The 144,179-nt window shown below is 45.5% G+C and overlaps 2 long non-coding RNA genes across 6 annotated transcripts; one reads left to right on the top strand and one right to left on the bottom strand.

The window, feature by feature from the left end:
* The first annotated feature begins 36,546 nt into the window (after positions 1 to 36,546).
* LOC139045892 (uncharacterized) lies at positions 36,547 to 42,544 on the top strand. Of its 3 annotated transcripts, none has more exons than XR_011505230.1 (4): positions 36,547 to 37,042; positions 38,243 to 38,410; positions 40,869 to 41,010; positions 42,410 to 42,544. It is a non-coding gene; the product is annotated as an uncharacterized lncRNA (long non-coding RNA). The 3 variants fall into 3 exon arrangements; XR_011505229.1 differs by having other exon boundaries at positions 38,187 to 38,410; XR_011505231.1 differs by lacking the exons at positions 36,547 to 37,042; positions 38,243 to 38,410 and adding an exon at positions 38,435 to 39,998.
* Positions 42,545 to 80,165: 37,621 nt separating this feature from the next.
* On the bottom strand, positions 80,166 to 143,741 carry LOC106832094 (uncharacterized). 3 transcript variants are annotated; one of them, XR_011505228.1, is made up of 5 exons: positions 142,920 to 143,741; positions 142,702 to 142,846; positions 116,369 to 116,496; positions 90,527 to 90,604; positions 80,166 to 80,475 (listed from the first exon to the last, which is right to left on the bottom strand). It is a non-coding gene; the product is annotated as an uncharacterized lncRNA (long non-coding RNA). The 3 variants fall into 3 exon arrangements; XR_006529876.2 differs by lacking the exon at positions 90,527 to 90,604 and having other exon boundaries at positions 142,920 to 143,551; XR_006529878.2 differs by lacking the exon at positions 90,527 to 90,604 and having other exon boundaries at positions 142,930 to 143,543.
* Between the last annotated feature and the right edge of the window lie 438 nt (positions 143,742 to 144,179).

Raw genomic sequence — 144,179 nt, 5'->3', positions numbered from 1 at the left:
AAGTCCTGAGCAATGAATGATTCACTCACTCGCATAAGAGGGGGAAAAGAAACATCTGAGGAAATTTGGAATATTGAAAAATATTTTATGTATTTGGAAAGAATTGTGAAGAAAAAAGTTCTACACATCTCCTGGGTTCCATGACAAGAAAAGAACAAAGGTGACGCTTTGTCACCTGTTAGCTCAGAAGAAGTTTCCTTCCTCCCTCCCACCTCTGTTCCCTCCTTCCCTTCTTCCTCCCTCCCTATCTCCCTCCCTCCCTTCCTTCTCTTCTTTCCTTGCTTCCTCCCTTCCTTTCTTCCTCCCTTCTTCCCTCCTTCCTTCCTCCTTCTTTCCTCTGATGGTCATTAATCAGTCACTTACGCATTCACCAAGTACTGAGCACCTCCACTGACCACTGAGGATTCACGGATCATCGTTCTTACATCCTAGTCATATTTTTGTTGAGTGCTCACTACACAGTGATCACTGAAAAAAATAAAGTCATTTCATAATACCTACAATTTTCCACTCCAGGAGTATTCCCAAGTTCACAGGCATTTCTTCATACTCACAAATTCCCATTCTCCTCTGGGGAAACTGAGGCACAACAGAGTCAAATAGAAATAAAGTAATATAATTCCTGTCAGAGAGCAAGTCAGTGGCAGGAATAATAATTATTCAGTTTCTGAATTGAACTCAGATCCTTTTTAAGAAAGCAAACACTGAAGAGTCCCCTCTGCCCCAACCTACCTCAAGGCTGTGTCTTATCTCCAGCAAAACGTTGTTCCATGAGTTAGTCATAAAGTCGTGTTGAGTCTCCATAGGTAAAACTGCCATTCCAACTGCGGGAAAGTGTTTTAAAACCCTACACTCGAGTGTATTTGTGGGTTTTCCTAGGAGAGACCATACCTCAACTGTGAGACCAGTCATGAAAACGGGACTCCTCCAGTCTTCCCTGTCTTCTTGGCTCATGAGAAATCTTGGTTCTTAACATGCTAACAGGTCAAAGGGCAATAATGTCCTCTGCTGGGCCCAGCACAACACCGTGAACGGCAAGCTATACAAGGAGTAAAAGAAATTCAAAGATTCAGTTGGAAATTGGTCTGAAAGGGCTATCACTTTTCAAGGTTGGATGACCCCAGAAGAGCATTCTCTTTGCTCCACTAGCCCCAGGTGGCCACCTGCACGTTTGTATTGTTTCAGAGTACTTGGAAGAGGTGACAGTAGCCTACAGCCCCTGCAAACAGACAGCGTGGTAGACATTTTCCTATTGCTTTGTGGAGCCATTCAGCTGTCACCTTCCACATCATTCCTCCTACAGCCTCCATGGGATACAGAAACCATCTGGGGCTTGGAGGTCCAGGGGCAAGCGCTCCCTGGTCAATGTTAACCCCCACTTTTGGAAGTTTGCCACGCACTTTACTTTATCAAGGACTCAGAAAAGTGCTGTAGCGAAGAAACCTGTTTAACTCATTATTTTCTAGACTTATTTGATCATGGAAATCTTTTTTGGAAAGATTGGAAGATGGAAAATCCACTAACGTCTCTTGGATTCTGTGAAACATTGTCTGAGAAAATCCTGAGTCCAAGCTTCCCCAGCTCTCTTTGCACGAGGATCTCAATAAAACATACCTAAATCACGAAAGGCGCACAAGAAGCGTTAACTGAGTGAAGGAATAGATTGACTAATGAATGGGTGAATGACTCAGTGGATTTATCATAAGGTCTTACACACCTCACTGGAAGCCTTGGGAGCAATGAGCCAAGCACTGGCCGCCCACTCTCCCTCTCCCACATGGAGAAACCACATGAGGGGTAGGAAAAGGAATCCAGGAAGTGCAGGCCCACGGTGCTGTGGTCACCTCTGGGCCCAGCCAGCCGAAAAGGCTGAGCTGCCAGCGCTTGGATGCCAGGCAGGGCCGAGGAAGCGTTGGAGTCTGGGGTTTAACATGGGATCATGTGGCCTTAGACTTTGTCAGTGACAGGGGACTAAAGGCCTAACAAGCTGGGCCATCTGGTTGGGTCCCATCGTCTATCAAGAAAGGCATCTGACATTTGTGTAGTACGGGAAAAAAAAAAAAGCGCTGTGCTCCAGGTCCACAATCCCGTATTCAAAACCCTTGGGGCAGCTGTGTTACGGAATTCAGAATTTTTCAGACTTTTAGAAAGATAATGTGGCTCATATACCACATAGAGTTAACATCACTCACAGGGACCTGGGACACTGCCCCATGTTCAAACATAATGTTTTCTGCAGTGAAACATGAAGATTCATAGTAGGTGAGATAAATTAAACATATAAATAATTTCAAGTCAGTTCAGATCAGATTTTGCTGGTAAATGGCACCAGGTATACAAAACACTTTTGGTTTTCGTAGCTTTCTGGATTTTAGGATTGTAGCTAGGAGAGCGGGGGTCTTTAATGTGCCTCTCACAGAAGGATACTTGCTACAAAGAGAAAAGGGTGGACAGTAAGTCTGTGCAATAAATCTGAGGACTTCCCTTTATGGAAAAATCACATCTCCAGCGCATCACGGGCTCTCATTTGTAAACAGAATATTCCCAGTGCTTCATTTAGGGTCAGAGGGTTTCAGATCTCGTTTTCGAGTTGTTTGCTTTGATCTGGAATCCACATAAAGGGAATCTATCCATTTCTTCCCTTGAAGGACTCATAAGAACTTTAGGCTATATTAACAAGGAGGGGCCAAGAAAGAGGGGGTTTCCAAGGCAAAGGGTTGAAGAGCAAAGGTTGAATGAGTCACCAGTAAATTTCTAAAGTCACTAAACTGCCCATATTTGGGGTGAATGAAATGACATAGTTTTTACGTGCCCAGTGACAATGACACAATGACTTGTTTCTCTCCTTATATGAGCTCCCATGAACTCAAACATCAGTCTTTCTGACTTCTGGTTTTATGATCTCAGGTTCTAACCTAGAAAGAATCCAAGGGCCACATTATCTTTCTAAAAGATAATCCTAGAAAGAATAGTTAAATGTAGACAGTCTCCTGTTGTGATTTTCAAGAGGCCTCCCACTTTCTTAAGTGGTCTAACAAAATCCTCCCAACACAATCAATAAATGAAGTAGACATGTTATGCAACATGAGGTACTTGGCCACAATGCTGATCAAACAATGACAGGTATCCCAATTTCAAAACGGTTGTAAGCATCCGATCTAGTATACCGTTGGAATATCATACTGGAGGATTCTGCCTATAGATTAGCTATAGTGTATTCACTGGTGTTTCGGCAAAGCTGAAACACCAAGATTGTGTCTTCTCTGCATGAGGCCATAGGTCCATTGACAAATAGAGGTGGCGATTTCTCAAAATCAAAGTGCAACGAGAGCTCTAAGGCAATATTTAGCTTCTGCCTTGACTTCAGGCAAGACGCGCCTAACTGCTCAGACCCATCAGGTTCACTTCTGTTTTCAAAGATCTCCCAACATAAGAACTCACCAGGCCCTATAATCCATTCCTGGGTCTAAAGTCCCTCAATGTCTGTTTGTGCCAATTCAGCCCAAAGTTCCCAGATAATAGGCCAATTATGTTGTGTCACCGGAGACCTAGCCCCACCAGGCCACTGAGACTTAATAACCTCAAGAAGGGAATTTCCTAAATCTCATACCCAGCAGGGGATTTAGAACAATGAGTTCCTCTCCATTAATCTTTAATTCCTGAGAATGCTGAGGGTGCCAATAATGGTTGTGTGTGTTTCTCTCCAGGTCTTCAGAGGTGAGAACCTGAGGCAGCCATAGTGGCTATAGAAGGTGATGCCAGAGGTGAAGGCTCCCTGCATTCAGCTCCCAGACAGCATTTGGTCCCAGTGGCTGGGAGGTGGCAGCAAGGGCAATCCAAGGGCCACAAGCAGAGGAATGACATGCAACCACCTGGGCAGCCAGAGCATGCTCAGCACCCAAGGGAAGGGAAAATCAAAGGGGAACAGCGGGGTGGCCAGAGGCCCCATAGTTCATGTCTAGCTCCCTGAGTAGCAAGAGCTACTCCTGCTCTGGAAGAGATGGTGACCCAATGGGAAATGCTTCTGCAAAGGACAGAAAGAGCCTGTGTCGGGTGAGGGTGGGAGAGAGCCCTGAATAGGAGGCAGCCTCTCGAGCACCTTTCTGGATGCAGCGTGCAGTCTTCGAACCGTGCCTGGCACACAGTCGGTGCCCACTAAATAGACATGCTCCCTGGTTTCCCCACTTGCCGGCCCCTCCAGGCCCCAGATTCTTGACTTTGCTCTCTGTTGGGTTCCCCTAGTTCAAGTACTTCTCCTTTACACATGCTTGTGTAGAAATCCTTAAGGCAGAACTTTGCAGTGAAAGAATTAGTTTAAAAATGATTGACAGAAAAAAAAAGATTGAACTCCCATTTAGGTGCCATTCTCAAGCTAACATAATTATGGAGCCAGAGAACAGATGAGTGGTTCCCAGGGCTTAGGGATGGAGGTGGGTGTCGTGGGGTGGGAGACATCCTTAGGACGGAACGGTTCTGTATCTGAACTGTGGAGGTGGTTACAAGCATCTACCGCCAGTTTAAGGGGATAGGACTGCACAGAAGTATACAGACAAACACCTGCCTGGAAAACTGGTGAGATCTGAATATGCTCTGTGGGTTGCACCAATGTCAACCTTCTGGTTTAGATATTAAATCTAGCTCTGCAAGGTGTTACTATTGGGCAAAACTGGATGAAGTGTACGTGGGACCTCCTCGTTCATTGTTTTGCAACTTCCTGTAAATCTATAATTATTTCATGATATATTAAAAAAATTTTTAAATGACTGAATCCACAGGAATGAATTATGTTTGCAATTTGCTAAACAGTTAAGGTAGGCACAAATGGATGCATAGACAAAGTCTAAATAACATGCACTGTTTTGTTCTGATAGTAACTTTCCACATATCCCTCACTAAGGGGTTGGGAAAACCCTTATCCAGTGCCATGACTTTACAAAACACTCTGCATATTGCAGTCGCTGTAAAGAATATCGGCTGGAGTTGTGCAGTATACAGCCTGTGCAGCAATACACAGCAACCCTGCCTTTAGCTAGCTACTGCAAAGGGATGTATCTCAGTTGCTGATTCTTTTTGTTCACCACCCTGGTTTCAAGATGTATTTCTGTATCTCAAACTGCTCCATCTTTCCAGGCAGGCTGGATTGCATTTTTGTATCAGTATTGATATTCCAATACAGAGAATTCTCAGTTTCTCAGTCTTCATCTTCAGACATTGTAATAGAATTTTTACTCATTTATTCAATAGCATTCTATTGTGTATTTACTATGAGCTGTAAAGACTGATTTCTGTGTTGTGTTACTCCAACCACCATGGACCATAATTCACACGGACATCCATGCAACGCTGTAATTGAAGGCGCTTCACGCTCCTCTACTGGCTGCTCTGCAAAATGCTTTCTAACGAGAAATGGCTTCTCTCTGTAGCTCTGGTAGAGATCTAATTCCCTAACTTGTTAGCAGAAAGAGAACTTCCGGTGTGAAAGCTACCTGAAACAGACTCCCGACTATACAGAAGTTGATTCTGTATCTCTGTATGAGTTGGACCATCAACTGTGGCTGGTATTGCACTTTTATTGTTCAACAATTACAACCTATTGGTGTGTGGGCCATACGCAATTATGCTGTTCACAGCAGGGCTGGTCGCAGAACAAGCCCCCTGCAGACTCAGCGAGGGTAACAGACAGAGACAGGTGAGTAATGTGCCCAGGTGAGGAGGTGGTGGCAGGGGTGGTGCTGGGAAGAGGGTGGGTCAGGTGAGGTGGTGCGGGAGCTGGTGATTCACAGCTGCCTTTTGTCGGGAGGGGTGGGGCAGGGGTGGAGCTCGCCTGGGCAGCGGAACCCACACCCAGCGCAGGTTCTTTCCTGATCGGCTCCTCCCGCCTCCAATTTCCCATCAGACACAGGTGCAAGGGATGCACAAAGCCAGCTTCCTGAGCAACGAGCTGGGACAAAGCCAGCAGGTGATCTCAGGGTCTGGCTCTTTCCCCAAGCTCCTGAAAGCACATTCGCCATGAAGGTTTAGAGATGAGCTGAGAGGGGGCGGGCCCAGGTAATCTTCAAGCTCCAGGGTGCACACATTTTCCTGGAGCAACTTTGATCTCAACACACAAACACACACACACACACTCCCACACACGCACCTGAGATTACCAATCACCAACCCCCCGGCCCCCAACACACGTGCACCGGTCCTACTCCTGATCAGGCCTGAGCCAAGAAAGAGGTAGAGGGGCTAGAGGGTCTTTTCCCAGCCTTTAGGGAGGAACGTAAAAGAGGAAGGGGAGAAGCAGACTGAAAGAGAAGACTACCTCAACGCCACCAAGCCAAGCTTGCGAGTAAAGGCTGCATAACTGTTTTAGAAAAGGACAAGGAAAAACTCCTCTGATCCTTAACCATCAGACAAGTTTGAATCCTAGCGACATCACTACTAGCTGTGTGACCTTGGGCAAGTTTCTTTACCCCTCTGGGCCCCACTCTCCTCATCTGTAAAACGCAGATGCTGCTGCAGCTGCTGATACTCACCTCATGGGATTTGGGAGACTTGAATGGGTTAATACACAGGAAAACACAGAGAAGGCCTGGCCCACAGGAGCGCACTCGGCGCACCGAGACCACTCTCACGAACTGGGCCGGAAACCTCTTCACACTCCCAGCTCCCGTAGAGATTCCGTTTTCTCTGCTTCTTCCTGCCTTCCACCTCCTTGCATTCTTTCCAGGTCCCTTTCGAGCACCTTCTTCCCCATCCCTTTTCCCCTAAGAGGCAGCCCTGTCTCATAATTAAGAGCAAGGCTTCGAAGACCGATGGAGTGGATTCAAGTCCTCGCTCCCCACATCCTCGCTGGGGCAAGCACTGGCCTTCTTAAGCCTGGGTCTCCTCACCTGGACCCATGCCCTGCAGACTGTCTCCCAGACCTAGTTGCAGCCTCAAGGACTCCGGTGATGGATGGAAGTGCCTGGCCCTGCGTAGGGACTCAGCAGACGGAGGTGTCCCCTCAGGGGCTCCCTTCCACTGCACCAGATCCCCCAATTCTGCTGTCACTCCCCATCTCCCTGTCCATTCTTCTTGTCCTCTGGCTAAGAACAAGAGTGGCCATTTGTGGGCATCCATTGCCTTCCCAGCGCTGTGCTGAGAACTTTTCTCCCTGGAATCCTCAAATAACCCCGTGACTTAGGACCTGCCCTCCTCCAGAACCCCCTCTGTCTTTCCCAGGGAAAAGGCTGAAGTTAACGGTGGGTTGCTCTGAAGATCTGAAGCACTGTGGGAAAGGCAGAGGAAGAGACGGAGGAACATTTAATGGGCGACCGACACACCCAGTTTGCCCCAGATTAAGGGGTTTCCCAGGATGTGGAAATTTCATTGCTAAGACTGGGCAAGTCCTGGGCAACAGGGATGGCTGGTCAGGCCAACAGTCCAGTCATCCATGATGCCCAGGATCCCCAGAAAATATCTGTTGCTGCTGTCACAAAGGCTCAGAAACCAAAGTGACAATTTTAGGAAGGTACTTAACTCTCTGAGCCTCAGTTTCCGCATCCGTAAAATGGGGAGAGCAATGGCTACCTTCTCACAAGGCTGTCACTGAGATGAAAAGGGGTCAAGCGCATCGAGCATCTGGAGCAGTGCCTGTCCTGCCGTGAGCCCCAGAGGGGTCAGCATCCAGCCCTGGACAGCACTCTGGGTCCCACGTGATCGGCCTGGGATGTGCCTGGTCCTGCCGGCTGCCACCCTGGGCTCCTTACTTACTCTCTCCAAATCTCAACTGCTCACCTATCAAATCGGTGCAATGGGGAGGTTAAATCAATTACATAAAGCTTGTCTTCCAGTTCCAGGCCCTCAGGTCCCCTCCCCTCTGCAATATTCATCTCTCCATAGTCTTTAGGGAAGAAGAAAAAGAGGAAGGGAGAGAGCTGGCTATAAAAGACTTGCCAGGACTCCGCTGACCAGGCCTGTGGGTAAAGAAAAGCCTGCATAATACTTTTTAAAAGGAAGAGGATGAAACCCAAGACTCAGACTGGCTGGAAAACCCCAGTCCCACTCATCCTTCACCCCCAGATAAGGAAGTCTCAGCCGAATGATGGTGGAAGGGACTTTGTGAGGGAGGGGCAGGTGATGAAGAGAGGGTGTTGGAAGTGCCCCACCTCAGCCCAGTGCTTGGGTCTGAAACTCTGGATCATCAGCACAGACACATCTGGAGGGATGCAGGGAGGGGACGCAAAGCCACTGCCCTTGGTTGGCAGAGGGCACACGGCCCAGGCATCTCTGTGAAAGCATCTGGCCCCATTCCATTATTGCGACCTGGACCCACGGTGTCCCTGGCCCCCGTGCTGAGGGTGTGTTTCACTTTTCTCCTTCTGGGCCTTGGGGTTGTCTGGCCCCACAAAGGAGGAAATGCTCTGGCAGTGGTCTCAAAGGACTTTATGGGAAGGTCAGTGGTTCAGACGTTGCTATTTTTTAACATTTATTAAATGCCAGTGGCATGCTGAGCCCATGGAGAGGCAGAGGTAGGCAGAGGGGGCGGGCACGCCGCTCTCCGAGCAGATAAACAAGTGCATGGCGTTCCAGAACTCTGAGGGAAGATGCCCTGAAAGCCCGGAGCTGGAGCAGCTCGGGCCCTGCGGTCACCTTTAGGGCGTTCTCCAAGATTACCACTCCTGCTCTTAGCGACGGGAGGAATCAGAGTCCAGGGGCTTTTTGGCTGCGGCTGTGACGCTCAGCCATCAACACCGGTATCACCAGCCACTCCCCAAATGACATGCTTTGCTTCTGAGGGCCCTTTTGGCTCCCTTCTCCCAGGCGCTTGGTAATAAAAGAACAGCTGGAGGCAGCGACAGCGCAGTGTTCTTCCCAGTCACCCTAACCTGGAACTCAGCCTGTCCCTCCCCCCGGGGCTAGGAGGGCGGAGCATTTAGTTTGACCCAGAAGGAAAAGCCATCACTTTGGGAAGGGGTCAGGGGAGTGCAGCAGGAGGGGTCAGCAGAGCCGGGTAGAGGGGCCGGGCTAGAGGAATGAACTCCATGGGTTTCGTTGCCTTTCATCCACCAGCTCCCCCTTACTACTGTCCCAGGGTGCACTCACCTCCCTGGGGGCAGGATGGAAACGCACAGGGTGGGGGGCTGGGCGGGCAGAGCGGGCAGCCCCTGAGCTCTCTGGTGAGCAGGGCTCTGAGGGGAAGCTGGGTTTAAGCCCCAGCCATACCTGACTTGGGACAAGTTATTTCTCCTCTGGGCTTTACTTTCTTCATCTGTAAAATAGGCTGGAGTGTGATGGGTTTACAAAGGTCTTTTGTGCTCTCTAATTCAGCAACATGAGCAGAGTCTAGCTACGCGTGGCCCCTGAATTTCTGGTGGGGGGACGGAGGCTGAAGATGAGGATGTGATGAGAGGACTGTCTGTGGGATTCTCCCATGAGAAAAGCTCTTCCTCATCTCCCCGTCTCTCCTTACTCACTTGCACAGCCTTGCCAGATCTGGGTTTGGCACCGGAGGTCCCTATGCCCCAGCACACATCCTTGCTCACCTTCCAGTGATTCACAGCAGCCTGGGACAGGGTGCCCTAAAGCATGCCTGCAAGTCCGTGCCCATCGCCCCTTCCCCAGATGCCATGGCTGGGAGCTGGCCAGGTTGTCAGCTGTTCCTGAGCCCGAGGAGCTCCTTGAGTTACAAAACGGAGAGGACATGGAAATTGAAACAGGAGAAGCAGCGAGCGGGGGCCAGAGGGCTCCTGGGGCAGCTATGGAAAGACAGCCCTGCCAGAGGGACCACATTATTTATTGGTTCTCTGGGGGAGACATATATGGTTAGGAAAAGAACCTCTTCATATCACAAGACACAGGCCTGCTTTTTCGTGGCTCACCAAAGTACCACCAAATGTACTCAAAGACAATTGCCAGGCGTGGGAGGCACCTAACAATCACATGTCAGCATCACTGTTATTTTTTCCCAAGCATCTCACAGGATGCAGGGTTCAGAGAAACAGCATTTCCATTTCACACCAGAGAGGGAGGCGCCCCACTGAAGGGAAGGGTCTTCCTCAGGGCCACCCATCTCGGCCCCCCAGGCTCAGCGAGAGCCCTGTCTCAGCGAGCAGTCGTGCATTCCTGGAGCCCCAGCCACGCTCTCTCTACCCAGGGAAGGGATGAGAGCAGCCAGGGCTGGGATATTTTGAGAAACAAAGAGAATTAGCCCCTCAAAAAAAGCCCAACGCATTCCCACCCCTCCACAAACTACCACCCTGGACTGTGCGGAGGAGAAAGGCTGGGGGCGGAGGGCTGCTGTGTGGGGGAGCAGGAGGAAGGCTGGCCAGTTGGAAATGATGTCATGTGGCCGCAGCTAAAAAAACACTCTGCTGTGGAGCACTGGGGCGTAAATGCCATGTGAGTTGCTGAGCTGGGGAGTGGGTTCCACCAGGTTGGATCAAGTGGCTGCTTTCCTGGAAACTGGGCTTCTGGTTGCTAGGGCTGATAGGGCGGGGAAATGCTAGCCCTGGCGTTCACGGGAAAACATTTTGACATTGAAGAAGAGCTGGGACATGCTAACTGTTGAGAAAAAACAGAGCAACCCTGGCTTCGTGGCTGCAGCTACCAGCCCTGCAGGACTCGGATTACCCACCCAAGGATGCCGCGAGCCAAGGAATCGAACGATGCGTGCTCCTGAGACCGTGGGACAGAAATCCCAAAAGGATCCACCACCCACTGTGGGTCTGCTGCACCCTGTCTTCTCCCAGTGTCCCCAAGCATCCAGCCTCCACTCTGGATGGCTGTGGGTCCTTCTACCACACATGTGCAGCCAGCCCCCCTGGGACATGACTCCAGGCCCCATCAGCCAGGCACTGGACATTCGCTGAAGCAGCAGCACCTCAGACTGCTGTGGTCCAGGGAAAGATAGCCCAGTGCAATTAGGGGTGATCTGCAACAAGGCTCAGGAAGCCCCTAAGTGGAACAAAGTTAGCACCACAAGTACGGCCCAAGGGTCAGTGGCCTTGGAGCCTCGCTGCAGTTCTGTGCTGGAGGTCGGGGCCATGGCACAGTCTCAAGGGGAAATGGTTTTCGTGATTCAGGAAATAAAATCCTTTGGCAGAGAGCCAGGGCCAGCCTGATTTGCACTGATTTCTGCCCTATAACAAACAGTGTTGTAACCAGGTGCCTTTACATTTCCTCCTAATCTGATCAGAGTACAACTCCCCTGGACGTGCAAAGTGCAGGCCCTCTATTGGAAGCTCCAAATGCCACCATTTTCTGCCTGCCCCAATCCTCCAACACGAGGACTAATGATATCACCTGTGGGCATCTGCGAGCTCTCACAGAGGCTCAGAGAGCACTAACTGAGCTCAGCAGGCAAGATCCAGATGCTCGGTGAGCGGAGCCCCCTCCACCCCCTTAAAGGCACTGCCCTTTAAGTTGTCCTGGGAGCCTGATGCCCACTTCCTTTCCCCTCAGCATCTATTTCTGCTCTAACAATGGAAGTGAAAGCCTGTGGGTCCCGCTACTTCTCTGTGATTCTCTGATCACCACCAATACTCCCTAGAGAACTGATTGTGCTCCAGAGGGGCCTGGAATAATGGAGGCAGGAGAGAGAAGAAGAGACAGGGAGATGAGAAAAGGAGAGCCAGTGATACAAGATAGGAAAATGAGGATGTGGACGTAAGGCAGAGGGGCACACCACTACACAGGAACCCATTGGGATGTATTTAGGACACAAAGTCAGATAAATTTAAATTTAAAAAAAAAAGATTTAAAAGAAAGTAGGAAAAGGGGCTGGCCTGGTCGTGCAGCGGTTAAGTTTGCATGTCCTGCTTCAGCAGCCCAGGGTTTGCTGGTTCGGATCCCGGGGGCAGACCCAGCCACCACTTGCCAAGCCATGCTGTGGAGGCCTCCCACATATAAAGTAGAGGAAGATGGGCACGGATGTTAGCTCAGGGCTGAGTCTTCCTCAGCAGAAAGAAGAGGATTGTCAGCACATGTTAGCTCAGGGCTAATCTTCTGCAAAAATAAATAAATAAATAAAGACAGTGGGGAAATACTAAAAAGTTGAAGGGAAAAAAATTTGGCCAGTTAGAAACAAGGTTTTATATATGTATACACACACACACATAGGTATATATAGATAAATACATACACACATTAAATATACACACACAAAGATGCATATAAATATATGAAAGTGAGCAAAAGAAATAAAAAACAAGAAGTAAACATTTAATTAGAGCAATAATTTTTATTCCAGAAAGCTAGGAATAAGTACCTTGCAAATTTAAAGAATTTTAAATGGCAGATAATCATAAATATAATAGTATTAATAGTATTGAACACTTTACAGAATTAGAACAAAGAATCCTAAAATTCATATGGGGCAAGAAAGACCCCGAATTGCTAAAGCAATCCTGAGAAAAAAGAACAAAACGGGAGGCATCACAATCCCTGACTTGAAAACATACTACAAAGCTATAGTAATCAAAACAGCATGGTACTGGTACAAAAACAGGTGCACAGATCAATGGAACAGAATTGAAAGCCCAGAAATAAAACCACACATCTATGGACAGCTTGTCTTTGACAAAGGAGCTGAGAGCATACAATGGAGAAAAGAAAGTCTTTTCAACAAATGGTGCTGGGAAAACTGGAAAGCCACATGCAAAAGAATGAAAATTGACCATTCTTTTTCACTATTCACCAAAATAAACTCAAAATGGATCAAAGACCTAAAGGTGAGACCTGAAACCATAAGGCTTCTAGAAGAAAACGTAGGCAGTACACTCTTTGACATCGGTATTGAAAAGGATCTTTTTGGACACCATGTCTTCTCAGAGAAGGGAAACAATAGAAAGAATAAACAAGTAGGACTTCATCAGACTAAAGAGCTTCTTCAAGGCAAATGAAAACAGGATTGAAACAAAAAAACAACCCACTAATGGGGAAAAAATATTTGCAAGTCATATATCTGGCAAAGGCTTAATATCCATAATATATAAAGAACTCTCACAACTCAACAACAAAAAATCAAACAACCTGATCAAAAAATGGGCTGGAGACATGAACAGACATTTCTCCAAAGAAGATATACGGATGGCCAATAGGCACATGAAAAGATGCTCATCATCGCTGATCATCAGGGAAATGCAAATCAAAACTACACTAAGATATCACCTTACACCCATTAGAATAACAAAAATATCTAAAACTAATAGTAACAAATGTTGGAGAGGTTGTGGAGAAAAAGGAACCCTCATACACTGCTGGTAGGAATGCAAACTGGTGCAGCCACTATGGAAAACAGTATGGAGATTGCTCAAAAAATGAAAAATAGAACTACCGTATGATCCAGCCATCCCACTACTGGGTATCTATCCTAAGAGCTTGAAGTCAGCAATTCCAAAAGTCCTATGCACCCCAATGTTCATTGCAGCATTATTTACAATAGCCAAGACATGGAAGCAACCTAAGTGCCCAGCAACAGATGAATGGATAAAGAAGATGTGGTACATATATACAATGGAATACTACTCAGCTGCAAAACAGAACAAAATCATTCCATTTGCAATAACATGGATGGACCTTGAGGGAATTGTGTTAAGTGAAATAAGCCAGTCAGAGAAGGATAATCTCTGTATGACTCCACTCATATGAGGAATTTAAAAATGTGGACAAAGAGAACAGATTAGTGGCTACCAGGGGAAAGGTGGGGTGGGGGGTGGGCACAAAGGGCGAAGTGGTGCACCTACAACACGACTGACAAACAATAATGTACAACTGAAATTTCACAAGACTGTAACCTATCATTAACTCAATAATAAAAAAAATTTTTTTTAAAGTATTGAACAGTAATTTCCATGCTTTTTTGTCAAGAAAAAAAATTAAACAGTATAATATATTGATTGTATTGACAAATTTTATCTACTTGCTTCCCTTTTAATTTATTAGAAACGTTATGAAGCATAAAAACAAAATTTTAAGAAAATACTTTAATAATTTAAAATATTTTATCAACCACATGAAAAGTTTTATAAGTAATATATTCTTTGTGAGAACACTGTGATTGAATAATCTTAATTATTTTTGATACCTTGCTTTAGCATTTAATGATACAGTAATTTGAAGGTCATATTTTGATACTTGATTTTAATGACTGTCCTAGATGAAAAATAGGGCTTACTAAGGTGTGTAGGTCCAAATGGGGACCTTGGTACTCGTTTTTTAATCCCACCTACCACTGCGGCAAAGGTTTATTAGAATTTGGTTGGTAAGTATCAGTCTTACCTAATGTTGATTGGCTGTTAGTAGAGATTAATCAGAAATTGTTGTACTTTATACTTTAACAAATGGCTTCAAAACCCATTGAAATTTCTCATTCAAAAGATTGGGGGCAGAACAGAAAATTATTTTTCCATATTTTTAAAGAATCCAGGCATGAGATTTTATATTTAACAACTGTCATTTTCAGCTAAAAGAACAAAGTAATGTAGGAGGGAGGGAGGGGGAGGGTGCAGGGAAGAAGAAAGGAAGGAAAGAAGGAAAGAAAGAAAGAAAAGAAAAGAAAAAATTGCAAGCATTGGAATAGTCTCAAAGATCTGTTTTTAACAAGCTCTCTCCACAATATGATTTTCTTTTGAAAATCAATTGTCCTTTCACTCATTGTTAAAATGTCCCTTTGACTTTGAAGGTACTTATTAGGATGTTCTTAATTTCTCAAGATGAGTTTCTACATAGCTTATAACTGACAGCCGCTTACCAGACGGCAAAGGTCAGAGATTTTGGAACACACATCTTCAGGTTTGACAACTCTTTGCCTCAAGTAAATCTCTATTTGGAATAAACATTTCATATCTACTTCTCATTTCATTAAAAGTATCATCAGATTCTACTTTTTAAAAGTCAATTTTTAGCCACATTGATGATCCCCTTATAGCACATGAACTCCACGTAACAAGTCGTTGACAGCAAAGTGCATGAGAACGTCACGGTCAACCTCTCAACTCGTCAAATCCCCTCTCTCCTCTCAGGGCCTTAGTACCGTGTGCAGCCCAGTGAGACTGCCAGTGTCAATCCATATACTTTATATTAATCAACCTTAACGTATTTCATAATTTTAGTTTAAAATAAATATAAATAGGAGTTCTAAAAAATTTTCCACCCATGACACCCTCAGGAGACCGAGCGCTCTTTGGCAACCCCCTGCCTAGGGGAGAGCATCCACTGAAGGACATGGGCCTTGGCTGCTCAACGTCCAGATCCCACCTGGGCCATTACTGCTGCGTGACCCTGGACAAGCCCCCTGAGGACTCTGTGCCTTGATTTCCCCAGCTAAAAGAGGGAGATAATAAAGTAACCGTTCAGGAGCGGGAGGCAGGGTCGGTGACAACTAAATGAGCTAATTAATCCATGTAATGCTCTTAGAACACTTCCCAGCTAATAGCAGAGACTCAACAATGTTGGCTGTTATTATTATCATATGGGAGAATTCTATGTCTTTCTTTATCCTGGAAGCACCTGGAGGCTAAGAAACTAGTTAGAGCACTGTTTCAATCATCCAAGTAAGGGACAATGGCAGCCAAAACCAAGAAAGTAGCAGTGGGCTTGGAGAGAAGGAGAAGGACTTAAGAGGCTCTTGAGAAGTTGAATCAACAGACTTTGGAAGTGATATAACACGGGCATTGAAGAGAAGGGAAAGAGCAGTCAAGTGTGACCTGGAAGTCTCTGGCCTGTATGATGGAGTATTAACTGAGGAAAGGAAATAAGGGAGGTCCAAGAGTAGTGGGAAATAATAATTAACTGAGTACTTAGTATGTGCCAAGCAATATCCTAAGTGTTGTTCATGTATCAAGTCATTTAATCGTCATAAAAACCCCATGAGAGAGCTGTTATCCCCATTTTACAGACGATAAGACTGAGTCATGGAGAAGTCCGTAATTTCTCCAAGGTTACACAGCTAATATGTGGCCAGGCTGGGATTTGAACCCAGGCTGTCCATCTCCAGAGTCCACAACCTTCCTAAAAGATAATGAGTTCAGTTGAGCTTAAGGGACATCTGAGAGGCTATGAGGAGTAGTCAGTTGACTACGGCAGTCTGAAACTCCGAAGAGAGGTAAGAGAGAGCAACTGAGCTAGAGATTTCAGACTTAGGGGCATAGATCGGGGACTGTAGTCACGGAAGTTGACAGAGAGACTGCCACATGAAAAGAGGAGAGAGCCTTTGAGAATTCTCTGGGGACATGAACGCTGCCAATCACCCACAGGGGCCTAAATGTTGGGTCCTTTTCATTGTGGACATGTACATATCACAATGACTTTATGTGGGAGATTTTCGGCCAGATTTGAGGAAGCTACCATCATCTTGGTGGGAGTCACACCTTTCACTACAGTAACCAGAAAGCCAGACACTCACTGTCTCTTAGTCCTTGAGGCCGGGCCTGAGCAGACAACTTGCCTGGCCCACCCGAGGCTCCCCCTGGGACACTGAGCCTGTAGCAAGTGATGCAAAGGCAAAGGACAGTGTTGGATGGATTCTACCTGTGGCAAGGCCATTGGTGTCCTGCAGTGGCAGGGGGTGGCCATGGCCAGTGTCCGGAAGCAGCATCCCTCAAACCTGGGGCTGTGTTCTGGCTGTCCATCTGCCCTTGGTTTCCACTCATTTTCTCAGCCTTGTTCTCTAGTCTTTCTGTCTGCCCAGTGACTTCCTGACGGACTCCCCTAAATTCCCTTTTCTACAGTCACTTTCTCCTGTTTAACCTCGCTCTTTTGACAGGTACAACACCAATCCGCCACTCCTTAGATCATTCTATTTTCCTTGCACTCCTTTATAACCTTTATAATCGACTAGGGAAGTAGCTACATATTTTCACCTAAAAGCGCCCCCAAGAAACAATCACCTCTGAAATTTGGTTGTGGGACAAAATACATCTGTAAAGAATGATTGTCCTTTATCATAACGGTCATCCAAATGTACAAATGTAACAGGTGTGAATTCTTCCACCACACCTGAACTATTATAAAAAATGCCATTCAAATTTCTTAATTAAATTAAATCCTAGTTCCAGCCCCCAAGCTCTGGACTGAAAGTTTGTGCCACCTCCCCCTCAAATTCATATGTTGAAACCCTACCCCACAGTGTGATGGTGGGGTCTTTGAGAGGTAACTAGGTCATGAGAGTAGAGCCCTCATGAATGGGATTAGTGCCCTTCTAAGAAAGACAGGAGAGGGCTCTCTCTTGTGCTCTCTCTCTCTCTCTCTGCCTCTCCACCTCTCCCCAGCCTGCGTGAGGATACAGCAAGAAGGTGGTTATCTACAAGCCAGGAAGGGGATCATCACCAGACAGTGGATCTGTGGGTGCCTTGATCTTGGACTTCAGCCTCCAAAACTGTGAGGAATAAATGTCTGTTGTTTAAGCCACCCAGTCTATGGTATTTTTGTTATAGCAGCTTGAACTGACTAAGACACTCCACTTGCCAAGGTTGGTTAAAATGGTTGGTTAAAATATTAGACAATATTCATGCCCCACCATCCTGTAGCACATGGTAATCCCAGGGCTCACTTGCTTCAGAGAAAAGGGGAAGAACCCTTCTTCCATCCTGAGTGGCCACTATTTCTTCTTTGCTGCCCAGTGCCACTGCTCGGGCTGGATCTCCCCATCTGTCATGCCCTGCCACCCTGGGCAGGCTGCAAGGATGCTCCCTCACCACTGTCGTCTCCTTACCAACATTCCTAAGGCCGCAGTGCATGCTGGCCAACCTCACTGTCGCATCCACCCCAGATGCCCAGAAGGGCTGGCTGTCAAGGAGTGCCCTCGTCTAGTGACCCATGAATCCCAGCCGTCTTCTTCCCCAGCCGTTCCACAGCCTCTCGACTCTCAGTGCCCACAGGGCCTCCCGTGCACATGGCCTACACCTCTTTAGGGAATCCAGCTTCTTGCCCCTGCAAGATCTCAGGATGTGCGAGGGGATTGTCTCCAGGTGTCAAGAGAACAGAGAACACAAGAACTCCACAAAAGAAAGCCCCATGTTTTTACCTGTGGAGGAGAGGAAATTACCTCTTTCTTTTGCTAACGTGTCTCCTAGGGAAGGGGATGAATAAATGGAAAATAAAATACCTCAATTCCAGAGCTGAGATGGCAAGAGCCCTAAAAACACAATTTATGTTTAATAAGAATTACTTATGATATAAAATGTGCATTAGTTGATGTCCTGGCTTCAAGCAAAAGAAGTCAACTCATTCTAGCTTAAACAAAAAGCGGGCAATTTTCTTAAGAAAATGGGTATCTTGTCAAAACAGAAATGGAGCCAGACCTCTGAAAAGACGGAACCAGAAACTGGAAGGTTGCCAAAACCACAGCAGTATTTTTATGTCCCTCACCTGTGCTTTCCACTGCACACCTGCTTCATTTTTCTCTCTGCAGACTAGTTGAGCTGTCTCAGCTCCCAGAATATATACGCAGAATGTGTTCATAGCTCCCAAGTGTATGTACTTCAGCACCCACCTGGGGAAAGAGTCACCCCATCAATCTTTGTTTCTCTCTCCCCCTTTCTCTCTCTCCCCACTCCCATCTCCCCACCAACTCCCACCCATCCCTACCAATCTCCAAACTCCTAGGGAAGGAACTCTGATGGGCCCAGCTGTTCTCTCTCCCTGATCCAATCAACTGTGGTCAGGAGGACAGGCTGCTCATATTGCACAGACTCTCAAAAGCCCAACCTCAAAGCTTGAAAGAGTCGTGAGTGGAAGGGGATGTAGAAACGACAGTAAAGCTAAGGATGGCATCTCATTTGGATCCCCCTAGGAGGTGCCCTGAGGCAAGGATGCCATTGCAAATAGGTTATTTGGGAGGTGGAAGCAACACCAATCAAGGAATGGGGAAGTGATGCAGCAGAGGAAGGACACCAGTAGAAGGCCTTATTAAAGCAGCTACCACAGTGGATGACTCTGGAAGGGAAGTCTGGGAAACCCAGCAAACTACACGCCTCACGATTATTCCACCTGAGGGTCAAGGAAGCTGGGTTTGCATCAACTCCTGAGAGTCCCTGGTGGAGGACTGTTCCTAACTGGTGTTAATTCTATGGCACTTCCAACGCGCCTTGAGTATGAGAGCAGAGTGGCCTTCTCCAGTTCCAGAAAAAGCCTCAGGCAGGAGATGTAGACACTGGCAGCTGGAAGTCACTGGAGCGTCATGAGATGGTTGAGGTCCACAGACTGGGCCCTCACAGCTCCTGCGGAGGCTGTTACTGAGCGAGGCAGAGACGTCCAGGTGGACCCACTCCACCTGCTCTACACCCACCGCTTTGCTTTTTCCCCACACGCTTGTCTTTATAATCCAGCATGATGGAAACGGAGCCTCTGAGAAGCCACCAAAGGATGTCCCAGGGCTACATGACATGGGGAAGCAGAGGTGCTATTGAAACAGGAGAGGGATTGAAAAGGCTTTCGGACCACGGCTTGAAGTTTTTAAACAAAGGGAAAACTTCTCAGCCTGCTCTACTGCACTACGGCAATTCAACAGGATGAGACGTTAGCGCTGCACCATAGTGCCGTATGAGGTTCACGTGGCTGTGTAGACATGCGTGTGTGCGCACGTGTGTGTGTGTCTCTTATTAATGAATGCAGATTTAGTTTATTTTTTTAATTGACTGCCTTATGCTGTAGATGTTTTCAAATTGGGTTCCAAAATTCTGGGTCTCCATGGAAGTATATCAATGATTCCACAAAACAAATATTTTCTGACAATCTACTTAACCTGCCTTGACATCTTCCATTGTGCTGTTTTTGTCCACTTTACAGTTTTGCACTTGGTGTAAAGTTTCCACTGGAACAGGTGATGGAGTGGGCTAGTTACAGCTGCCATTTTTAAGGGAGAAAAAAAAATAGTCTCAGGAAAGTTCAAGACTCGAAGTTTTTTATTCTGGAATAGGCACACCAGGAATGTAACTTTTCTCGAGTGGTAAGAAAACCAATAGTATTGACGTCTTTAAGATAATGACAGTAGAAAAAATACCTTCGTGTTTCTTTTTATTTTTAGTTGCATAACTGATGTATCAAATATTAACAATATAGTGATGATTAAATACTCTACATGTGTGTAATAACTAAGTACTCTAAACGTGTGATCTCATATAAAATTTACTGAGCACGGAGAGGCTGAGTAACTTGCCCTGGATAACACAGATAATACATGCTGATGAGACCTTGACTTGAACACCCAGAATGCCTGGCCCCAAAGCCTGTGCCCTTAACCACTGTGCCATACTGCTTGCAATTGTCATACTTCCTGAGGGTTTCCTTTGCCTTCATCTTTGGTAGGTATCGTGCTTAGAACACTTAATATTTCAAAATTGGAAACTTTAAAAGTGAGATCTTCTCGAATCATTGTGCCAGGCCAATAAGACCCTCTCTCCTATGAATATATTGAACGGAGAAGCATAAGCTTGGAAAAGGGCTGAAGCTGGAAAAGAGGCCTCAGGAATATGGCTGCTGCCTTTCTCCCTGGAGCTCGGCCATGGAGATGCCACAGGGAGCTTGAAAGATCTGAGAAAGTGATGTGAAATCGGTGAGTAACCCTGGTCGGTTCCTAAAGGAGAGAGAGATGGAGAGGCAGCACCACAGGCAGAAGACAGTGCGCAGATGCAGAAATAAGTGTTTATTTCTGCTTCCTTCCATCCTTCATCTGCCCCAGGGTGTATCACTGCCCACATGGCTACCACTCCAGAGGAGAAAAAACCCAGCTAACCACGGGCTGGCTGCAGACAACAGAGAGACATCAGGGTGCCGCTGGAACCCTACGAGGCTTCTAGAAATTATATCAAAAATGACAATAGGGACAGACAGGTCCTCCAATGTCTGGGTGTCCTTCTTTCCACCCCTGCCATCACATCTCAAGCATTAAGTGGCCACAGTCAAGGGAGACGGTACTTAGAAAACAGACCTCCCAGGCAAGGGCGTAAGAAAGATAAATCTGAATTACCATCCGAGGCTCCCACGCTCCCTCTTTGAGGCTTTTTCCCCTGACTCCTCTCCACCCCACCGCCACTCCCGCAGGTCACATGCACACACATTTCTCTCACTTTCTCTTTCTAAACTCCAGGAGTGGCAGAATCTAGGGCCTGAGGTTCATGTTACCAGCCAAGGCACCCAATATTCTGAGAGAGCTTGAACTTGAGGGGGAAAATGACAACAGAGGACAAGACTGTGATAAAAGAAAACAGAGGGAACAATCGATGCTAGACGAATTCTCGGTAATGAACCAGGGAAAAAAAGAACTTAAAAATAAGCTTCATGCTTTCCCTCAAGTAGATAAAGGAGAACTTGGTAACGTAAAGCAAGTAGTCACAAATGAGAACCAACTAGAGATACTGGCTATTAAAAACAAGGAGCCAGTAGATGAGGTGAAGAGCCAAATGGACCTGTCTTTCAAGAGAACAGTGAAATTAAGAATGCGTATACCCTTGGCCCAGGAATCCCATTCCAGGGTGCATATTGTAGATCAGTTTCCCACAAATATACCTGATAATAAGAATCACCTGGCACACTTGTTAAACCTAATGATCCCAGGGCCCCTGTCAGGCCTACTGAGTCAGAATATCTGCAGGGAGGGCCCGGGCATCTGCAGGCCTCATAAGTTACCCCCACTCCCCATCTCCCCACAAAGTGATTCTTATAGCCAGCCAAGACTTCTGTCCTAGAAAAACTCTCACCCAGGTCCGCAGGGGACGTGCATGAGACCGCTTATCACAAGGAGCTTGTGTAGTAGGAAACAGAAGACAAACGGGGGGACCATTTGCAGGGAAATGGATTAAAAAATACAGCCGAGAATTCCACGAAACACAATGTGCAGCTTCGAAGCATTGAACTAAGTGTACACACAGCAACACGGAGAGGCCTTTAGAAACATCTGTATTCATCAAAAAGTAAACATCAGAACAATCTCGACCGTAAAAAAACAATTATGTAAGTTTTAAATACGCACACAGATACCAAAGACACTGTATCTTTTATATTCATGAACAGACATGCAAATCCAGGACAGAAATTGAGCACATTTAAAGTGGTTGTCTATGGGGAGGACAATGGGGCTCAGGGATCAAATAAGGAAATACATAAAATAGAATATGACAGGGCCTCGCCCAGACCCATCAGGGCATAAGGCCACGAACTGAGAGTGGGCTTAATTCTAATCACTGCATCTCTCTGAGTTTACAAAAAAAGGTTGCTTGTTTCTTTAAAGCTGAAGTTGGTTCATCCTCACAGCAACATTCAGAGTGGACTATTACTTCCTTCTACCCAGACTGCCTAGTCCGCCAGGGTTTCTGGCCCTCATAAGGGCTGCTTATCGCCCATTTCCTTCCATTCTGTGAGCCCCCCATATCTTTTCAATAAATACCTTTTTTTCTTCATTAAGGTAGCAGAATCCACTTCTGTTGCTTGCCACCAAAGTACCCAAGTCATCCTCAATGAATGGGCCCCGGGGGGGAAGGTGGAAAGCCTTCTCTAGGAGCACAATTCTAGGTCAAGAGATTCAGTGGCCATTCATTCCCACGTCGTGTCTCAGCCGCTCTGCCTTCAGGGCCACAGCTGCTATTTGGGAGAGGCAAGTAGACAGAGGCCAAGCTTCAGAGGGGGACGTTCACGTCCCCACCACCTAGCGCAGGGCCTGGCATATGGTAAGGGGTCAATAAATGCCTTTTTAATTAATTACTTTGTGAATGAAAAAGCAAATAAGTGAGTTTATGATAGCTACTGTTGTCAACTTTTTAAGAAAATCTCATTTCCACCCCACCAGATGATTTGTGTTGGTAACCTTGGCATAGCACACAAAGGGCAGGAGGTTTGGGGTGAATATCTTTGTTGGACCACATTCCCAAGGGTTAGCTTCAGGGTCAGCTTCGTGGGTGAATGGCCTGTGCCATCGCCCGGGGCCCCACACACTCAGAGGTCTCCACACCTGTTGAAATGCTCTGCCTTCACCATCTTGAAATCCTTAATAATATTTTTAACAAGGAGACCTGCATTTTCATTTTTCACTGGGTCCTGCAAATCACACGGCCGGTCCTGGTTAGCCCTGGCCTAAATCATGCAGCTCACACCTACAGGAAACTCAGAAGAAGCTAGAACACCACCACTGAGCGACAGGACTGCCTGGCATCCGCCCTGATAACCTTCGTGGCCAAGGAATTTCTACTCCCAGGACAGTGCCGTTTGGCTCACGGCCTTTTCCTCTCACTTCTCTTGCAGGGCCGCAACTCCACTGAGTCCTCTCCTGGGAACACAGAACCAGCCACGCAGAGAGCAAATTTGATGGAAATTTTGGGCACAGACTGCACACACGAAGATAACTTAAGCACAGTCTCACTCTGAAATACAGCTTGGAATAGTCAGTGGGTTTCCACAAACATTTTCCATTCCATTTTCTGGAAGAGAGGTGTGTAATGTTTTGGAAAGAACATGGGTTTGGGAGTTAGGGGAGCTCACTTTGAATCTTCCTTTTTCATTTAGTCGTATAAACTTGGGCAGGCTACTCAATTTCTTGGAACCTTAAAATTTCATCTTTAAAGGAGGAAGGATCCTAAGTTTGTTGGGAGAAGTAAACTGAGATTTTTTCCCTTAAGCAAGGAAGGAAGGATGGAAGGAAGGATGGGCTAAGCTCCTACATAGTCTCTGAAATGTCGTCAGCAAATGGGAACTTTGTTCCTCTGACTCTCATTTCAGAAGACAGCTCCTTGGGGCACTCTGATCTAACATCTTTTTCTCTAGTCCCCAAACGCCTTAAATCCACTCTTGGACAACCCCTAAAAGTACTACTCAGGGCACAGGATATTCTGATCAAACTTATGTTGGTCAGAATCTCCCTTTCCTAGCCCATATTGTTTTGTTTTGTTTTTTTTTAAAGATTGGCACCTGAGCTAACAACTGTTGCCAATCTTTTTTTTTTCTGCTTTTTTCTCCCCACATACCCCAAGTACATGGTTGTATATTTTAGTTGTGGGTCCTTCTAGTTGAGGCATGTGGGACGCTGCCTCAGCATGGCCTGACGAGCAGTGCCATGTCTGCGCACAGAATCCGAACCAGCAAAACCCTGGGCCTCCGAAGCAGCGCACACGAACTTAACCACTCAGGCACGGGGCCGGCCCCCTTAGCCCGTAGTCTAATCCCACACAAATATTCAGGAGTTTTCTGACTTCTTTTATTAAATACTCTTCACTCCTCCTGAACTAATTTTTCTCAGTGCTGCCAATTATTTTTACACAGCTCATACCCTCCCCAAATAACCCCCATCCTGCCGCCCACAATTCCCCCATCCACGCCTCCCTTAATAATTCTCCAGCTCTCCTGGGTGGCAGGAAGAGTAAGTTCTCATTTCCTGGCCTCCCTACCACCTGGGGACAAACACCAGCACAGAAACCACAGGGACATTTTGATAAGCACAGCCCTGGTCTGAGGGCAGCTCTCTGTTCACCTGAGTCGGTGGGAGGCAGAAAAGGCTGTTCCCTATAGAGAAAACACGGCTTGGTTTTGAATTCCTACTTGGCAGGGACCTGGATCCTATCACCTTGTCTTCCATCCTCTGCTATAAAGAGAAGAGCCGCAACGTTCGCCTGCCTCCCAGGGGGCTCAGAGAACAACCAGTAAATTGTTTGGAGTGAATGGTGTTCTTTTTATTACGTATTCGCGATTCCAGGAAAAACCAGTTCTTCTATCATGGACTGCCTCTTACAAGCAATTTAAAAAGGAGGGAGTACAGGGAAGGAGAGATAAGGAGGATTTTCTAAACCAAAAAAAAATTAAATGATTGCGTTTGTACCTAGTTTGAAATTTCATTTACCCTTGAGCAAAATGAAATTCAACCCATTCCCCAAGATATGAAAATCCTCGAAATAATGTGGTCTACAAGGAAAGAGCCGACAATGGTTTTTCAGTGCATAAAATTTCAAAGCCCGCTTTCGCTGAAGTATGAACTCGACTCTGGAGAATTATTTCAGTTTCCAGATATTGGTAATGAAGGTACCAAAGGAATCTGCTGTCTGAGTGGGGAGGTCCTTCAATCTGGAAAGAGACTCCGTTCTTATGAGTAAGGTGTTCAGTGCATCTTTTAAAAGCTGTTTCACGTCTCATTCAGCTTCTTTCTCCCCAGCCAAGTACCAGCAGCCATTTTTGCTGACTAAGCATGCCAGGAAAGCTAGGCTGGGCCTTACAGAAATCAAACACCAAGACCAGTTTTTCTTTCTTTTTTTTCCTTTAACATACTAATCTGTATTTTCTGTCCCCTTTGGTTAACTTTGTGTGTATCCACGAGTGTGGGGGAATTCTGAATGTACTTGCCAGGGCAGACACGTCGTGTCTTAAAACTACAGAGATGGAACAATGAGGTGGCGTAAAAATAGAAAACGGGCCCCAGGAGAGGCAAACGTGTTATTAATTCATAATTTTGCTTTGCACTTTACAATTTACAAAGTGCACAAATGGTTTCATTTAATTGACTCTTTATTCTGTGGATTTCAAACGTTTTTGACCCTTATACATCTTGACCCAGTGTATGTATCACACACAAGCACGCTCAAATATTACTCTATGCAACACACTGTGTTATTTTCTGTTTTACCCATTTGACTTTTTTTAATGCTGGTTGTAACCTTCTAAAATGATTTCACAACCACTAATGGGTTGCAACCCACAGCTTTCAATTACCCTTTCAGTCAGTGGGCTGAATGTTGTCTGTTGGCGTGTGTTCTCTTCTCTACCTCCCTTCTACACTCTTTCCTCAATTCTCAGGGCGAGAAGCCTGGGAACGGCACTTTCTCAACTACCTTGCCAACTGGATTCCAGTGTAGTTTCTGCCAATATGATGCCCTTGTGCAAGATTTGGAAGGCAGAAGGGAGATGGAAGGCATTCTTCCTCTAGCAGTAGCAGCAGCCAATATACAGCCTTGGTAAATGTGAGCTTTTGCTGGGGCCAGAGGTCCCTGCATGGCCCTGCCAGCACTAGCCGGGTTCTCGAGCTCTTGGTGGAAGCAGCAACTTCCTGACGCTCACAGCCACGCCAGCAAACCAAAAGCTGGTGGGATGCCTCCCAACTCTTATTCTCCCCGTCTTTGCTATGGTTTTTAATCACCTAATTCCCAGTCTAAATGCTCTTTCGCTTCAGACAGTATTAGTTTCTGGTTTCCTGACAGAAGCTTTGTTGATACAGACAGATCCTGGAAATCCCCATTTTATTTCTGCAGGAACCGAGACTTAAAGAGGTTTAAATGACTGCTACAAGGTCACACAGTAGTAAGCGGCAAATCTCAAACTCAGTCCAAGTTTTCCGATGGCAAACTCAGTTCTCGTTTTCACCACGCCACAGCTGGATATGTGTCAAATAAAACGCCTGGGTTTTTTGTTTATAGGAAGTTATACTTTTATGGCTGAATTATGGTAAAACCCTTTAAAATTTTCTCAATTTTTTTCCTCCTCTTTATCTATCAAATTAAATTTCATTCTTTTGTGCCTTCATCAACCTACTCTGACTTTTCTTTTTTGTGACTTGCTACATTTAGAATCACTGAACTCTGCTAAAGGATGTAATTATTCTCTTGTACATCATTTTCTGCAAACTAAGTTGTTTGGAAGACAGGAATCCCATTCTAGCTTTCCTGTGCGTGTCCTACTACATTTCTTCTCTGTGACAAGCAAGTGATAGCTACTAATATATCCTGTATAATTGTCATTTTTCCAAATTTTACAGGTTACATAAAAAGATAAAGATCAATCAGCTCATACCTTCTAAATTGTCTAAGTAGGAAGAAGACATTCTCTGCAAGGCAGTCTGGGAAGAAGAGAATTTTATTCAAGGGATAAAATTCAAGGGTCCTCTTCCCAAAATGAACACAGGATGTGGTTAACCAGGAAAAGAAAGAGAAGTCCATATAACTCGGCCAACCAAGAGGGAAAATTATCCTCATTGGATTCCAACTATTTTTGCTAAACTCCTATCTTCATTTTCCCTTCATTTGACTTCAACTGTTCATCATTTTTATCTTGTGAACAAGGCAATCACAAGTCCTTTGTGAAACGAGACAGGGCTAAACTATGTAAGTACTTCCATTTACACCCAGCCTGCACTCATGTCAGGCTCTAGAAAATGTCACCTGCCACCTGGGTTGAGCCCTGACCAGCCACCTAATCCTAAAGTTGATGCCTTTCAGACCAGTGGTTCTCAAAATGTGGTCACCAGGCCAGCAGCAGCGGCATCCCGCGGGAAGCTGTTAGAAATGCATATTCTCAGGCCCTGCCCCAGATCTGAACTGGAAGAAACTCTGGGGTGGGGCCCAGCAGGTGACTCTGGCACATGCTAAAGTTGGAATCGAACCACACACTCTTCCTCCACCCAACATTCGTGGCCACTTTAATCCACCATCCTAAAGGCCCTATAAAGCAAGGGAAACCAGAATGGAACGGAGTTGGATTCAACTCCACACTCTAACATTTAGGGTGACCTTGTGCAAGACTGGGGCCTAAGCCTGGGCCTCCCAATCTGCAAGACAGAAACCATCATGCTGCTCAGCTGGGCTGACCAAACATTAATAGTAAAACTCTCTCGGTGGGAGCAGCTGCTGCTTCAGTATTCTAGCAGCACTGGCTCTTCGAAGCCATATGAAGGCATGCAGTGGTTTTCAGTGACACAGCTTACCTTTTGTCTCCGTGAGAATTTCAGCTGACAGATGAGTCAAGAAAAAAAGCTGCAATAAACATGGAGAAGCATGAAGAGTACGGTGAAGAAAGTAAAAGAAAGGACGGAGGAAAAGAAGGGATGAGAGGAAAGCGAACAGGAGAAGAAACAAAAGAGGAAAAGGAACCAGGAAAAGAAGTTGAGGACAAGTCAGGAAGGAAACAAGTGAACAGGAAGTAGATGGAAGAAAACAGAAGAGGGAAAAGAGAAAAAAAGGATGAGAAGGCAGCGGAGGCAGGGCGGAGATGAAAGCATCAGGTTCAGCTGAGCTCTCTGTCCCTCCCAGCGTGAGACTCTATCTAATTACCCTGTTTCCTCCAAGCTGCTCCTCAGGCTGGAAAGTGGCCTTCTGTCTGGAAAAAGCCATAAGCATCTTACGTGCATATGTTCCACCTAATCCCTCACAGTGCGGGCCTGTGTTCCTGCGGCGGGGGCGCAGGCTCCTGCCAGCTGCCATGTGGCAGGACAGCTCACGGACGGCTAGCCTCCTATCCGGGCCACCCAAGAGCCAGCAGGGCAAATGGCACTCCCTTCCACCCAGACCCCCGCCAGAAACAGGAAAACGGCATCTTCCTCTCCCAGTTTAAGAGCTGGGGATCAAAGTGTGTCCAGATTCTTGCTCTTTCCAGTCTCCTCACATTGCTTCCTCCCTGAGCTTTTTCTCCCTAAGCCAGCTTTGTCTGGGTGTGCAAACTTCCAATTGTTTCAAATGAAAAGAGGAGAGAGAAGAGAGAGAAAGAGGGGGAGAAGGAAGGAGGAGAGAGAGAGAGGAAGAGAAAGCGGAAGAGGAGAGGAGAGGAAGAGGGGAGAGGGGGAGAGAAGGAGAGAGAAGAGGGGAAAGAAGGGGGAAAACTCTGTCCTTGCTCTCTAACTCTTCGACTGAAAACATAACTCCATGTGGAAACAAAGCATTTCCACACACAAGCATCACCCCGCATGCAGATTTTTTCACTTTTTTTCCCCTTTCTTTTTCTTTCTCTTTCTTTCTTTCCTTCAATTCTTTTTTGAAAGCAGGAATTCATCCAGTCCAAGAGTCTCTTGAGGGAAGGGAACTCAGCCCGCCAGGCAAAGGACCATGATGTCTGGAAATCACACGAGGAATTAGGAGAAACCACAGCTTTGCCTAACTCACAGTGTAACATAAACATGTTCACACTTGGGAAAAGAGAAGTGAGAGAAAGAAAAGCCTCTGTAGCCAGCTCATTCGTTCCTGGTTGTCCGCCCAGGTCTGCCTTGCCACCCACCCTGCCAGCCCGAGCCCCCTAAGAAAGCGGGTCCTGCACGTGCGCCCTCCCTCGCAGACCTCAGCCCGCACCCTGACCGCCCCCGTCCTCACCAGAACACTCCACAGAATGAGAGGTCTGACCTACCAACCACCTCCTTGAACTGAGAGAGAAAATTCGTTAAGAATCAGAAAAAGAGAGAAAACCATCAAATGTACAGTATATACAAAGCCGATTCACAAGGCAAGCCTTCAACGAAAGATGAGAAAGCAGAACAGGCAGCGTAACCCCACGCAGGGCGTTCACGCTCCTGTCTTTGCTCGCTCACATTTCATTTTGGCAGCAAAAAAAGGCTCCAGAAGCATTTAAAAATGGCCCGAGCACTATGGGATGAGATGAGGGGGGATGTCAAGATCGAGGAGTGGGCTGCACAAAGGCGGCGGTCGCCTCTGCCAGAGGACTCCGTGCTGTGATGGACCACAGTTACACGGCCCCTCTCTGAATTTCTCTCTGGCGCCTCCTTCACCGGCAGGGCGATGGTTTTCGCGTACCACCTCGAAGGAGACTGGAAATCAGTAATCTATCTTTTGCTTTTCCCCAAAAGCAGAATTCAACCGCTAGTTCAATGTGTCGGGGAAAGAGACTTTCCAGGTTCCTGTTTAAATGTCTCCAAGGAAAGATGTTTACAAATACACCAAGCTGGTGTGAGTCACTCAAAAATGCTCCGAGCATTTCAGTTCCTTTTTAAAGGCGAACAAGCACTAGCCCTTCGAGAACTGCCTTTGGGAGGGTGAGGGGTCTGCCGCCCGCCCCATAGCTGTCTCTCCTTGCTTTACCTGGCCATCTATGCAAGCAATAACTCCCTTGGAGAAAGGAGAACTCCAGCACCTCTGTGCTCCAGGCCAGCTCTCCCACACACCTCTGCCTCCACCTAACTTCTACCTAACCCTCAGGAAGGTGCCCTCCTGTGCGCCAGGGCCAGCTTCTGAGACCCACCCCCCGGGCCCCCAGACACACAACCGAGAGGAACAGTGACTTTTTTTTCCTTTAAATACAAAAAGCCACTTTCCTGCTCCCCTTCCTTAGAGCAGAAAATCCAGAGTTATTAGATAACCCAAAGCTGTACAATGTAAATGATTGACAGTTTTCCCTGGAAGATAGAAAATAGAATTACCCGAAGCCAGCGGAATTTTTAGTGTTCAAAGACTAGCTCTCAAATAACAGACTTAGGCTGGAACTTCACACATTCCGGGGTAACCGTCTATACCCCACTACGGCAGCCTGCACCTTACTAGTAAATACCCACTTCCAGAAGGCGTGGCTGAGCCTTCCTCATCCATCATTCTGGAAGGTAAGGGTCTAAGGGGAGGTTCCCAGGGGCTATCTTGAGGTCATTGTGTTCCGGGAGCCCCTTCTTATTCGACAGCCTCCAGAAGCTACAGAATGACCCAGGCCCGGAGGCCTTGGAAGAGCCGCAGGCACCAGCTTCCAAATGCTAGAAATGCCTTTCTGGTGTGTGTGTGCATGAAAGCTCATAGCTATATTCCCTTGAACAAAACTAGGGTTTAAAAGCTATGATTGTCATTTTAGAGGTTATATATATATATATATATAATAGACTTTAATTATTAGAAGAGTTTTAGATTTACAGAGAGTTGAAGAAGATAGTACAGAGAATTCCCGTATACCCGACACCCAGTTTCTCCCATGAGTAACATCTCACTTTAGCATGGTACATTTGTTACAATTAATGAACTACCGTCATGTGCCACAGAACGACGCTTCGGTCAATGAGGAGCCGCATATACGACGGTGGTTCCATAAGATCAGCATCCTTTAGCCTAGGTGTGAAGTAGGCTGTACTATCTAGGTTTGTGTAAGTTCGCACAACGAAATTGCCTAACAACACACTTCTCAGAATGTGTCCCCATCGTTAAGCAACACTGTTGTATGTGTATATACACTGTATAATGACTGTTATATTGATACATTATTATTAATGAAAGTTCAAACTTTATTCAGATTTCCTACGCTTTTCCCGGAATTTCCCATAGGTTTTTGGGTTTTATTTCTAGATCTCACATTACATTTAGTAATCATGTCCCCTTAGGCTCCTCTTGGCTGTGACAGTTTCACTCCCCTTGTTTTTGATGACGTTGACAGTTTTGAGGAGGACTGGTCAGGTATTTTGTAGAATATCCCTCAATTATGTTTGTCTGATGTTTTTCTCATGGTTAGACAGGGAATATAGATTTTGGGAGGAAGACCACAGAGGTAAAATGCCATTCTCATCACATTGTATCGAGAGTACATACTATCAACGTGATTCATCGCTGTTGATGCTGACCTTGATCACGTGGCTGAAGTCATCTTGGTCAGGTTTCTCCATTAAAAAGTGTCTTTTTCCCCTTTTCCCATACCCTGCTCTTTGGAAGGAGGTTGGTCCCGGGCATGACCAGGAAGGGAGAACCAGCCTGAGAATGCTGGCTGCCCCAGGATCCTGCCACCCCTCTGTACCCAGCCAGCCACCAGTCTCTGCTCTTGCCTCAGGCTGGAGTATGGCTCCCTCCAAACCCCACCTGCCCCTCTGTGCACAAAAACCACGGTCCCTGTCACCCTCACCCACCCACTACCTTGTATCTCCCCAGTAGGCAGGGCGTGCCGGTCCTGCCACATCCCAGGCACACATGTATCAAGGGCCGACAGACACGAGGTTGGTGGGACTCGACCCCTACACTGGAGAGAAAGGCTCCCTAAATTATTGGCCTCTCCTTGCATCCCACCCCCGGGGAGGCCCTGGCAATTCACAGTAATGTCTCTTTTTGCCCCTTTTCCATGCTCTACGCTTTGGAAGGAGGTTGGACCTTATGTGGACAGTTCTGCTCCAACTCCCTGAGGGTGAAGTATTCTTCTTCATGGAGATGTGTCTATCCTCCCCCACTTATTTATTTATTCAATCATTTATTTATATCATTATGGACTCATGGATATTTATTTTATACTTTGGGTTATAATCCAATAGTACTTTATTTTGTAGCCCAAATTGTTCCAGCGTTAGCCGCTGGGGTTCTTTTAGCTGTCTCCTGTGCCCCTTTGACACATCCCCATCAGTTTCTTTTTGAAGGGGGAGCACTTCCTTACTTTCTGGCATTATAAGATGCCTCTGGCTCATCTTGTATATTTCCTGCCCCAATCCTATTTCTCTAAGGAGCCCTGGTTCCATTTATTGGAGAATGGTATTAGAAATCAAGATCTGTCACGAGTTGTGCTCACTGATACTAGGGTATCTTTTCCTTTTTCCTTTTGTTTTAGGCCCTGTCAGCTGACAGAACAAAGAAATATCTGTGGGTATACCAACCCATGCATATCACATACCCATAAATATTCCTTTATGTAACTATCTGCATCTATGTTAAATTAAACATGATTTTTTACTGATGTCTCCGACTCTAATTTATTACCACATAGATCATTCTAGCCTCCTCCCCTTGCTTCTCTGTAAATTCTCACTCCAAAAGTGAGAGAGCTGGTTCCTACCATCCACCATCCGTGTATTTCACATTCAGTTCCAGTAGACGTGTCTAGTAGCATCAGCATTGTTAACCTGCAACACTGTGGGAAATAAGTTTATCAACTAGAGCACAGTGCTTACATACAGTTCCTCTTGCCTTTAGTCTTACAGATTCTACTCATTTCCAGTATTATTTAGAGTAGCACCTTTTCCCCTACTCCCTTCAGTAAGGGTGTTTCACACATGTTTAATATAGTTAGAATCTCTTGTCACAGTCTGCATTCCTTCCTGGGATCCTCTGACCTTCTCAAGGATTTTTTTCATTACTTTCCGTACATTAAGGTTCAATCTTTGTGCTCAAGTGGCCGCCATTACAGTATCCTGCAGAATATTTCACTACTCAGAAAGTCCCCTGGCTCCACCTGTTCATCCGTCCTCCCTCTCCCCTCCAACCACTGATCTTTTTACTGTCTCTATAGTTTTTCCTGTTACAGAATGTCATATAACTGGGATTGTACAATATGTAGTCTTTTTGGACTGGCTGCCTTCACCTACCAATATGCAGATAAGTTTCCTCCATGTTTTTTCATGTCTGGCTTGTTGTTGAATCAATTCCAGGGGAAAAAGAGTGAGCTGCACAAATCTGTCACTTCAGTTGGTTTTCTTCCCCGACCCAAGATTGGTCCCCTCATTTCCTACAAATCTGGATTCATAGTTCATCACAGTAAGAACTTGCTGGCCATGCCATGTCAAACTGCCTCCCTGCTCTCCCCTTACTTTCTCCTGGCTTTATTTTTAGAGCTTTTTAACACAATCTTTTGTATTTATCTTGTTTAATGTCTATCCCCATGAGGGTAGGGATCTTTGTTATTTTATTCATTGCTGTTTTCGCAGCACCAGAAACAGTGCCTGACACATAGGAGCCCTCAGTAAATATTTGATGGATGGAGAAACCTAATGGACACCTTCCCCTCAAAATGTGCATGTAGGTATGTGTGCTTGACTCCCTGCCTTGGACGCCCCTTGGCTTTACAGGAAATCAACACATTAGGATGGCAAGACGGAGTCAGGAGGTGGGAGGAAATAGTGGTTGCTCTCAGCTCTTTCTCCTACCTACACGCTCACATGGCGCCTGATGTTTCTCCGTTAGAGATTAATGTATCTGGGTGTCTTTTTCTCTGTTAGATTTTCGGTTTTCAGCCTAAAATGTTTAAGGGGACACTTTTTAAATTTTTTTTTTCAATTCCTGAATGTTTATGGTAATAGGTGAACAATTTAGATATACATAAAGAAGAATATTTAATTATCTTCCCTACTGCCCTGTTCCTCTCCTCCTTAGACATGGGCCACTGGGGCCTCTGCCCTGAGCACTCTGCTTTAGAAGGCTGAGCCTTACCAGGGGAACAAGGAGTCTCCAGGACCAAGGATATGTACCCACCCAGAGTGTGTGAGTCTCCTTCTAAACCGCACTCCAGGGCGCAGGGATACTAGAATTTCCTGCTTGAATGGCCTCAAGCCCACTTTCAACGCCAGAGTGGGCCTCCTCTGGGCCTTGTCCTCCCAAAGGCAGACTGGCTCGGGCTGAGTGCACCCCTACACTCCAGGAGCATTTGTGGGGAGCAGGCAGACTGCAGTGCCAACACATATGTGCATGAGGTCTCTTCAGGTGCACAAGGGAGCTAGCGTGAAGAACAGGGGAGCAGACAAGGCCAAGCATCCATTTGTCCTCTCTCCTCGGGCCCACCAGCTCTCAATGCTAAGGGCAGGCCTGCCTCCCCAGTTCTAATCCTATCCCCCTAAGTTAACAATGTACTCAGTTTGGTATGCAACCTTCACACCTTTCTCTACAGATTCATAAACATCAGAAATATAAACACATATGGAAGGGGTTTTCTTTCTCTATCACTTTTTCATAAAAGTGATATTCCAATCTGTAATATAATATATATCATGCTCATCACCCCCTCCACATACTACGAGATCTAACTCATTCTTCTTATTAGCTTCGTGATATTATGATGAGATCATATTCAGCATTTCTTTTTCTTGTCGCCACTTCAAACAAACCTGAAATAATCTTTATACCTGTAGTCTTACATCCTGGTATTTTCATTTTGTAAGCTATATCTTGGATCTCTAGAAATAGGATTAGTGGTTCAATCATAGTCTATAAACATCACTTATTTTATAGGTGTTTCCAAACGACTTTGGTAAACATTTATAGCAACTCATACCTGCATCGGCAATGCATAAGAAGCCAATTTCACCAACCCTCCCAGCTCTGGATGTTACGGATTGTTTCAAATTTTGCAAATTGAATGGCTAAAAACTGACATCTGGTTAATTTCACTTTTGTTTCCCTACCTACAGTGAGACTCAGCATCTTTTCTGACCCTCTGCCCATTTGTATTTCTTCTTCTATAAATCACCTGTTTGTATCCTTTGCCTGTTTTTCTGTTGGGATATTAGCTTTCTCAAATAAATTGTAAAAATTTATCAAGTAGTAAACTTTTGTGGTTATAAATATTATCAATCTTTTCTTCTATCATTTATTAACTTCGTTTAAGGTATATTTTCACCCTGCAGATATTTCTAATTTTTTGGGTAGTCAAATCCATACAAATTTTTTGCTTTTAAAATGATTTCTGGGTTTCCTATCTTATTTAAAAAGGAATCTCTATCTGTCCTCCTAAGTTTTAGTCTAGTATTTTCATTGTCATGTGCATCTGCCCTCACTTTGTAATAGAGCTAATTCGGGAAACGAAGGAGCTCTCACAAAGGAGAGAGTCCCTGAATTCTGTACCCCGGTCTCTCCTTCTGCTTCTGTTTACCATTACAACTTTAACATTTTTTGTCTTCCAGCAACCTCCTCTTAAAACATAAGCAACCCTGCAGAAGTAACATCTCAAGGCCTTGTCAACAAATCAGGCTGGACTTCGTTCGAGCTTTCCAAGGACAGACATCTTGGTAAAGATTAAATGCCAAAGCAGAAAGAAGGAGGAAGGAAGGGGAGATCTGAGGGTTCCATTCACTCTACTTTGATCCAAACAACAGAAATGAATTGAATGCCTCCTACAAATAAAACACTATAGTAGGACCTTTGAAGATCCAGGACTCAAGGGACAGCACGGTCCCTGTCCCCCAGGGGCTTATTGTTTTGAAAGGGGAAGTGAAGCCCACACAGAAACACTGCAGTGCAAGACAGAACCTACGAGATGTGGACCTAGGGTAGGAGATTGCTCCCGGCTGGGTGATCAGCAAAGACTTCAAAGAGGATGAATTTGAGATGAGTTTTCAATGATGGTTAGGATTTCAACAGGTAGAAAATGAGGACTTTCATAAGAAAATGACATAAGCAAGGACAGGAGAGTGGAAAAGGAACAGAGCATTTTTGGGTAAGCGACTTTTCCAGTCTGACAAATGAAAAGTACGTGTCGAGGAACAGCAAGAGATGAACCAGAAAGGCTGCATGAGTCCAGACCTCAAGAGGCTGAGAGCGCTGGGCTGGACTCTGCAGGCAGTGGGGACAGAGGTCAGACAGACAGGCTGGCCTACTTCACCCCTTTGCTGGAGCTGGCCCTGCCAAAAACAGGGGTGCACCAGAGGATGCCCAACTCCATTTGGTCTTCCAAATCACCTGGGATCATCTTAAAAATAATCAGAGTTATGACACTCAGAGAGTCCCATCCCAAACCTATTGAATCAAAATCCCCCAGTAATTTTGATGATATGCCAGTTGGGAAACTTATTCTTCTGGCTAAATCTACCTCAAAAGAAAGTGTGAACATATTTATAGGATTCCTTAGAAATAATATCCATTCCACCATTTCCTCTAGTCTGTCTTGTCTATGAAAGTGTGGCTAGTCAGCAACAGAGATCTGCTGCTTTGGCTGTACAGCCTCTGTTTTCTCCGGGTGACTGTCCCCAGATCCCCCCACAGATCATCCAGTCCCGCAGGCTCAGTCCATTGGCTTCGGGGGGAGTTGACTGGCTTGGAGTGGATCACAGGACCTGGGTCTAAACCAATCAGCATATCATATAGCCCTGGCCATATGATTGGTTCAGGGACAGGCTCTTGGTCCAATCAAAGACCATGAGATGCAATGAGACTTTGCCTGGGAATGCCAAGCCAAAGATCTTACCTTTTTTCTGCTGTATTGGAAACCAGGAGACCCTCACCTTGAGAGCTGTTGACAATCATCTTGCAAAGGGAGAGCCCACCGTGTATGTAGGAGGAGACCCATGAAAAGAAGAGACAACATGGCCTGAGGTAGTGTCATCTGAGGCTTGAATAAAGTCATACCTGAAGCCATACCTGCTCTGCTCTGGACTGCTTGGTTATACCAGACAGCATATTCCCTTTTTTGCTTACACCTGTTTAGATCAGATTTCTTGTCACTCGCAGCTGAAAGAATTATCACTGATAGGAGGTACAAAGTCCTTCTGAAAAGTAAGTACCTTCGAGTAGAAGGAAATCAAGAACCCTTAGTCTTCTTCCAAGGAAGATGTCGTCAGGAGACAGAAGCAGACCACTGGCAATTTGAGTTAATTTGGAAAATTCTTTCAGAAGCTTCTAGAAATGTCAAAGAAAATGGTTTCTTTGTTAGACTAAAGAAACACTCTCCTGACGAGGTAATAATTCCATCTCCTCACTTCCTTTGTTTTTTTTTTGGTAGGGGGGCGGTGAGGAAGATTGGTCCTGAGCTAACATCTGTTGTCAATCTTCCTCTTTTTGCTTGAGGAAGAGTTTCACTGAGCTAACATCTGTGCCAATCTCCCTCTATTTTGTACGTAGGATGCCACCACAGCATGGCTTGATAAGTGGTGTGTAGGTCCACGCCTGGGATCCACATCCGGGAATCCCAGGCCGCCAAAGTGGAGCCCACGCACGAACTTAACCACTATGCCACTGGGCCAGCCCCTCCTTGCTTCCTTTTGACAATGTGTTATAATGGTAAATTGTAAAAATCTCTTTATATTACCTAAGCGTGAAGAGTTCTGCAAAAATCAGGAAGAATTGTGCTGGGCTGGGAAGTGGGAAGTCAGCTCCTTGGTGGCCTGTGTGTGTGTGTGTCTGATTGTTTAAGTGAACATCTGTCAGACACAGAGTGTGCTAATAGGATAGAGCTTTGTTTATTTTTCCCTTTGAGACTTCAAAGCAACGAGCCAAGAAGGAACTTTTTACATTTCCGTGTCACAAGTGAGGAAAAGAGGAAGGAAGAACGAGGAAAATGACAGAGAGAGGAGGACTCGGACGTGAGAGTCTCAGGGATCACATCTTTTGTTCTAACTTCAGACAGAGACCTTCCTCTCTCAAAAAGCCTTCTCAAAAAGACTTTCAAGTTTGTGTTTTAGTTTTAGGATTAAGAAGGTTGATGCTTTATTTTTCTGGAAAACTCACCTGCCCAGACTTGGCACTTTCTGACAAATAACCTGACACAAACTCATGTTGTGTTGCTGTCTGGACTCTTAAAGAATGTTTTGAGTGGAGCTGGCCGTGTGGCTGAGTGGTTAAGTGCTCTGCTTCGGTGGCCCAGGGTTTCACCGGTTTGGATCCTGGACGTGGACATGACACCACTCATCAGGCCACGCTGAGGCAGCATCCCACATAGCACAACCAGAGGCACACAGAGCTAGAATCTACAGCGATGTCCTGGGGGGCTTTGGGGAGAAGAAGAAGGAAAAAAAATGAAGATTGGCAACAGATGTTAGCTCAGGTGCCAATCTTTAAGGAAAAAAAACAATACTTTGTTGCTTTTTTTTTTTTTTGACGAAGATTTTGTGCTGAGGAAGCCTGGCCCTGAGCTCACATCCGTGCCCATCTTCCTCTAGTTTGTGTGTGGGACACCTACCACAGCATGGCGTGCCAAGTTGTGCCATGTCTGCACCCGGGATCTGAACCAGCGAACCCCAGGCCGCCGAGAAGCAGAACATGCGAACGTAACTGCTGTGCCACCGGGCTGGCCCCCAAAAAAGAATACTTTGAAAAAATCCCTTAAGGTAGTATCTGTACTGTAAGAAAATTACCAGTGACTGTTTATTCTTATTATTCCCAGGCTAATATTCAATAGCGAATTTCCCTTAATGCTCTTTGTAGCACGTGTTGTGCCTTCCTGACATCCTGGAGGACTTCCATGAGGGCCAGCCAGTGTCGCCAGGGCTCAGTCCTTGACACCCTAACCGACCTTCAGGACTGAGAATCATGTTTTCAGCCTGCTGAACATTTCAAAAGCCTCTAGCTCTTCCGAGGGAGCAGAGGAAAAAGGAATTGACACCAGGACCAGAATCCAAGAGATTCTGTCAACTGCAAATCCAGTCATCTGTTCCCTGGTTCGCTCACTCAGCGAATGTTTACTGAGTGCCTCCTGGTTGCCAGCCACAGTCTAGGCACTGGAAACAGCACAGTGAACAGGCTAGTGAAGTTTCTGCCTCCAGGGAACTTCTAAATTCTAGAGGAGACTGATAGAAACAAGTGAAAAATGCATCGTTAATATAATAGGAATACGATAGAATTTTAGGCAATGATAAATACTACTGAGAAAATGAAAGCAGAGTGGGAGAGCAGGATGATGTGGTGGGCGAGCGGAATAATCAGACGAGAAGGAAGGAGCAGGCCACGGTGGGTCCAGGGAGCAGCATCCCAGAGGAGGAAGGGCCCGAGCCGCACAGGACCAGGGTTGGAGGCTGGAGGAACTGCGAGGAAGGAGGTGAGAGCAGACAGTTGGCAGAGACAATCTGAATGAGTATACAGAGCATCATAGGCATGGAAAGGAGTGTGGATTCCATTCTAAATGTGACCGAAAGCCGTTAGGGATTTTAAGCAGGAAGTAAAGTGATTCGACTTTGTCAGTGCTCTCTGGGGTATGCGTGAGGAATGGGCAGTAGGAAGTGAGAGCCGAAACAAGGAAACCAGTGAGGAGCCTGTTGGGTTAGCACGGCTGGCAGGTGATGTAGCCTGGACTAGGGTGCTGGCCGTGTGGTCCTTGTTCCCGGCCATAGCTCCAGCCCTCAGGAAAAGCCTGGCCAGCCATAGCAGGCATTTAGTAAGAAGTGGTTGAGCGAATGAATAAAATCCTGGCCTCAGGGAGCTTACAACTTCCCAGGTGAGGCGAATATGTAAATATGTCAGCTATGACACAAAATGATTGTGCTAAGAACAGACATTTGCTGGAGAAGTCAGGGGCAGGAGTGTCTTGGGGCAGCACACCCTCCCCGAGGTGAACAGTAGAGGTGGGGTGTGAGAGGGGAGAGAGGGAGCATCTGGTAGGAGGGAGCATCAGGGGCACCCTGGCTGGCACGTTTGCATCCAAGAGCTGACTTGCTTCCCCTTGACTAAAGGATTGGGCCCTCTGCACCGAGGGGCCTAGTTCATGTTCCCTGGCTCCCTGCAGGCAGACTCATAAATTCCTTTCCCTTCCCCTCGCTGCTGGCTGTGCTTGAGGAGGGGCTGGGCCGGTCCCCTCCACACCCTCGGCCTATCCGTCCGGAAGTACTGAGTCAACAGCCTTTCCCAGAACCCACCTTACTTTCTTCCCACACCTGCAGTGCGGACTGTTCCAGGAATGAGGCGGGGCAGGGAGAGAGCAAGGTGAGTGTCGGGGGGCGAGTCACACGTTAGGATCTCCAGATGGGCGCTCTCAGACTGGCCAAGATGCAAGTCTCCCAAGAAATCACTCACACAGAGTGCCCAGTCCCCAGGCCAGAGGTTCTGATTGCGAATGTCTGAGGTGGAGCCGAGAATTTGCATTTCTCACAGGCTCAGCCTCCCGGGCCCTCTGCTGTATATGAAGCCAGGCTGAGGTTGGCAGGGAGAGATAATAAATATAGCCACGACTTACTGACTGCCAGACTCTGGGCTGAGGGCATTATGTACATAATCTCTTTTAATCCTCACCCAGCCCTGTGAGCTGGCACCATTATTACGCCTATCTAACAGATGAGTTTAGAAAGAGTGGAGAACTTGCCCAAGGTCTCAGAGCTTACAAATGAGATTTGCACTCAACTGTCTGCCTCCAATACCCCAACTATTAAGAGGAATCTCCAGGGAATAAATGTTGATAGGCTGACTAGGACACGTTAGGAGCTGACATCTAGAGAAAAGGTCAAGAAATGAAAAATACACCCACATGTCCAAATGTTTCCCAGCAAAGGGAAGGCTGTAGGGGCAGGCGTAAGTGGACCCAGCAGAATCTCAGGAACGCCTCGACATCCAGACCAATCAAGATGAAAAATAGTTGTGATGAAAGAAAAAAGAAAGTGTGACACACATTGCCCTCTCTACTTTGTATTTATCTAAAATGTCTACATTTAAAATTAAAATTCCCCCAGATTAAAATTTTCCTCTTTTGTCTCTGATGTTCTCTCACCCCACAGAACCCAGGGGCTCCCAGTGGTGTTCTCAAAATATATAGTAAATAATTTGTCTAAACCCTTTGTCCTTTTTTTTTAATTCATGAAGCATAATAGACAAGGATGTGTTATGAGTTAACTCAAATTACTACACAACTGCACAAGCTAAGCAGGACAGAGTTGAAGCTCGACTGGAGAGTCATGGAATGATCTGGTATGAACGGTCTCTCCGTGTTGGACAGGAGAAAATGGTGAGCTGAACTCTCCGTGCTGGATACCCCGCACACTGAAAATGAAATTCTCTATGGAATGAAATGAAATGAAAATAAAAATACTTTAAGTATTTATAACCAGTGCCACTTAAGTAAAAGCAACGATTTGGCTTAAATCTTTCACAAAAGGAAACTCAAGGTGGGAGAAGATACTGACCCAAACTCCTCTCTTTTCCAGGGAGAAAGCCCCTTGAATTTTACACAGTGTTCGGCGTTAGCTTGCTTTCTCATCCCTAGTGTTGATGTCCTCATTTTTGTGGATTGGAAATCAGACCCAAAAGACCATCGAATGTAGTGAAATAATACAGTGTCTGGATTAATGACTCCAAAATGAGACCCAAGAGGGACCTTCTATTTTCCCCCAGGCTGCACTAACTCTTAGCTCAGGAATCCTCCAGACACCTGTCAACATAATCCTGTGTGCTTCTGCTGACACACCTCGCACAGGAGCTCCGAGGGTCATTCCACCCGCAGCTCCCAGGGGGAGGGACAGCCCGGAAACTGATCGGCTGGAATTCGTGTTCCAGCTCAGTCCTTGTGCGAGAAAAGGGGTCCTTGGCTACAATAGCAAGTCTTTCTGTGTGTTTGTCTTAGTTTTACTTTTTAACGTGTTTCCTAAATCTGGTGCGCTCCCTGCTCAGGGGTTCAGGGACATTATATTCAGGGATTTCTACTTTTCTTATAAAATCTGAATAACAATGTTCTAATCTGCCCTCACTCTCCCAGAGCCTGCAGACTCGTTCAGTCCCCAGGACTCCCAGCTGCACAGACACTGCATTTTCACAAGTGGTGTTTTTTCTCAGCTCTTCCTCTAAGTGGCAGAAAAAACACTAAAACTCAGATTTCCTGCTTCTAGAGCAGGGCCTCTCTCCACACATTCAGTATCCGTCTACGTTCACTCTGGAATTATTTGACTGGACTCCACACTGTGGACAACCGGCTTCCACAATCCCAACTCCTGACATTTGCGCCCATTGTTACCTAAAGTTTTACCTTTGGGGGGAAAACATCCCAACTTCCCAACAAAGAGCCCTAGGTTGATAAACTCTTTAAGGCTCCTTTGTATATAGTATTTTGTGTCTATCCTAAACATTAAAAGAGTTTATATCTTCAAGTTTCCACGGAAAGTTGGAGGTGGAAAAGAGTTCTGAGGGGCGAACACAGCCCTGTGAACACATAATCAAGTCGTGTATGTGATTTTCGTCTCTAGTAGCCACATTAAAAGTAAAAAGAAACAGGTGAAATTCATTTTAGTAATATATTTTGTTTAGCCCAATGTAACCAAAATATTATCATTTGAACATCTAGTCAATATTTAAAATAACTAATGAGATATTTTCCATTCTTCTTTCATGCTCAATCCTCAAAATCCAACAAGTTTGTGACCATGACAGTCCATCTCAATTTGGATTCGGCTCATTTCAGTGCTCAAGAACCACATGTGCCAGTGGCTGCAGTGTCTAACCCATCACAGAACAGCTGGAAGAATCTTTGAGGACCCCTGCTCCTCGGCAGGCAATAACATCTTCTTCCTCGACGGCAGACCACTGGCTCTCCAACTCTCCCGCTACCTTATCAAATAGGCACTGGATGCCATGAAAGAATGAATAAATGAATGAATTTATTTCTAATTTACTATCATGCCCCTTAAATCATCCCATCTAAGACTGTCATTTAAACATTAAGTCCTGCCAACAGCAACATGCAATTTTATTGAAATCTGAAAATAAACTTTTTTTTAAGGCATCTTTAGAAGGTATAGAGGTTTAATTTGGCAGAAATTTCCATATAACCTTGGTACTGCAGGAGCTCACCAAAAGCCGGTACGGTGCTGTAAACCTGTCACACGTTGACTTCAGAAAGTAAATGTGTCACTAAGCGCCCACAGCCAAAGCCAAGCTGCCCTGTAACGTTCCAGACAGAGGCCCGAACTCCAGAAGGTGCTCAAGCGGCCCATCCCTTTCAGCGGGCTGGGAGGGAGCCGTGAAGGCGCTGTCACTCCCACCCTCAGATCCAGGCACTTGGGCTCCCTCTTCACCGTGCAGCCACGGATGTCTCCTCCAGCCGGGCCTCCCACCCACCTCTGAGGCCCCAAGTGCACGCTGTGCTCCTGGAGAAGCTGGTGGCTCCCCGAGGATGCACGGCCTCCCTTCCCTCCAGCTTTGCCGCGGCTCCGCTCCCAGCCTCCAGGACCATTTTCTCAGCACGAGGCCTTGCTGTTGAAACCATCAACTCCAAGCCCCCTTGTCGTTTCTCTGTGAGCAGTGCTGTCCTGGGGACGGCTGCCAGGATTCCTTTCTTGCTTGCTTGCTTGCTTTTTCTTTCTTTCTTCTTCTTCTTTTTTTTTTTTTTTTTTAGCATAATGACGTCCTGACCCTCTCCTAACGGCCGAGCTGGATAATTGCCCTGCTGCACCCGTTTTCTGCCTCGGTTCTGACTCACGCTCATTACGCTGTACTTTGAACTCAGCCTTGGTTATCTGCTGCCTTAATCACTGAAAACAATCCAGCCCCCCGCCCATCGGGACAGCTACCATCACCTCTCTAAAATTAGCCATCAGGGCTGCCAGGCTTTCATCCTCCCACCCAGCCCAACTGTCCAAGCACAACCTAGGGGGAGCGCAGAGGTCCAGTTCACTCGCTCACTCACTCTTTCATTCTAAACCGCCCCCATGGGCTTCTAATGCAGAAAAGCTTCCAGAGAAGTTCACAGCACTTGAGGATGCGGCAAGATAAATGCCAAGCTGGGAGACACTCCCTCTGACCTCTGCTGTCCAGCTTTGGGAGCAGGGAGGCTGGGAGATTTTGAGGTCATCCACTCATTCACGCAGTGCTTATGTGTCAGACAATAAACAAGAGAAATCAGTAAGGAGGTTAGATAGCAATGAGTGCCGAGGAGAGAATAAATCAGAGAAGGAAGATATGAATGTATTATCTAAGAGTAAATTCTCACAGTAAGAGTTAGAAAGATATCTTTCTCACAATAGTAACTATGAAATACAGTTCAAACAAACAGAACTTGCCTGCAAAAGGGCTGCCTATCTTGGCAGGTGCTTACAGGCAGAGAGATGTGGCTCAGATAGAATTCTCTAAACTGGGCTTCAATTTCCTCATCTGTGAAATGGGGGGAGCTCAAAATTAATAGTTCAGATCTTCTAAGAAGCAGGCACTGAGAGAGGATGGGCATGCAAGTGCAGTTTGTAGGGAAAACATTTGGGAGAGAAAAAAGAAGCACGAACCAGAGTAGTAGGCCTGACCTTCCGCAGGAGAGAAAGGAGGGAGGAAGCCTGACACTGCCGCGTACTTCTCGCCAAGCCAGGGGAGCCCTGAAGCCACAGTTGCTGGCCGGTATCTGGGGAACAGGCCTCCCAGAGCTCCGTGGTGGATCTCAGGCTCTGCACAGCCAGGGCAGGCCAGTGACACCTCCTGCTGTGGGAGCTGTGACAGGAACATTTTCTTGGGCCCCATAGTCCACCCCTTCTGCCCTGTGTTGGTTTGCTACACCTGCTGCAACAAATACCACAGACTGGGGGGCTGAAACAACAGAAATGTATTGTCTCCCAGTTCTGGAGTCTGGAAGTCAGAGATGCAGGTGTCGCCAGGGCTGGGTTCCTGAGGCCTCTCTCCTCTCTCCTGGGTTTGTAGATGGCCGTCTTCTCCCTGTGTCCTCACTGCTCATCCCTCTGTGTGTGTCTGAGTCCTAATCGCCTCTTCTTATAAGGACACCGGTCACATCGGATTAGGGCCCATCCTCATGACCTCATCTTAACTACCTCTGTAAAGACCCTATCTCCAAATATAGTCACAGTCTGAGGCACTCAGGGTTTGGACTTCAACATATGACTTTTAGGGGAACATAATTCAATCCAAAACCTGCCACGTATCTGCCTCTCCCCACAGTTTCAGGTAGCAGTCCCTTCATGGCCCCATATGTCTCTCTTCCTCAAGAGAAACTCAGAAGAAACTTAGCAGGGCCAAGTGCAGCCCCCAAAGCAGCAGCTGATCTCAGGGCCAAATTCAGTTTCATCCTCTCTCTCCTCCAACATCCAGTCTGATTTCCCCTCGCTTTTCTCTCTGGTCTTGGCAGATCCTGGTGGCTTACCTGGTGATGGGACCCAGACCTCATTCCTGAAGGGTCCTGACTCCCTTCTCAGTTCGGATTCTCAGTTCACAGTAGCTACGGGGCAGGAAGTACCAAGAGGCACCCAAGGGGATCTCTGAGTTTTACAAAAAATCCTCCTGCCTATTGTGTAAAAGGAGCCCTTCATCCTCCTGCCAGGATGGTGGCTCTTATTTTCACCTGCTGGTCCCTGGATATAAGTTCAAGGGGCCCTGGTGGCAGCCATAACTTACACAGTCATGCGTCACTTAACAAGAAGGGCAACGTTCTGAGAAATGCATCATTAGGTGATTTTGTTGTCGTATGAACATCATAGAGGGCACTTACACAAACCCAGATGGTACAGCCGACTACACACCTGGGCTACATGGTGGTAATCATGCAGGACCACCGTGGTATATGCGGCCCGTCCTTGACTGAACCATCGTTATGCGGCGCAGAACTGTAGTTCAATGGTTCCCTTGCCATCACCAGGACCTCCAGCCCTGGAGACAGCCGACAATTCCAGGGACAGGAAGCACAAAGTCTCCAGTGTGTCACTGGAGGGATGTCAAGGCAGCTCCTGCTTCCATCCCGTGGTTCCTGGATCCACGGCTCAGGGTCCCAGGTTTTGCCCACCGGGGCCCTGAGCCTCACATGTGCTGAGCATTCCAACAACTCCGGAGCTTGGTGACTTGAATGACGAAACCTGCCCTCGGCCACTCAGCTGGGTCTGCTCTCTGCTGTGGGGAATCCTTGACTGGGAGCAGCCTGGGAAGCATGGCCTCAACAAGGTCACCGTGGTGGATTTCAGAGTGCCACAGTGGGGACGTCCGGCAGGCACGCTTCTTGCCATCAGAGATCTGCAATCACGGCTGCCCCGCAAAGCCTCTGCAGCTGCGCCCTCATTCCCATTCCTGCAGGGGTAAGGGCTTTGGACAGCATGCTCTGGGGTCAAATGCCTCACTGACTGCGCCTGGCGTTTCTGTTCCCTCCTGTACGGTAAGGTATTGTGCTACATCATACTTTTCTGTCATCAGCTTCCTCCTCTGTGGCACCTACTTCATCAGGCTGGTCCAAGGATTATAGGATCTGATGCGTGACTTTCAAAAAGTCTGTTTAAATGCTGGTGGAACTCTCATGACGATTCTAAAATTCATATGGAAGAATAAATTTTCAACAGTTGCTAAGATGTTGTTGAAAAAGATTAGTATGTGATGGGATCTTGGCCTGCTGTGTATGAAAACTTACTATAGTGTGGTACCATCAAAAGAATATGGCTCGCCGCACCGTCCTGCATCCACAGCAGGTCTCCCAGGTGAACAGCCTCTGGCGTGTCAGAGAGGGAAGTGCACAAGCCGGATGTGTCACCTCTGGTTAAAGACTGGCTCTGAGGGCTGGGTCAGCCGGGCTGGGGCAAGAAGCAGTGCTGCAGTAAAATATGTATATATATGACTCTAGCAGAGTGAGAAGAAATGGATTAATGGAACAAAAAGACAACCCAGAAATAAACCTATATATATATATATGTAAGAATTTAATATAGAATAAGGTTCCATTTCAATTGACTGAAGAAAGGTTAAATGACTCAATAAATAGAGATAACCGAGGGGGAGATCAGAACCCTACTGCATTCCGCGTATCGCTAAGAGAAATCGAAGTGTGCTAGGTAATAGGGCCGGGACTAGGGTGAGACAAGAGAGGTGCCTTGAGCGCAGACTTCAAGGAGGCATTCCTCTTCCAGGTCAAGCAGGTGCCTGGGCATGCCTGAGACGCCTCACCTGCCTCATCCCAGCCGGGAAGGAAAGAGACCTGTCAAAGGCTTTCACCACAACACTGCTGGTAATAGGGGGTGCTTGGGGACCACCTAACGTCCATCACTAGGAAAATGGGTGAGAGCATTGTGGTAAATTCGTACCATGGAGGCCATTAAAAGGGATGAAGCAAACATGGAAATACGGCCATAATATCTTAAGTGAAAAGGTGAATTGTAGAGCCATGTCTAGCATGATTTATGCTGTGCACATGTGTGCATGCTTATAGAAGTTCTTGGAAATACCCACCAGACAGTTACTCGTGCCTACTTTTAGGGAGCGGGCTGGGATGAGGTGAGAGACTGATTTTTTCTTCATCCCATAACTTTGTCAGTGGTGGGATTTTGAGTCATTTGTTCTTTTTTGCTTTTCATTATGTGGAATTTTTCAGGGGGGAAGAAAGGCTGGTGGCAAATCCCCCTCAGAGAAACTGCAGTTCAGCAGCCTGGGGGATGTCTTGGGTCGTAAGACAGCTCCAGGGCAAGGCTGGTGGGTGAGGGTGCGATGGTTCTGCGTGATAGAATGGGAAGAGTTTGGAGTCCTAGAGCGTGGGCGGGGTGCCCAGAAGTGAAGAGCAGCAGAGGGAGAGAGGGGACCAGCATAACGAAGGAGGCCCCAGCTCCTGAAGAGGAGACAGTCCTCCCGTCCCCGACGGCTGAGGAACTTGAGAGAAACTGACACTTCCTTTTAGGTTCTCTCGTGTGCTGTACAGTGATGCCTCTCCCACCCCACAGTCAGCCCCAGATCATCTGTTCAACTCTACCACGTACAAGACGAAAAGGACTCTGGGGTCGATGCTACGCAGAAAGAAGAGAACAGACGCCGGGTGAAATGTGAGATTAAGAACTGAGCAGATTTTTTTTCAACAGAGCAAAAGTAACCAGAACCATTATCAAAAAAACACAGTAACAAGTGTTGGCGAGGATGTGGAGAGATCGCAACCCTCATTCGTTGCTGGTGGGAAGGTAAAAGGGCGCAGATGCTTTAGAAATCAATCTGGCTGCTCCTCAAAAGATTAAACCGTCTGATTCAACAATTCCATTCCTAGGTGGAGTGGAAATAAATAAAACCCAAAATAAATGAAAACATATGTCCACACAAAAACTTGTACACAAATGCTCATAGCAGCTTTATTCACAATAGCCAAAGTGTGGAAACAACCCAAATGTCCATCTACTGAAGAATGGATAAATAAAATGTGCTACATCCACGTGATGGACTATTTGGGGGAAAAAAAAAGAAGTAAAAAAGAAAAAGAAAAGAAATTGATACATACGACAACATGGATGAACCTTGAAAACCTTGTTAAATGAAAGAAATTAGTGACAAAAGACCACATGTTACATGACTCTGTTTATATGAAATGTCCAGAGCAGATGAATCTAAGGAGACAGAAAGTAATTGGTGGCTGCCAGAGGCGGGGGAGACGGAACAGGCGTGCCTGCTGAGGGGTGTGGGGTTTCTTTTTAGGGTGATGAAAATGTTCTAAAGTTGACTGTGGTGATAGTTGCACAACTGTGTGAAGACACTAAAAACCATTGAATTGTACACTTGAAATGACTGAATTCTGTGGTATATGAATTACAAAAGTAACCAGAAGAGATATCAGCCCCTCCCTGTCCCCAATATCCTAAGCGAGGGGTGGAGCAGTGCACCCAGGGGCACACAGCACTGCCCACAGAGAGAGGAGCCAAACTAAAGTAACTGCGAGGTAAACATCAAAGTGCAACCTGTGGAGATGGAGAGCTTGAGCCACCAGGCAGCTGACACCAGGGACACACGGAAATGGGAAACGTTCAGCCCAGGGACTGACGTGCAAGAAGGACTCAATAACTGATAACTCTTGTTAAATGTCTTATTATTATCTTATTCTGTCATCCTTACTCATACTCTTTCCATCTTTCTAGCTCACTTTGACTGTAACACATTCATCTAGAGGCCCACTATGGAAATTGCCCCCCCACTTTTTTTTTGGTGAGGAAAATTGGCCCTGAGTTAACATCTGTGCCCATCTTCCTCTATTTTGTACATAGGATGCTGCCACAGCATGGCTTGATGAGTGGTGTGTAGGTCTTCACCCAGGATCCAAACCTGCTAACCCTGGGCCACTGAAGTGGAATATAAGAACTTAACAACTATGCCACTAGGCCAGTCCCAGAAAATTTTTGAATAGGCTTTTAGCTGTACTTATGATAGGAAAAAATTTGTATTTTGTTAAAGGAGTTTTGAAAGCATCAGGAAACGCCTCATTGGATGTGGTGGGGGATGGGCAAGGCATGTTCTCTTTCCCCAGCAGAATCACAATGGCCCTAAAGCAGGGCTTGCCATTTGGGCTGGATGACTCTCTGTTATGAGGGCTGTCCTGTGCATTGTAGGATGCACACCTGGTCTCTACCTGCTGGATGCTAGCAGCACCCCCACCAAGTCATGGCAGCAAAAATGTCTCCAGACATTGCCAAATGTCCCCTGAGGGGAAAAATCACACAAACACACACACACACACTTATCGATAACCAAGCCCTAAAGGAAGATATGTGTGATAGTGAACTTTGAACTGTCTTTAACCCCAGAAAGAAGTGGAAGGTCCTCCGGTAGGTCCCGGGCTTACAGAGACCCCGTCTATGTTTGTCTGTCCTGTTACACAACTCTCTACTCCCTGGTCTAGACCCATTCCTAATCTCCCCCTCTGTACCACCCCTTATATCTGCCCCTCTCCCAAACACCCCTAAACAAGCCTACGACCTCCAGCTTTGATGCTCAGACCTTTTGTCATCCATCCCCATCGTTAGACCCCTGAGACCCCCACAAAGTTTCCGGTTTGTGTGCGCTTGGGGAGCGGAGGAGAGATTAATGGACAGGAGCCTGCCAGGGGGCGTATTCGGACAGAGCCAAGGAAGGGGAGAGAGGAGGGAACCGCCATTTATCGAGCAGCTAGCTCATGTGTCAGGCTCCTGCATCAGTGTCTTATGCATTATTTCATTGATTTTTCACAATAACCTTGGGTATAGATTTTGCCTTTTTAACAAATGAGAAATTGAGATACAGGGAGGTTGTGGTAGAGCGCTTGAAAATGCGGCTGCCAAAAATTCCTCTCCTCCCCGATGTCCTCCCTCCAGAGATGGGGTCGATTTCTCCCGCTTTGAATCTGGGCTGGCCTGGGACATGCTCTGAGCAAACACTGCAGCAGAAGCCGCTCTCGGGGGCTTCCGAGCCCAGGTATCAAGTGACCTGCAGTTTCTGCTCCTCCTTCATGGAACCCTGAGGCCACCAGGCTGTGAGGAAGCCCAACTAGCTACATAGCTAGGCCACACGTAGGAAAACCAAGCCCACAGTCAACAGCTCCCTCCCAGGCACTAGCTGAATGCAGTAACACAAGTGGGCGCAGGCAAGACCATCAGGAAAGTCAGTCCACACACAGAAGCATGAGAAATGGTACATTTTTGTTTGTTTTAAACCACTAAGTTTGGGGGTAGTTTGTTATGCAGCAATGGATAACTGATACAGGAATTAACTGATACAAGGAATTACCTTGCTCAAGATTATGCAGCCATAAGCACAGAGGAACCAGAATTTAAACAAAAGCTTGTTTATATGAAAGCCTCTGCACTCCCATGAAGCTACATGAATTTGTCCTCCAAAATGTGGGACCACCTACTGGGCTGAGGTGAAATGGTGTGTGAGGGTCAACTGAACAGAAAAGATATCAAAAAAACCCACAGTTGACAATGGCTATACCTTCTAGTAAAAAAAAGCAAGAAAAGGATAAGTAGAGACAAGGCGTGACTATGGAAAAGTTATACTCATTAGCTCCATTTACGAAACTGTTTACATTTATGCTTAATCAATATACAGCATATATTGTTTAAATATAATTATGGTGTGGCAGTAAATTCTAACTATGTGCATGTCTATTGCCTAGTTAGCAACTCTCACCCTTTAAAAGGAAGAGGAAAAGTTGGGTAATAGATTAATCATATGTATGTGCGCCTCATGTTTTTAGCACCTGACGGCACAATCAGAATGCTAATTTCCTGTCTTCCCTAATCACTGTCCCCACAGCAAGGGGCAGCCAGGCTCTCTAATTATCAACCTGTTGGGACCTCTCCACAGCAGACCTCCAAGGAACGTTCAAGCATCCTCCATTCAAGACAATATGGAAGCCTCGGCCTGATTCAGTCCCTGAGGTAGAGTTTGAATAGAGAGCAAATGAAGAGAGAGATCAGGCCATTCCCCCACCCTCAGGTCTCCTCACTTACTACGTGATCAAACTTTTGTGGATAAAATCATTTAATCCCATTAGTGGTGTGACAATAAATGGTAAATGCTCAATAACTGGCTCTCTTGGAGGAAAAAAACCCTGATGTTTAGCATTTGCCAGTTTCTGTGATGCAAATACTCCCACCATGGCCAATTTCAAGCTACTGAAATGACATTCACCAGCATGCAAAGTTCATTAAAACTTAACAATCAGGGGGCCAGCCTTCTGGCTTACTGGTTAAGTTTGTGTGCTCTGCTTAAGCAGCCCAGGGTTTGCAGGTTCAGATCCCAGGCGCAGACCTACACACCACTCCTCAAGCCATGCTGTGGCAGTGTCCCACATACAAACAATAGAGGAAGATTGGCACAGGTGCTAGCTCAAGGCCAATCTTCCTCACCAAAAAAAAAAAAGAGAGAGAAAACTTTAACAATAGGCTCTTACCTATACGACCAGCCCCAGCTCACTCACTGACACCCTATCTATCATGTGCACAATAATATATCCATTAGGATTATGTTCAGCTGCAAGTACAGAAAACCCTAAGAGACAGTGGCTTAAACAAGAAGTTTATTTCTTCTCCCTTGTGTAAATGAAGTCCAGAGATAAACAGTCCAGGGCTACCATGGCAAGCCCATACAAGGATCAAGAGCTGAGCCCCTCTGGCTGTGGGTTCTGCCGTTCCTGGGAGACGGCCCTCATCTTTATGGTTGGAGACGGCTGCCTTCCTATCCAAGTCTGAGTAAGCAAAATGGAAGAAGTTGCAGAACTATATGCCTTCTCTTTCTTAAGGCGGTTTCCCAGAAATTTCACCAAAGATTTTGTGATGTCTCAGAGTCCAAAACATAGTCCCAAGGTTATATGTAGCTGCAGGGAATTCTGGGAAATGTAGTTTTTTAGCTCTGTGCCCAGGTGAAAGCCAGCGTTCTGCTCTGTGAAGGCAGGAGAATGTTGCAGTAGGAAACGGGCTCTCTTGGCCACCGCAGCGACCATAAGCACAGCTGCCGGTACTGCTGTGGCCAGGCCTGCAGCAAGCTCTTGATGCGTCTTATTCCACTTTTTGGCCGCAGTTCTCAAAGTGCAGTGGTACCTGAGAAAAATCTCAAGTGAATACAGATGAGCATCTTTTACAATTTTTGAGAGTTATATATTTATTTTAATGTACAAAAAAAGAAAGAAAGAGTACATCAAATCTGTCATTTCACAGATGTCTTTGCTTAGGCCTAAGGTAAGGTAGATGATGCCAATTTAAGTTTTAAAAGTTATTAAATTCCAGAAAAACATGAAGTAAATAACAGTATAAGTGATAGAAGGATGTGGGAAAACTTATTAAGGTGATGCCTGGATCCTGAGGTGTGGGAAACACAGAGGCCGCTGTCACAGCCTCACTTTCCGGAGGAGGAAGCAGCAACAGGGAGCAGACGCAGCTCGCCCGGGCTCTCACTCAGTGACATCGGTCGGCTTGGTGACTGGTTCTTGAACAGTGATTAACGTCCCCAACGTTACGTTTGGGAACAGTCGTGATGCAGGTTCCAGTACTTTGGTAAAATCCTCTTCTATACACATATAAGTTTTAATTATAATCCTTCTCATATAAATATAAACATAACGTTTAATTTATATAAATACAATTAAAGGCCCAATTTACTAGCTAATCCTTTTTGGAGGGCTCTGCGGGGTGTCTCTGGAGAACCCAGTGTCTCTACAGACAATACCTAACAGAAGCCGCCAGTTCACAGAGGCCTCCTGGTGTCCTTCAGGGCTGGGTTCCACAACAAACAATGGTTATAGTTAGTAAGCATTTCTTAAAAACTAGAACAAATTCTCGGAAGTGGAGGATAAACCAGGGGAACTTGGTACATTAGTAACACAGCCAATATAACGTAACATGGGTCCAAGGGGGAAAACGTAAGTTATTGTAGAGTAAATAAGGTGTTCTCATGTAACTTCATCTGGAAGTAGAGACTGACAAACAGACTAGGAAAATTTGTGCCAAATATATGCAAATTTATGGCAAATATATGCAAACTCGTCTTTAAAGCCAAGACCTCTGGAAACAAATACACATATATGTATGTGCATATTTTCTTTTTTAACTAGACTGTAATTCTGTCATATGTCCCAGTCTTTCCATACGTGGCCTTGCCAGCACATTCTTCATAGAGAGCTAAAGGCAATTCAAACATCTACAAGAGCAGCATCTGAAGTCAGTGACAGGATTTGAGTGACCAAAAGACCACGCACTGCTGGAGGTCGCAGAAACTGTGCCCAGCCCCTGGCAGTGAGGCGTCTGCATTCAGAGACAGTAACAGAGCAAGGCCACGGAATCAGCGCTGTCTGAGGAGCTTCTCTGCAAGGAGATAGATGCCTTCTCTCGGTCCAGGCTTGTTTGTGTACCATTCTGCTTGGAGGAGAGAGAGGGATGAGATAAGGAGTCAAGGTCCCGTGGCCTCTAAGAGTTGGCTGAAGCCTCAGATCAATCTGTTTTTCACTGGTGGGTGAATGAACCTAGGACTGACGTACTAACAGGGTATGGGGGGGTAGAGGGTTGGTGACGTAGGAGGGGGCCAGTTTAAGGGTGGGACGGAGGTAGAAGGGAATATTTCTGTTTCTAGTTAACACTTTGTGTCTACTATATCATTATAGAAAAAAAAAAGCAAACTTAAAACAGCCTAAACTAATTATGAGTGGGGAATATGTAAAATGATATGATGCTGCTTGGTCTCTGGTTAGTGCCCTGCTGTATTCCTACATGTGATACGTTATAAATAAAGCCCAAACCAAACCATAGAACTTGAAGAAAAAATGGGGAGGAGAAAAGCTGTTGTTCATCTCTAAACCCACCCTTGTGCACATGCAAAACAGATGAGCTAAGAAAGACCCAACTCAAAATCCTCTCTTCATAATGTAAATCTAAGAATGGTTTCCAGATGGAATCTAAGATACACAGCTTATCATTATATTAAGGAGCAGGCCCACTTTTGACCACATCCAAATGAACCACTGATCCACAAGTCTATGCATGGACAAGTTTGGCTTTTTCAGTTTGCCTGGAACGTTCCTGGACGTGCCACTGTGGTTCCTGGGCTCTCCCTGGGCTGGTCGCTGAAATTACGTTGACCAACGTGGAACCAAGCAATGTTTCAGGCTCAGGACAATCCCTAACCTTTTCCTGACTCATGGTAGCATCACTCTTGTCCACCTTCTGCATTTTGTTTTCCTCAGGCTTGCTAAGTGGGACAGGAAATTACATCAAAACGTCATGATGGCAACTCCAAAATGTTAGGTTTCCTCTTTTTCTCTTCAACCCTGAAACTGCAGAAAACTCTAAGTTGTGGTCACCTAGGCTAGTAAGTAGAGCTGGAAATTTAAGAGAGGTTGAGCACTGGAGAGTATGTAAAGATTTTGCTGCAAGTGACAGAAAGTCCAAAATGACAGTGGCTCAAACAACGTAGGAGATTATTGATCTCTCCTGTGAAACCACACTGGAGATACAATCTATGGCACACAGAGAGGCTCATAAAGCTGCTGGGGATTCAGGATCCTTCCATCTTGCTGCTCCAACATTCTCATCACATGGCTTCCAAAGCCTGTCCAGGATAGCTGCTTGAGTTCTAGACATCACATCCACACTCCAGCCAACGAGTGTGGTAGATAGATTGTTTTTGATAACAGTCCCCAATGAATCACACCTCCCATATCCACACACCATTGCAATATCAAGGACCCTGACTCTCCTTCCATCAAGACATGCGGTCTGTTTCTCCAAACTTGAATTCAGGGTGACCAATACAATTTGGCAGAAGTGACATTGTATGAATTCCAGAGCCTGGGCCTTAAGGCGTTTTGAAGCTTCTTTTCTCATTCTCTTGAAACCCTGAGGCCACCATGTTGTGAAAAAGCCCACCTAGCCAGTGGGAGAAGGAGACACCTTATGGAGAAGAACTGAGGAGCCCCAGCTGCCAGATATGACAATGAGGCCATCTTAGATTATATGGCCCTCACTGGGACATCAGGGAAGAACAACAAAAAAAACTTCCCAGATTGCCAGCCCATAGAATCACAAAAAGTAATAAATCAGAGTGGTTTTAGCCACTTGTTTTCTGAGTGGATTGGTACACAGCAGTAGATAACTGAATGAACAGTACACAGGAGACGCGAAGGAGAGACAAAAAGTGCGTGCAGTGCCACCTTTGATGGAACCTTCATGAGCTTCAGGCAACACTGCTGTTTACGTCTCTGTGGTCACAATCAGCTGCAAGGGAGGCTGGGAAGTATGGTCTTTATTTGGGCAGCCTGGTGCCCAGCTCTCAACAGGGGCATGGATCCCTGAGGAAGAACTGATATCCTGGTCAACAACTAGCACTGAGAGGGAGGGAAGGCTAGGAAACAACCAACGCGCAGCGCTTTCCCAGGAATATCTCAGATGTTTAAAGTTAGAAAGATAGCTTTAGCATTCTTCTTCCTTCTAAACTTAAATTCTCCCCAGCTCAGAATAAGAGAAGGTAGACGAGAACAGCTTCCATAAATATGCTACACCTCTGAGACAAAGAGGAACTCCAGCCCAAGGGAGGGAGGAAAACATAACTGACTGTGAAGGTTAAGGTCACAGACACTGGGACCAGCTATCCTCAGTCTGTGGTGGAAAGCGAACAGGCACTTACATTACTCATAAGGAAACATTTCTTGTACTCTAGGCTGTTAGACTCCGGAATGGGTCAACAAGTGATATTATTAGAATTTTTCTCCTGCTTTTTAAAATACAGATGAATTCTCAGCTGTCTTTGAAACTCTGAATTTCATTCCACCAGATGCATGAGAGAATGAACTGAAGAATTCTAGAATTCTCTTCAAGTCCTTTACTTCCATGAAATAGAAAAATCTGTTTGCTGTGTGTTTGAGCAGCTCTACCACCTGCCCAGCACAATGATGGGCCCTCCAGAGGAAGAGAAAAAAAAGGATATGCCTCTGCACTCAGTGAGCTTACCATGCACGTAGAGAAGCAGTTTCTATGGCCTCTCAGTACACAATTGCGAAGGAGCTTCCCAGGCGTGATCATAGGTGAAGTTTTCTCCTTTTACAAGAAATGTCTCCCCTCTGAACAGTCCCTCCAATAGCCTGGAAGATCCCCTAACTTACAGGGCACCCCCTAACTTTGGGGGACATGAAGACTTTCCACGGGGTACAACTTGGATGGTCTCAGGAGCATCAACTTCCAGATCCTCATTCTCCACATATGCTCCTTCCTAAGGTGGCTGGACTGAGAAGCTGCTGGAGTTCACAGTAACCTTTCTCCTACTTGATAAAAGAAAGGCAAGTGCTTCTGCTCTCTCACATCTTACCATGGCTCATTATGCTGAGACCGGAGAACTCCAGGGCAGCCAACGAACGAGAAGCCTCCTCTGAAGAATAATAAAGGCCCCACTAACTTGCAGGGCTTTCAGGATTTCCCTGGCTTATACACTTGCTTGTTTGTTTGATAACAGAAACCTATTATTCAAACTAGTTATCTGGCCAGTGTTGGCATAGTCTGAATTCAGTTATATGGTTCAGTGGGGAAATGGGAATAAAATTAGCTTTTCTTCAACAAACTCACCTCTTCTACTTCCTCACCTCTGTCAAAGCAAGAAAGAGAGAAATACAGAGAAGGAGAGACTGGAGAAAGAGAAAACCATCATCCTTGAGGGTTAGTCCTGTGAGAGCAAATCAAGGAGAACACCTGTAAGAACTATTTGATGCTAAAAAAGATTTTTTTCCTCATATTTATAAATATAAGAAATTCTTGGGGGCCGGCCCCCGTGGCCAAGTGGTTAAAGTTCCACTTGGTCTGCTTTGGTGGCCTAGGGTTCCCGGGTTCGGAACCTGGGCATGGACCTCCTCCACTCATCAGCCATGCTGCGGAGGCATCCCACAGGCAAAGTAGAAGAGGATTGGCACAGACATTAGCACGGGGCTAGTCCTCCTCAAGTCAAAAAAAGAGGAGGATTGGCCATGGATGTTAGCTCAGGGTGAAACTTCCTCACACACACAAAAAAGCAACAAAGAAATTCTTTGCAGCTATTCTTAAAACTTATCCCTATGTTGTTAGCGAGAAGAAAAGCACATTCAAAAAGCTAAAGGCCATATAGCTATTCAAGTTTTTATAGTTTTGATCATTTGGTTCATACACTGGATGCTAGTCATTTCCACTATAACTAGAATGTTTTAAAAAATTTCTAAAACTTTCAAGATATGTCAGCTGAAGTCCTGGGATTAGTTTCAATTGATTTCTTTCAGATCCTGATGTCTTATTTAATAAGATAGTTTAAAATCTATTTTTATCAATTTTGTCATTAAAATCTTATTTAAGCAGAGGAGCCTCATTCTATGAGGCCAGCAATACCTTAACGCCAAAGCCAGAAGAAGACGTTACAAGAAAACTACAGATCAATATCTCTTATGAACACAGACAAAAGATCCTTAACAAAATATCAGCAAATCAAATGCAACAATGCATAGAAAGAATTAGACACCCGACCAAGAGAGATTCATCCCAAGCATGCAAGGCTGCCTTAACGTTCTAAAATCAATTAATGCAACCATCAACAGACTGAAAAAGAAAAATCACATGATCAGATCAATAGATACAGAAAAATCCTTTGACAAAATCCAACATCCATTCATAACAAAAACTCTTGCTAAATTGGGAATAAAGGGGAAGTTCCTCAACTTGATAAAGAATAACTACAAAAAACCTACAGCTAACATCACGCTTAATGGTGAGAAACTCCACTTTCACACTAAGATCAGGAATAAGGCAAGAAAGTCCCCTTACCACCCATTTTCAACATCATATTGGAAGTCCCAGCTAATGCAATAAGACAAGAAAAGGAAATAAAAGGCACTCAGATTGGAAAGGAAGAAATAAAACTGTCTTTGTTCACAGATGACACAATCATCTATATAGAAAGTTTGAAAGAATTGACAAAAAAAAATGCAACACTATTTTACATTAGCACCCAAAAAATGAAATACTTAGTATAACAAAATATTGCCCCTGCAATGTGGCTTTGAAGCTCCTCACACTAGACGTGAGACTGTCTCCCCACTCCACCCCTGAATCTGGACTGGCCTTGTGACTTGCTTTGGCCAATGGAATGTGGCAGAAGTGACAATGAGTCAGTCTTAAAGCTGTGCACAAGAGGCTTTGTTTGGTTCTGCCCACTCTCTTAGGATGATGCCCAGTCACCCCATGAAGGCTAGCCCACTGGAGAGTGAGAAACCATGTGCAGCAGACACAAGGCATCCCAGCTGACCAGATGGCGGCTATAGACACATGAGCCAGCCCAGGCAAGTCAGCCAAGCCCTTCTAGGCCTAAAGAACCACTCAGCCTCCCTCAGCTGCCTGAGCTAAAAGAATGCTTATTGTTTAGGGCTGGGGTTGTTTGTTATGCACCATTCTTTTTCATTTTTTTTTTTTTTTTAAAGATTGGCTCTTGAGCTAAAATCTGTTGCCAATCCTTTTTTTCGTTCTTTCTTCTCCCCAAAGCCCCCCAGTACATAGCTGTATATTCTAGCTGTAGGTCCTTCTAGTTGTGGCATATGAGACGCCACCTCAGCATGGCCTGACAAGCGGTGCCATGTCTGCGCCCAGGATCCGAACCAGTGAAACCCTGGGCCACCGAAGCAGAGCGCGAGAACTTAACCACTCAACCATGGGGCCCATCCCCTATGCAGCATTCTTGAGGCAAGAGAAAGCTGGTATATCTTATTTTGACAAATTCTCTACTATTTATTGTCAAGAAAAAAAGCCCACTTTTTTTTAGCATCTAGCAGCTTGTCATAGGAAATAAAACAAATGTAACGTTACAATATACACATGTAGATTCGACAGAGATAACTATGAAACCAATAAAAGGTTTTCAAGTTTAAAAATATATTAAATTAGGATAAAAAATGTGTGGATAAATGGAATAGAAATAGGAATTCAAGAAGAAAAAAAGGGAGATGAAAAATGTCTGACTGTTAACAAGAACTGTTCACGTAATTTAAAAAGTGATGAGTCTCAAATCATTACAGCATTTAAATTCCATTAGGCCCACATTTGGAAGTCATGTGATAGTTTGACTTTAAGATGTCAACATTTTACAATACGCCAAAATTACATCCTTGGCAACTATTTAAACTTACCATAAAAATTTGAGATGTTGACTTATACATGTTGGGGAGGGTTGTTTTCCAAATTCCTTTAGAAGGTATGCAAGCTAAAATTCTTGAAAAGTGCTTTTCTAGAGAACCTACTCACGTAGTCCCTATTTAACAGGTGAAATGTCTTGCACGTATTGTGTACTTCATGTAGTGCTCTGAGTGTGTGTATGAGTATAAGCTCATATACATTCTTATGTATGCACGCATATAGACTTACCTTGATGTCTTTAAATGTATTTCTCTGAGGTCAGTCAGCCAGCCATCACTTTTTGATTTCTGGAAGAGAGATGGAATGACTCCTGGTCTAGGATTCTGAAGAAAAGGCAGAGAATAGGACCCCAGCTGAGAACAAGACTATGGAAAGGGAAGAGGGTTTTCCTCCAGAAGATGCTGGGGTGCATATGGAGAGAGATCTCAGACACTTAGTCCATAATGTCGGGCAACCAGTGTTAGTTTGTATATGTATATTGTGTTGAGCAAGACTGACAAAGTCCCATACTTTTAAGGAATTTATATTCTAGTAGGTGTCCAGAAATCAAAAACTGAGACGTTGAAACAGTTCTGGAAGCCTGCCTAGAGGGACGCTGGATAAAAGTTAGGGAGGCGTTTGTTCTCTGGTTGTTGCTGTTTCGTGGCTCTGAACCTCTGCACGTGCTGTTCTCTCTCCTGAGAATGTTCTTCCTTTTTCTTATTACATTTCATTTTGTTTATTGGAGTAAATAATACATTTACAGGGTTTGAAAATCAAAATGTAAAGAAGGATTGGAAAGGCTTGCTCCCACCCTGACCTGGTCCTCTCCTTTCCCACTCCCCAGCCCCTACTCCTGACTGAGGGGTGCCCATTTTTATCAGTTCTTTGTTTATCTTTCTAGTCTTTCTGCAAATACAAGGAAATATGGATATATATGGTATCTCTCCACCACACACACGCTTTTCATGCACAAATTGTAGCCAGCTATGTATACTCTGCTCCTTGCTTTTTCTTGCGTAACAGTATATTCTAGAAAGCTTGTCCTCTCGGTGCATAGACAGCAACCTTGTTCTTTTTCCAGCTGTGTAGTATTCCATTGCAGCGCTATCCCTGGATTATCCAGTCCTCCGTACACGGACACGTGGGTTCCAGGCTTCCACTCCTACAGGTGATGCTGCCATGAATAACCATGTGTGTACGTCCTTCCACACAGGTGCAGCCGCCTCAGGGCGATAAATTCCCAGAAGTGCCACCCCACCTTTTCTTCTTGGCAAGCTCTTACTCACCTTCTGACACCCACGGCCCAGAGAGCCAGACATGAGAAGAGGCATGTCAGGGGAGATACAAGAAGTCTGCTGCCTGCTCTATCCAGCTGGGAACATCTTAAGGGTATGGATCCCTCCATATTCGCCTCTCCATTCCCATGAATAAGTAAGTGAATGAACAGATGGTGTTCTAGCTTAGGTACCTTAAGAAACTCAGGCAGACAATGCCTGGCAGAAGAGCGTCCTCTTTCCTGAGGTGCCAATTGCTGCTTACTGCTGTGAACTCTACGTTAGTATACAATCTAAACATTGATAACCAAACAGTGAAGGGATCCAGAGCACACAGCCAGTCCCAGCGACCCACGCTTCTAGATACAATTCATTCCTCAATCTCATGCCTTAAAGCAGATTGTCTTAAGAAAAAATCTTGAATATGTATGCATAAACTGCACTTTGACTGTCCTTATATTGTTTCTTTTCGTCCTTCTGGGACATTAATGGAAGTCATCAAACGAGCAATAAGGGAAAACACACTTAGTACAACTCCATAGTTGTCTCAGTGTATGGAAAGGTCAAGTACGAGTAAACACAAGTGTGGACCAGTCTGTATGCTGATAATAACCAAGAAGCATCGAATATTCACTATGTGTCAATCACTGTTCGATGTTTTCAAATGTATTCTCTCATTTGATCCTCTCTAAAAACAAACAACAACTGTACAGTTGTTACTATTATTATTCCTAGTTTATGTTTGGCAACTGAGGCAAAGAGAGGTTAAGAATCTTGTCCAAGGGCACACAGCTAGCAATTAGGGGAGCTGGAATTTGAAGTGAAGCAATCCAACTGGAAAGTCCATGTCCATCATTCTTTCATTTCAATACTGTTCCTTCTCATGTGTGTGTGTGTGTGTGTGTGTACTTTCCATGATACATTAGCTATGAATTGGTTCATCTCTTAGTTTCAGAAAACCCAAAATAACTGTGGTTTGTCACAAATGCAAGTTTATCTCTCTCACACACAAATAAAGAATATAGGTAAGCAGGCCAGGGTTGTCATCATGGCCACAATCATCAGGAACTCAAGCTCCTTATCAAAACTGATCTTCTACCTCATGGCCCAAAAAAGCTACTGAGCGCCAGCCACCACATCCACATTTCAGCCTACAGCAACGAGGAAGGGAAAATAAGGGTCTACCTCTTTCTTTGCTACTACTTCCCAGAAGTTGAACATGAAACTTCTGCTTTTAGTCCATTGGCCACAATTTTAGCCTCTGGCCACACCTGGTCCCAAGGAAGGCTGGGAAAATAGCCCTTGTTGTGGAAAGGCATGCTAAAAATGTTGAGTTTTATTATTAAGGAAGAAGTAAAAAAATAGATATTAAGGAATAACTAGCAGATTTTGAGAAGCATAAATGCATGGAATCCCAGTATGAAAGGGGGTTTTTAAATTATCTAGTAAAAGTGCTTATGTGATGCTTTAGTATTCCTGCTCACCGGTTGTCTCCCTCCCTCTCCCCTCATAAAAAGAAGCCCCAGGCAACCCGTCTGATGTTTGCACAATGTTTCCATCCGTTGAGCTGACATCCAATTGGCCCTATTTCAACACCTTAGAGCCATTCAGAATAGCTCTCAAACCTAAGCCCTCTCGCCCTCATAACTCAGACATTTGAAGAGAGCTCCCCAGGCTCCTCTTCTCCAAGCACTCAGGTGCTCGCAAACGCACCTCTGCAGTCACCCTCCCAGCGTGCTCCGGTGCTCTTTAGGGGTCTTGCCAAGGACTGGACGGGAGGTCCTGGGAGTGGCCATACACAATCAGCGGATGACAACTCTCGCATAATAGGCAGCTATTAATACACTTCTAGAATGGCTTCTCAGATTGCTTTAAGGTTTTTGACAAGTGCTTTGCGCTTTTCACCCCGACAGTGTTTACCATCTACTAAAGCTACACAGCCCCAACTCAGTTTTGGCAGCTGACTTTTTTGGCTTTGACATACAGCCTTACATGGCTCCCTATTTTACCTTCTCCTACGGATAGGGCCTCTTGGCTTGAACCTACAAAGATAGTTTTGGATTCTGAGTCTTATCAATCAACAAATCATCTATCCCCCTCTCCACCTCCACCTGCAATTTCGGTAAGAACTCTCTCTGGCTTCACCTGCATCACTGAGCAGAACATCGCACAGGGCAGGGCCAAGGCCTAGGCTGCGTGATACACCCCGAAATCCTCCCTCCGGGTGACACCGATCCATTAAGCAGTCCTTTCTGTGGCAACAAGGAAAACTGGTTTGGATGTGTGTTGCTGCCATAGCAACATCCAAGCAGGCAGCTAAGAGCCCTAGGGATTTGGCTGTTGGCAGCATCTGCTACCAGAGCTTTCCTTCAACAGTGAGAAGACCTCCCCAGCACTTAGAAGCCAGGACTGGCTGCTGGGAGATAGCATTCATTCATGCATTCATTCGTTCATCATTCATTTGTAAAACATATTGAGGCTTCCTACAAGCCCGAATGCTTTGTCCTGAGAATGAGGGTCAACGAGACCCAATGCCTGCCCTCTAGGAGCTTGTCTGTCTAGTGGAGAGTCATATCACCAACAGGATGACTCTATTAAAACTCAAGTCAGGTCACACCGCGCCTCTGCTCAATAGTCCACAGTGGCTCCCACGCCCCTCGGATCCTGCCCACAGCCCCCCCGGCCCCACACTTCCCCTCTCCATCCTCCCTCTCCCTTCCTCATTCTCCCTCCAGCCACATCGGCCACACCGGCCTCATCTTCAAACACACCAGACAGGTGTGCTCCTGCCTTCCCATCTTCGTATTGATCTTTTCTTTGTCTAGAAGGCTCTTTGCCAAATATCTACATGGCTCCCTCCCTCCCTCCCTTCCTTCAAACCTTTACTCAAAAACCACCTTCTCAGTGAGGCCTTCTCTGGTCACCCTGTCTGAAATGTCAACACTCCCAGTGCGCTTCATATCCTCCTTTCGGCTTATTTTTCTCCCTAGCACCTCCTCCTCTCTAATACTCTCCATCCTGCTTTCTCGTCTCGTTTCACATCTCTTGCCCCCACTCGCATGTCAGCCTCTGGCAGCAGCAGGGAGCTCAGGATTTTTCTCTTTTTATCCAGAGCTCTCAGATCAGTGACTCATATGTAGGATGAAGGAATGAGTGAATGAATGAATGAAATGCAATTTCAATATAGCATGATCTATGGTGTACAGGAAGAGATCTGGGGGGCTGTGCAGCACAGGGAAGGCTCCCGACCCGGTCCTGGGCAGTCAGAGGCTTCCCTGAGAACTGTGGAGTGATTCAGGACAGGCCGGGCAAGAGCAGGGGAATGTCCCTCCAGGAAGAGGAAACTGGGCAGCGAGCCCCCCCACTCCCCGCCAGCCATGGAGACGCAGCGGGGCCTCCGGGAGGCGTGCACTTGGAAGCCACGTGCAGTTGAACGTGGCCCGGTGGCAAAGGGCAGGCTGGAGCTGGGCGGAGAATCCTGCCAACCATGAGAAGGTGGTTAGAATCCCCCCCCACCCCCCCCCCCCCCCCCCCCCCGCCAAGCAGAGGAGCCGGGGAGCCCATGGCAAAGCCCCAGAGTCGGAGCTGACTTCAGAAAGGCTGGAGCCGGAGAGCGGCCCGGAGGGGAGCCAGACTGAAGACGGGACTGCGTGGAAAGATGGCCCAATGATGCCCCTGAAAGAGGACAAGGGGAGAATTAGAGCAGGCCTGGCAGGCATTTTTCCTTAACCATTGTATGGAGGAGCAGCCAGAGGGAGTATGCAAATGAAGGAGCCTAGCCACTTTCCCGCAGAGTTCTACTCACCAGCCAGCCCGGCCAGATTCGGCCCAGCCCGTGGTTGACTGACCCCTGGACTGGGGGTAACAGAGAGGAAAGCATGTGCTGAAAGAAGGGATCAGAGGTAGGGCCCACAGAACCAGAGGTTGATGGTGCTGGTGGGGGAGAGGCAGGCAGAGGGGACCTCGAGCCGGCGCTGGGGCGCCCACAGCCTGAGCCCAGGCTTACCCAGGAGGTCTCTGGGACCACCCACTGCAATTTGGAATACCCCAAGAAAGCAGAGAAAAGCTGTGCAGGGGTCCAGGGAAGAAGAGCCAAACTAGAATGAGGCAGAGACAGGGTCTCCCGAGGACCCTTCTCCGGAGTGGTCCAGGGCCTGCCCTGACGTAGGGATGCCTCCCCTCCGTGCCTCAGAGTGACTGCAAGGCACCGTCTGGCCTTGTCCTGCTCAGGATGGCCTCCCTTCACCTGCCACCCTGGGCCTCCTCCTCCCCACTAGGCCACCTTCCCCTCAGCGAGGCCCTGTGCTCTCCCTTCCTCCTGAATCCGCTCCAAGGCGGATGAGCTGGGAGAAGGTGGCCCAGCAAGCCCCACCGAGAATCAGAAAATAGGGTACCTGCGGGGAGGGGAGCTGCCAAAGAACAGGGTGTCCCAGGAGGTGAGAGCAGTGTAAGAGGAAGAAACAGGGTATGGATCTTGGCTCTTCACAGAGATGGAGAGATGCCAAACTCTCTAACAGCTGTGTGTAAGACAACTGAGGTAAAAATAATAATATTAAAAAACAAAATGTCAAGCGGCCAAGCCAATGGGCTCCCTCTCTGACTTCTTCCACCAGCGGTGGGCTCCCTCAGCCCACGAGGCAGCTGACGCTCCCTTGGGCAGGCGGCGGGGCAGCAGGAAGAGGGGCTGCTCCTCATGAGCACATTCTCCAGAAGTGGCTCCTTTTCAACAATTTTAAAGGTCACATGCTGACATGACAGTTGCTAAGACTCTGATGAAAACGCTTGCAGGCAGCATTGTGCAAGCGAGCTCTGGAGACCCCCCCCCCACGGGCTCCACAGACACAGGACGGCCTTTCATACGGGCTGCTCCCCACCATGCCAGGCACAGCTGTCACTCCCACAGCCCTCAGGTCAGAGCCTGGACAGGAGACAGACAGCTTCAGGTGTGGGGAGGCACACGGGAACGGACAGCGAAGCATGGGACCTGGGTCCGGCGCCAGCCACCAGCAGCTGGAGGACTTCTCGGAGCAGGTACCACGACAGCTATGCAGCGGGCTCCTGACTTCTGACCCACATCAGCCTCAGGGATTGCATGAACAGGGCCAGCCTCAGATGACCTTTCCCTGCTGGCGAGGCGCTGGCCGAGCACAACGAGCTCCCCGCACAAACAGTAAGTCTGCGTGTGGTTAAAATGCAAATGTGCACCACAGACTGTAAAACATATCAACTAAGGGAGTTAAAACAGACTCCCTGTTTGTCTTAAATCCATTTTGTGCTGTACAGGATTCAAAAGGAGTCAGAATACAGATTCCGACTGAAGAGGCCATTTTCGCCTGATCTCTGCCCTCAGGGTGACAGGTTGAAACCTATTGCAAACCCCATGGCACCTGACTGCTCACTCTCCCACCAGGCCCCCACAGCGGCGCCCTCCTCCCCCTCCCCTCCCCCTCTTTCCCCCCCTTCTTGGGGCGGCTCCTTTATGTGCACACAAGCTCCAGGCCTGCCACCCAGAGGCCTCCTCTATCGTCCAGCCTCACGTGTGGAACTCCTGGGAAGGCCGGGAGCAGATGTGGGCAGGAGGGCTTCTTCCGAACATTTAGGAAACGTTAGAACTCACCCCCCTCACAGACTAGGACCCTTCTAGTCCTAATCTCGGCCCATCTCTGACTGCTGTGGGAGCGATTGGTCAAGGCCCTGATACAGTTCCACCAAGAACTCTTTCTGCAGACCTGTCGTGTCACACAACTCCAGGGGCGCCATGCACGTTTTAGAATGTGGCGTCTTGGAGGTGGCAGGGCCCAGCCTGGGGTTTTTTTGTTTTGCTTGTTCAAACTCTTCATGCTTCCCACTCGTTTTCAGTAACTCACAGGAGCTCAAGTAACGAGAAGAGAATTGCACCAGGATGATGAACTCAGATGGCTGCCACCACCTTCCCCTCCTCCACCCCCATGACATACTTCCCATTCATGCAAGGGAAGCTTCCAGAAGGGGCCATGTTCCCGGTGTGGACCATAGCTGTGGGCCTCTGAGAAGCTGCAGCAGCATCAGCTGGATGTTGGGATCTGTGCTGGCACCATGTAGGGGCTGGGACAGCTTCAGAGTCACCAGGACCAGCTAGAACTCCAGGTTGACCTGGGAGCAAACAAGCTCCTCAGCCACTCTCCCCCAAGTCCCCCTGCGGCCACGCAAGGCTGAGATGCTGCAGACGAGGAGGGCAGGCCCCCCTTGCAGGCTCCTTCTGCAGGCGCCCTCCTGATAAGTTTGCTGAACCGGGTAGGAGAGAAAAGGAGACTGTCTGGAGATGGGAGGGGCCTGATGCCAGGCCTGGACTTCTGCAGGAGCGGATGCTTCACAGTCACTCACGTGCAGGTGCAGTTTGAGCCAAACACACCTTGATAGCCCTGAGGCTTAAAAGCCCAACCTCAGCCCCACACCGGATCCTAAACAATCCTCATCCCCAAAGCCAGACCACCTCTATTTGAGTCAGCTGTGTGACCACACGCACGTCATTTAACCTCTCTGCCTCCATTTCCGGAATGGTAAGACAGGATGATCAACGCCCTAACCTTGACGTTTGCTGTAAGGATGTAGGACAGTGACTGCCCCCAGGAGGACTGGGTCAGCACCAGTCGTGGATGTGACGACTCTCCTGGCCCTAAACAAGCAAAGACCTCAGAGACCCAAATCCAGCACCTTCCTTCAACACATTTTCACATAAACAGTGGGAGAAAAACTCAAGACTTTTTCCTCTTTCTATTTAGAACCATAAAAGCCCAGTTAGGGTCTCAAACCTAGAATTTAGCTTTCCATAATTTCTCTAACCCGAGGCTTCTATTAAGGCCGGGTAAATGGAGGACGTGACCCATGGTCCCCATTCCAGCCTGTCACTGCAAAGAGATCCCCTACATTCTCACACATCTCCACACTCACACTCAGTTTCTCATGCCCTCGCACAGTTTCTCACGCTCACACCTCACTCAAACACACACCCTATTGAAGGGGGACGCTGCTGCTGAACTTCTGAGACACGGTGTGTAACGTCTGCTTCCTGAGTGAAGGTCATAGGTCATCTGTTAACCTATGCCGAAAACTACAGTACGGTGTGGTTGAAAGCACTGATGCCACAACAGACCAGGCCACGCACCGCCCGGCAACCCTCTCAGCTTGCCAGCCTCTTGCTTCACTCCAAGGGCTCCTATAAACCCTAAAAAATTTCTAATCTGCATCATCCACCCGTTAATATTGACTGAGCAGTCAAATACAAGGTCGCATTGTGTGAGACCCAAAAGACCACGAGGCTGCCCTCGCCTTCAGTGGTAACATAAAACTCAATTAGAGGGCACAGCGTAACGAGGAAGGGCCTTCTGACACCTGCCACGCCATGGGGGACCTTGGGCACATTGTGCTGAGTCTAATAAGCGGTCACAAAAGGACAAATAGTGTTTGACTCCACTTACATGAGGTACCCAGAGGAGTCAAGTGCAGAGACAGAAAGAATGGGGCATGCCAGGGGCTGGGGGAGGCAGAGGGGGAGTGAGTGTTCGAAGGGCACAGAGTTTCAGTTTGGGAAGATGAAAAAGTTCTGGAGATGGATGGTGGTGATGGTTGCATAAAGATGTGAGTGTCTTAGTGCCACTGAACTGTACACTTAAAAATGGATAAAATGGTAAATTTTTTTGTTAAGCATATTTTACAATTTTAAAAAATAAAATAAATTATGGAGAACAAATTATCCCACAAAATTAAGAGGTGAGCAGTGCAGCATGGACCATGAAATCCTCCGAGGTTGCAGAACTCAGGGAAGGCTTCGTGTGGCCGTCCACCGCCTCTTAACAAGCTGTGAAGTGCTGGCTAAAATGGAGAATCGAGGCCTGCAAGGTGTAAAGACTGTCTTAAACTCAACGATGTCTATAGGAATCGAGGGCCAGGTCTCATCTGCCAAGAAAGCTCAACCACCAAGGCATAGCACGGGATGGTTGGCATGACCATAGACTATATATCCTGAGACCCAGTTCTTTTGAGAGTGGAGGGCACTAGTGATAATTATGGCAGACAACGGTGTGTGGTCACCTGGGATGTAGGGGAAAGAGGCCAGGTTTGGGAACCAGGCAGACCTGGGTTCAAGTCCTAGCTTAGGCTGTTACTTGGGCAAATTGCTTTCTGTCTCTGAGCCTCAGTTTCCCCACCTGTAAAATTTCTATCTGATGAGATTATTGTGAGTATCAAAAGTAAGATATGAAAAGCTCGCAGCCCAGGATCTGACAGTCCCTAAGTACTACAAGCCTGTTATCTCTTAGCTGCAATTCTGAACCCTGAAAAGCTCTGAAAACTGCAAGCTTCCTAAACTTGTTTCGTGGCGAAACCTGCCGGGGACCAGTGCAACGCTATTTAGAATCCTTATTCCACGTAGTGTAATTTATTCTTATGTTTCTTTGCAGAAATATTAATGTATTGATGACAGGGCACTGTTCAAGTAACGGCCAGGAGGATATCATCTTCCTCAAGGCCAAATTTTCTGTGTTAGGTTGGAAAGATGGGGACTCTCATTATAGTTTCAGCATCCTATACAGATCTAAATCTCTTATCACCTATAGATACAGTTATGGAAATGTTATATAAAGTGAAAAATGGCACGTTTAGTTAATAAAAAGCCACATGTTAAATACTGTGTATGCTGTGCTCTTATTTGTTTTAAACAGATGTATGCACACGTAGGCTCATCTATGCATGGACCGTCTTGAGGAGCATTCCTGAGGGTGGGAACCGTGGTTGCCTCTGGAAACAGGGAAACTAGGGTCAGGAGAGACAAAAATTGATGTTTCATTATGCACCTTTTATGCATGTTGAAATTTTTATTCCACACACGGAATACATTTTTTAAACATTAAATTAAAAAGTTAAAAGACACTTCACACCCATTAGGATGGCTATTATCAAAAAAAAAAAAAAAAAGAAAGCAACAAGTATTGACAAGGATGTGGAGAAAAGGGAACCCTGTGCACTGCTGATGGGAATGTAAAGTGATACAGCTATGGGAAACCATACGGCGGTTCCTCAAAAAATTGAAAATGAACTACCCTATGATGATCCAGTAATGATCCAGCAATTCTGCTTCTGGGTGTATACCCAAAAGAAGTGAAAGCAGGGCCTCAAAAAGATATTTGTACCTCCATGTCCGTAGCAGTGTTATTCGCAATAGCTAAAAGGTGGAAGCAACCCATTGATGGATGAATGGATAACCAAAATGTGGGATCCACATGCAATGGGCCAGTGTTCAGTCTTAAAAAGGCAGGAAATTCTGACAGGTGGATGAACCTTGGAGACACTATACTAAGTGAAATAAGCCAGTCACAAAGGACAAATACTGCTTGGTTGCACTTATATGAGGTAACTCGAGTAGTCAAATTCATAAAGACAGAAAGTAGAATGGTGGGTCCCAGGGGCGGGAGGAGCGAGGACTGAGGAGTCAGTGTTTAATGGGGACAGTTTCAGTTTGGGAAGATGACAAAGTTCTGTGGATGGACGGTGGTGACAGGTGACAGGCACAGCAATGTGAATGTACTTAATGCCAGTGAACCGTAAACTTAAAAATTGTAAAGACTAAAGTTTATGTGTATTTTTCTACAATTAAAAAGAAAAGTTTCTCAAGTCACATATCCCTTTGGCTCTGCCTGTGCGGCTGGAGCTGAACCTCTCCGTGAGCCCTGCAGGCAGCAGGCAGCGCCAGTCCAGCGGCCTCTGAATAATGCATGAGTCAAAGGGTGGTTGTCAGGGAGGGCCCCCTCCAGGGCTCTGCTGGCCCTGCTGACCACGGAGTGCCCTTTGGGAGGGCTGGTTTGGGTGCTGGTGGAGCAGGTGCTGGGCTGGAGTCTGACCTGGCCCAGGCTGGTGGCATCCTGGTGTAAACACAGGTTGCCAGAGCTGAGGCCTAATTGTGACAAGGTTCAGGCTTCTCCACATGCCCCAAGGAGTTGTTGCAAGATGCTCTGGATGAAGCCATGGGTGTCACCCCGAAGCATCCAGTCCTCCCCCAGAAGGAATGAGGGGTCCCTGTTTTCCTTCAAAAGAAGCCAGTACCCGGACCCCGGGATCCTCTTCAAAGTCTAAAGAGGCAAATAGGAGAAATAAGAAGATCCATCTCTTTCCCTCACACTTTGACACCCAAGTTTCTCTCTTTATCTTTTCTTTTCAGCCTTTCATTTATTTTTTTAAAGGAAGGGGCCTTTCTGGGTAATTAGAGTATTTGGACCATTTCTGTGCACGAACTGGCAATTCCAGCTTTATTTCCCGCTTTCTCCTTACCAGTAAAAGTGGCCCCTTTGAGTCCGGACCCCATGGGCCCCCTGCCCTAGGAGGCTCACTAAGCAATGCTGGGGGAGACGGATTCCAGTCCCACCTGGACCCAGTTCCTATAGGAGGGGCCTGTGGCTTCCCTGGGTCTCAGGTTCCTCATCTGTAAAGCGGACCAGGCGCCCTCAGAGGTTCCGTGCATTTATCAGTTAGGAAGACAGTGGCAGCCAGGGAGTCGAATAGAGGAAATGTAATGTGGGGAGCTGGTCACAGAGACGGTGGAAGAGCTGAAAAGCCAATCCCCCACAGAAGTGAGAGCAGCAAGTTTCCACATTTGGGAAGGAAATGTTATCAGCACCTGAACTCAGCAGTCTGGTGGAGCTGGAACCGTGGAGAGTGGCTGCCCAGCAGGAGCACACTGGCAGGGGGCCGCTGTTAGAGACCCCGGCCAGCTCAGAGGGAGAACAAGGGGAACAGCCTGGCTTCTCCCTTCCTCCAGCCCTCGGATTCACCCTCACTGACTCACTCGGGCTGAACCCAGCTGGAAGCCAGGCAGCAAGACAGCCTGGGAGAAGTCGTTTGCAGAAGACAGAGGGCTGCAGTCCCAAGCAGGGCAGGGGAATCCGGGCGAATGACGAGCAAGTCCGGCCGCGGCCGCTGCCATGGTCCCAACCTCAGAGGGGATTTTTCCGTTTTTGTTCTGTCCTGGCATTTCTGTTTTAGATGATCCCTATGCAAAGGAATTGAAGTTGGACAGAGTGGAAACATTTCAGTTCGGCTGAAACTTCAGTTAGGCTCCCACTTGTGTTTACGCTCACATATCACTTCTGAACCCCCAAAGTGGATTTGTGTCCTCTGGCTCTCCCCTTGCCCAACTGAGCATCCCCCGACTCACACTCCTGCCCCACATTCTCTCTCAGCAAGCGGCAGGCTGTGCCGGGCAGGTGTGAGATGTGGGCCAGACACAAACAGAGCTAGATTCACCCGGGCTGCTGGGGAGGGGGAGGCAGTGTAACAGGTTCCGCACCATCTGGAGAAGCAGGAGCATTATTTCCTCCACCAGGGCTGGGCTTCCAGGTACAGAGAGCAGAGGTCACTGTGGTCCAACGGGCTGAGCATAGATTAGGAACTCAATTGTTCTTTGTTTAGACTCAGCTGAGGCACCCAACCTTGTGTGACCTTGAGCCAAACTCAATTCTTTGGATCCAACCTGCTTTACGAGACGAGGAAGACGTGACCAGGAACATCAGCGAAGTACTCTGAAACGTAAATGGACAACGACGGCAATACCCAGCATTCATACCGTGCCCGTCCTCTGAGGCGCGTTCTTACACACAATCTCATCAGTCCTTGAAATCATCCTCGTGAAGTAGGGGAGAGACTTTTATCCCCATCTTACAGAAAGAAACCCATGCACTGAGAATATACCGGGCCCAGCACCGTGGGTCAAGCTGGCACTGGAGTGAAGGTCTCATGAGTGTCAGCCCGACCTGCTTCTACTGAGCCGAGGAGGACACGTGAGCTCCTCAGCCCGAGTCCACACAGCAGCTGAAGAATGTCTGTGGGGCTACGCTCTTCACCATTAGGCCTAGAAAGGGGAGAAGGAACGAGTGAAAAGAAGAGAGGCAGTAAAGGAAAAGGAAGGGGAGCGAAAGTAGAGATAAAGGAAGACTTATGATGGGCAAGTTGGATAGGAACACGTCGCTCAGGGAATTGTTCCGCCACGGCTCTTAATTACAGCATGAGAGAAAACCTGGCTTTGCACAGGATGTCTTCCATCTTCGCCCTCGGTCCTGGAAATCCACCAGGGTTACTATTCAGAAGAGTAAAGAGCCACTCCGCTTCGTTTCTAATCTGGGGTCCTCCCATTATCAGCTGGCCTTTTCCGCCCCCCCCAACCACCACCCCTTAGGGCCCAGTTTACGACACTTAAAGTCTTGTTCCCTTTTCTGTAAGGTCCTATTGTGTAAGGCGGGAGAACAGATACTCATGTGGGTGTGCTGAAGCTCAGACATGTTTATCTGCACCTGAACAGTGGAATGCTTTCACGTGGCGGGAGAGTGGTATCCGCCACCATTCTTTGGGATTGCGAGGGTCCTCTTCCCACCCACAGCAGCATATCTGGGCTCTTGCCGAAGACAAGCCCTTACAGAAGTTGGGCAGATGTAATTTACCAAGCATGTCAAGGGTTGGGAAAGATGTGGCTAAAGGGTCTAGCTTGTGCAAGGCCTTACGTGCCCGCCCCCCTCTGACAGGCACACTCCCGGCCACTCTACAGCACCGTATTCTAGCTGAGCCTTTTGCTGAAATGAGAAATAGCATCTCCTCTAGTTTAGACAGCCCAACACACACCAGAAACACAAAGTCCACTTTTGCTAATTTTCAACCCAAGGGGCTTTCCAGAAAGTGGAGCTTCCTGGACCGCAGGCAAGGCTGTAGCAATGAATCCAGGCTATAATTCTGATTGCACCCTGTAAACCAGTAAAACTTACTGTGTACTTAATATGCCCACCTCACTGTTTGCCATCATGGAAATCTACTCAAGCTGCTCAGTGCTGCGATTGCAGCCCTCTGTTCATGGTGTGTAGGGAAAATGACGTTTATTCTTTGGTTAATGTTGTCTCTCTCGGCCCCCAGAGTCGGTAAACAAACAAGTTGTCCTTGGAGTGAATGCCTCCATGTCGGCGTCTCCCCATTTCTGCGCCGCAGCCCGACAACGAGGCCCGTAGCCCTCTATCAGACTGTGTGCAGAATAAGCATTCTCGGCCCCCGAGTCCTGCTGTAGCATTTGGAGGACGCCAAGTTATTGATGGGAACAGGTGCTCATAATTCGGCATAACCCACCCGAGCCTTATTTCACTTTCTCTGGAAACCTCTTGATTTAGGAGTGAAAAGTCCTGGCTCCTCTCAGGCTGGCCTGTAAACATCTCGGTCTGGATTTGCCGAGGTGGGTTGCTAAATTTAATTGCCAGTTTCCATGCCATGTGATGGTGTGTGACAGGCCAGCTCACACTGTGAGCTAGCCAAAGGGTTTTAAATAAACGCTTTCTGACGGAAAGGATGATAAAGATTCCTGTTATTCACCAGTGAGCCTGCAGAGTGAGCTGGTCCGGGTTTTACTACTGAGCTGCGAGCTGCGGCAGCGTTAATCTCATGAGCTCCCTCACCACTTCCCACTGGCCACTGAGAGGCTTAAGGGGCCTGTGGCAAGCGCTCCAGCCAGATCAGCAGGCCTTCGCCAGCCCAGGCTGTCCCAGGTCTCTGTGACCTTGGAACACAAATAGCTCTGTGGGCCAGCCTCAGCTTCTCTATCTGGAAAGAGGAACTGTTAACAGAAAATCAGGAGTAGCAGCGAGTGCATGGAGCTCTCAGGAAGCCTGCTATAGGTATACAAATAGAGTACTGTTATTGAGAGCATCCGCAGAACCCTGTAGGAGATGCCCTTCAAAGAAGGCAGCGTTATTCTTACTCATTAGCCCTTAATGCACTAGTAGAAATGAATCGATGCTGGAAATATTTGTATTCTTCCTGATTATTTCTTTATGACGCCCTCCCATCATTGAATACTCACTCAGTCTTCCTTCTAAAGTTACATAGTGTGGTCTGAGAAACAGCAGCATGGGCCACACCTGGCAGCTTGTGAGAAACGCAGACCCTCAGGCCCCACTCCATTCCTGCTGAATCGGAATGCGCTGCTTAACAAGCTCCTGGGTGATGCATATGAATTTTAAATTCTGAGAAGCCCTGGTCTAGAGCAGCGGTTGTCAAACTTTAGCACACATCTGTATTCCCTGGAAAGCTTGTTAAGACATTGCGCGGACACACCCTCACTAGAGCTTCTGATTCAATAGGTCTGGGATGGGCTTGGGTAATGTGCATTTCTAACAAGTTCCCTAGTGATGATCATATTGCTGGTCTAGGGGCCACACTTTGAGAACCACTGGTAAGTATTCCTCATGGCAGCTGTTTTGTGACACCTCACCTCCCAGGTCACTGAGGATCCATAATAGCTCTTCATTATGTACTCTGGCCTCCTCGATCCCTGGAATTACTGCATTCTTCTCTTAATATCTTAATTCCTAACTCGTCAATCATCTTTGATCACTTGAAGCCAGTCCATGTTTCTTTATCACTAGCAATTTTTTCACTAGGAAGTTCTGCACTAGACATGGAAAACCAGAGAGTGCGTGCTGTACAAAAATGGGAGGATTTCATGAAAATCCGACTTTTCTCTCCCATGTAGTTGTTCTAAAATTCCACTTGTTTTTTCAACTGGAGTTATGCTGTTGGTCCTTAAGAAGCTGCCGCAGGATAACCAAATTGATTTACTGCAGTATAATTTATGCTATTTTTTTTAACCACGCAAGCAATACAGCGATACATTTAATTCAAGCAATCAATACTGAAGAATAATGAATTAAAAGCGAAAGTCAATCTTGATGTCCCCACCCTCCCCATTCCTCTTCCATTCTCCTCCCAGAGCTAATGAACGTTGGCAGTTAGGTGTGTACCCTGCTGTGCCTTTATATATGTGTGTATATATGCATAAATATGTATACATTTATTTACATGATAATATCATAAGTATTCTGCAACTTCCTTTTGTTAATTAACAATATTTCCTACAGATCCTTTAAAATTAATAAATACACTCTACTTCATTCTTTTTAAAACTGTATGGCTATATTCCATAACATGGATAAATCATATTTAACCATTCTCCCACTATGGCCATTTATATTATTTCCAATATTTTGCTATTACTGACAATATGAAGTTACGTTCTGTTCTCATGAGATTCAACTGAGAAGTGGCCTCCAAAAAGGTGGTGTCACTTTACGTCACCCCTCGCCGCTTTGAAAGTGTTTATTTCTTACCTCCTCCCCAGCACTGGCTATTATCCGTCTTTTACATTTTACAAATATATTGGGGATGTCTCATTATCTAATTTGCTTTTGCCTGATTAGCATTTAAGGTTAAATATCTTTTCGTAAGATTATCGACCACTTTATTTCCTGTCCTGTGAATTACTTATTCAGACTCTCTGTCCTTTCTCCGTTGGGTTGTTGGTCTTTTTTGGGAGTGGGTGAAGTGAAATAGGAAGAATAGTATGGATAGTAATCTTTGGTCTATTAAAGATGTTGCAATGTTTCTTCCTACTCTCTCACCTGACTTTTCATGACTTTATTTTATCTTTTGTCATGTAGAACTTCTAGTTTTTGTGTAATTTATGATACAACTTCCACTGAATCCATGCACGGTTGGAACTCAGGTTCTTCTAATCTGCACTATTCAGAGGAGAAACAGTCTCTTGGACACGAACCAATGAACTTGGGAGTGGAAGCTGTAAGTAAAACTTAGTAGGGAAGTAAAGGAATCATGCATCTCCCACCTTCCTTTTCTTCTTTCTAGCCCTTAGCCTTTTCTTCTTTCTAGCCCCTAGTATCTTTTGGCATGAAGTTTTGGTTTGACGAGAGGTTTAGAAAAATAAGTGCACTGGTTGAGGTGATTTGGAGATTTGTGTGGAAGAGTTGAAAGGAAGTTAAAGGTAGAGGCTGTTAGCAGACAATTCTCCACGGGCCTCTCATGTTTCTGCACATCTTGCAGGCAGAGATACTGACTACCTGCACTCAGATTATCTCTTCAAGGATGTTTGCATAGTGTCTCCCTCTGGAGAAAACCACTGGTTTGTTTGCTGTCCAGCATAATAAAGATAAGGTCTTCCTCAGGCAAAGATTGGCATGTTTGCTTACAGCCCATTATGAAAGATCAGGATTTCCTAAACTTGGGGCTCCTCTCCTGTAACACACCCCACAGTGTGTGGAGGTATCATCAGGCCCCGTCCGCCTGCCCTGTGGGAACGAGGGCTTGGGGACCCAGCATAAGAAAATGCTGATACTCTGCGTTCCTGCTGTGAGTATTAACTGTCCTTTGTCTCAGACTCAGGAGTCTCATATCTTCTGCCAGCATCCATGACATTGTCACAGGCTAACTTGTTAACTTTGCAAGTAGGAAAAAAAATCTCTGAACCTTCACAGTTCGTGACAATTGCCATGTAATGAAAGATTAAAAGACTTGACAAACTCAACCTTTGTTCCAGGCAGACTTACCTGCCTACGATACAAAAGTCACCCAACCAAGTTCTTCTCTTAAACTGAATGGTCCTTAAACGGTTAAGGAGAAGAGAAATCTGTTGTAAAGAATTTTTACATTTTGCATATAATTGCTGCAAGTCTAATATTCAAATAGTTCTCATGTAGATGAAGTAGATTCATTCTGTGCAACTCTAAAGAAACAAACTGAAAGGCAGAAAAATTTCAGCTCAATATATAAGAAAAAACAAATTCTAACAATTAGTGCTATCCAAAAGTGAATACATTTTAAGGAAATAAGCTCCTGACTGACTTAGATGACTACTTATGCAACCTCTATGTGGGAAGGAGATTGGACTAGATGATTACAAAGGCCCCTCCAAATCTAAGATGCTCCTGGTGAAGAATGTTGTTTCAGTGGACCATCTAATCAAATTTATTTTTGTACTACGTTGTGGAGAAGGGGAGCTGGTAGATCCAGCCAGGACCTCAGACAGCTGCACTTGGTATGACTCTCATGGGTTTAAGATCTAGTGCTTAGTCTTGTCGAAACTCAGTCAGGTCTAGCTCACCCAGAGGTGAGTTAGTGCTGGAGAATTGGTTTACAGTAACCAAATTCACCAAGAGCCTGATTTACAAACTAGGGAGCCAATGCCTTAATTTTAAAGCAAAAGACAAATTTTCCAATGACTGTAATTTTCTAGTCCCATATACAGGGCACCCTACCCCTCTCCGGCTAATAGGTACTAATGAAACAGAACTAATAACCAGATGTTTGTCTGTTACACCAAACCAAGTGGAAAAGATTGAACGACCCTGGAGCTTGCTTCATCTGATAGGATGCATTAGATAGCTTCATTCGAGGCTGATGAAATATCTCGTCCCCAGTGAAGAATATAGTTTTTCAGTGACTAGAAAGTTCTTGTTCCCTAAATATAATGTCTGTCTCCTTTGACAGTGCTGGAAACACTCAACAATTCTTAGCAACATCCTCCCTTTCTAGTGCCTAAGAGGCTCATCACTCCACTTTATGACAGGTTTGTACACTGTTAACAAGTTACACAATGTTTGTTGTTAATCCCCTTTTAGACTGGCTGCTTCCTAAAGATATCTAAGGAAATATCTTAATTTCATCAGTAATAAAAGTGTGTGATGTATCCATAGGCTTCATTTCTTGGTCCCAGCCCTACCATCTTCTAGCTGAGTGTCCTTGTACGGATCACTTAACTTCTATAAGCCTCGGTTTCCTCTCTTGTAGAAGATTACAATACCTACTTATGATTAAAGACCAAGAATTGTGTACATAAAAAATACTTTATAAGATCTAAATACCTAAAATATTGTAAAGCAATAATCGCAATAACCATAGATGATAACGGCATAGGGCAGACCTTGGAGATAGTGAAGGTTTGGTTCCAGACCACCACAATAAAGTGAATATTGCAATAAAGTGAGTCTCATGAAATTTTTGGTTTCCCAGTGCATGTGAATGTTATGCTTACACTATACTGTAATCTATTAAGTGTGCAATAGCATTATGTCTAGAAAAACATTATACAAGTGCCACCCCGTGGCATAGTGGTTAAGTTCAGTGTGCTCCACTTCAGTGACCTGAGTTCGCAGGTTCGGATCCCAAGCACAGACCTACACTGCTTGTCAGCCATGTTGTGGTGGCAACCCACATATAAAGTGAAGGAAGATGGGCACAGATGTTAGGCCTAAACTTCCTCGCCAAAAGAAGGAAAAGTGTACATAACTGAATAAAAAATACTTTATTGCTAAAAAATGCTAACCATCATTTGAGCCTCAGGCAGTCATAATCGTTTTTCTGGCAGAGGGTCTTGTAAAAAATGCAATATCTGTGGTGCACAATAAAGTGGAGCACAATAAAACAAGGAATGACCATATAGGCATGTCACCATTGACAGCTTTCCTGCATACAGCTCACCCTATCTGTGGTGTGAGGATCTTGTTAGCTTCAATTTCAGGAGGTGTGAGGGTCTTCATAGCTGTTAGTTTTCCATTTAAATTAGCATTTTTTTAAAATTTTGCCCTACATTCTGGTTCTCCTCTTATTTTTGAGACCCATAGCTGCCTCTGTAACGATATGTGTTGACAGATTCCTTTTTCCTGCACTGCAAAAGGTGGATTGTATGAAAAGTTGTGTGCACAGGGTTTGTTATCAACAGAAGTGTGTTACAGCGGGAGGAACCTGGTGCAGAGAGCAGAGTTTCATGAGTTGATCCTGGACCTTTCCCTGTGAGGAGGATGTTTTCTCAAAGATAGGCAATGAGACAGGGCAAGGAGACAGACAGAGGGACAGGCCATAGCAAATGCATGTGGCAGCAGAGCTGGTGGCTAGGAAGCAATGACTGTTACATTTAGCACCACAGACATAAAGCTTAGTGAGATTAGCCTTTCAGACCCCAGACAAGGCCATTTCCAGCTGCTCCAGGGAAGACGGTCACCTCACCATCACAGCATTTTGATCCAGGTGTCCTGGCTGGAACAAGGAAACTCAGAGTAGCATCGAAAAAGAGAAGTGATCCAAATTCTTTTAAAATTAAAAGATTTTAACTCAAAGGAAGATAAAGGGCATGATTTTTAATTTTCCCAAGTTAGTTTATTCATTTTTAATGCCAAAAACCAACAACAGTTTTACACAGTAATCCACTCACTGAAGTTGAAACCTGAAGTGTGAAGAGTTCTGCTTTGACAAAGGTTTGCACCAGCTGCTGCCGCTAAACAGCATGTAAAAACGTGTAATTTAATTTTAGCTTTACAATAAATAAGTTCTTTCCCAAACCCACTCAGGAGCGCAGGCTGTCGCTAGGCCTACAGGTGTGCTCTGAAATCAGACACTATCAAAGGATTCCATCATGCTCAAATGTGCAAGGGGCCAGACTAAGCAATCGATCATTTTTTTATGGTTTTGTGAACTGTCTTAACAAGTGTGAGAGTGTCCCCACTAAATTTTTTAGTCAGGTTCTGCTGTGCATATATAAGGTCAGTGTGCATGCGTGTATGTTGGGGGCAGGGGGGGTACATGTGCACATGTGTGTATATTCTATATTAAAAGGTATCAAGAAAAGAGTATAAATAAGGCAAGGAAGTGAGGCATCAAGGACCATAATTAAAGACGCTTGGGAGCAATTAGACAGTATTAACTCATTCATTCAACCAACTCCATTTATTGCGCTCATCCCAAGTACCAGGCCCTGTGCTGGGCCCCCAGGGGGACTCTGAGCTGACTTAGACACAGAGCTACTCTCAAGCACCTCCAGTCTAACTAACACACAAACAGTGGTGTCACCAAGCAGGAGAGCCACAGGTACGCAGGGGAAGCACTGTGGAGTTTTTGGATGACAGTCATTGCCACGTATCATCGTCCAGGTCCCGGGGCCATCTAAGAAGGGGCTTGTGGAACAAGTCTTTCTTCGATGGGTGTAGGTTATTGAGTCTCCTGTGGCAGAAATATGAATTCAGTAGAAAAAAAGAATAGGTTATATGGATGAATGTATGAAATGTGAGAAAAGGAAAATATTACATCTACATAAGGAACACACAAAGACTTTCCAAATTATTAGCTGTGAAATTTATAATGCAAAATTAAACACTGTCCTTGTGAAGAAGAATAACACCTAAGGCAGGAATGGGCCCCGACGTTTCTTTTTTCCCCTGACATTGGAGACACACCCCGCCACCCTAAGAAGGACTCTCTAGGAAACATGGTTTCACCAAGGCTTCTCCTTGGTTTCCTCAATCACAACCTCATCATGATCTTTGGAGGTTAATTGGGCAACTGAGGTGTCCACAAGCCCAGGCCCTGAACTTTCACTTAGGAAGTCATCTCCTCCAAAAGACTACCTGGAATCAGATTCATTCCTCTGGCTATTGAGTGCCGACTAAACGCCAGCACCATTGTGAGGATGGCTACTCCTCACAGGTAAACAAGACACCATCAAGGCTCACGCTGAGATGATGCCCTCTTTGCTCCCGACCCCCGTGCAGCTAGATGTTCAGAGCTCTCACCACCCTCTTCTCTGATGGGTGAGTTGCTTGTCTGAATCCCCTGCTGATCTGGGAAGTCCTTGAGCAGGGGTGATGGCTTTTATTGTTGTATTCCTGAAGCCTGGCACATTCTAACTCAGAAAAGAAGCAGCTCACCTTACAGGTATTTCTCCTTATTTGTTCACGCATTTTATTTTATTTACTTGTACACACACGCGCACACACACACACCACATTTGGCTCATTGCACAATATTTTTTAATGTATTACTTTATTTTTCATTTCTTCTTGAATTAACATTTCTTTTTATGTATGAATGTATTTAAATCTTCCCATTCATCTTTATATTGTGCAATGACTATTCTACATGCAGGTGTAAGAATGCTCAACTTGTACACAGAATCATTGAAATTATACAATTCAGATTTTGTAGCTCATTTATGCATATGTATTTTATTTTTATCTAAACGGTGGAAACACTAAATAAAATTAACCAAACTGCATTTATTTCACCTCTTGATATGTGCACATTTTACCAACGCTGTCTTCGGCTTACTGATAAGAAAGGAAGACGCAAAAGGAAAAGGAACGACGAGTTACCCTATCTTTCCCTTTTCTTCTCTGTCGTCATTTTCAGTGTAAGTGGTGAGCTAGCACAGGGAAACGCACGAGTGAGAGGGTTCCTGGTCGTTGGTGTTTGCGAGAACACCATTGCCTTCTGCACCTGGAGCACGCTCTGGCCTGGTTCTCAAGAAAAGCATGGCTCCCTGCCTTCCTCCCTACTCCCCTCCCACCCCTACTTACCCTCCCTTCCCCGGTTTACTAGTCGTGGACACAACACACTTGCCTTGTACCCACTTTGAGTCTTGCTGGGCTCCCACGTGTCGGGTCCACCATGGTTCTGTGCTCATGGGGCGCCATGAAGGCCACATGTGAATGGGCAACAGGGAAGGGTAGACATGCGTACAACGTGCGTCTCCTCTGCTCACATGCATGAAACACAACTTCAAAGATAAAGTATTTCAGGACGGCAACAGCCAAGCATTAAGCCAAGCACAGGGACCTTCTGAACACGGGGCCCTGTGCAACCTCACAGGACGCATGCCCATGAGGCAGGCCCTGGCTGCACTGAACGATCACAACCAATCGCACCTCACTGCAAGGAACAATTGGACTAAAAACAGCTAAAAGAGAGAGCCTCACAGCTTCAGGACCACAACAACAAAGAACACTACTGTTCCCACTCAGATGCGCTGAGAACATTACAATGTGACTTTAAAAGCCCTCAGACATGACTCTGACATCCTATTAAATTCAACAGACATTTATTGTGCTCAGCACTATCCAAAAACACTCCAGGACAGGGGTGGGTCAGGGAGAGTTCCTTGAATGACTAGACACTGTCCCTGACCTCCAGAGCACCAGTCTAGCTGGGGAGACAGATAGCTACAGAACCATATTGCCAGACAGATTGTGGCCGCTGCTATGATGGTAGAAATGAGCACCAGGGAAGCACAAGTGAGGGAGTATTTGATTCGAACTGGGAGGAGAGAGGTACTTCAAGATGAGTAAAATATTGATGAAAGATGGGGAAAGGACATTTGTCTTAGAATGGATTCCTCCAAAAAGGAGAGCCTCAGACAGGGTTTGCATGCAGTTCGTTTATTTTGGAAAGTGATCCCAGGAGACAAAAATGAAGGGATTAGGAAGAGAGAATGCCCATCCACACGTGTATTACTGAGCTGATAAGTGCTTTGGGCAAATGGGGCTCAGTCCCACTGGAACCACTGCGGAGGCAGAATGTACCTTTACCCCAAGACCCTGGAAGAGAGATTTACCCACTGGCTCCCAACCTCCATTGGTCCAGGACTTCCCCAGGACTACTAATGAACTCCTTAGCATTTCCAGGGGTGCACACGCCCAAGTACAGCCAAGCAGGTTCCCCCAGTTATCCCACACTGTGGTGGAAGAGAAGCCCAGAGGCAGAGAAGATTTACATGGTGCAGCTGAAGGGAGGTGTGGTCAGGCTACACCTATGCACTGCTGGTTGCCACAGTAACACCTGGACGTGGTGTGAGAGAAGCACCAGAGATGTCCACACAACATCTAGCCCAGTGCTTCTCAGACTTGAGTGTGCAGCAGACTCCCAGGAGGGCTTGTTAACACAGATGGATGGATGGGCCCCACCCCAGAGTTTCTCGTTCAGTAGATATAGAGTAGGGGCTGAGAATTAATGTTTCTAACAGGTTCTCTGTATGGGCATTCAGGCTTTTAAAGACAGCTGTCCACTGTGTACAGGGACACGAGGCTGATCAAGCAGGAGAAAGAGAAGTTTCCTAAAATGAAAAAAGTATATACATATGTCTCCAGGAAGAGCATAAATTGATTTCATCATAACAAGAGTAGAATTGGCATGCATTCATAGGTACTCGTCACAATTGATAACCTGCTGAGAGTTGCTCATCTATTGATAATCTAATGAGAATTTCAACAGCGAAAAGTAAAGAAGGGGTTGATGTTGGTTATTCTGTCGGTGCCTTATCCCCACCTCAACCCAGACCTATTCCCTGCCCTTCTCTGCTCAGGCAGCTAATCTCTCTGGACTGGATCACCCAGATTGGCCAATGGGAGGCACCATTAGGAAACCAAAAGGTTGGAGAAAAGAGAGGTAGGGCATTTCTTCTCCCTGCTCCCTCCCTGCTTCTCTGGGCTGCTGGTGGCTGTGTGCCCTTACAGCTACCCCGCCACCCCCCCCCCCCCCCCGCCGCCACCCCCCCCCGCCCCCCCCCCCCGTTGGGACCACCTCTTGTACATTTCTCAGCAGGCTCTAACAAGCCTGTCCCCATTCCTCATTGCCCCTCGGGCCCCAGGGTGGTCACGTCTCCTCACTGTTCCTGTTCCTGGATGCCTCACCATCCCAGGTTGGTTCCCTTATCTCTGCCCAAAGTGTTTTATTAATATTCTTTTCAATTTTCTACCAGGATCCTGACTAATAACAGTGTCTCAGAAAAAGAAAATAATTTAGAGCCAGGTAAAGCTCCGTTTCTGAGCCTTTTGGCATGAAGAATAACCCTGACAACACTCAAGGCAATATTGAAATTTTAAGACTTAAATTCAGGATGAAATGAAATGTAAAATGAAAAAGTAGATGAGTAACACATGAAAATACACCAAGGCCTTGAAATAATTGCAGCGATTAAAGATATAACAAAAAAAAGCAAGGAGAGACAGATTTTTCCTTCAAAACCTAAGGAATTTGCTATAGGCAAGGGCAAGGCCCCAAAAGTACTATCTTGTGCTATATAAAACTTTTCCCCATCTACACACGCTCTGGGAACATGCAACACTGGCAGGAGAAAAGAAAGCATAATTTAGGCTGTGGACGAGAAAGCCTTCAGAAGCATCTTGGGAAATAGGAGATAAGATCAGACCAAAAATTAAATAATCAGAGGAGACAGTGATAACGCAACGTGTTGCAATCAATTTAAAGCTCACATCTTGCTTGATCTGTGCATCCATAACAAAATCAATCAAAAGCTGGTGGATTTTACCTCTATTTCATGGCACTCCCTGTCCCACCCCCGCCCCAGGCTCTGCCCAGAGTTCTTAGTTCAGCATCTCAGAGAACGCGGGGTGTTTCTGCTTTGGGGACCATCTGCAGATTAGAGCGGCGAGGAGTCATCGCCATGTTCTTCAGAAAGGCGGCCCGTGACTTCGGATCCCACAGGGACTTCCTACGTGAGGCGGGTCCGTGGGACAGTGGGTGTTGCCCAGCGAGGGAGGATTTCGTTTTAGCCTCACAGCTCTTCTAAAAGGCCCTCTGTTCTTTTTCACTCTGTTTACACTGTGCCCTCTTGTTTTCCAGATTTCCAAGGTTAAATCCAGCCCCCCTGTTAGGGCTGTTTGAGTCCTTCAGAGTCGCTAGGGCTGCTCTCCTAATCCGACGGGCGGAGAGCCTTTCTGTGAGCTGGGGGTGAATGTGGGGTGAATCCATGCTTTTGTTGGCTCCAGCAGAACTTTTCCCCATGTGACAATGTAAGATGTGGTCTGTGTCCTTAATCTTCTTGTTAACGAGTGGATCCAGTTTATGGGTTACAGCATTTTACCTCAGGTGAGAGGATGTCATCACAAAAATTGTGAATATTTATTGAACACTTACTAGGTGCCAGCTGATGTGTATTTGAGTACTTAATCCTATAGTAGTCCCATGAAATATCCCCAATTTTACAGATGAAGAAATTGAGCTCAAGAGAGACTAAAAGACGTTTACAACATCAAGGGGCTATGGGTGGCAGAGCTGGGATGTGAATCCAGCCTACCCATTCTTTAGTCTAAACCAGTTGTTTGAGGCCAGGGGTGACATTACTCCCCAGGGGACATGTGGTAATGTGTGGAGACACTTTGGGTTTTCACAACCAAGGGAGTACTACAGGCATCTAGTAAGTGGAGCCCAGGGATGCTGCTAAACACCTCCAATGCACAGGACAGCCCCCCACAAAGGATTATCCAGCCCAAGGCGTCAGTAGGCCAAGGCTAAGAGGCCCTGGTCTAAACACTGTGCTCTATTACAGTCTAATCTCTTTGTCTGTTTTCATGTCTTTGTGTTTGGTAGGACGTGTTTGTTGGAATAGGTCCTAACAATGTCTCTTTTGGATTTACCCTTATATGTTAGGGTAAGAAAGCTCTGCTCTTCCCCACACTTCCTTAGTCTGTCTCCTCTGCCCTCACTTGGAAGGAAGGGCTGATTAACTGCTTAGCAGAGCATTCATTCTGTGAGAATAGTGTGTCGATCTCTGATGTGCTGTGACGGACTATCTGGTTCCAGGATTGACTTGGTAAGATACACCCAGGCAGCTTTGCAGATAATTATTCTTTCAATTATCATAGGAAGTTGAAAGGAGGAAAGAATTCTCTTATGATTTTCCTGCCTTTTCCTATATTTTGAAACATCATACCAGTTCTATAGTAGCTTGAAAAAAGTGTAATGGCTATGCTTTCAGCTTTTATTAAAAAAGTCTTTGATGCCTAGAGGCTCATTTATTTGGGGCAATACAATATTTAGCTCATGTGCATTTGCCTTTGGGTACAAGCAGGGAATGGCAGCACCCAGATATCAAGATGGCGTTTCCTTCCCTTCAGATCCACAGTCATTTCTTTGAGGTTGATACATCCTGGAAAAGGAGAAAAGCTTCCTTCTCGTGCTATTTGTGAACTGAAAGAGTGCTGGTAGATTAATAATTATTTGAAAAGTCACCTCACCTCTTCCCCCGAAAAAAAAACATGCACCCAGAGACAAGTTTGGAAACTTCTAGAAGGGTAGAGTGAAGAAAAGTTTGGAAAATAAAGGTCACAATGGTTCTGTTAATGAAGGAGAAAGCCTGACAGAACAGAGAACTATGGGAACAGATTATAACTTCCATTGTAGCCTTAGGCTGGACATGAAAATCTGAGAGCAATGATTTTTAAGCACCTGATGGGCAGAAACATCTTGAAACATGTCTGTGTGCCAGCTGCTAAGAACAAATATCCCAACTGAGAGAGGCCATGGATAGACACAGAGCAGCAGTCCCGACATTGCAGGGACGACAGCCCTTCAGCAAGCGTTTCACCAGAGCCACCCTCAGCCCCAAAGCCCTGTGCTCTTCTTGCTCAGTGAGCGCAGCTTTCCAGCAACAGAATGAAGGAGAGGACAACCTTTGTAAGGCAAATGCTCTGAACCTAAAGATGCAATGTGGTCCAGAATTAATGTTCTCCGGTTTTACTGTGCAAACAAATTACCCAGGGATCTCGTTCAAAGGCTGACTTCGGTGGGTCTGGGTGGGGCCTGAGATTCTGCATTTCTGACAGGCTCCCAAGCGATGCCCACCCTTCTGGTCCTCAGCTCTCACTTTGAGTACCAAAGAGCTAGCAAGGAAGTGAAACGGACTACAGATGGCTGTGAAGCCAGACAAGGCTTCTGAGACACAGAATCTGATCACATCCCGCCCCTGCTCTTTGCTGTCGGAGTGAAGTTCAGGCTCCCGACTTGGCAATTCAAGACGCCGGGCAGACTGGCGCCAGCTCACCTATGCAGCCATCACCCTTCGCCTCTCCCTGCTCCTGCCACCTTCAACTGCTCCAGAACCGAGCCACCGGGCCCGTCCACACCTCGCCTCTTCCCCTGCTCCACCCTCCGCCTGCAACTTGCTCCCTCCCCACCTGCTGAGTTCCTCCTCACCTTTTCACATCTCCCTCTCCAGAGCTTCCCTGGGCAGGCGGTTTCTTCCCATGGTGTCTGTAAAATGCCTCTAATATAGGCACAGGGCAGCACACTGTGATATTTTACTTAAGTTTGTAGGTGCTGCACCAAACTGTGAATCCTCAGGAGCAGAAACTCTATCTTCTTTATTTAGGTAAACTGCTTCTTCACACAGTACCTGGCATCTGATGTATGTTACAAAAAGTTAGTTAAATAAGTGAAGGAATTATGTGTCACATCCATTGCCATCATTCTCCTCTTTTCTTCTTCTTCTTCAAAGCTTTTTAGAGTCTTAAATGTTTGGGGTTATGTGTTTTTAAGTGATTTTAAAATAATCATAGTAACAGCTAACTTTTACAAAACACTATATGTTAGACGTCGTTCTAATCACTTTGGTCTGATTAAGGTATTTAATCTTCACAACGATTTCTGCAATCCTATGAAGTTATTGTTCCCATTTTAAATTTGAGGAAATGGAAGCACAGAGAAGTTAAGTAACTTGACCAAAGTCACATAGCTAGGGAGTGCTTGCAGCAGATTTTAAACCCAGGCAGTGTGGTATTAAAAACAAGACTGAGGGCTGGCCCAGTGGTGTAGCAGTTAAGTTCAAGTGCTCCACTTTGACGGCCCAGGGTTCACAGGTTCAGATCCCTGACGCAGATCTCCCATCAGGCCATGCTGTGGCAGGCATCCCACATAAAAAATAGAGGAAGATGGGCACAGACGTTAGCTCAGTGCCAATCTTCCTCACCAAAAACTAAATAAGTAAATAAAAATAATCAAGCCAAAAAGACACAAAAAACAAAATTATAAAACAAGAATGAGTCTTCGGAGGACCCAATACTAAGACAAATGAACCACCGCTCTGTTCTGCTCTCCTTGCCGTTCTTTAACCTTATCCAACTTACAGAACACACAGCCCTCGGTCAAGTCCTTATAGTGGACTCACACTGGAGCTGGAATACACCTGGTGTCTTCATTCTGTGGTGTTCACAGCCCTCCTGAAGGGTCATAGGCAATGTCAAGCAAGACATCCTGTCCAGTCATTCAACAGAGGGATGGGAGCCTGGAGTTCAAGGATGTGTTCACAACCGAGTTGAGAGGTGCTTCCTAGACAGCAGTGTTAATAGTCACCCACAACTTCTAGTCAACAGTTACAGTGCCACTCAGCCATAAGTTGGCTTGTAGATTTCACAAGGTGGCTCTCTCAACCACAACTGGGTCTTGGTCTAGGTGTAGCTCCCATATTCACTGTCACTGAGGGGTTACTAACAGCCAACCCTTCATTGGATGACACTGTCCCGACTAGGGCCCTCTAAGAACTTTGATGAGGTTAGAGGGCTGGTGGGGAGGGTGGGTGCTGACTTCCCAAGCATGCTATTAGATGGTCTACTCTTCCAGCTATGCTCAAAGAGAGGAGGTAGACAAGGCTCCCCACCAGGGTGGCTGAAATTCCGTGGGATCTGTGTTGGAATTCAGCTTCTCCCTCCAGCCAATCCTGCTCCTTCCCCTTCATTGGCCTTGATCACTAAAATAAACATCTTCTCAAACTCCATCTCAGCATCTGGGGAACCCAACCTGCAAGACTGGCCTTGGAGTAGAATGTAGTCTTCCTTTTTCTTCTCACTCTTCTTTCTCCTTAGTGAACCCTACGTTCTAGAATCCCTCAACCTCACAAAACTACTGCTTGTGCCTGCAAAAGATCATGCATGTCTGCAGGTCCCTGCTTTAGCTCATTGCTATTCTCTCCGCATAGAATGCCCTTGGCCGCCCCTCCCCCGTATCGTCCACCTGGCAACCTTCTAACCATCCTTTATGGTGCAACTCAAACAACCTGCCTCTCTCTAGCTTTCCTACACCACCCCTCCCCCAGGCAAGAAATTATTGCTCCGCCATCTTGCATCCCACAGCACCTCTGCATTCTTTATTATGATGCTAATTATGTTTTTATATGCTCTCACTGAGCTGTGGCACACTTGAGAGTAGATTTTGTTTCTTCCTCTTCTTTCTAGCACTTGGCACACAGTAGGAGCACAGTAAATGTTACTCAATTAGATACATTTGAATTCATGATGATCATCCAGTGGGATTTATAGTCTTATGTGAATGACTAATCCCGAAGTCACTGGTTCCTTTAAAGCCCTCCTGACACCCACTCCCACAACAAGGGGTCCACAATGACGTAGGTGACCCATGCGCAGACAGTAAGCTTAACCATTAAAGAGAGCTCATGGTTTCACTCACACACGCACACACACTGACAAAGTACAAGAGGAGGCCCCCACAACCCTACGACCATGCTGGTGTCGGGAATCAGAAGATAACCTCCTTATGGCTGTGGCTCCCTTCTTCCTCGCCCATTCATGATGGTGACCTGGGGCCATCTCTCCCCTGTATTAGATCACTTTCCCTTCCACATCACAGCTTGGACATGGGCTACTACCACACATCTGTCTTCCTCTGGGACTTTTTGGAGAGGAGCACTGACTGGGTAACAGAGAATGTACATAATCCTTGGTCCCTGAACAAGTATCATCTTTTAGCCCTCCAAAGTCGTGACCACCCCTGTCAAGTAAAGAGGAAACAAGCTCAGAGAGCATAAGGACGGACTTGGGAAACTCTAAGAGAGATGACTTCTAAAGACACTTGCAGCTGCTTCTGGAATGCAGGTGTAGGGGTGGCTGTAGGGGAGAAGGGGGATGGGCAAGGAAAGGCCAAAAGAGAGTTGTCTTAACCGGCTAATTCCTTGAAAAGGAGGAAAAGGAGGTTTAGAGGACACTTAGATTTGAATGAACTCATTTGGAGATCTAAGGCATTGGGTTCGTGAGATACAAATCTGGAAGCAGGATGGCGGCAATTCATTCAACAAATATTTACTAAGTGCTTACAATGTGTCAGGCATTGTTCTAGGCACAGGGTATAAACGAGGAGCTGATAGTGGTGGCCCCATCTGGTCCAGTGTAGCAGTCAATTAATCACTAGTTCAACATCCCTTCCACGTGTATATAGTTAGTTAGTTAGATAGTTCTTTACTGCTGTTTCTCATAAAAACACCAAAGATAGGCTGCCCATCCATTATACACAACACACAATTTAAATCCTCCCTCCCACCTCCCCTATTTGTCACTCTCACCCACTCCAACTGCCCCAGAGCTCCTCCCTCCCCACTCCCAGCTCCCTCACAGCCAGCTTAGCTCCTCCTCTATCACACAAGCAAGAGACTGAGACGACAGAGAGTTAAAGAAAAAAATAACTCAATCATTACCCAAAATTGTCTTCCAAATCAGGATGGGAGCCACTAGAATCCAGGGTCCAAAAACAGGGAGCTCCATCAGTTATCATGCTTTAAAAAAAAAAAAAAAAGGCAAAGATAACTCTTCAGGAGGCCCCCGACTTAGTCCTACATGAGCTGCCTCTCGAGCGAGAGCTGACTCCAGATGGTGTTCATCAGGGAAGATGGTGAGAAGGAGCAGCAGTGTTTATTGTGAGAATGTGAAAGATCCTTTGTCACTGTTTATTGACCATTCCTGACACATCAAATGACCAGTGTGTACTTCATCATTTTCTTGGATGGATATTAGGGTGAAAAAATCCCTCATCAAGGGCTAAAGAACCGACTTCTGCCTAAGGCATTCTACAAAGACTTAAAGTTGATAATAAATTCTGCCAGACATTTTCATCCTACAAACCAGTGAGCTGGGCAGTCTACATTTACCACTTGACCCAGAGCTTACAGGAAATGGAAAGGCATTTGCTTGCACCCCCACCACCAAGAAATATTTGATTTGTTTTTGCCTTTTAGCTATCTCACCGCTCATGGTAATAAGAATGCCGAACGTTTATTGAAAGAGGACTACATGCCAGGCACTGTATGTTAGCCCTCTTCCATGGATTTTCTCAGTTAGCATTCACAGGTCCGTGACATCGGTTCTATCAGCCTCCTTTGGAGATGAGGAAGTCGAGGTTCTCCAGCATTAAGTGGCTTGCCCAAGGTCCCACTGCCAATACCAGGAGGAGCCACGTCACCAGCCCAGGAGTTGGTGCCCTAGCCTCCTGGGAACCTATTGTCCAGATCATTCTGTGCCTCAGGAAAGAGAGAAGGGAAACCCCACTTTCTGTGTAAAGTTTGTTCACAGTTCACAGTAAGGCTGTGTCCACATCCACACAGCGAACTCTCCCTGTTCAACCAAACAGCTGGTCACTTTCATGGGGAAAGAACAACACTAGTAATATCCCAAAGACACAAACTAACTGAGTTGATCTGGAAGCTTCCTAGACATGAACTACTACAAAATAGGATTTGAAATCCAAGTTCCACTATTTCTAGGTTATTCCTTGGCACACTGAAGCTCTGAACCTCTCAGGAAAAATTTTGATCCTTGTGTATTTTGCCAAACCTGAAATGGCCTCAACCCCGTGTAAAATGTTCATTTTTCCTTCTAACTTTCCGAACGCGTTAAATTTTAAACAAGTAGAATTTCGCTGTTCTTATTAAACACTTAAATAAAAGATGAACTATCAAATGGGTAATAGGTTATTCTAATATTATTGTAAGAAAACCCATAAATCGTGGCCGTTGTAATTTTTCTAAAATTATATTTTGTTTCCAATGTTTGACTCTCTATATCTTTCAATTGTTTGGGACAGTGTTGCCTGTACACAACTAAGTAAAGGACATGCAGACACCTAGATCTCATCCATTACCTTTCAACATTCACTTTGGAAATTAAAAAAAAAACCTTTTTTAAACATTAGTATCGAAATAAGATCGGATAAGTACTTTCCCTTGTCTCTTATTTATTTTAAAACGGAGTTATAACAGTAGTTTGAATAATTGAGGCAAAAAAACTCATCTAGAATCACACCAACCCAGGAAATAAGTTCTTGTTATTTCTCTTCCAGATGCACACAGAATTTCACACATCTGCAACCCTACCCTGTCCATTTTCAACCCAGCTAAATAAAAACATAACTTGTTTTTGTACAAACTATTATTAAGGGTTTGTTCCTTCTCCAGCAGCAACCCCCAGCAGCTGGGTGTCTACGTACATGATATCCTCTCTCAATATTAATTGACTTGCGAATATTTACTTATGCTTTTAACTTTGTCAGAATGCTTTTATATCCACGATCTCATTTAATTCTTACAGTAACTCAATGAGGTATTATTATTTTCATAAATGCAGAAAATAAGGATATATGCTGCACTGTGGCCAACAGGTATCACTATTTTCTACAGAGGCCCAGGTAGTAAACAATTCAGGCTTTGTGAGCCGTGCAGTCTCTGCTGCAACCACTCAGCTCTGCCATTGCAGAGCCAAAGCAGCCACAAATGACAGTACACAAATGAGCATGTCCGTGCTCCAGTAAGACTTTATTCATGGACGCTGAATTGGAAGTCAGCTCATTTTCATAGATCACAAAATGCTATTCTTCCTTCAATCTCTTTCAACCGTTAAAATGTAAAAACCACTCTTAGCCTATGGACCAAATGCAAACAGACCGTAGGCCAGAGCTGGCCAGCTCTGGTCTAGAACATAAGCTCTTGGAGTTAGGAAGAACCTTTAGAGCTCTGATTTCATTGCTTCTCCTCTCATTGGTAAAGAGTCAGATGCCTCCCGAAGGCAGTAGTTTGCTATGGCCTGGTAAGACTAGATCCAGATATTGTGACTCCTAGTTCAATGCACTTTCCACCAAAAGGCACTGCTTAAAATAAAAGCAAATGAGAGGCCAGTTAAAGAGATAACTGTAAAAACTGCTCAGCATTACGCCCAAAGACTAGAACACCCAGTGCTGGCTGCTCAGCCTGTCACTACTTATGCAGATGGCTTTTGGCACGCTCTCAGAGGGCTTGAGAAATGATAACTGGTTAGGCAGAAACAGTTCCAAGAAACAGCACAGTGACTTTTGCTCTGCCACTACAGTTTAACTCCTCTTCTGCCTGAGTTGTGAAATCTGTAAAAGAAGGAAATCAACATTTGCCAATTTAACTTTTATGATAGTTTCACTTTTTATACCAACTTGACCAGTCCAAAAATAGAATGCCACCATTGGGCAGGCCAGCCTTTTCTCCAGGTAATAGCCAGCAAAGGCAAAGTGCTTGGCTGCTTAACTGCCACGCGGAACAGTGTAGCACTCTCTCTTCCTTCTGTTACCTTGAAGTCCTTGTTGTCTCTGCCTCTATTCATTTGTTTTCTACTGTCTCAATAGAAACAAAACCTCACTAGCTCGAGGCGACACGGTGGCTGCCCCAGAAGCAGCAGTCGAGGTCAGAAAGGCGGCCCGCACCCACCCTGGGTCGGACACTCTGAAAGCTGGAGCAGAGACCATAGTGCTGTGTGGCTGGATGTGTGTGTGTATTTACGTGCCTGTGTGTATGTAGAGAAAATAGAGACAGGGCTCAACTCTTCCGAACTAGCCAGCCAGGGCTGGGAAGAATGGGAGAAAAAGCTACCTGGGCCATAAGTTTCATCTCCCCACTTGGGGAGAGAAAAGGACATTCTGCCTATTTCCTCTTCTCTGAAATGTTTGCTCCATCAGCCTCCTCCTTGCTTCCTTCTGTCTCTCTAGCCTGGCTGCCCTGAGGTCATCCAGTCTGGACAACAGGCCCTGGAGGCCAAGTCACACCCCTGGCCCCAGCCCCAGCTCCAGCGCCAGCCCCCTCCTTTGTGGCCCTGTGCGCTTTACCCCACCTCCACTGCAGATCGTTGTACCTGTGTGGTAGTCGGAAGTAAGCAAATGTGTGAGTGTCTGGAGGCCCTGAGACCAGGGACCACATTTACTTTATCCATCACTGTATGCCAGTACCTAGCAGAATGCCTGACACACAGCAGCAGAAACACTGTTAAATGTTGCTGAGTGAATGAACCTGGTTCCAAAATAGAAACAAAAGAACTTAAAAGTATGAACCAATGCTTTTCGTGGGTGTGTGGGTGTGTGGGGGTGTGTGTGTGTGTGTGTGTGTGAGGAAGATGGTCCCTGAGCTAACATCCATGCCAGTCTTCCGCTATTTTGTATGTGGGACACCACCACAGCATGGCTGGATGAGCTGTGTGTAGGTCCACACCCAGGATCTGGGCCTGCAAATTCGGGGCTGCCCACCCAACCACTCGGTCACGGGTCTGGCCACCAAAAACAATGCTTTTTAATGGAGATTTTGTGTCGGTCACATAAGTGCCTACTGTCCTGATGCAAAAGCTGGCCTGAACCTGGAGTCCACTTTGATCTCCAGGGGAAAGAAACAGTGAGGGCTGTGGGACGTGAAAGAACCCTGACCTTTGGTGAAGAGGGGCTGGGGGCTCTTTCCCTGGTGGATGTGCTCAGCTTGCGAGAGCCCTTGGCTCTCTCGAGACCCTGAGACGTCTGCAAGCAGGTCAGTGGGGAATGCTGTGATGTCCACCCAGTCTTTGGCATTCCCTTAGACAAGACTTCCGGAGGTGTCCAAAGAAACTAAATAAATAGTACAACTCGAAAGTCAAAGAGTTGTGCCCATAACACACCCTCTGTGTTCTTCAGGTGCTTCATCTAAAAAATGGGCAACGTTACCCCTTTCTCCCACCACCCCCTAACTTGCAATGTTGCCAGGCAAATTTTGTATGTTGGTTTATTCAGGGTTCTTTTTTACCACGACTTTCAACCTTTGTTTAGCATCTACTACACGGCAGGCACTGAGCTGAGTTCGATGGAGAAAACAGAGGAAAAACAGAAGGGCTGTCCCTGAGAAGCTTGTGGGCCATTGGAGGAAGTGGAGGAGTTAAGCTATTCATTTACATTCAACAAACTTTTATTAAGTATCTTTTAAATGCCAGGTGTGAAAAGAGAGGAGGTTAAATGAATTAATTAGGCCCATAATGCAGTGAAAAAGAAAAGCAAATAGACAAAAAATGGTAATGCATTATAAATGGTACAGCATGGTTGGAATAAATGAGTATTCAGCACAAAAACTTTGCCTTGTATGGAGGTCAAGGAAGCCACCCCAATGCAAGTTTTTAATTGGACCTGGAAGAATGAATAGAAGTCCATGGAAGCAGTGCAGGGAGGGGTGAAAAGGAGGGGAACTGGAGGTGAGACCTCAGGGACCAAGTATACAGATGGGGTAAGGACCTAGGCCTAAAATACTATTATTTGGAGAACAGCAAGTATGCATGGAGTCAGAGGGAAGCTGGCAGAAAAGAAGGGAAGAGGATGCCATGCTAAAAATACAGCTGGTAATATAAGCTGGGGAGAACCATGGAAGGCTCTGGAGCCAAGGACTGTAACTGCCACGCTTGGGTTTAAGAAGGACGACTGGGGACTGTGAAAGGAGAGTGAAAGGACAGCACGAATGGAAACCCCAGCTAAAATTCCAGTGCCAGTGTTTTGACTGCCATTCAAGTGCAGTTCCTGTCACACAAGTCAAGCAGGACAGGCCCAGAAGGAGGTCACCAAGCTTCAACGCTGCGGGGTAGTTGGCCCTCCCAGGGGAGAAGCCAGTGTGCATTGGGTTAAGGAATAGATGGTGTGAACGAAGCAAGGTGGTAAGTGATGTATGTCCCAGACAGTGACCTCCTCAAGGGCAGGGACTATGTCTTATTGACTCTTGTGTCACAAGGTTTTGCAGAGGCGGGAGGTGAGCTCCTGGGGAGGCTCATACTAGAAGCTTTCAGAAAATGAGCAAACAGGCTTGAGGAGGAGCATGTGCAGTGGGCGTGGGTGGAGGTATCGCCCACCACATTTGTCCTTTATGTGGGGTAGCCAAGATCTCCTCCTCGCCACCAACCACATAATAACCCTTTGCAATTGTCAAAGCACTGTCCCACATTCTCTCACACATAACTGGCTTTCGGAGCAGATGCTGACGGGGAAGTCCTGCTGAGATGAGTAATCGCTAGAGAGTACGCTGGAAAGAGAAGCCATGCTAGAAGCGAAATAGGGCAAAGTGACATCACAGCAGCTCAAGAAAGAAAGGGCCATTCATGGCTGACAGGTGTGTGACATTTGCAACTCAAAGATCTATTAACAACAGCTTAGCCCCAAAGCATTCTTACTTGCCCTTCAAATAAAACCTAAAAATAAAGGAATTCCACAAGTCTTATCAGATACACATACATACACACAGGCCGTAGTTACTAAGATAATTGATACAATTAATAATTAAGGTAATTAAGATAATTATATTTTACTTTCAGTCCCATTTCTGAATTGAAAAATATTTCCATATCACTGTTACATGTACTATAGACCCTACTATTTTCTGAAACTGCTATATAATACAACACAGGTTGTGAGTGTTAAAATAATAAATGCAACAATGAAAAGACAATGTCTCTAGGCTTTTATCCAAAAGCCAACCACTATTAAAGTACCTTGGTCAAAAGAGCATAATGTAACTGAAGCCTTGTAATATAGTATACTGAATATAAATTATTAATGTAATTTAATTTTAAGTGTTAGCTAAATGTTACTAGAGTGTTTTAAAAGCAAAAAAATCTAATGGCATAAACTTGAGTCGTGCAAAGGCAAGTTGGTAAAATACTGTAAAATAGGGTAGGAAATAATTTGGTCTGATCTCTGGGCACACTAGTACTTAATTGATTATTGGTCTTCTGGTGGTGTTTTCGTTGTTTTATTCTATGTCAAAAAAAACACACGATTCTTGCTATGTGGTCAGGAACACTTTCTAGATTGCTCATTTCTACTTCTTTCTTAACACCTGCCTATTTCTACTACTAATATTTTCTCCTCAAAAAATACATTGTCACTTCATCACAAATGCCCTCCTGTAATGGGGAATTCGGTATAATGAATTGGACTTGGTTCAAAGTTGAGCCATACGATTATAATCAGAATCTTACTGGGTCAACTCATATGAATATTTTTACAATTTTTGATGCACATTGACAAACTACTCCTTATAAAAGTTACACTTTCACACTCCCCCCTGAAATATGAGATCTCGCTACATTCACGCCAGAACTCAATATTACCATTTTTCAATCTTGCTAATTTCGAAACACATATGCTAATTTTAGAGTGGCTATGATTATAATGTTAATTTGCATTTCTTCTATTCTGAGTGATGCTGAACATTTTCTAGCCATTCCGGTTCTCTGCTGTGATTTTTCAGATGTCCTTTGTCCAGTTTTTTGGGGAGAGTGGGAGAGGGTAGAGGTGATTAAGTTTTCTTAACAGCGTATTTGAACTCCATGACTGATTATTCATTCTGCGGGTATTTACTGAAAACCAGTGTGTTAGTACTGTTATCTAGGCACTGGGGATTATAGCAGAAATAGTGCTGCCTCCTGTGGAGCCTACACTCTGGTGGCATGGGCAATATCTGTTTATGGTAAGCTATCAACACATTACTATCTGTTTTTTAATGGCATTACTCACATCATGGTCCCATGCAATGGCCCCCAAGCATAGGGCTTAGCTGTCCCACAGGGCACATCCCCAACATACATAAGCACTCTCATTTTTCTTTCACCAGCCGCCAGTCAAGACTGCCCCCTCTCCTAAACTCTGCAGTTTGGGAAAGTTAGTTACTGGCCTTCAACTGCGCTTCTGGAAGCTTTTACACATGGCTCCCACACTCCTTCCTCTGCCGAAGAAAACCACTGAGCAAGATCAGCCCTCAGAAAGCTAAGCCTCAGAATTAGTCAGAGCAGGAGAGAGTCTATGCCTTAGTAATTTGGCGGAAACTAAAAAAGACAAATCAGAAACTGGCTTTATTCCAAGGCGGCTGGGGGTGCAGAGCCTGCCCACAATAAGCCTTCAGGTTCCAGTCACGTCCGAGCACCCCGAAGAACTCCAGCCCTTCCTATTCAGACTAGGTGTGCCCTCGGCTCCCCAGGAAGGGGTCACTCTGACACAAGACTAGGATTTATTTTGTTCCAGAATCCCTGAGTTCACCTCAAACAAAACGTGTATGTGTGTGTGTGTTCTCTTTCACTCTGCTTCCTCCATCGTTACAAGATCCTGCGAACCCTATGTTAACTCCTTCCTGCCTCTACCTTGGCCCTGCTTACCTCCACCCAAAGCTTCTGTGACGTCAGTTGTCTGCCTTCTGTACATGGGATGGGGTGCTTCATCTCCCACCCCTGCTGCCTGCACTCAAGCCTGACTGTCATCCCGCCCTTACCACCGCACCTGGCTCCTGGCTCCTGTTCGCCATCACCTCCTCCCAGCTGCCTCCTATCACCTGATCCTATGCGCCGTGTCTCTCCATGTGCAGACCTCGCCTCTCTCATCTCTTGCCTCAGCCTCCTTGCTCCCCCTAGACAATACCTCCTCCTCCTGCCTTTTCTCACTCCTTATGATTCATTAGCAAAGGTGGGTGTGGTTGGCCCTCTCTCTGAATCCCAGTGCTGCCTCTGGGCCAATAAATGAAACTCTCCCCCTGCAATCTGTATAAGTTGGCTAGGACCGCCATCACAAAGTACCAGAGACTGAGGGGCTTGAACAACAGAAATTTATCCTCTCACGGTTCTGGAGATCAACATGTCTGCAGGCTTGGTTCCTTCTGAGGCCTCTCTCCTCGACTTGCAGATGGCCGCCTTCTCCCTGTGTCTTCATGTGGTCGTCCCTCTGTGTGGTCTGTGTCCTAATCTCTTCTTATGAGGACACCAGTCATGTTGGTTTAGGGCCACCCTCATGACCTCATGTTAACTACAATACCTCTTTAAAGACCCTACCCCCAATGCAGTCACATTCTGAAGTACTGAGCGTTAGGACTTCAACACGTGAATTCCGGGGGGATACAGTTCAGCCCATAACACCATCCATGTATATAACACTTAGCAAAGTGTTTCTACATCATACTCAGCATGGCCACAACCCAGACCTCACCAAATCTAACCCGGCACCCACTCCCTGCCTCCAATCACATCCTCCTCAAGGGCCATCTCTCTCTGGCCGCCATCTTTGTTCTCTCCAACCTCCAAACTCCTGATCTTTGTTCTCACTAGGACCTTCAATTACTCAACTCCTTTATACATTTGGCAGCCCTTTAAATCCCTTCTGACCACACTGCCTCCCTGTCTTCTCTGGAATCCACAGCCAATTCCACACACTGCCCTTTTCAGAACCTGTATTCCCTATACCAGCACCAGGATTCAGCCAGTAAGGATGGGTCCAGCTATACTATTGTTTATGGCCAGCATCCATTCCGACTCATTTTGATTTCTCACTGCCCATGCCAAGCTTTCATTCTACAAATGTCTATCATTTCCTCTACCTCCCATTTCTGCCCCCAGTTCTACCTCTTTCTCAGAAAACTTACCCCCACCTGCTCAGGGAAAGCTCACTCTCTGACCCCACCCTCTAGCCACAGGTGATTGGGCCAATGGCAGACATCTGCCTTAAGAATTCCTATAGAGTCAGATCTGTAAGAGAGTACTGGGTACCTGAGCTGTAAGACTATGTTGAGTCTGAGCCCTTTTAGGCACCATGGCAACCCAAATCCTCACTAGGCCCATGTGATGGGAGAGAGGCCTTGAAAAGACTCAGTCTGCAAAGAGAGAGGAGTGAAGCAGACGTGCCCAAGAGATGAGAGAGCAGAGGCCAGAGTGTCAGGAGCTACAGATGGTTTTCCAGCTCCCATGATGTCAGCCTCTACTTCCTTCAGTTAGGTTCCTGACACCATCTAACAAATCCCTCTTTACTCAAGCTGAGTAGGTTTTTGTTTCTTGCCACCAAGCCATCCTTGATTAAGACACCTTTCAATACAGCTGCTGGATTGTCCCCACCGCCCACTTTTCCATTCTTTTCTTCTACTGGAGTGCATGTGCCCGTTTCTATTGATACAGTCACACCGCACACACACAGTCTGATTTTTCACTTGAACAAATGCTGCCTGGCTTCCTCCAAACGGGAACGAGTGGCAGCCCATGACTTAGTCACACAACAGGTGAGCCAGGCGGTGCCAGCGTTCACACCAACTTGTCTCAGACCTGCTAGAGTTTCCTGACAGCCATCCTGACTGCTCAGATTAATTCAAGGAACAGCCACAAGTTTGCAGCACCTGTGGCCCGGGAGCAGCGGGAGGCATTCGGCTGCTACGGCAGACTTGTCTGTAGAAGAGGGTAGGGGTAAAATGTGTTCAAGGGAACATTCTTCATCTCAAATCACTTAGAACTTCGGCAATGAGATTAATGGTTTCCATGGCAACTGATAAGCCCAGAGCCTCGGGAGACTGTAGTCTTCTCAAAGCTCCTCGGGACGAGTGCACCCTCCAAAATACCAGGATCTGCCACGAGCCAAATTTCTCCCTTTGGCTTTGGTCAAAAATAAACTTTCTCTTGCACATTTTATGACTTTTTGTAGAACATTCTCTCCTGAGGAAAATCCACATTTTTCTTTTGGTGGTTTTCTGATTCTATGCTATTCTGCTGTTCCTAAAGACAGGAAGTTCCTACAACTTTTCTGGAATCTTTTTGTTGAATGTTGCAGTTTGGGGATATAGAACAAGGTTGTTTCAATCTATTTCATTCATTTTTGCTCATTCTGTTTTTCTCTCCCTCTCCACCTTGTCCCTCACTCTTCTCCAGCCCTCATTTACTTTCAGATAAAACACTAAAGTGTCACATGGTTTGTGGGTTTGAATGCATCCTTTTAGGAGTCCTTCCAAATGAAAGGGACACACTCTGGCAAGCATTCAGTTCCGATAAATGGCAGGTACCTTTCCCCTCTGGATGACATAGACAGCCTGAGAACCACAGGTCACGTTACACAGTGACATTCACAGCACACACTTCCCTGCGGCCTGTTCTAGGAGGGACCACTATTTGACATAAAGATTGGTGTTCCACGAGAGAAGGACAAAAACATGTTGTCATTGTTCGTTTGCTTATTTTGCCTTGTTTCAGCTGACTCACAGAAGTGGTAGTGACTACCTATATAGGCAAAGCTCCACCACACATGTTTTCGTTGATGTGAATAAGAAATAAAGCAATAATTACGGGAACGTGATTTGTGTTACACCTCTTGTGCCTGGTTTTAACAGGGTCACAACCAGCCAATGGCACAACGCAAGGAAGAGAAAAAGCGGAGTGGGAGTCACAAGCGTACTTGGTTCAGGGCCCATCGCCCAGTTGCCACCTTGCTCCTCTACTTACCATTGGTGGCCATGAGCAGGGCTAGGAGTCATTTTCCTGACTATTAAATGCATGGATTTTATTTTCCATCTGATGTGCCGTATAGGCTTTCCTCCATGATATTTAGGATTGCTTTTGATTACATAGTTCATAGTTTTAAGTTTTCAGTAGCAAAATATATCTATGAAATACCTCTATGATTGAAAATCCTGCAAGAAAAATAATTTAATTATGGTGAGGGTGAAAGTTTCTTTTTCTTTAACTATCAAAGCATTCTTTTTTAGTTTAGTTTTTGATAACCTGAGGTTTCTTAGGAATGCAACTGTGGCCTTATTACAAAACAGAGTGTACCATGAAATCCCAGTTCACCAGAACGCCATTTTCAGGTGAAGCAAGAATTAGATGTACTGTATGCACAGAGGACTGGGCTAGGGGTCAGGATTCCTGACAATTTATCGAGCACCGCTGTCTAGTGGAAATATTCCTTGCAGAGGCTCTGTTCCTTTTGTTCTGCTTCTCCGTACATCAAGTCACCACCTGCCCTTCTCTTCGATGCAGCACACCAGGATCAGCCCACTAGGAAGAAGAGCCTTGGGCAAGTGCCTGGCCCTCATTTCCAAGCCATGTTCCATCAGTTAGAAATAATTAATTTCAGTGACATAGAAAGATGTTCCTAATATTTTGTTAACTAAAATATCAGTTTGGAAAACAGTGAAAACACACTTTTGTAAAGGGTACTCCCAGGGATTGAGTTAGGGAGGAGATTGGGTGACAAAGATAGAAACAAGGACAAAGTACAAGGAGATTGTTGCAATAATTCAGAGAGGAAGATGCCTTGGACTAGCCCACTGAGTAGAGTGGTCAGTACACAAATTAATTGAATTTTGGTTAGTTGGATTACAAACCACTGAGATTTTAATGTAGGTTCCATTAAAAACCTTATTTTGGCTCAAGAACACTGCTCATTCACATGCTTGGAACTGGATTTTAACCTTTGTTATATAAAAGGGAGCAGTCAATTTATTGTATCAGTCAGGATGGGCTGGGTTATATACGTAACAGAAAACCCCATCATCTCTGTCACTGAAACAGCAAGCTTATTTCCCTCTCCCTCTACTGCCCAACACGCGTCGGCTCGGTATGGTCACTCAGGAACCCGGGCCAATGAAGGCTGCTTCTCAAAAGGTGCTTCCACAGCCACCACTGAGGTGGAAAGGAAACTCTGTGAATTTTATCACTTGTGCTGAAGTTTCATTGGCAATATTGTTTTACCAAACAATATTATTTTATCAATCAGTTTGGTTAGCATGAGTCAGTCCCCTAGATAAAATTTAACTGACACAATCCATTTTCAGAACCTAAGAATTTGATGACTCCATTAAGGAAACGCCCCCAGGAAGGCCCTGTCTGCAGCAGACAATAGATCTGTTCCTCTGCATTCCATTCCACATAGATACATAGATATATGCTCATGTGTGTATAAGTATCTAAGTATACACACACATATATGCACGTATGTATACACATAGGCATGCCTGTAAAAACCATGGAAGGTTGAGTTAAAATGTCTATAGACCTTGGATGCACCTTGTAGGAGAGTTTTCTGAATAAATACTTCACAGAGGCAGAGTCGAGCAAAAATAAACATGGGCTTTGAAATCAGATCGTCTTGCCTGTTATTAGCTATGTGGCTAGATAAGTTTTTCAGCCTCTCAGCCATAGCATCCTCATGTGTAATATGATACAATATCGACCATGTGTCTATTGTGAAATAAGTCCCTAGAAACATAACAGGTTGTCAGCAAATGGAAGTTGCTGTTTTTCTTTTTTTTGCTAAAAGAAAAATGTTTCATGATTATTTGCTTTGTCTTACAAAAAATGCATATATAAGCATTCCTACTAATCAACATTTCTGATTAAAGGATACTGATTAATAAGCACTTTATTTAAAATGTATGTTAGCATTCAAAAATACCTTCTCTGATTTCCTTATACTGGGACAACTCTGACTACATCCCCCCAGAGTAACTGAGTCTGTTGAACTTGGGGGATGCCAGTTCTACTCTCATCAACTAAGCCTTGGAATCAGGAACAAATTTTGACTTCAGGGCCTATTTGTACACTGCGCTAAGACATTTCACTTTGGAAACTGAGTGTTGAGTCAGATCTTAAGATCAGTCAGTAATGTGCTGATTTTCTACTCTAAATTGTCTAAGATGTTAAAAGATTTTGCATCCTGTTGTACTGGCAACTAATGTTTTCATTCGATTTCAATTAATACTTTTTTTAAGTGTTAACACCCATCCCCTACAATTTGGTGAGTGACCTGTGTCAATTGCCCATTCAAATTTCAATCAGTCCACTGCCTTGTGGGTGGCAAGTATATGATGAGTCCGTTATATATGACCGTTATACTGCACCTGTGGTAAAATGGATTCCTTGATTCTTATGATGATACATAAAGAGCAGGTCCAAATCAAAATACTGTCTGCTCTAAGTCTCCTACAGGGTCAGAAGTGTTTGCTTCAGTTCCTGGATATGCAAATCTAAATCTAGAATGAGCACCTATCTGTCCCAGACAAGACCCACGGGTATCCACCCTGAGCCATGGATAATAGGCCCATACAATCCGCCATGGGCCATCCTGGATATTCTCTGTAAGCGGTCCATGGCTGATTTTAGTCTCTGACAGTTTTGTTGACAAGTAGAACAAGTGTTAGTCACATTTTTAGTTTATGAGAGAGATAGCAAGAAACATCTCTTTTCTGCCCTCAACTAGTACATTTATGACTATGTTTATCTGTTATCCACAAATTCATATTACATTAAATAGGAAATGGAACAAAATAATTAAACAAATTGAAAATTTCTATGACCATAACATTTATGAGTTCAAATTTCATGTGAACACATGGAAATATTTAGTGAGTGTACGTTGGCAACATCCAAATTACATCTAATAAAATGGCTAGAGAGAGAAAAGTAACATAAGATGATTTATTTATCCTACTTAATCTGCTGTTGTATTTCAAGCCCTAACTCTTCCAAATTGGTCAAATCAAGCCTTTCTGTTCACCCTGAATTTCTGATAATGGCTGCCAACGTTGTCGGTTCTTAGTAAGGTTTTCTTTGGCTGATAAGAGATTTAGCAGGTGCGATACACCAAAGGTTCTCTTTTCATTCTTGTTGGTCTTCCGGGCGGAGCTAAGAAAGATACAAAAGATAAAAGGCACTTGGACTAACTTGGCTGAGTGGTGCCCCGTGTCACACACCAGATTAAATCTCGGGGCTTGTCAGATGGGAGAAGGGCTCTCAGGTCAGCTGCTCTCTCAAAGAATGAAAGAAATGCCCCAGACTCACTGCGGTGTGGGGTGATCCCCTTGCAGCAAGGGTGAGGCTCATGACCTCTTCCATAGGCCCTCAGCTTCTCTGTCCCCAGACAGTGTCCATGTAAACCTGGGCTCGTCAGTGTGCTCTTTCTGTAAAACTAGATGTTGGAATCTCCATGCTGGCATATACGTTGAAGTGTCCACTATCTTCCTACTACACATCCATCATATGATGAAAAGAGTGAAATATCGCTGAGACCAGTGGCACTCTGTAGGATTCTACCATGAACATAGATCTGAGCCTTACATCTTATCATCTATAAACCGGGGTGTGTAATACCTACCCTGCCCACCACATACAGGTGGGGTGAGGATAGAATCAAGGGAGAAGGAGAGCAAATGTGAACAGGCTTGGGAAACCGGCACACGCTGTCTGGATGTGCGCCAGCATTACTCAGGCTTGAAACATGCAGTGAGCTGCAGATGACTTTTCAGCCAAATTTGCTACAAACGTAGAAAAGGTCTACTTGAGGGCATGATCATTTTTTGATGAGGTAAAGTGATGGAATTACAGGATGGGGGCCTCAAGATTCCTTCCTTTGGGATCTACCTGTCCAAGAACCAGAAAACTCTGCCTTTGAAAGCTTACCGTGGCAAGTGTGACTGAGGACACTGCGACCTCCTCTCCTCACCACTGCACTCTGCCCTCCCCTCTCCTGACACACCTAGAGAAACATCAGGACCACACGCTTCTCCTGCTCTCTGCTTTCCCTTCCTCTCTGCTTTGTCTGTAACCTCGTTCTACATCAGGACCTAAGTGGTGAATCTGATCTCCTCACGCAGGTGGTCCACAATTGAAGTGGACAGCCAGCAGAAGAGAAGAAAGGGGTGCCTAAGGTCCCCAAAAGCACCAAGGCAGAACTTGGAAAAATTCTCCACCTCATCTCCCATTCATGGCTCCAGATGGCCCTACCATAACGTCCCTGTCCTTAGAGGCAGTCTGGATTCTTGGTGAGCCATCTACAGTGAGGCATGCCTGTCTGATATGTGGGAACTGCAGGGAGCACACAGCATGGACAACCTCTGCTCTCATCTGTCCTCCGTAATAACCCCAGCAGCCCGAAGAATCTAAAGCTGTGGGCTTGGGCCATTAGGAAGATGAGCACATACCAGCCCTGAGGCTCCTTAGCCAAGAGGAGGGCTTGGCTCTGATACGGGCATTCTCTCCCCCTGCATCTTTTGTCTTCTTGGGGCATAAGATAGGACTGAGACCCATGTGCCCCTCTGTAAAATATAGACGACTCACCACCAGCCAAGAACCAGTATTAATTCTGAAATGTTATAGACCCAAATTTCTGAAACATTGGCCCTAAGAAGGAATGAAGCTTTACACAGAGAACATGACACAGAAAGTGGGTCTCTGCCCAGAGGAGCTTATACACTAATACGTATACAGGCGGGAGCAAAACATGATTTTCCCATACAGCATGCTGTTGAGATCCCGCTCTTAATGGTATAAATCTTTGTAAATCCTCCAGATTGAAAGATGAATTCAGGGAAGCTGGTGTATATAGCAGGAGGCATTTCAGGCTGCCTGTGGATAATGTGACAAGCCCAGAGACTCACTACCAGCGTAACTGTGTGAAGGGTACTGCCAGGAGGGGCAGGTGCTGCTGCTGCTGCTGAATGTCCCTTCAGACTATCCTCTCCGATAGCCACTCGGCCTAGGCAGCCACCCAGCTCGGCCCCACCCACAACCCACCTGTGCATCCTCCATTCCCAAGAGGAGCAGCCAAATGCCCACTAGCACTCTGTTGAGTCAGGCTCGGGTCATCACTGTGTTCCCAGCACCTAACACCAAACCAGGCACACACAGTTCGTGCTCAATAAATATTTATTACATGAGCAAATAAATTAATTAATGCACCTGCAGAAAACAGCCCCTCCTAAAGAACTCCCGTTACCGGACAAACAAGAGGTGCAGCCTTGGTCACTTTGATAGATGAGTGTCTTAATTAGATCACACTCGCAACACGTGATCACTGAGTTAGTTTGTTCAAGCTGGAAGGAATCTTAGTTATCAGCTAGTCCAACCATTTCCTCTCCCACATGAGAAATCTGACCGATTCCACCAAGTGGGGAATATCTTAATTACCTACTGAAACAGGACCTTAGTAACCTGAAGGCAAATAATTTCGACAAGGTAGCATAAGGACCACAAAAATCTGGCCAGACCTGTTGATGGTCTTCATTAAGAGGTTTTTCCAGGTCTTTACACTGTAAATCCCTGTTTCATTGTAAATTCTACAAGGTTAGGGATTATATTCACGGATGAGAAAGGTCAGCTTAGAGGGGTTTTTTTTAGATTATAAAGATATACCTAGTGGCAAGCAATTCTCCTAAAATTCTTTTAAACTTAACAACATTTACTGAGCCGCTCTTATATGTAAGATGCTCTGATAGGCACTCTAGAGGCATCCAAAGGTGAACTCAACAGTCCTGCCCCCAGCGGCTCTTGATTTCATGAGAGGCTGGACAAATGTGTATAAATGATCCTGACACAGTGTAGACCGCAGCACTGGCTATAATAGAGGCACATGGTTAGAGAGAGCAAGGACTGGAGGGACCTGGCCCCACAGGTGGAGGAAGGATATGACTCGGCCCTGAAGGGTGGGTGGAAGGTCAGCAGGCAGGTGGAAGGCAGCAAAGGCATATCACAAAGGAATCAGCATTTGCTGAAGCAGAGGCTGGAAGGGAATAGTCTTTACTTCACACCAACCCTGTGTTGGGCACTTTACAAGTATAATCTCGTTTAGTAGTCACAGCAACCAACAAATTAGATATCAGTGCTTCCATTCTTCAGAGGAGGAAACTGAACCTTGGGAAGATTAATAATGCACCAAATGAGAGTCAAGAGCACATGGGGAAAAGCCAGGACTGATACCCCTGCGTGGCTGACTTCAACGGCTGTGCTTTTTCCTCCTCGGGAGGCCGCCACCCAGGGAGGAGAGAGCTGGTAGGGCATATTTCAGGAACATCAGCTCAGTGTGGTCGGTTCCTGGGGATGGAGGAGGGAAGTGGAACCTGGATGGCAAGGAGTTGAGAAAGTGAGGAAGATGATAGAGAGAGGAGGGGAGACGAGGAGGACAAAGTCAGGGCTTTCTCACTGTTGTTTTCTGAGGTGAAGGGAATCAGAGTAAGTCTCAAGACTCAGGGCTCAGAATAAATGGGGGTTGAAGATGAGGAGAGGTGAGAATGGACAAGACAGCAGAGGAAGAAGAGATGACCGAGTCAGGGGCACAGGTGGAAGGCTTAGCCTTGGGAAGCGTAAAGAGCATTTCTTCCCCAAAACAGGATGAAAGGAAAAGAGCATGAAAAATTATCCACGTTTTTAAAAAAGCAAGAAAGAAAGAAAGCTCAGCGGCAGGGAGCAGTGGATTCCTTAGCCAGCCCAGGGAAGAGCGCTGTTCCGGGCAAGGAAACGCGCAGGGTCAGTTAGGGCTCAAGCGGAGTGGAAAAGATTTGGAGCAGCTGTCGTGGCAATCTGATAGGGAGCTAAAAATGGAGTTGAAGAAGATGGCTGAGGGCACAGGGTGAGTCCGACGGCAGGAGCGGGCGGTGGGTCCGATTACTTTTGGCGCAAAAATCCCTCAGCAGTTTGGGACCAGGAGTAGAAGAGAGGGTCGTCTGGGAAGATGCAATAGGAGGTCAAGAGGGTAAGGGAATGTGGCACTTTTGAGAACTGTGCTGAAACAACTCACCAAGCAATCCAAACTTGACAGGGAGGGAAGGAACAGAGGCAACCGGCACGGGTCCAAGATGCCCCAGGATAGGGAGGGCTCCAGGGGCCACAATGAAGGCAAAGAAGAGGCTTAGTAGGAATGAGTAAGTGGGACAATGGAAGGACATGAGGTTGTGGCTACAGAGGGCATTTCAGAGATGGAGATCTTAAAGTTGGAGCCTCCTGTAGGGCAATGATGTCCAGAGTCTGGCTGTGCACTGAGGAGAGAGATGCAGGTGACAAGGAGGTGAGGGAGAAGCATGACAGAAGGATGCCCTGCAAGCATTGCAGAGGAGGAGGGCATGGATGGAGCAGGAGGAGGACCAGGAGCTGTGTGCTGCCACCGCTCGTCAAAAACACAGCAAGGGAAGTGGCTGAATGTGTGCTGGACAAAGACGAAAGGGCAGAAGAGGAGTTGACTCAGTAAACAGGAAATTCAGCTTGATTTCTAGTGAAAAAGTGTCACAACTAGTGCTGTCCCCACCCCACCCCTAAAAAGAAAGGCAAGTAAAATAGGCTTCATGAAGACTTCTCAGAGGAGATGAGATAGAGCAGGAGACTGCTGGGCGAGGCGGGAGTCAGGGTGAGTAGAGAGGGTGTGATGGTGAGGGACCGTGCCATGGATGTTGGGGTGGGAAACTGCCAAGGCCCAGAGCTGTAGATTTACAAAGTGTCTTCTTCTTTGACCCTCCACCTCAAACAAAGCCAACCCACCCATCTATGCTGTGTCCAGAGCTCAAGGAAAACAACCTCTGGGCCTCACAACCCCTGTTCACAGCAGAAGTCCCAGACCCACCCCCATGGCTGTCTTCTTTATCAACTCCTGCTCCAGGCCAGCAGGGGCCAAGCTCCACTGCCCAGCCCAGGTTCATCCCTTTGACTTGAGAACAGGTTTGATTCTACCTTACTTGACCTTGGTGCTCTCTTGGACACAGTTTTAGACGCACCTATGGCATCCACTGCCAAATTTGGAGCCCTTGCCCACTTCAAGAGAGCATTTAATGACGGCTACCATTTAGTCATGCTCAGTATGTGCAAGGCATGGGCTAGAGAAGGCCTTGGAAGCTATTCAGTTCCATTGTGATTCCTTATATAATATTTCCACCCAAAACTGTCCCACTGCTGCTTGAATACTCCAACACCTGGGAACTCACTCCCCATGACATAGGCCACTGCTGAATGGCTCTTGGAAACTTTCCATTCCCAAACCGGTATTCTTTCCTTCATAGTCACGTGAAACAAGCCACATTCCTTTTCCATCTGATAGGAATCTGAAGACAACCATCGCATCTCAACAAAGCCTCCCCCTTTTCAGGAGAAATAGCTCCAGCTCCTTACATCTCCTCTCCATGAGACACATGCTCAGGTTCCTTCACCATCCTGCCTATTTCAATTGTCAATATATCTCCTAAGATGTGCTTCCCAGCATAATAAATGGCAAACACTTACAGAGTGCTAACTATGGGCAGCCACTTCCCAGGCCCTGGGTGCATATTAACTCATTTAATCCTCACACCAATACTATGTGCTATTGTCAGTACCATTATCATTCCCATTTTGCAGAAACTGAGGCAGAGAGCAGTGAATAACTTGCCCAAGGCTAGTACTAGCAGGAGAGCCAAGAGTCAAGTCCAGCCAATTGGCTGTGCTCATAGCCCTATGCCAGCAGCTCTCAGACTTGCCAGCCATTGGATCACCCTGGGAAGTTCTAAAATCTCCTGAGCCTCGGCTCCACCCCTAAAGATTCTGATTTTATTGGGCCATGTGTCACCTGGGCACCCAAACTTTTCAAAGATGTCCAGGTGATGCTAATGTGCAGCCAAGACTGACAACTACTGTTCTCTGCTGTAAGACTGCAACACCCTGGGGCAGTCTGGCCGGGGCAGGGTAGAGTTGGGCTAGAGAGAAGCAATGGAAATTTCCAAGTTCCTCTTGTGGAGGATACCCCGGGACAGGCCCAGACGTGGGTGACGAGAGCCAGCCTTGCAGGAAGGCTAAGTAAACAGTCACTCAGCTGGTGGAGTTTACAGGCACTGAGAGGTCCTCATTCTCAAAAAAAAAAAAGATAAGAGAAAGAAGACACAAAAACCTCCCCTGACCGGACACTTGGCTTCAAGGGCTTCCTCTGGGAGGGACTCGTACCGATCACAGAGCCCACCTTGGGCACAGAGCCATCACTTCCTCGAACTAGCAGCTTCCTCCACAGTCGACAACAGCACCACCTCCTGACCTCCCCTCCAAAGCTAGAGATGGATGGAGAGGGGCTGCCAGCCCTCCCCTCCCAGACCCTCCCTTTGCCTCCCTGTGCCTATGAATTCTCAGGTCTCAGCAGAAGGCATTCACCTACCAGCCCCTGTCCCCAGGGGCTCACGGGGCACTTCCAATCCATCAGCGCTGGGCTTCTCCCGCTGTTCCCCTCTTCCCTTTCCTGGCCCTCCTCTGGTACTGTCTGTTGACCCTAAACTCAGGTTATTGCTTTTGAAAGCATGAGGGTGTTTCATTGGTTAAAGATTTGCCATCAGATGTTCTGTGATTGTTGCTGGAAACTTCCATACCTTTCTGTTCCTTGAACTTGCTCTTAGCAGTCTGGGCCACGGTGTCAGGGCATAGGATGATGAGGGCCTGAACCCTGGGCTGCTCCCAGGGGTGTGGTCGCCTTTTTTCTTCCTTTTGCCTTCCTTTACCTCCCAGAGCCAGCCCTGCAAACTCCAGACAGCCCTGGCAACCTGAGTGTGAATAAGAGAGAAACTACCCTCATCCCCAAGCCCTATTAATATTTAATGCAAACATCTGAATGCAAATTGACTTCGTTTTTGTTTTATTCTTTTTTCTCCAGGTCCCTCTCTAATGTAGACCACATTTCATCCAAGACAGCCAAGGGGCTTCCCTCTGCTAGAAAGAGGCGGTGGAGGTGGCAGTCCTGTCACTGAGGAGAGAAGCACAAAGATGGGACTGCGCAGGATTGGAGCAGATCATACAGCTCCAAACTCGGTATTTTTAGAATATTTCCAAATGAGAGTGTATCTCAGAGGCATTTATTCTCCGTGGAGGTCACAGTGACTTGTGGGCTTCTCAGCCTGGGAGAGGAATTTTGCAAACAGGAATAGACTATTAGTAGCCTGGAAGCCCCCCAAAAGATCTGCCCCCAAACCTGTAAATCCTCACTTTTTCTACGGCTAAGAAAAAGCAGATGGTGAGGCCAGCCAGGTTGTGTAGTGGTTAAGTTCGCACACTCTGCTTCAGCCGCCTGGTGTTCGCGGGTTCAGATCTCAGGTACGGACCTAGCACCACACATCACGCCACGCTGAGGCAGCAACCACACACAAAAAATAGAGGAAGATTGACACCGATGTTAACTCAGGGACAATCTTCCTCAAGCAAAAAGATGTTAGCTCAGGGCTAGTCTTCCTCACAAAAAAAGAAAAGAAAAAAGAAAAAGTAGTTGGTTCAGCAGACAGCTTTGTCCCCCTCCCTCCCCAGTCTAGGAACCTGGCTATCTCCTGGTCTGTGCTGCAAGACTGAGGTTGAGAGAGTTAAAAAAGGGCGTGGGAGGGTAATAAATTTTAAAAGGAGAGCCAGAAAGGCAAATGTTATATAAAAGATTTAATTGCTTGAGATTGCAAAGGAATTGGTAAGTGCTTGAGGAGTAAGAAAAGTGAACAGATGTGGGGTATTTATTAATGAGTTCCTTAAATTTCTGGTAATAGGCTAGGGGCAATATTTCTGCAGGCAGGAAAGTGATGACAAAGAAGCAGTCCCAGCCAAATGTCTGCTTACTGTGGCATGTGTTTCATCTTTTGCCTCCCGTAAGTGTTCATGCACGCACACACGAATTCAGGAGCTGTGAGAGTAAATCCTCTCTCATGTGAGAGATGTGGGTGCATACGAACAGTGTAAGGAACTGGGGCCAGAGAACAAATCTGTTGATACACTTCTTCCTAAATCCTTGCAAAACATCTGCAAGGACAAGGATGCCATAATTCTTTGGGAATTGCTTTCTAGATTTACAGGGGCTGCATATCATCCAGAGCAAGGAGATAAAAAGACCCAAACAGGCTAAATGGTATGCCCAAGGTCACAAAATGAGTCAGGGATGCAGCCGTGGACAGGAACCCCCTCCCCGCCGACTCCTCACCCAGCTCACGTATTCCGATGTGTTCACCCATTCATAGCAGGTGGCGACCACCCCCTGAGAGGAGCCTGGGATCACGGCGGAGGACGTTACTCTCCAACCATCCATCAGAACAGTTCAACAGACCAGGAAGTGAAAATGGAGCAAAGAGGCATAAGGCAGGGAGAAGAAACAAATAGAGCAGGGTTACATGAGTTATTCTCAGATCCTTGGATCTAGAAGTTAATTTTTAAATCCCCAGCTTGGAAATACAACCCGCTGGTACAGCCTCCTAAGCTAAGCTGTCATCCCCATTTTTTATATTTCACACAGACCTGACTATTCTAGCTACTTCACACCAAGTTTTGTGAGAAATTCTACAAGAAGTTTCCTATTTTCTCTTAAATTATAGGATGTGACATTTGCCAGTCTTTAACTATAATGAATGTATATGCCTTTGATCTCTTCCCATACAGGAGACATCTACACAGTTGAACAAACTTCTAATCAGCTTTGCTTTTGTCTTCTGTTATCCTGTGCCACCGCTCACCTGTGTTAACAGTGTCCCCCAAGAACCCTTTTATGGCTGAATAACAGCATGTCCTGGCTGGCTTGATGAACTCCTTCCCTATTGGGGGGCATTTCTAATCCTCCACCATTATAAAGAGATGTGTTGTGAATATTACTGTGCACCTTCCTGATTTTCCCTCTTTCAAGTTATTTCCTGGGGGTATAGTCCCCCAAAGAGATAAGGCACGGTTCTTGACTTCAAGGATCTTTCATGAGAGTGTGGGAGGCTCAGGCAGCAACATGCAGTGTCACACAGTCAGGCAGGTGCTGGACAGACGAGCACCGATGTGAGGGACATTCTGTCTGCCTCACCAGGTGCACTCTCCTCCCCTCTCCACCCTGCTCTGAGCTCCAGGTTGCCGGCCTTCATGAATTGTATCCAAGGGTCCCCTTGTCACCTGGCTTCCCACAGGGCTGACGAGTGGGAGGCTCCAGGAGGAGATGGGAGAAGGGGAGGAAGGCAAAAGGACTCCTCCCTCCCAGGCCACAGTTCTCAGTTCATGTGCTCCCCTACCGAAGCTTCTGTCAGGAGTCTTCTCTGGGCCCCAGGAATCCCTTCTCTTCTTGGCCCCTTCAGGCTTAGAGGTAGCCGTGGTTTCCTGGATGCTAGCCCAGGGTGTTCCCCCTTCCCTGGCCACGCCTTTATGAACAGTCTGTCGTTAAGTTCTCCTCAATGACCGATTTAGATGGTGCCTGTGTCTGCTGCCAGGAGCCTGAGCAATGTGCCAGAGTCCTGTGGGACAACTGACAAGGGACTTTAACCAATGGGGGTCGGGGTACAGCAGTCTTGACACAAGTGTCTGCTAAGCTGGAACCTGAAAGGCTGGACAAGTTAGCCAGGCACGGGGGCAGGGAGAGGAGGGAACATCAAGCACAAAACAGGGGGCAAAAAGGAGAACCGCTCAGGAACCTCCTAGAGATTCCAGACGCTGAGGCCTGGGAAGACGAGTGACTAGAGAGAGGAGACGGGGGTCTCAGATGCTCCTGTAAATTAGGGCACGTCCAACAGAGGAATCTCATGCAGCTTTTAAAAGCTATGTTCACACAGACTTTAATGACTCAGTCCATGCATTCAACAATCAAGCTCCCTGTGTTCAGGGCAGGCATTGAGAGGCACCGCAGAACAGAGACAAAATTGCTGACCATGTATCTTAATGACACAAGGAAATGCCTGTAGATTAACAACGAGTAAAGTAAAATAATTGCTTATCTATGAATTCTATATGATCGCAAATCATAGAAAAAAACTAGAAGAAAATACACTAACAACATTGAAGTTATCTTTAAGGGATGGAATTTTTAGTTATTCTTTCCTAGATATTTTTCGATATTTTCCAGATCCGATTTTTTGTCAATATTTTGTTTTTATTAGAAAAAAATTATTTTTAAATTTTGGCTTAAGATAAATTCTTCCTTTGTAAAGGATGAGAGCATCCAATAATAATTGGGAAACACCGTTGTATATCTTGTTCAATATTTTTCACCCCGCGTTTTATTTCACAGATGTCTATCAAACTCTGTCTTCAAGACAACCCAAAAAAGACACGGAAGGCGGCTCTTGGGCCTTTAACAAGGAGCCCTAAGCGGCGGGGATAACATTGGACCACCCACATGTGCTCCTTAAGCTCTGTTTCCTACTTCCTCGTTCGCCTGCGCTGACCCACCACCTCAGCGGCAGTTCACAGCCAGATGCTTGTATCTGCCGCACAGGTTTCTTGAGTTTTCGACCCAACGCTTGGTGAGGGATCTCACTGGCTTCCACCCTCAGCCCCACCCTTGCTCTCAGGCTGGCGTTGACATTTTGATTGATGACAGCTGGTAATCAGCTCACCTCGCCCTGCCCTTGCTTCCTGGATCCGACTCAAGCGCTCCCCCAGCTCCTTCAGGGGTGACACACTCACCTCCACCCCTTATTGTAAGGCCCTGGTTTCTGCTTGCTGTGCCCTGCCCTGGGGTATGTAAAGGACATCTCCAAGCTGACACCCTCCAGGGCCTCCAGAGGATATGGCAGGTTTCCCAAGTTTGACATCCATTGCTAACTGTAAAATTTTTCTTACCAGCTGATAGCAACAACTTTTTAAGTGGGGCTTTTGGGGAGAAGTTTATTTGGAGAGGGAGAAATAATGTTAATATTCAAGAAAAACAGACAGTTGATAAAATTCAGGAGCCAATCCTAATTTTTTAAAGAAGTACGATAAAAGTCATTTCTCAAAAACCAACAACAAACATTATATTAAACAATGAAATACTAAAACTATTCCATTAAAGTCTGGACTAAGTCATAGATGCCTCCCTCACCAAAGCTATTCAGTCTACTTTTACAAGTTCTCACTAACGCAATAAGACAAGAAAATTGACAAAGTATAAATATTGGAAATAAGAAAATGTATATGACTGTACACCTAGAAAACCAAAAGATTCTATTTTAAAAACCTCTTATAAATACTAACAGATTTTGTGAGGTAGCTGCATATAGTAAATGTACAAAATTCAAAAGCTCTTATTTATGCAAGCAATGAGTTTAAAAAGGAAATAGAGTTGCAAGATACAAGGTTAATACACAAAAGTCAATTGCTTTCCTACATACCAGCAATAAAAAAGTGAAATTTGAAATTTAAAACACAATACCATTTACATTAGCACCCCCAAAAATGAAATACTTAGGTATAAATCTAACAAAATATGTACAAGGTCTATCCAGTCATCCCTCAGTACCTGTGGGGCATTGCTTCCAGGACTCCCTGCAGATACCAAAATCTGAAGATTAGATTTCTTATAATATCTAATACAACATAAATGCTATGTAAATAGTTGTTATACCATATTATTTAGGGAATAATAACAATAAAATTCTGTACGCGTTCAGAACAGGCACAACCATCTTAGGCCTTTCAGTCCATGGTTGGTTGAATCCGTGGATGGGAAAGCCATGAATGCAGAGGGCCTACTGTATGAGGAAAACTACAAAACTCTGATGAACAAAATCAAAGAAGAACTAAATAAATGGAAGGATAGTCCATGTTCATAGATAGGAAGACTCAAGATTGTCAACATGTCAGTTCTTCCCAACTTAATCCATAGATTCAATGCAATCCCAATGAAAATCTCAGCAAGTTGTTTTGTGGATTTGAGCAAACTGATTCTAAAGTTTATATGGAGAGGCAAAAGAGTGAGAATAACCAACGCGACATTGAAAGAGAAGAACGAAGCTGAAGGACTGACTCTACTCAACTTCAAGACTTACTGCAGGGGCTGGCCCCGTGGTGCAGCAGTTAAGTTCACACGTTCTGCTTCAGCAGCCTGGGGTTCGCTGGTTTGGATCCTGGGTGCAGACCTACACACTGCTTAGCAAGCCATGCTGTGGCAGGCGTCCTACAAATAAAGTAGGGGAAGATGGGCATGGATGTTAGCTCAGGGCCAGTCTTCCTCAGCAAAAATGAGGAGGATTGGTGGCAGATGTTGGCTCAGGGCTAATCTTCCTCAAAAAAAAAAAAAAGACTTACTGCAAAGCTACAGTAATCAAGAGCATATGAAACCATGTTCCATATCATATGTCACCCAAAAAATGAATATTAAAACAACAAGATCTCCCTACACACCTACTAGAATGGTCAAAATCTGGCACACTGACAACACCAAATGCTGGTGAGGATGTGGAGCAAGAGGAACTCTCGTTCACTGCTGGTGGAAATGCAAAATAATACAGCTACTTTGGAAGACAGTTTGGCAGTTTCTTACAAAACTAAACATACTCTTACCATACGATCCAGCAATCGTGCTCCTTGGTATTTACCCAAAGGAGGTAAAAACTTAAGTCCACACAAAACCCTGCATATGGGTTTTTGCTGCAGCTTTATTCATAATTGCTACAACTCAGAAGCAACCAAGATGTCCTTCAGTAGGAGAATGGATAAATAAACTGTGGTACATCCAGACGATGGAATATTATTCAGTGCTAAAAAGAAATGAGCTATCAAGTCATGAAAACAAATAAAGGAAACTTCAGCGCACACTACTAGGTGAAAGAAACCAATCTGAAAAGGCTACGTACTGTAGGATCCCAACTATATGACATTCTGAGAAGGAAAACTATGGAGACGTGAAAGGATCAGTGGCTGCAGGTAGGGGAGGGATGAACAGGCAGCAGAGAAGACTTCTGGAGACGTGAACTGCTCTGTATGATCTATGACCATGGACACGCGTCATTATACATCTCTTCAGCCCCTAGAATGCACAGCACCCAGAGTGGACCCACACGTAAACCATGGACTTTGGGCAATGAAGATGTGCCAGTGCGTGTTCATCAATTGTAACACATGTACCATTCTCGTGGGGGGTATTGATAGCCAGGGAGGCTGTGCGTGTGTGGGGGCAGGGGGTATGTGGGAAATCTGTGTACCCTCCCCTCAATTTTGCTGTGAACCTAAAACTGCTCTAAAAAATTCTCTTAATAATAATTTTTAAAAAGGAAATGGAAAAATAATCTTATGCATAATAAAGAACAAAAATATCTTTGAATAAATGTAACAAGAAACACATAAAACTTAAGTAAACTATAGAATTTTGTTAAAAGACAGACAACACAATGATCCTGGATGGAAAAACAATGAAATAACATACAGCTTCCAAAATTAGTATAGTGGTTTATTAAGAATTCCAATTAGTACGCACCTAACACAGGAGCACCAAAATTCGTGAAGAAACTGTTAACAAAACTAAAAGGAGACATCAACAGCAATACAATAATAGTAGGGGACCTCAACACCCCATTAACACCAATAGACAGATCATCCAGACAGAAAATCAACAAGGAAATTATAGAATTAAATGAAAAATTAGATCAGATGGACCTAATAGATATATATAGGACACTTCATCCAAAAACAGCAGGTTACACGTTCTTCTCAAGCGCGCATGGAACATTCTCAAGGATAGACCATATCTTGGGAAACAAAGCAAGCATCAATAAGTTCAAGAGGGTTCAAATAATATCAAGCACCTTTTCTGATCACAATGCTGTGAAACTAGAAATCAACTACAAGAATAAAGCTGGGAAAGGGCCAAAAATGTGGAGACTAAACAACATGCTACTGAACAAACAATGGATTATTGAAGAAATTAAAGAAGAAATCAAATATAATCAGGAGGCAAATGAAAATGAAAACACACCGTACTAAATTATCTGGGATGCAGCAAAGGCAGTCCTAAGAGGAAAATTCATTGCAATACAGGCTCACCTCAATAAGCGAGAAAAATCTTACATAAACAACCTCAAACGACACCTAACGGAATTAGAAAAAGAAGAACAAACAAAGCCCAAAGTCAGTAGAAGGAGGGAAATAATAAGAATTAGAGCAGAAATAAATGATATTGAAACAAAAAAGACAGTAGAAAGGATCAATGAAACAAAGAATTGGTTCTTCGAAAAAATTAACAAAATCGACAAACCCTTAGCCAGACTCACTAAAAAAAAAAGAGAGAAGTCTCAAATAAATAAAACTAGAACCAAGAGAGGAGAAATCACAACAGATACCGAAGAAATACAAAGGATCATAAGAGAATACTATGAAAAACTATATGCCAACAAATTGAACAACCTAGAAGACATGGATAAATTCCTAGACTCATACAACCTCCCCAAACTGAATCAGGAAGAAATAGAGAATCTGAATAGACCAATCACAAGTAAAGAAATAGAAACAGTAATCAAAAACCTCCCCAAAAATAAGAGTCCAGGACCAGATGGCTTCTCTAGAGAATTCTACCAAACATTCAAAGAAGATTTAATACCTATCCTTCTCAAATTGTTCCAGAAAATAGAGGAAGATGGAGCACTCCCTAATACATTCTATGAAGCCAACATCACCCTGATCCCCAAACCTGACTAGGACAACACAAAGAAGGAAAACTACAGGCCAATATCGCTGACGAACATAGATGCAAAAATCCTCAACAAAATTTTGGCAAACCGAATACAGCAATATATCAAAAAGATTATACACCATGATCAAGTGGGATTTATACCAGGGACACAGGGATGGTTCAACATCTGCAAGTCAATCAATGTGATTCACTACGTTAACAATATGAGAAACAAAAACCACATGATCATCTCAATAGATGCAGAGAAAGCATTCGACAAGATCCAACATCCATTTATGATAAAAACCCTCAGTAAAATAGATATAGAAGGAAAGTACCTCAACATAATAAAGGCCATATATGACAAACCCACAGCCAACATCATACTCAACGGACAAAAACTGAAACCCATCCCTCTCAGAACAGGAACAAGACAAGGGTGCCCACTTTCACCACTCTTATTCAACATAGTACTGGAGGTGTTGGCCAGAGCTATTCGGCAGGAAAAAGAAATAAAAGGAATCCAAATAGGCAACGAAGAGTAAAACTCTCACTGTTTGCAGATGACATGATCTTATATATAGAAAACCCCAAAAAATCCATAGAAAAACTATTAGAAACAATCGACAACTACAGCAAAGTTGCAGGGTATAAAATCAACATACATAAATCAGTAGCATTTCTATATGCTAACAACGAACTAACAGAAAAAGATCTCAAGAACTCAATCCCATTCACGATCACAACAAAAAGAATAAAATACCTTGGGATAAATTTAACCGAGGAAGTGAAAGATCTATACAATGAAAACTACAAGACCTTCTTGAAAGAAATCGACAATGACATAAAGAGATGGAAAGACATTCCATGCACACGGATTGGAAGAATAAACATAGTTAAAATGTCCATACTACCTAAAGCAATCTACAGATTCAATGCTATCCCAATCAGAATTCCAATGTCATTCTTTACAGAAATTGAACAAAGAATCCAAAAATTCATATGGGGCAACAAAAGACCCCGAATTGCTAAAGCAATCCTGAGAAAGAAGAATAAAGCTGGAGGCATCACAATCTCTGACTTCAAAACATACTACAAAGCCACAGTAATCAAAACAGCATGGTACTGGTACAAAAACATGCACAGATCAATGGAACAGAATTGAAAGCCCAGAAATAAAACCACACATCTATGGACAGCTAATCTTCAACAAAGGAGCTGAGGGCCTACAATGGAGGAAAGAAAGTCTCTTCAACAAATGGTGCTGGGAAAACTGGACAGCCACATGTAAAAGAATGAAAATCAACCATTCTTTTTCACCATTTACTAAAATAAACTCAAAATGGATCAAAGACCTAAAGATTAGGCCTGAAACAATAAGTCTTTGAGAAGAGAATATCGGCAGCACACTCTTTGACATCAGCTTCAAAAGAATCTTTTAGGACACCATAACCCCTCACATGAGGGAAACAATAGAAAGAATAAACAAATGGGACTTCATCAGGCTAAAGAGCTTTTTCAAGGCAAGGGAAAACAGGATTGAAACGAAAAAACAGCCCACTAATGGGGAAAAAATATTCACAAGTTATTTATCCAACAAAGGGTTAACCTCCATAATATGCAAAGAACTCACACAACTCAACAATAAAAAATCAAATAACCCAATTACAAAATGGGCAGAGGACATGAACAGACATTTCTCCAAAGAAGATATACGGATGGCCAATAGACACATGAAAAGATGCTCATCATCACTAATCATCAGGGAAATGCAAATCAAAACTACACTAAGATATCACCTTACACCTGTTAGAATGGCAAAAATATCCAAAACCAAGAGTGACAAATGTCGGAGAGTCTGTGGAGAAAAGGGAACCCTCATACACTGTTGGTGGGAATGCAAACTGGTGCAGCCACTATGGAAAACAGTATGGAGATTCCTCAAAAAGTTAAGAATAGAAATACCTTATGACCCAGCCATCCCACTACTGGGTATATAGCCTAAGAACCTGAAATCAGCAATTCCAGAAGTTCCATGCACCCCTATCTTCATTGCAGCATTATTCACAATAGCCAAGTCATGGAACCAACCTAAATGCCCAGCAACTGATGATTGGATAAAGAAGTTGTGGTATATATATACAGTGGAATACTACTCAGCCATAAAAAAGGACAAAGTTGTCCCATTCACAACAACATGGATAGACCTTGAGAGTATTATGTTGAGTGAAATAAGCCAGACAGAGAAAGACGAATTCTGTATGACTCCACTCATAGGTGGTAGTTAACATATGGACAAAGAGAACTGATCGGTGGTTGCCAGGGGAAAGGGGGGTGGGGGGAGGGCACTAGGGGTGAAGTGGTGCACCTACAACATGACTAATAATGATGTACAACTGTAATTTAACAAGGATGTTAACTTTTATAACCTTAATTTAAAAAAAAGAATTCCAATTAGAGCAACAGGAAAATGTTTACATGCTAAATAAAATAATCTTAACGTTTCCATGGAAGAATAAATATATAAAGATTGCCAAAAAAGTTTTTTTTTTTTTAAAGATTTTATTTTTTCCTTTTTCTCCCCAAAGCCCCCCAGTACATAGTTGTATATTTCTCGCTGTGGGTTCTTCTAGTTGTGGCATGTGGGACGCTGCCTCAGCGTGGTCTGACGAGCAGTGCCATGTCCCAGTGCCATGTCCGCACCCAGGATTCGAACCAACGAAACACTGGGCCGCCTGCAGCGGAGCGCGCGAACTTAACCACTCGGCCACGGGGCCAGCCCCTGCCAAAAAAGTTTTAAAATGAAAATGGTGAAGGAGCTTGCTCCTCCAAGTATGAAGACTAATGATCGATGCCATTACAAACTCCACGGAACTGGGACGGGAACAGACAAGCAGATCACGAAAGAGAACACAGAGCCCAGAAGAGGATCCAAGGGCACGGAAGAACACACTCTATGCTGAAAGAAGCACGTCAGTTCAAGGCGAGCGGTGGACTCTTTCATAAATCATGCCGGCATAACTGGAAAGCACTGCAAAACCATTGAATTAGCACCCCTTTCTCCATACCACACTAAAAAATAAATTCCAAGAGAGATTAAGAGTTTTAATGTCAAAAATAAGCAATAAAAGCTTTAGAATAAAATATTAGAAAAAAATATTTGCTTGAGATAGAGAAGATATTAAACAAAACAAAAATCTCAAAATCCAAAAAACGAAAGATTGAGAGATTTACTACAAGAAAATTTTACCGTGGTGTCTGCATGACAAAAGACACCACTAAGTCATCAAATGAGCAATAAACTGGAAGAAAATATCTGTATCATTATGACAGCCTTAGGGTTAATAACCTCAATATTTTTTAATCCTATAAATTAATAATAAAAAGAGGAACAACCTAAAAATATGTGAGAAATAATGTATAGACCAGCAATTCACAAAAAAGGAAATGCAAATGACCAATAAGTTTATGAAAAATTGGTCAATTTCACTACTGATCAGAGAATCAGAAATTAAAACAATAATGAGATATCTTTGACAAAAAGTTGGAACACGGACAGTGTCCAGTCTTTGTGAGAATGTAGAGAAATGGACTCCCTCACACACTGGTGGCAGTGTGATTTGCTCCATTTTTTGTAAATTAAACGGTTTCAGAGGCTGGTCCCGTGGCTGAGTGGTTAAGTTCGTGCGCTCCACTGCAGGTGGCCCAGTGTTTCGTTGGTTCGAATCCTGGGCACGGACATAGCACTGCTCATCAAACCACGCTGAGGCAGCGTCCCACATGCCACAACTAGAAGGACCCACAACGAAGAACATACAACTATGTACTGGGGGGCTCCGGGGAGAAAAAGGAAAAATTTAAAAAATTTAAAAAACAGTTTCAGCGTACATTAAAATTAAAAGGAGGCATACCAGCCATCCCACTGCAAGTTACCTATTCTACAGAAGTAAAAGCTTCAGTACTTATATACACAGGATTTCAGTTAAGTATTATTTATAATGGTAAAAAAACTAAAAACAATTGGAAAGTCTATCCATAGGATTGAAGAAATTATAGCAATTTTGTGTGTATATTATGGAGCTCAAATGATTTCAGTCTTAATACATTGATCTGGGAAGATATCCATGATATATTGTTAAGTAAAAAACAGATTGCAAAATAATAGATACAATACAATTCCACTTCGTTAATATAAAGCAATCTGACATACGATTTGCGTTTCTATAAAATAGGGAAACAAAAGGATTCACATCCAATTCTGTGATGATGGGGAGAAGCCGGAAGGAAGGGAGAGGATTAAGTTTTTCCTTTATGCTGTTCTGTATTGTTTAAAATTGTTTCAATCAACACGTGGTACTTTTATAATAATAAAAAAATCGTAGAAGGCGGAGAGAATTGTGCACCAGGTAGAAAGAGGACTGCACGTTTTTTACATCCGGGAAGCAGAGCCGCGGTGCTTGGCAGAGGGAGCCTCCTCCCCAGCTGCCCCCGCAGGGAGAGGGAGGGAAGGAAAGCCGGTAAGTTGCTCGGGCCTTCTGATGTAGAGGACAGTGAAGCTTGCTGCCTGTGTAGTGTCATTAGTCAGTGTCCTATGGCATGACACAGCACCAGGCCACCAGCCCAAACACACAACCAACGCCTCCCTGGGTCTGCAGGGCGGGAGGGAGATCCGCAGCCAGCACCTGAGACCCTGTTCTTCCCTCCCGACGTCACACCATGCGTCCCGTGCCTTTCATCCCTGGGTCTACCTTTCCCTTAATTTTCCCTTTAAAGAAAAATTAAATCTTAGGCTCTTATAAACAACCTCCAATAAACTCCAACTTGTGTTATAAAATTCCTTTTAAGAAATAAATAATTAAAATGCTGAGACTGGGTGACATTTTGCTTACTCAAAGCTGAGCGGTGGTTAATGGCCTTCGGCCTATCCTTGGTTTCCGTTTCTGAGGACTTGCCTCAGAGGTTAACCTGCTACAAACTTGGCTACTCATAAACTAAGGAGGGAGCTCAGAATGCACAAGAGCACTCACTTTTTAAAAACTAATTTTTTGCTATTGCAATTGACCGCATCCATTTGATTATTAATTTGTTGAATTTAAATTGAAGGAAATTTGAGACTTGCACACAGAGACAAGCCTTTTATGAAGACTCCCATCTGGGAAGCAGATTTATGAGGCCTTTTGAGACCCAGAATCACTTTAGCATGAAGAAGCACCAGGCAGGCCACCCCCACCCCCCTCCTAAACTGAGAGTGTGGGGCTCCGGGAACCTGAAATGCAGAAAGATACCCAGATGGGAGGGTTCCTGAGCCGTTATGGTTGAGACCTGAATGAAGTTAACTTTTTAGAGTGAGTGGAATAGAACAGAGCTATTCTTTGAGGGCCGATTTTTTTTAAATGACTTCTCAACCAGGTGGCTGCTTGGGGCTTTGGAAGCTCAACATGAAATACAGGGAAGGAAGTGACAGCGTGATGGAGCAGGGCAGCTGTCAGCATCAAGTGAACACATGCAGAATGTTATAAAGGAGTAGAAGAGCCAGGAGCCCCAGCATCGGGCTGGAGGGGGTGGCTCCTCCCTCCACAGACTCCCCTGCAAACCACATGTTGGCAAGTAAACAGAAAGATGGACGGCTCAATGTGCACTGAAATAGGATTAAAAGTGGCAATTTAATAGCAAGATTCAAGGAGGAAGCAAAGTAGCTTTTCCACGAGTTTGTTGTCAGAAACATCTTTCCATCATTTTTGCTCGGCTTTACAATACAGTATTGAAAGAGGACTCCAAAACACTATTCCGGGAAACTGGAAAGTGTTTTCATTCTCAGTGCTAAAGATGACACAGGATAAGCAGTCAACATTGAAAGTGGAGGCTTGGACAGAAACAACAGGGCCCTCATCCATAAGCTAAAAGTGATAGCAGCACTATTGACAACAGCCAAAAAGTGGAAAAACCTGAGCATCCATCAACTTATGAGTGGATAAACAAAACATGATGTATATGAACAAACGGAGTAGTATGCAGCCTTAACAAGGAAGGAAATGCTGACACATTCTACAACATGGATGAACCTTGAGGATATCATGCTCAGTGAAAGAAGCCAGTCACAAAAGGACAAGTACTATACGATTGCACGAACACGTGGTTCCTAGAGTAGTCACATTCACAGAGACAGAAAGTAGAATGGTGATGCCAGGGGCCGGGGGGAGGGGGTAATGGGCAGTTAATGTTTAATGGGGACAGAGCTGCAGTTTGGGAAGATGAAAAAGTTCTGGAGATGGATGGAAGTGATGGTTGCATAACAACGTGAACGTACTTAATGTCACTGAGGCGTATACTTAAATACGGTTAAAATGGTAAATTTTATGTTATGTATATTTTAGAACAATAAAAAAGAAAGCAGGCAAGGCCACATTTTTCATGAATTCAACAAGTACTACTTGAGCATCTACTCCATGCTAAGGATGTGTGCGAGCAAAGCCGTACACTGAGAAAACAAGATTAATCATCCAGCTCAGGTTTGGCTCACAGGCTGCCAAACATCTCAATGAGAGCATAAGAAACTAAGTACATTCAACCACTTCACTATTTCCATCCCAAAGTTTGCAGTCCTGAAGCCAGATTACGTATTGTACAAATCTGATTGGCTTCTACGCTAAGTTAATTTCCCAACTCCCATCATTTTTGCCTGTGGCCAAAAATATGTTTGCACATAATTGATTCAAATGTTTTCAGGATAGCAAGCTCATTCTGTATTAAATACAGCCTTTGACCCCAAGAATCTTCAGAAGACACGGGTCTATTGCTCTTTAAGCCCTCCCACTTCAGTCTGAGAGAATGGACCAGGGCAAGATAAGCTTCCTGCAGATGAGAGAGAAGCATCAAGAGACTGAGAAGGTAAGACTCAGGGAGGGTCAACAGTAAAGTTAAAACTAAATCTGCTTCTCTGTAAGTTTCAGTTCATGAAACGGTATATGGCAGTGTGTGGTGGTGAGAAAAACTAGACAGAAGAGCGTTTTAATCCTAACTCTGCCATGGAATTCATTCTGTGATCTTGGGCTACAACAGTTTCTGGACCCTGTACTCTCAGACTTCAAGTGAGGGAGAGAATTGCGATTTCATAGGGCAGAGTTCTCAACAGGAGCGGTCTGTCGGGTGGGGGTGAGGCTGCATTCTCCCCATCTCCACCCCTTCGCAGAGCCCTGCTGGGGTGACACAACCTGCAGCTGACACAACCACCATACTTTTCAATCGCCCCGGTAATTATAACACACCCTGCATCCAACAGTGGGTCACTATCATTGCAACTTTGGGAGGATCTGATAAGGAAAAACGTTGCCTGCATCTGGCAGAATACCTAATAAGTAGTCAATATTATTAATCTTTGCTTCCTTCAGGTCTCTAAACACAGGGCTTTTGAGCGAAGTCACTTCTGGTCAGGGTCTATAATTCTTTTCGCCTCCCATCAAATCTCTCCCTTCACGATTCCTACATACAACACATGTAAACGTGGAATGAAATGACCACAGATCTTGGGGAGGAAGGCCCTGGGGGCTTGTCCACTGACTCTTTTGCAGCCATAACTCATATTTCTTTGCACTCTTGGGTGAATTGCAAGTAAACCAAACTGTGAACATTTGTCCAATTAACTTGGGCAGAGCCTAAAGGTCATTTTTGTCTATCCTTGAATCTAGAACCAAGCTCAGGCCCTGTGGGGAGGAGAGCATGAAGAACCTGGGGAGACAACTTAGCATGAGGATGACAAGCACAAGCACAAATGTCAGCAAGACATAGATTTAAATATTGGCTGGTCACTTGACAGAGGCATGACCTCAGTTAAGAACTTCTCTGGGTCTCCATTTCCTCATTTCTAAAATAGGAGAAAAAAAGACTCACAGAGTTTTGTGAAGATTAACTTGGGCAAAGCCTTAACACAAGGCTTAGCATATAGTAATTGCTCAGTAAGTAATAATGAATAATATGACACAGGAGCAAGACTCAGGCTTTCTGCTCACAGTAATCATACCTAACATTTACTGAACATTTGCTATGTGAAAGGTACTGTGCTAAAAGCTTTACATAGGGCAACTATCTCAAGCCTCACAGTAATTTCATGAGGTAAATGTTACCTTCTTTTCATAAATGGAAAAACCAAGGCTTGGAGAGATGGAATACCCTGCATAAGGCCACAGAGGGAGGAGCGAGCAGAGTGGGGCTTCGAAGCCGGTCTACATTACGAGAAGCCACTATTGTGCTGCTGTTGTCCTCGCCTACGAAATGAATATGTAAAGGGAACGCTCACGTCACCTCCCCCACGAAGTGTGAGGGTCCACGGATATGATGGATACAGAAGGTGCAGCCTGTGGAAAGAGAGGGACAAATGCAATTATCAAAAGTCATGGACCCTGCTTAGAGAACCACCATCTAGACAAGGACACAAAAGACTACAACCCAGGGCAGGAAATGATTCACCATGACAGCAGTACCAATATGGGATAAAGAGACTTTTTTCTTTCCTTTTCTTTCTTTTTTTTTGGCTGGGGGGACGTGATTAGGTGTTCATGCTGCCCAGGTGGAAGACAGAAGGCCACATCAGTTGTTCCCCTCAAAGGGACTGTAAAAGAATACATTTGCTTTGACTTCCGTTCCCTTTAGCAGGAGAGGCTATATGAGAAATAGCTATAACATACACATATATTTTGTTCTTTTTGTATTTGCTTTGAATTATGTTTCATCCAGACAATTACGCATCCTGAGTGAGATGCCATTTACCTGCAGGACAGCAGGGAACTGAACAGGACTGTCTCTTGAAGGCTCCTCCTGCTCATTGAAGGAGGGGAGGGGGCAGCCCGATGAACCGTAGGTCTGGCAGAGTCAGAGCCCAGGGCCTGTAAGCTATACAGTGTCAGAGTGAGGAGGGTCCTCAAAGACCCACAGGTCCAACCCCCACTTCTGCCTCACACAAATGCCTACAGCCCCTGAGCAGAGAGCTGGCCAGTGACCCTTCAGCCTCTGCTGGAATATTCTCAGGGGACTCACCACCCATTGCCACCCCTCCTTATATCAGTATGCTATGACTTCTGACCACGAAACCTAGTTAAACCCCTGGAGTAGGGCTCTCCTTGGGAGTGGCTTTAGGAATATGTTCATAGATAAGGTGCGTTTGCCAGCACCTAGGAGTTTATGAGGAAGAAGGGAATTCTCTTCATTTGAGAACAGGTCCCAACAGTGTGCGTTTTGTATAAAGTCCCCTTTTCCACACGGACATGGGGTTTTCGTCGGTTGCTGCAAGTGGGTCTGTCTGTACTTGTCCACTGTGGCCTTGGTCAGTCCAACTCTGTCCCTAGCCTGCCTATTCTCCTAGCTGAAGCTCGCAGACCCTTACCTGCACTCCCCACCTGGCTTTAGTAGTATCCAAGATTGGGACCGAACCCAGGCAAGACGGGTTTATGGACCATTAGCCCAACTCTCTGACACTTATCATCTCCCACTACCTCATCCGACTCTGTCCAATATTTCCCCCAGCTGTGGTCTTGTGGGTTGCTCCAGATACCACACCCCTACCCTACGCTTCAGTTCTGGAAAATGAAATCTCATCTCATTCCTTTTGTCTGGAAATCCTAGAAATTTCTGGAAATCTGCTTAGTATCCCAGTTCTCAAATCCCTCTTGGGCAGGGCTCTGCTGTGCTTTTGCAAGGTATAGGGCATGCTACTCTGAGGGCCTGCCATGCCCTCAGGCATCCCTGGACACCTGCTCTGCACTGTACCACCTGCCACCCCAGCCTCGGCTCATTGGAGCAGGTGTCAGACCTTACCCAAAAGTAGCCACCTATAAACCAGCCTGAAAGGTGGCTTGTGACCCCACCGCCCTGCCCATTCTCAAACTAGGTCTTTATTCTTAAGGATTTCTAAATATAACACACATAGAATCAACTGGGAGTGGAGCAGTAACAGGAAGGAGAAGGCAATAAAATAATGGCTGTAAGCAGGAGCCATGAGGTGGCAGCGAGAAGAGAAAGTCTGAGGCAGCAGGAGAGCAGAGGCAGAGAGGGCAGAAGTGCCATCACGGTGGGAAATCAGTGCAGGGAGCCGGGCTCCCAGCCCCCTCCCCGTTTTTGAGGAGAGAACAACTGGTTGTAAAAGTAACACTAGACCTTGAACAGCCTTTCTGTTCTCCACAAGGCCTATGGGAGCATTTCCCACCTCCCTTCATTCTCTGGGTATCCCTCCACCAAACCCCATCACCCGGGCCAACCAACTTGGACTCCACTCTTCACCACCTGAATACCCGAACTAACTCAGCAAGGATCTCTTCCAGGGACCAGAGTCCACCCCTGAGCCACATTCAGGTCCCCCCATCCCCCTGTGTCTGCTGAGTCACGCCCACGCCTGTCTTCGGGGCACAGCAGCCCGTGGCCCTCACCAGCCCCCAGAAACAGCACAGGCCCCAGAATGGGAAGACCTGAGCTCAGCAGCTGTCCCAGCCTCTTCAGGCAAGTGTGTAAATTTCTCTGTGGTTATTTCCTCATCCATAAACTGAAAGGTCTCGTACCTGCTCCACATACTCACAGGGATGCTGGGAGGATCAAACGAGATCAGGGAAGGGCAAGCTGTTTGGAAGAGCAACAGTAGCATGCAAAGGGAAGGTGGTAGGACATTTATGATGACTTGCTATCTACCTGTCAGTGCCCCCGCTCCATCCAGGCTGACGTCATGCTCCACGTGTCTCCTTCCCATCTTATCTTTCCTCCTGCCCTCTCTAGAGCTCCCATCTTGCACCTCAGATCCACAAGGCCCTGGTGTAGGCAAGCTCTTCTGTAGCCGCTTCCTTTGACAGGAGCCCCTGCTCCATCAGGGCGAACTCCAAAACCTTGTTATCATCTCTCTGCATCCCTCTTTTTCTCCACTTTTACAGAAGCTGAACTTTCCCCAGAAAAATTTAATTTCCCTGGGGTCAGCACCATCACTCAGAGACCAGGCAACTTCTTCCACTTCCAATGGATTCAACAGGTATGTAAAAGGACGTGGGGTCAAACTTTGCCAATTTATACCACGTTGAATCCATCAAACTGTCACCTTTCTCCTCCTTTAAACTTTCACACCCTCAACTTCATCACTAAAAGGCACGTGAATCACCAGCCCTGGCTCTAACTGACCTCCTCGTCTTGCAGGGGCTCTGTGGCCAGGGAGTAGACCAGTGGTTCTCAAAGTGAGGCCCCTGGACCGGCAGCATCAGCATCACCTGAGATCTTGTTAGAGATGCATATTCTCAGGCCCTACCCCAGACCTCCTGAGTCAGAAACTCTGGGAGCGGGGCCCAGCTCTGTGTCACAGCCTGCAGGTGATTCTGCTGCTCGGGTTTGAGAACCACGGACCTAGATTACAAACTGTCTCATCTCCCCGACTGCAGGAAGTCCACCCATGCGCCTTTTCGGCTTCCATTCAGGGCACAGAGACACGCCTCACTGGAACAGAAGGATCTGATCCCCTGCCGACTTGTGACGGCCAGCAACAGCAGCTCTGCCCCTGCTCAGCCTCTTCCCTATCCCTTCGCTGGTTTCCTATAACAGCAGCTCCAGATACCTTCTTTCTCCCTAAGCTCCATCCCACTCACTCTCCCTTTCAGTCTTGCCCTCGAAAAGGCTGATGAGGGCCAGAAGAACGGCCTCCACACTTGGAGTCAGAAGACCCGGGCTCACCACTTACTGGTGTGTGATCTGAGGAAATGGTTAAGTGAGCAGCAGTAAAGTGACTGGCCCAGTGCTCAAAAAGATCACCAAACATCGCCGCCCAGGGCCATGCTCTGCTCCTCCATTTCCCCATCTGCATAATCAGGATGGGAAGACCTACCTCATATGGGCCACATCATAAGTCATATGCAAAACAAAATGGTCGACATGAAAGTGCTTGGTAAACTTGAAGCCCTACTAATCAAGTGTGGTCCAACAGCAGCAATATCCCCTGGGAGGGTGTGAGAAATGCAGACTCCCAGGCCCTCCCCAGCCCTGCTGAATCAGAACCTGTATTTTAGCAAGACCCCCAGGAGGTTCATCTTCACTTTAGAGTTGAGGAAGTGTGATTGAAAGAACCAGGAAAATACAAGATTTTATTTAAGTATTACCATCTTCAAGTTTCTCTGTCAGCCTTCTCTTCCTCTCAACAGAACGCTCTTCCCCACCTCCAGAAGAAACACTGGCCCCTTTCCTAAGTCTGAGGTAGTCGTTCCTAACCAGCTGGCACGTTAGAACCACCTGGGCCAACCCCAGGCCAATTCAATTAGGCTATCTTGGAAAAGGGTCCAAGATCAGTATGTTTTTAAATTCCCCAGGTGACTCTAATGCGGGCCCAGCAGCGGACACTCGACAAGCCAACCACCCTGAAGTTCCATCACCTCCATTCTAGTGCCTCCTGGGGAACTTAGCTGCCACACTGTTTGCCTCATCTCTCTCTCGACCTGTCCCTCTCTGCCTCTCCACTCCCTGCCCCAACCTTATCCACTGATCTCCCGTTCCCATCCCCGTCCCCTAGCCTGCTTCTCCTTTTGGCTCCCATCACTGTGCCCTGTGGCTTTCGCTTGACCAGAGTTCAATAAATGTTCATTGATGTGGACTTTTGACCTTCCACATAGACAAAGCCCTCCACCTGGACGCCAAATCGTCCCTGGGTCTCATCCTCCCTCCAACCTGTCCCGCTTTCTTTCCTCGAAGATCCACAGGCAACTGGATCTCCATTTCCTCAACAGGCTGACACCCTGCTCTCTAAGGCAGAAAGCCTCTCCCACCATCTCTCTGAGGCAGTCACACCACCACCTTCAGACTCTGCTCAATGCTGGAGAACTCAGATAAAAGGCGCTTTGTTGTTAATTGCTATTAGGTAAACAAGAGAGGATTCCTGAAGGGACCTCCAGCATCCATGAGACAATAGATCAAAGAGGAGCCCAAATATGCCACAGGAGGCCAAAGAAGGAAGAAAGGGTTGGTTGTGCCCCACCTGGGAAACACCTGCCCTAAGACTGGGCATCTGAGGGATCTTGCCCCTTCCATGGCAAATGAGCTGGAAGGGAGTTCCGCCTGGACCTGAAGCAGAGGCCAGACAGTAACAGAAGAACATACATACTCCTTAAGGAAACATAGAGAAAAGCCCACGGGCTGGCCCCTGTAGCTGAACAAAGGAATCAGGAACTCTTGCTCTAGGCGTCATTGGGGAGCTTGGATAAGCTGCCCTGTGCCACACCCTCACGCACACATACCTGCAGGATGCAGGTGTTGTTGAATTCTAGAAGCCAGACTTGCAAATAAGTCATTGCCCACTACTTATTTCAATCATTTTCTCGTCAAATATGTGATCGATGCCTTTTCCCTGCTGGGCAAGAGAATCACAGCACAGCCCCTGACCTGAGGACGCCAAAGTCTAAAGGGGAAGGACAAAACGTAACCCGATTACCAAGTGCTGCCAGTGGCTTAACACACAAAAAAAACTAATCAGTGTTATGGGACACAGGGGAGGGACCCACCTGTGGTGCCAGGAGATAAGATGAAGTTTTGTACGGTCTGGAGACCACCAAGAGCTCTGAAGATGAAAGCAGGGGCTCACCAGGACTCCCGCCTTAGGAAATGTGATCCCTTTTACCTCCCCCCCCCCCCACACCCCACTTCAGCTGCTTGGGTTCAGTTCCCAGGCATGGAATCACCCAACTTGTCTGTCAGTAGCCATGCTGTGGCGGCAGCTCACACAGAGGGACTTACAACTAGAATATACAACTGTGTACTGGGGCTTTGGGGAGGGAAAAAAAGAGAGAGAGGAAGATTGGCAACAGATGTTAGTTCTGGGCAAATCTTCCCCAGCAAAAATAAGAAGAATTGTGGAATGGTTGTCTAAAGAGTTTGTACTGATCCTACTGGAGAGAATGACAATGTTCATTTCCCCAAACCCTTCAAAACCTCAGGCACTGTCACTGAAGCAATGAGAATGTCACTCTGTTAGGTGCAAATGGAAACTAAGGGTTGTGTTGATTTATGTCTCCTCAATTACTACTAAAATTAAACACGTTTTCAAGTTTCATGGCATGAAATTCATCTTTAATTTGCTTCTTCCTTCTTTGTCCCCCACATCCAAAGCCATGTTGTTTTTCCTCTGATGGTGTCTCTTTACTTCGTTCCTGTCTCTGCATCTCTGATGTCCCCAGCCCAGTCCAAGCCCACAGCCACTCCCCTCTTGTCCTGGCCTGTCTCCCTGCCCACAGTCCTCCCCTCTGCAGTCCACTCCCGGCATCGTGCTTAACTTGCTAAACCATCACTCTCATCAGGTCACTCCCTCTATAAGAAGCTCAGAGGCTCCCAGTGGCCCAACGATTGAGTCCTCTGCGAGCTTTCCAGGTTCTCCACAGAGATGCCCCTCCCTGCCCTTCTGGCACCCTACCACCCCTCATCTCAGCTCAGCCCACTTCCTGTCCCTGACTCCCAGCCAACACTGCACTCCTTTGAGCTGTCACAACTCTGAGCTCCTCACGGAACCTTTTCCTCGTTATTGGAGAGGAAATCGACAGCTGTCTTCCTATGATGCCATGTAGTTCGCCATTTGTGACTAAGAACCAGTTTCCTATAGAAACGTGTTAAATGTTGATAGGCTGCCTAACTGAAACAGCTGAAAACCAGAACAGAGCTGAATCACAGGGCTGGGTCCTTCCCACATTCAGGGTTCTGGGAGGTGTGTGGTGCTTCTAGAAACAGCACATCACATCAAAGAGACCACAGCTCAGTGAAATCCCTGCTCTACCACCCACTAGACTGTGACCTTGGGAGGTTACCTAACTCTGTAAACTTTCGTTTCCTGGGTGTCACAAGTTGGGGTTTCCAGGATGAAGATGCGGAGATGGAGTTTGGCTTGCAGGGTATTTATTGGGAATCAATGCCTGCAGACAGGGAGGGTGGAGGAATCAAGATTGGGCAGAGGGAGAAGCTGAACTGCAACAAAGCTTCAGCCAACCCCGTGGGGAAATTTGGAGCATATGTGGTCCATCAGACTGGACCTTCTTGGCCCGGGTGGCCAAGCCTTTAAATTCCTGCCTGGATCCATCATTGAAGCAGACAGCCCAGGATACACATGACATTGAACAAGAGGCTGCCTGCTGGAGGCGCTCTGCTGACATCACTCCCACCACTAGAGCTACAAACCTTTCCTTGAAGGAGGACCTGGGCAGCACACCTCCTTACCCACCACGCTTGTTTATAGAATGAGGATGATATGAACAGGACCTACCCAATGTTGTTAAGACAATGAAATATGCTAAGCATTTAGCACATAGAACACCTGGCAGAGTGGGATTCAGTAAGTGTTTGCTATTATTGCCATTGCCGTCACAGGTAGAGTAAGAATTGGAGAAAGAGTTCTCCCCTTTCTTTAATTCATCCAATGCATAGGTAGTGACCACAACCAGGTGTCAGGTACTGTTCTATGAAAGGGAGTGCTGGTCTGAGGATATATATATTCAATAGGTGGCCATGGCTGGCCTCATCAAGAAGAGAATCTGTGGCATAGCAGTTAAGTTCACGTGTTCCACTTTGGCAGCCCAGGGTTCACTGGTTCAGATCCTGGGCACAGACCTATGCACCACTTATCAAGCCATGCTGAGGCAGTGTCCCACATATAAAATAGAGGAAGATAGGCACAGATGTTAGCTCAGGGCCAATCTTCCTCGGCAAAAAGAGGAGGATTGGCAGTGGATGTTAGCTCAGGGCTAATCTTCTTCCAAAAAAAAAAGAAGAGAATATGTGAACCAAGACTTGAAGGAGGTGAAAAACATATGGGACAGCCGTGCAACAGCCCTGCGGAGGGAGCACACCTAGAATGTTCAAAGCCAGAGGGGCAGAAACAGAATGAGCAGAGGGAGTGGAGCAGGTGAGGTCGACGAGGTGACAAAACTGCTTCCCAGGTGAGGTGGTGTGCCAAAACAAATCAAACTCGTATGTGGTCAAACCTCACCACCAACTCAGGGGTTCAGAAATACAGGTGACAGGGCAACATGATAAACACCCTGGGGAAGTAATCAGCAAAATTAAGACCGTGGGAAACTCCACAAGAAAAATAAACTAGTTCCTTCAAAAACAACCCAAAATTGAAAAATTGCAAGAGGCCAAAAAAAAAAAAAGAGGAAACTATAGATTAAAAAAGACAAGTATATCCATCAATCCCACTAAACACATAAATCTTATTTGGATCCTGATTCAAACAAGCAAACTGTCTTCCAATTAGTAATCATCATCACCATCTTATAGTTGAGAAAACATGAGCACTAAGTGGATATTTAATGATAGCAAGGAATGACTCTGGGATGGGTCTATCGGCCACGTGATTTCAGGAAGGGAGATTGTGGATCTGGAATCTGCCGAGAATTCAGAGAGGCCTCCAGCCCCAGTGCTGCAGACAAGTATTTAGATAATAACTCTGTTTGACTTTCCCAAATTCCTGTCGAATATGTGCGGGAAGCACAGCCCCGGGCCACGCTGGTCAGCACTGCTAAGAGGCCCGGGAACATTCCTGGTCTTGCCCATCTCGCCTCCCTTCCTTGTCACGTTGTATGAGAACCAAGAAAACTTGCGCACCTCAGATTCCTACCCTGCGCACAGCACAGAACGTTGCCATCACTGCCTTCGACAGCCCCACCTTCTTTTCCCAGCTCTGAGGAAGCTCTCCGTCATCATGCTCAGGTCCTGGACTGGGAGTTCCCAGCTTTGGTCTCTAACTCGGCTTGAGGACTGACTGACTCTTCACCAGACCCTTCGTTCTTTTTCTTTCTTTAAAAGAAGGTCCACACTCAGTTTTCTCTCCAAGCCAAATGCGTTGGGTATCGGAGAGCACATCCCTGGATCAAGTGGAGTATTTTTTTAAGTATTGTAGGAAGGAAGTTTCTGAGTTAGATGATTGCTACTGGTACTTTACTATAGATTCTGAAAAGATTGGAAAATGAAAATGCACAGCCACTAGAAGCTTCACAGCTGGGCAGTGGGTCTATTAGCAGCACCTCCTCCCCCTTAAATAAGAATGCCTTTCCCTCACTGGCACAGGATGCCCCTTTTCCCACAAAACCTCCTCATTTCACCCACTTGATATATCTAAGAAACCGGGCTTGGCTTTATGCCTGGTGACAGAGCTTTTGAGAGCCATTCCCATGTGGCTAATAAAGGTCACACTCTCCCTCTAATAGCCAGATTTGCATTTGCTTTCTGTTCAATTAAAGAAGATTTGCTTGGAAGACAGTGCCCAGAAAAGAATAACCAATGATATTCTTCACAAACACCATCTCCTGAGGGGGCAACAGGCAGGAGAAAAACACTTGAATTAGAATCAATTTCCAGACCTGTCACTAACCAGCTGTGAGACATCTTTTGCCTCTTGAGGTATTAGTTTTCTCATCTGTAAAGTAAGGCATTTGGACAACATAATCTCCTTCGCTCCTTTCTGCTGCAGAATGCTATGATCTTTCTAATTTACTGCATTATCTCTCACTCATCCTTTGTCATTTATTTCCAATTCATAATCAACAGGAATTGAGTATATATTGAAAACAAAACACAATCATGCATCGCTTAACGGGGATACATTCTGAGAAAAGCATCAGGTGATTTTGTTGTTGTGCAAACATCATAGAGTGCACTTACACAAACCTAGATGGTCTAGCCTACTACACACCTCGGCTATATGGTCTAGCCTATTGCTCCTAGGCTGCAAACCTGCACAGCATGTTACTGTCCTGAGTACTGTAGGCAATTGTAACACAATGGTAAGTACTTGTGTATCTAAACATAGAAAAGGTACAGTAAAAATATGATATAAAAGATAAAAAATGGCACACCTGTACAGGGCACTTACCAGGAATGGAGCCTGCAGGACAGGAAGTTGCTGTGGGTGAGTGAGTGAGTGAGTGGTGAGTGAACAGGAAGGCCTGGGACATTAGTGTTCCCTAGTGTAGACTTTATACTCGCTGTACGCTTAGGCTGCATGAAGTTTATTAAAAAATAGCTTCTTTCTTCAATAATAAATCAACCTTAGCTTCCTATAATTTTTTTACTTTATAAACTTTTTAATTTTTTTAACTTTTTGGCTCTTTTGTAATAACACAGCTTAAAACACAAACATATTATACAGTTGTACAAAAATATTTTCTTTATATCTTTATTCTATAAGCTTTTCTCTATTTAAAAAAATTTTTTTTTTCACTATTTAAACTTTTCTGTTAAAAACTAAGACACAAACACATTAACCTAGGCCTGCACAGGGTCAGGATCATCAATGTCACTGTCGTCCACCTCCACATCTTGTCCCCCTGGAAGGCCTTCAGGGGCAATAACACATGGAGCTGTCATCTCCTTTGATAACAATGCCTTCTTCTGGAATGCCTCCTGAAGGACCTGCCTGAGGCTCCTCTTGAGGAGGGGTCACTCTTTTCAGAAATATGTCCCTGGTGGTTTGCTTGGTTTGTTTCTTTTTTTAATAATAGCTTTGCTTATAAGCAGATAATACACCATGAATATTCCTCTCTACCAATGAAAACCTTTCAGTGTTGGGGTCCATGTTTTCAAACTTTTTAAGAAGCTTGTTGAGGTCTACAAAAGCTTCTGCTAAACTTTCACTGTGAATATTCTTGGGGGGTTCTTGTTTTTCTTCTCCTGAAGTTTCCTTTTCTCTTGCCTCTTCTTCAGCTATGCAATCCTGTTCTAGTTCCAACAGCTCCTCATTAGTCAGTCCTTAAGGAACCACCTCCCGGAGCTCTTCAGTGTCATCCTCATCCACACCCAGGGTAAAGCTGTTTGCCATCTCAGCCGCAGCCTTGTTGATGTTCGCAACCTCTTCATCCTTTGAAGTCATGGACAAACCGCTTGAGAGTCCTCTTCCAGATGTCGTTCATACACTCCTTGGTGACATCATCCCAAACCCAAGCAAGCTTCTTGATGCAGTCGTAGGTGTTTTAATCCTTCCAGAATTGCAGTGTCCTCTCAGTGTCTTGCTCAGTTGCACCAATAGCCTGAGCAAAGGTCTTCCTCAGGTAGTAGGCCTTAACTCCTTGATCCATTGGTTGGACCAAAGAGGTGGTGTTTGGAGGGAGAAACACTGCTTTGATATTTGGCTAAAGATCTAAAAGGAGGGTGTCCAGTAGCATTATCAACAATAACCAAAATCTTGAAAGGTACGCTATTCTCCACACAGTACTTCTCCATTTTGCTGACATAGCAATTCAGGAGGGCATCTTGGAAGAGGAGCTGGGTCATCCATGACTTCTTATTGCTTCTGTAGTACACTGGTAGTGTGTGTTTATTGATATGCTTGAAGACCCTGAGGTTCTTACTGTGTCAGATCACAAATGGTTTCAATTTGTAGCCTGCAACATTGCCCCCAAACAAGACTGTTATCCTGCCCTTAAAAGCCTTGAAACCCGGCATTTATTTGGCCTCCTCATGGATGAAAGTCCTTTCAGGCATCCATTTCCAGAATAGGGAGGTTTCATCCATATTGAATATTTGCTCTGGCAAGTAATTTTCTTCCACAATCAATTTATTGAGAGTTTCCAAAAATTCTTCAGCTGCTGTCACATCAGCACTTGCAAATTCACCACTCACTTTCACATTATGTAAGGAATAACAATTCTTGAGTCATTTAAACCACCCAGAGCTATCTGTAAATTCAACATCGTAGTTGGGTCCAGCCTTTTCTTTCAACATCAAAATAAGACTTTTGCTTTGGCTGTGATCATCGTGATGCTGAGAGCGATATACGCTTCTGTGTCTAGGCTTCAATCCAGGTCATTAGAAGTTTCTTCGTGTCTGATATAGGCCCTTCTCAAATTTTTGTTAGTCTCATTGTCTTCAAGGAAACAGATCTTTTAATGGCGTCTGTCGCTTTGTTCTTGTTCTTCAAGACTGTAGCTGTGCTCACAGGAATGGGACATGCCTGACTGGTGAGCAATAACCATCACTGATTTTCCACCTTCATAGTCCTTAATCACTTTCAATTTCATTTCCAGGTCAATCACTCGACATGGCCTCTTACTGGCAACATTAGTAATGGATTCTGTATGCTTAGGGGCCATGATGAACAAAACAACAGGAGATCAAATCAAGCACAAGAGAAAACGATGCAATCAAGAGACACGGTAAACACGACATGTATGAGGCAAACACGAGATGTATGAGGTTGCTGCAGGCATAATACGGCATACTGTTTTACAGTAAACTAAGTAGAAAGATTATTTATTTAGATTATTATCTGAAATAATGATAAAAAGTAGAGTATAGTAAATACATAACCAGTAACATTGCCATTTATTATCAAGTATTATGTACAGTGTGTAATCGTACGTGCTATGCCTTCATATGACTGGTAGCACAGGTTTGTTTATGCCAGCATCACCACAAACATGAGTAATGTGTTGTGCTGTGACTTTATGATGGCTACAGCATCACTAGGTATATAGAAATATCTCAGCTCCATTATAATCTTATGGGACCACCATCGTACATGCAGTCCATCATTGACTAAAACATCGTCATGTGGTGCAAGACCGTAGGTAATAAATGATTACAATGCAATACCTAGCAAAGATTAAACAAGTCCATTTAAAAAATACAAAGGATAAATACATTTCAGAGAAGAAACACAAATAGCTGATAAATATATGAAAAAATGCTCAATCTCACTAGTAATCAGGAAAATTAAAATTAAAATGAGGTGCCGTTTTTTCTCCCTCAAAATGGTAAAAATGTAAAAGATTGATAATGTCAACTGTTGGCAAGGATGTGGAGAAACAGGAGTGTAACTCAGGACAAACTTTTTGGGGACAGCATTATCTACCAAAATGTGAAAGTTTAGTACCCTTTGATCTTGGTCTATGAATCCACATTTTAGAATGTGTGACATCATTGCATGTAATAACAAAAAAATTTAGACACAAACCAAATGTCTTTCTATAGGGGAATGGTTAAATACAGTACAGCCCTGCTATGGAATACCACGCAGCCACTAAAAAGAATGAGGTAAATTTATACAAACTGATAGAAAATTATACCCAAAATACATTGTCAAGGGAAGAAAACAAGCAATCCAACAGTATGTAAAATATAGTCCTATTACTATAAAGCTCTCTTCATTCTCCTCTTTCTCTATATGAACATGAGTGCCTGTGTGGAGGAGGGCAGTGGATTGATGGAGGGATGCAGAGGCAGGGTGGCTGCAAGTGGTTATATAGACTGAACATAGGACATTCATATGGTAGACATTGTGGATTTGCATATTTATTGTTATACAATTTTCTGGCAGATGGCAGGAGTGCCTTTTTCTAACTCACACAAACATACCTTATAGGCTAGTGGCAGTCCTACGAAGGGGACTTTCATCTTATTCCGTATATTTGTGCATTATTTTTACAAGCATGCATCACCCTTATGACCAAAATGATTGGAAAATTTGAACATCGCCCTTGACTTCAATTAGCTAACAATCTAATGGAAAACTGAAAAAGACAAGGACCAAAATCATATAGTCTTCTAGCCTGATCACCCTTAGATAACTTGAAGACAGCTTTTGCTTTCTGAAAATCTTCTAGTTCCCGTAACTAGTCTGACTTTTAAAATCACAAAAATCAGACAGCTCCATCTCGAAATTCCATATATTCTCACAGTGTTCCAAAGTCTTCCCACAGCTCCAGGTACCCCTTTTCTTCATGCTTCAAACTTCCTTCCATTGTTCTCCCCGCCCACTCTCCCTACTGAGGGGCTTTCCAGTCCACAGTCACCCATCTTCAACAAGAAATCTTCCTTGAAAGGACTCAAGTCCAGAAACACATTGGGTCAGGCACCAGCTGACATCAATAAGTATTCTTCTCAAAGTTTTGGCAGTCGTACCTGAGGCCCCTCCCATTCTAATGAGACACTTTCACATTTATCAGTGAATCCTCCCGTATCCCAACGCATTCATTGATTCATTGATTCAACACAAAATTATTGATCATATTCTCTGAACCAGAGCCTCAGCCAGTTGAGTCAGACACGTCCTTATCCTCAAATCTGCCAGTCTAGTAAAGCACACGGAGACATCAACAAAGAACTGTGAGTCAAGATGGTAACGCTACCATGCAGGCACAGTGCTGCAGAAGCCCAGACAAGAGATCTCCTATCTGGAAGACGGAGAGGGCTTCAGAGAGGAAAGCTGTTGGAACTGAGCACAGAAGGCTAAGAGGAAGGCAGGAGCAGGGATTCTTGGCGGGTGTGGTGAAAGACACGTTGTAGCTCGAGCAGCAGGTGCTGCAGAAGTGAGGTTGGAATGGACTGCATGCAAAGGACTCTGGAACGGATTCAGCCGGTCACAGGGAGCCACCAAAGAAGATTAGTCAGGGAAACACACGACAAGCTGTTTTTTTGGAAATATAGCCATGGTAGCAGTTTGAAGGATGACCTAGAGAAAGCAGGACTAACATCAAGAAGACCAACTAGGAGGTTGGCGCTCTAGACTGGGCACACAGCCTTTAAAAATTGACACACTCAGGGACATGAACAGACATTTCTCCAAAGAAGATATACGGATGGCCAATAGACACATGAAAAGATGCTCATCATTGCTGATCATCAGGGAAATGCAAATCAAAACTACACTAAGATATCACCTTACACCTGTTAGAATGGCAAAAATATCCAAACAAAAAGTGACAAATGTTGGAAAGGTTGTGGAGAAAAAGGGACCCTCATCCACTGTTGGTGGGAATGCAAACTGGTGTAGCCACTATGGAAAACAGTATGGGGATTTCTCAAAAAATCAAAAATAGAAATACCTTATGACACAGCCATCCCACTACTGGGTATCTATCCTAAGAACCTGATATCAGCAATTCCAAAAGTCCCATGCACCCCTATGTTCATCACAGCATTATTTACAATAGCCAAGATATGGAAGCAACCCAAATGCCCATCAACTGATGATTGGATAAAGAAGATATGGTGTGTGTGTGTGTATATATATATATATATATATATATATATATATACACAATGGAATACTACTCAGCCATAAAGGATAAAATCGTCCCGTTCACAACAACATGGATGGACCATGAGGGTATTATGTTAAGTGAAATAAGCCAGATAGAGAAAGACAAACTCTGTGTGACTCCACTCATAGGTGGAAGTTAAACATAGAGACAAAGAGAACTGATTGGTGGTTACCAGGGGCAAGGAGGGGTTGGGGGAGGGCACAAAGTGTGAAGTGGTGTACCTACAACATGACTAACAATAATGTACAACTGAAATTTCAGAAGGTTGATAAACTATCATAATCTTAATAAAAAGTTTAAAAAAACAAAAACTGACACACTCAAACAGGAAATAACGCTCCAACCTCATATAGTCTGAAATAAATTACATTATATTGAACCTCCAACATTCTTCTATTTGAAACCAAGTTTGGATTTGAAGAGAATACAGAAATTTAAAACTCTGGTTCCAATTACATATCCTTAAGACATCTACCAGAAGAATGGGAGCTGACTTGAATATGCTTTATCCAAAGATTGACTAAAGGCACTTAGCTTCCCTTTAGGAATCTGCACATTGGAGTTCAGGGTTAAAAAAAAAAAAAGTTGAGCTTAACTATTTTCTTAGCCACGAACTATAATTTGCACTTGGCATCAGCCGCTTAGAATTAGAAACTTCCATCTTTCTTACATCAAGCACATAGCTCACGTTTTAAGGTGGAAGTTCATTCCTCCATCTTCCATGCCATTCTTCAAAACGGTGGAGAGAAAGAGGAAGGAAGCCAGGCAGGCAAAAAGACAAACCCCATGAAAAATCTCTCTCTGTCTGTCGGAGCTGAGAGTTTCTTTCGTGTCTGCAAAACAAACATGTGAGTCAGCCTGAGAAATAGAACACCTTGAACAATCAGAAAATTCCACATGTCTCACCTACAGGTACCTTCAGGCTGATCTTCAGTATTTCTTAGGGTCAAAAAAGCCAAAGTGGAAGGGAGAAAATGCAGATCAGCTGTGGCAGGAGGAAGCCTGGCCAGAAAACGAGTCCATCAGGACAGCGGGTGTTACTCAACCTTCAAGTTCAAACAGGACCTGAGTGCTTCAAAGGGGAGCTACCTAATGGAGAAGGAAGCTGGCTGCCCAGGAGAATGTCAGTCATTAGGAGAAAAAACATTTCAAAAAGGAAGGTAAGGGATTCAAAGAGTTTTTGAGATGATATGCACTTCTCACACAAAACACAAACTTGTATCTGAAAATTTGCAGCTTTTCCAAGCACATTAAAAATTAACTGAAAAAGAAAAAAATCTTGTTTGGCCCATTCTCTTTATATTTGAGAAGTTTTATTAACCTTAAGTTTCTGCACATACTATTGTCTACATAAGTAAAATAGGAGAATGTCTATATAAACGTAGAAAGTATTTTCATGGAAATAAACTAGATACAGATTCTAGGCCGATAGTTAACCATTAAGTACACGCGCACACACACACACACGCAGAGTAAGCGCTTGCAGTCATTGCCACACCAACTAAATGCCTTTAGCAATCAACATCCTGGACATTTGAACTTTTCCTCCAAGAGCCAGTGTTTTCACAAACACCATCTCATTTCTACACACAACATTCCCAGGACGTTCCTAGAGGCAGAGACTATCTCCATTTTGTAACCATAAAAAAATGAGGTTCCAAAAGGCTAACTGACTTGCCGCAGGTCACAGAGTCATCAGTGGGGGCCCACACGCCAGGGAGGCAGACAGAGGTCACAGGGAACTCTCTGGGCCCCTCCACGACAAAAGCCATTGACACTAAAACTATATTTTAACGTTTCAACAACCATTTTGGACACGATCGTTCCCCAAACCACATTGTAATAGAGCTGTCACTTTTGTTCCAAGAATGCTCTCTGATGGTGAAGAGTGCAACAAGCCTCCTCCTTGATCCAAACTGGTTTGCCCAGACCTCCTCGCTCAACAGGTGGGAGGAAGTGCAAATCTGGGAACCAAGACTTGCAAACAGAGCCAACTCAAAACAGAATCCAATCATCACCACAGCAAGCTCCCCAACCTGCATGTGAGCTTCATCTCCTTTCCGGGCATAAGTCAGAACCTTCACACTTAGTGTAAATAACAACCAGCCTGTGAAATCCCTAAGACACTTTCTCAATGTCCCCTAACATTGCCTGCTCACTCAGCCC

The sequence above is a fragment of the Equus asinus genome, chromosome 8, assembly GCF_041296235.1.
Source record: "Equus asinus isolate D_3611 breed Donkey chromosome 8, EquAss-T2T_v2, whole genome shotgun sequence".
NCBI lineage: Eukaryota > Metazoa > Chordata > Mammalia > Perissodactyla > Equidae > Equus > Equus asinus.
Note: the sequence above shows the minus strand (reverse complement) of the source record. Positions and strands in the feature narration are given on the sequence as shown.